Source organism: Mustela lutreola, chromosome 15, assembly GCF_030435805.1.
Source record: "Mustela lutreola isolate mMusLut2 chromosome 15, mMusLut2.pri, whole genome shotgun sequence".
NCBI lineage: Eukaryota > Metazoa > Chordata > Mammalia > Carnivora > Mustelidae > Mustela > Mustela lutreola.
The window spans coordinates 18,300,903-18,420,948 of NC_081304.1; the positions used below are offsets into that span (position 1 = coordinate 18,300,903).

Consider the following 120,046-nt stretch of genomic DNA (forward strand, 5'->3'; position numbering starts at 1 on the left):
CCATTATTTCTGGTTCCTCTGAATTCCACTTGCTGTTTTTTAACTTTGTTTTCCTTTGTTTTGGGGTGGGGTGTTTCTGTCTCACAGGTTTCTACCAATGTCTGGTTATTTTTGGCATACATTCATACATAAGAGCTGAGTGGAAGCTGTGTGTGGTTGGGGCTTCTGGAATGACGGACTTTTCTGTGGGATATCTGGACTAGAACATGACCTTTGTAAGTTGGGGAGACTCCAGTCCTATTTTTGGTATGTGTAGGATTTTTCCCACTGAGCTGGAAGAAGCCTGCCTCCAACCAGAATGTTAGCTTTTACCAAACCTTCCCATATACAGCATGGTATCTATTTCCTTATCTGTGCCAGATACGTTAAAAGAGTCTCTTTGTTTAGTCTTTTCAGGGAAGAACCCTCCAGTTTACTACCTGGGTGGGAAAAGGGGTTTAGCGTTTTACTGCTCTCTAAAGTGCCTTGTAACAAGTCCTGTTTTCAACTCCATCTACTTCTTCATCTTGGTACCTAGTGATTCCAATTCCTGAATTTTTGTGGTACACCTTAGCCTTAGTCAACTTGTTTCCCAGCTTTCCCACTCTAGGATGTTGTTTTCTCTATTCTACTAAAGTCATTTCCATTTATCTGTGCTCTCCAGGTTCCAAGATGTTTGTTTGTTTGTTTTCCTTTCCTTTCCTTCTTTCTTTCTTTCTTTCTTTTTTTTAAGATTTTATTTATCCATTGGACAGACAGAGATCACCAGGCAGAGAGGCAGGCACAGAGAGGAGGAAGCAGGCTCCCCGCTGAGCAGAGAGCCCGATGCGGGGCTCAATTCCAGGACCCTGGGATCATGACCTGAGCCAAAGGTAGAGGCTTTAACCCACTGAGCCACCCAGGACCCCCCAAGTTTTTTTTTTTTTTTTTAGATTTTATTTTTATTTATTTATTTTTAAAAGATTTTATTTATTTATTTGCCAGAGATAGAGGCAGAGAGCACCAGCAGGGGGAATGCAGAAGAGAGAGAGAAGCAGACTCCTGGCCAGGCAGGGAGCCTGATGGGGGCTTGATCCCAGGCCCCAGGGGGATCATGACCTGAGCAGAAGTCAGGCCCTCAACCAACTGAACCACCCAGGTGTTCACCCTTCTCATCCTTTTACTGTCATCTTAGTAGGGCTGAGAGAGGGAGAAGAGGTAAATGCCTCATGTGTATCCATGTTGATTCAATCTGCCACATAAACCCTCAATCTCTTTACAATGTTTACAGTCTGTGTTCTTCCTCTCAGAGTTCTTTCCACTGCTTACAATTGTATTCTGCTTGGACTGGGGTTTGATGAGGCAAAGGGTAACAAAGGAATAGAAGATACACATCCTTCCCAAAATTTACATTCCACTTGACTCTCTCACGGTAGCGTAAGGGCTATTTTCCATTTTGTGATTTCTGTCAACTACTCTCTTCAAAAGCAGGGAAGTCCTCATACTCCCTCCTACCTGTTTTATGTATTTTGGCTGAGGGAACTGGAGGACTGGGTGAGGTCCACAGAAAAACCATAGGATGGAAAAGTCTGAATCATAACCCACAGTCATTGCTGGGTCTGTGGCAGTAGAGATTACTACATTCAACTTCCTTATTTTATAAACGAAAACTGAAAGCCAGAGAGCTTTAGTTGATTTGGACCAACTTCGGTCTCTTGAAAAATACTCTAATAATAATATCCTAAAAATGGCAACTCTTAGCAGTCGAGGGGCGTGTGGGTCTAAAGTTCCCTTTGCTTGAAAGCTGCAGGGATGTGTGTGTGTGGGGGGAGCCTTGCCCCTTGCTTTTCCTCAAAGGCCAAAGGTCATTTCAGAGGTCTCATAACTGTGCTGTTTTATTTTTTGTAACACTCATCAACATTTAAAATTATGTAATTATTTTTACTATGTATCTGACATCTCCCCGCCGGAACGTAAGCCTCACGAGAAAAGGGGTCTTTCCTGTCTGCTTGCCATTTAATCCTCAGAGCAAACTGGGAATCGAAGTAGTCTGGCTCCAAAACCCGCGCTTTCAAACTGCATTATATTGCTATGTAGTGAATAAAGCAGAGAATGGACTTCTGCACACACACGAAGACGAGAGGGCAAGAAAATAGACCCTAGTCGGGGAAACCAGCAGGTGGAAAACATCCCGACGTAAGCGTATTGCGCCCTTGTAACCTTTCTCTCCGGAAGCGCTTGCCGCTCTCCGGCGCGAGTGCGCACGCGCTGCCGTCGGGGTCGCTCTGGGCCGCGAGCGGAGAGGGGATTTAAGGGAAGGTTCCGCCTCCAGGGCTGAAAGGCGCCTGCGCCGACGGGGCTCTCTTCTAGACGCCCTTTCTCGTTTCCTCCCTCCCTCGCCTGCGCGCGCCGGGTGGGCGTGGGAGGAGGCGGGGAATTGGGGAGGGGAGCGAGGGGGCGGGTGTCGCGGGAGGGAAGGAGCGAACCGGAGAGCGTCGTCCTGAGAGGAGTGAAGGCGGCAAAATGGCGGACCGCTTCTCCCGCTTCAACGAGGATCGAGACTTTCAGGTAAACACGGGCGTCGCCGAGAATCCGGGAAGGCGCTGGCCGAGCCGGCACGTCCTCATTCCCCGCTCCTAGTTCTTTTCTTCCAAGCTCCGCTCCGGCTTACGAACTGGCTTGCTCTTCTCCCGCCTCCCAATTCCTCTAGGGGCCTCCCAGCTTGAGGCGAGGCCGCATCTCCTCTCACCTCGTATTCTCTTACCTGTTAAGCTCAGGCCGCCGGGTTTGCAGCTTTGGCCTGCTCGGGCGGGTTTCGGAAGCCTGGTTGGGCCGCAGACTGGGGACGGTGCTGCCCTCGGGTGCTCCGGGCCTGTGAAGGCGCCGGGCGGGCTCCCGGGGGGAAAAGAGGGATGGGTTGGGAGGGCTTCGGGCGGGTGTTGCTGAGACCAGGGCTTCCGAATTTCTGGGATTTGCTCGCACGGCTCTTCTTCGGTCGTCCTTCGTCTATCCTCAGTATGCTAAATCCCTTTCATTGTGTGGCTTTCCATTTCTTCCCATGGTAAAAGGATCCTTGAGGTATCAGCCGCCTCCTTGGTTGGTCAAACATTGAGATTTCTCTAGGCGTAAATGTTGCTGTTATTAGACCGTTCATCTTGCTTGGAAAAGAGTAAGTTACAGGACTGTGGTCGCTGTAAGCTTAGCCCCAAATCCTCCCTCGAAAGATTTTAAGAAGCGTTAATGATAAGGGACTTCCTTAGCGCGTGAGAACTAGCTCCAGAAGCTCCTTTTTTTCTTTCTTTAGTTGCAAATGCTATATGGAAAAATGTCCTTGTGATGACAGGTTATTATCGAGGGAAAAATAAAGGCCAAATTAGAATAACGCGTCTTTCAGTTGTTTTAAAATACCTTCCTGTTGAGCATTGTTATCGCAGAAATCTCGGCGACTAAAAGGGATTTAGTAGAAATTGGCTGTTTCTAGGGTAAAATACATCCTCAGAGTCTCAAAGAAACCACTGCATTACTACCGCATATCCTGGCAACAGCAATTTGGGTCAGGAGAATGAACATCAGAACTCAAGTTTTTATCCCGCTGCAGATCTTCCTCCGAGTAACATGGGATACTCTAGATACGTTTCAGAAGGCAGTTTGAAGGGTTTGCGTTCCCTGAGATGATGGAGTTGGTAAACAAAGCAGTTAAACAACAACAGTCTAGTGCATGGAACGCTTGTGATAAGTTTTGCAGCAGTAAGAGATCAAGGGGCTGTTGAAAAACCTTGTGATCATGCGCCTGCTGTCTAACTGCAGCACAATACAGGATCTCAAGGTGTTTAAGAATATAGTGCAGGTGCAGGGAAGTTGAAGCAGTTCTTATATAGCCATTTGATCCCTGAGATTTTTTTTTTTTTTTTAAGAGCTCCTGCGTGAGTAGGCTACAAGATGTGTGGGCTTTTATTGGTAATTATTTTAAAGAGACCTGTTAACTAAAATCTCAAGTGCTTTTCAGAGGAGGAAATTTCAAGGTGACCTAATAAAATTGAAAAGAAATAACATGGACAATTAAGTGATGAGGGAAAATGGCTCAATCACAGAATTTCAGCCGACTTAAACAGATTTGCAGGGCCTTGAAAGAATTTGACACCTGAATAGCAGATTGTGAATGCTGTCACCTGAAAAAATTGAGAAAGCCTCTGCCTTTTCTAGTAAGGTGACTTTCTCTTCTGATATTCTAGCTGGGTTTATCTGAAACCTGATGGGTAGTTCTATGAAGATAGTACGTGTATTTTAAGGTTTTTTTCTGCTTGTATGTTGGAATAACCCAACTCCTGCAGCTAGGAAAATGTTGGTTTTCTAAAATTCAGATCTCCTAATATGGGTAAAATAGGGAACTGGGAATGAAAACCTTTTAGACAACTAAAAGATGTTAAAACTTTTGTAAATTATTATACTAACATTTCTATTTCTTTCTTTCTTTTTTTTTTTTTAAGGATTTATTTACTTATCTGACAGAGACACAGTGAGAGAGTGAACATAAGCAGGGGAGTAGGAGAGGGAGAAGCAGACTTCTGCTGAGCAGGGAGCCCAAGGTGGGGCTCGATCCCAGGACCCTGAAATCATGACCTGAGCTGAAGGCAGAGCCACCCAGGCGCCCCTAACATTTCTATTTCTTTTTATTAAATTTTATTTATTTATTTGATAGAGACACATAGTGACAGAGATAGCAAGAGAGCAAAGCAGGGAGAGGGGGAGCCCGATGTGGGGCTCGATCCCAGGATGCCTGGATCCTGACCTGAGCCAAAGGCAGATGCTTAACCGACTAAGCCACCCAGATGCCCCTGTGCTAACATTTCTTTTCTTTTCTTTTTTAAAGATTTTATTTATTTATTTGACAGACAGAGATCACAAGTAGGCAGAGAGGCAGGCAGAGAGTGAAGCAGGCTCCCCGCTGAGCAGAGAGCCTGATGCAGCACTCCATCCCAGGACCCTGAGATCACGACCTGAGCGAAGGCAGAGGCTTTAACCCACTGAGCCACCCAGGCGCCGCTGTACTAACATTTCTAAAAAGTATCCATTTAAAATAGTCAACTACAATAAATTAAAAAAAAAAAAACTTAAAGTAGTATTTCTTCGGGATGTTTTAATAAGAAAAAATACTGATTTTCATTAATGATATCCTTCAATTTATAGTTATTAGGGAGAAAATGTAAGAGCATGCTCCTGTATATAGTACATCTAAAACATTTTGAGGTTGGATTATTAAAATTAAATGTGGCCTCCTTTTAAGATTTTGAGTGATAAACGAGGTGAAACCATTGAGTACATTTGAAAACAAATCCAAAGTAGGTTTCCGAAGAGTGCATGGATCCTGTTGCTTTTAAAAAGATCTTCTTACAGCACTAGAAATTTTTCTGTGTATCTTCTCCAGTAAGTTCTAGATGACTGTCATTTTTTTGGCTTTAAGTTGGCAAGATAACTAAAAATGATAAAATTTCACTCTTTGCCAATTTACCATCACTTGCAAATTTTGGAGAGTTTGTGGTATCTTGAACTTAGTATGGAGTCAGAGGTGGATTCACTTATTTGGGAACACCTGAAGTTTCAAAGGTGTTTTATGTAGTATGGTGAGGAGCTTAATTAACGGTGGCATGGCACCTGAAGCACTTAGGAATATAAAGAGTAATCATTATTAAGAACATACATTTAAACATTTTCACTAACTTCATTTTAATAATAAATAGGCACCATTCTACACACTATATGTGTATTTTCTCATAGTCTTTGCAATAACTCTATGAGGTAGGTACTATTAACGCTCTTTTTCAAATGAGGCAGCTGAGGCACAGAGAGTTAAATAACTTGGCCAGGTATATATAGCTGGTAGATGGCAGCACCTAGAGTCCCACCCTGGCTCTTAAGACTCTTGAACCTATGCACATGGCCATTATCTCTACTGCCACTTACATATTTTATATAACTAATTGAGTCATCAAATACAGAGGATAAACTTACAAATTATGAAGAATAAGTGAGCTTTTAGAGAGGTTATACAGTTAGTTTTTACTGTGTTCCCTTTTGTCCAGAACGGTTTCTTGTTCTCCCAAGGACTTAGAAGGAGACTTCTGACAGTGATGAGTTACACTATAATAGAGGACATATTGTTAACTGTTATTTTAGTTTAGACATTGTTTTGTGTGGCGTTTTTAAAAAAATATTTATTTATTTATTTGTCAGAGAGAGAGAGAGAGCCCACACACAAGCAGAGGGAGTGGCAGGCAGAGCAAGTAGAGGGAGAAGCAGGCTCCCCGCCAAGCAAGGAGCTCCATGCAGGACTCCATCCCAGGACTCTAGGATCATGACCTGAGTCAAAGGCAGATGCTTAACCGACTGAGCCACCCAGGTGTCCCTTGTGTGGTCTTTTTAAGTGATCTTTTTTTATCTTTGGAAATCTTTGTGGTTTAGACTCGTATTTATTTTTTAATGTTTTAATTCTGACTACTGCTTTAAGAATCTGACCTCAATTTCTGAATGAGACACAACTTATGCCTACATTTACCAGATTAAGGCATATTTGCTCACTGATTAAAATGTTACACAAACTAATGGAAAATACGTAGTATATGTAACTTAAGATATAGATGTATTCAGTACTTTGAATTACAGGTTCCCTAAAGAAAGTTTTGTTTGTACAGAGATGTACAACTGTAAGATGTTGTTACACTGCTCAGTGTTTAGTGGTTGTGCAGCTGTTAATGGTGATGCTCCTGAATGCTATGAGGAAATATGTTCTTCAATTCGTGTTCCTGCAGATAACTGGTGATTTAAAGTAGCCTTTCATTCTTGTTCTGAATGTGTTTTGCATTAGATTTCTAATAAAAAGGAGTTATGATAATCAATGAGTAATAAAAGAAGAGAATAAAAGTCTTAAAGTGCATAGTAAAAATAAAATTACCCAAGGGTTTTCTATACTATATGTAAGTAATCATAATGGTAAATAGTAATAAGTCATGTGTTACTTTATGTAGTATGTAAGAGTCCTGGTATTTCATGTATGATACCAGGATGTGACCTTCAGATAATTCTTAGTTGAGACCATTAAATGAGAAGGTTACAGTTTTAAAATACTTTGATCACAGAAGCATCTTAGTATATTCTCTGTGTGGTATCTTGCAGTAAAGTTGGCATTCTAATGTAGACGTGGTGGAGATGACAGATGACACGGGGAAGACTCTGCTTCCAGGGTCTCCCATCATCTGGAAGAGATGCCACTAGTTGTGGAAATCAGTGTGCACTTTGCTTGGGATACTGAAATTTATGCAAAATCATTACTACTCCCTTTCCCATATATATTATATAGGTGGACAGGGTTGGAACCAAGGCTGTACCATCAAAATACTGTTGATAAATTGTCATTATTAACAAATGCAAAATTATTGGTTAGTATATTTTCAGGTGTTCAAGAGTTACCGTGTAAGGTTAGCATAAGGGAAGTTCTCTGGTGGTTATTTGAAGGATTAAGGTAAATATTCAAGGTAAAGGGTACTGGAAAAGGGACAGTTAAGGAATAACATCACAGAGAAAAACATAAGTTGCATTGGAGGGACAATGGGGTTGGCAGGAATTGCGATCACAGGGCTTCATGTGACAGTATGCTTACTTGTTTTCAAAGTAGGCATTGAGACCAAGAAGAAACTGATCTAGACAGATTCATTATTAGGCTGATTATTTACAGGGCTGTTCTAGTGCTATCAGCATTACAGAAAAATAGGTGACCCTGTTGTATTCATTCCATTTTTTTCTATCTGTATCACACAATTCCCATTAGAGTACTACAGAAACTCTTTTTTCCCATTTTCTTAGATATTTATGATAATTTATATAACCAGAACTAAAATTTGTGACTTAAAAAATTTTTTAGACTCATATATAATTAGCTATACTGATTCTTCTGCTTCATAGCTGAGATATATTTCCATGTAATTTCCATCTCTTTAGGTATATGATAAAATGAAAAAAGGACAGTGTTCTCTTGTGGCCAAGATGACCATTTTCTGGGGTATCTGGCTGGCTCAGTCAGTCCAGCATGCAACTCGATCTCAGGGTCACGAGTTTGAGCCCCACATTGAGTGGTGGAGTTTGCTTTAAAAAAAAATTACCATTTTCTGGAAAGGATTAGGAGTTCATGAGATCTTGAATTATGGATTTGAAACCCATGTGGAGATTTCATTTTTTTTCTTGTGACTTAATAAGTTTCTAATATTTTATTAATGTAAATGGGTTCCAGCTTGAAGTAGACATCCAGTTCTTGAATTCTATTAACATTCCTTCCCTGAAACAGTTTGGTACTTTTGCTTGTATGTCTGGCATTAAATCCCTTTTCATATTAGCATCGCCGTTTAGCATTAAGTGAGAGCTGACTCATGGTTAATTACCAAAGGAATTACAAATGACCACCACAGATACTGAAAGAAGTCATTGATTTGATATTGCAGTGGATACCAGAAGATGTTGTAATGATTTTCCAGTTATAAAAAGTGAATTGTCCATTTAACTGTGGAAATCTATCTGAATGTGCTTAATGCATTGTATTAATTAATGCAAAAATTTAAATATATGCAGCTGAAAGAATATACTATATTGTCATACTAAATGATTTCTCTGTGATTTAACAGATGCATTTAATATATTATACATAATATAGGAATTTATGGAAGAAAAAGTAGCCACAGTTATTTTGGCATTATATGTAGGTTAATAGCATATAATATTTTAGTAAGTGCCCTAGATAGTAAGAAATTAAAGTTAGGGCCAAAATAGTAGTTTCCTGTAACTTAATTTTAATTTTTACTAGTAGTGTCGAGGTAAGATAAATCTTAAGTTGTGCATCATTCAAACAAGCAGAAGATGTCTTTGTAATATTAATTTGGTCTCATCTCATTAGGGTTCAGTTATTTGTTATCATCCTTCTCTGACAGTTGATTTCAAAGAGAAATTCAGTTTATCTCTCTGTTTTATGGAATTGAAATACAAAACAGCCCTTCAGATTTAGTTATTTTTTTTTCAGATTTAGTTATAATAGAAAAAAATCATCGCTCATATTTTCTGACTGATATTTTAGATAATGATTGTTGGAAAAGTTAGTACTTTTATCTTATGGTTCAAGGAATATTTTTTAGTGTTGATGAGGGAGAAGTAGCTTGCTTTTTCAACCTTTTGTAGATAATACTGATCAAAAATCAAGAAATTAATTGGATAATATAGATCTTGACTATATAAAAAGCTTAAGCTAATGCTTGTGCATTTATATGCTGTAGTCAGTAATTTCCCTTATTGCTTTGAGTAATGCTATAAGAAAAATTATGAAGTATCTTAGAAGGAGCAAAAATGGTTAAAAATTTAATTGGTTTAATAACTGCCTTAGGGTATCTGCATAAGAGATATCAAGGGATATATTACCTTCAGAATATTTTCTAGTATATAAACTTATTTTTTTAAAGATTTTATTTATTTATTTGACGCAGAGAGGGAGGGAGGGAGAGTACAAGCAGGGGGAGGGTCAGAGGGAGAGGGAGAAGCAGGCTCCCTGCTGAGCTGAGAGCCTAATGAGGGACTTGATCCTAAGGACCCAGGGATCATGACCCAAGCTTAAGGCAGTCGCCCAACCAACTAAGCCACTAGGTGCACTAAACTTACTTTTAAAAAGGTTGTTAAAATAATATTTGAATAGTAGTTGTACTAAGAAGTGTGTGTGTATAGAGAAAACTTGAGGCTAAGAAAAGGAGCTTTTTGTCCTAGATTGAGAGGTAACAAAAGTAATAGTATTTACTACTCAAAATCAGCAGGATTGTTAGGTGAACAGCGTAGTCAGTAAATAAAAAGTTCAAAGTAAATGAGAGAACTCTTGAAGTGGAATGGTTGGGCATGCCTTTATGAAGAAAGTAGCATTTAAGCTGGATCTTGAAAGCTAAGACTACATCTTTTTTTTTTTTTTTTTTTTTTTTTTTTTAAGATTTTATTTATTCATTAGCGAGAGAGAGAGAGAGAAAGAACATGCACACTCTGGAGCAGGAGCGGTGGAGGGAGAAGCAGACTCCCTGCTGAGCAGGGAGCCAGATGTGGGGCTTAATGCCGGGACCCTGAGATCATAGGGAGGCATTCAGTTGGAGAAAATAGCCAGGGTAAAAGTATAGAATTGGAACAGGCAGAATTGTTTGTTTTTGTTTTTCTCTTTGAACAATGATTAAGCCATTGTACATAGGGAAAAAGTGAAAGCTGAGGCTACAACAATTAAGTTTTATTTTAATGCTCTAATCAGGAATGTTCCTAGCTTTATTTATTTATTTATTATTTTTTTAAAGATTTTATTTATTTATTTGACAGATAGAGATCACAAGTAGGCAGAGAGGCAGGCAGAGAGAGAGAGAGAAGGAAGCAGGCTCCCTGCCGAGCAGAGAGCCTGATCTGGGGCTTGATCCCAGGATCCTGGGATCATGACCTGAGCTGAAGGCAGAGGCTTTAACCTACTGAGCCACCCAGGCGCCCAACACGGTTGTTCTTATTGGAAGATTAATTCAGACACAGTTGTTAGATGTGCTGTATGTACAGTTAAAGCTGTGATAACCAGTGCTCATCAACCAGAGTTAATGTGAGTGGGGGCAAGAGAGGGATTATAATAACGGACTGTGATTGTAAGCTTGGTGGGTGGGGAGATAAGTAAGGACTGCTCAGCGCGGAGCCTGCTTCCTCCTCTCTCTCTCTCTGCCTGCCTCAATGCCTACTTGTGATCTCTGTCAAATAAATAAATAAAATCTTTAAAAAAAAAAAAAGTTGGATCAATGGATTGTAGTCTGCAGTGGGGTTTAAGAATTGTTGGAGTGATGGGAGGTGGGTGGGGGATGAGGAAAAGTATAAAAAGGATTAAGAGTTTACTTACTGTAATGAGCACTGAGTAATGTGTAGACTTGTTGAATCATTGTATTGTACACCTGAAACTAATAGAACTTTTTTTCTCCCAAAGATTTTATTTATTTATTTGACTGAGAGTGATCACAAGCAGGCAGAGCAGCAGGCAGAGAGAATGGGGGAAGCAAGCTCCCTGTTGAGCAGAGAGCCTGATGTAGGGCTCCATCCAACTACCCTGAGATCATGACCTGAGCCACCCAGGCGCCCCTAATACAGCATTGTTAATTACACTTCAGTTAAAAACAAAAGAATTATTGGAGTTGGAGGTACTAGAGGGAATGAGCTGTTACAGTTGGTAGAGCATAGTGCTTGAAATAGAGATTATGAAAGAGTTGAGATTATTGGTAATGACATGATAGTGAAACGGCTAAAGTAGAATGGAGGACAAGATCATAAGAAAGGAAGTTAGGGAACTAAGACTTCAGGGTGTTGTAAAATCATCTAACCTGGATATAAGAATGGTAATATTGTGTAGTTGTATACTGTTATGGTTTAGTAAGTGTGCTTAGATACATTCTTTTTTTTTTTTTTTTAAAGATTTTATTTATTTATTTGACAGAGAGAGATCACAAGTAGGCAGAGACGCAGGCAGAGAGAGAGAGAGGAGGAAGCAGGCTCCCCGCTGAGCAGAGAGCCGGATGCAGGACTCGATCCCAGGACCCTGAGATCATGACCTGAGCCAAAGGCAGCGGCCCAACCCACTGAGCCACCCAGGCGCCCGATACATTCTTGTCTAATTTCTTCCAGTAGCTCAGTGAGGTAGATAGATTAGATAGGAACTCTATTTTAGAGATGGTGAAACTGAGGCCCAGATAAATTATTTTGCCTAATTCAGAGCAGGGGTTTGAACTTTATCTTCTGATTTATTTTGTAATTTATCTTGTATTTTTTTGGTAGTGTTCTTTTTGCTGTGGTGTATAGATTGGTCTCTTTTTGAGGAGATGAGTGTTAGTTTTATCTACAGTATGCAGAGCACTGTTTCCCTTTAATACATGGCAGCATTTTCTACCAGTTACCTATCTGGTAGGAAATGGTTGGTATGTTTATCATTTTTGTTTTCTGGTAACCTCTTGGTGTTATAAACTTACTTAGTTATGACTTCTTGCTGGCCTTTTCACTGTGCATAGGTTTACCAGACAGTTCCATTTCCCAAACATTTATTGAGTGCCCATGTATTAGCATGGCATCATAAAGGATAAGAAATAAGATAAAATCAGTCCATTTTCATTTGTGTCAGTAAAAAGGTAGATGGGAGAGGAGATGGTACTTCTACTGGATGTTGTCAAATTTGGGTACTATAAACTCACCCTTGACTGTTGGAGCGGCAGAAGTTGACTGCTGTGATAGCTAGTGATGATATTATCAGCCTCTGTTCGTTGGTATGGGCCCTGTGCCAGGATATTTTGGAGATATTTATCTAATCCAAGTAGCTTTTTTTTTTTTTTTTTAAAGATTTTTATTTATCTTTTTGACAGAGAAACTCTGAGAGGGGGAACACAAGCAGGGGGAGTGGGAGAGGGAGAAGCAGGCTGTCCACTGAGCGGGGAGCCTGATGCAGGGCTCCATCCCAAGACCTAGGGATTATGATCTGAGCTGAAGGCAGACACTTAACCAACTGAGCCATACTGGTGCCCCTAAAAATGAAATCATTTTTTCTTTTTAATAACTTTATTATATTTTTAAAGATTTATTCATTTGTTTGTTTATTTATTTATTTATTTGACAGACAGTGAGAGAGAAAGCGCGCGCATGCACACAAGCAGGGTTAGCAGCAGAGGGAGGGGGAGAAGCAGGCTCTCCACTGAGCAGGGAGCCCGATGTGAATCTCGATCCCAGGACGCTGGAATCATGACCAGAGCCAAAGGCAGCCACTTAACAACTGAACCATCCAGGTGCCCCCCCCACCCCAAAAAACCAAACTGGAGCATCTGGTGCCATTGTAAAAGGTGTATCTCTTTTCTTTTCACTTCATTGTTCTGCCATCCTTCAGTTTTCTTTTATTAACCTGGACATGCCAGGCTCTTTTCTTTCTTTCTTTCTTTCTTTTTTTTTTTTTTTTTTTTTTTTTTTTTTTGGTTAATTAAAAATTTTTAAAAGATTTTACTTATTTGAGAGAGAAAATAAGCAAGGGGAGGGACAGAGGGAGAAGACTCACCACTGATCAGGGAAGCAGAGTGGGGCTTGATCCCAGGACCCTGACTGAGATCATGACCTGAGCCAAAGGTGAACACTTAACTGATTGAGCCACCCTGGTGCCTTGCTAGGCTCTTTTTTTAATTTTTGGTTTTGCATATGCTCTTAGCTGTCTTGAATTCCTGCTACTGTACTTTTATAGTCTTCAATATAAAAGTTTTGGTGTCACCTCTGACATCTTCCTAAGTTGAATTAGTTGATTTTCTGTGCTCCCATAGCACTTTGGTCATATTTCAGTAATAGCACTTTTACTGGCAATAGTAGCAGCTCACAGTATAGAGGGCTTATTACTTTGTTGTGTGCACCATTATTTCATGTAATCTGCCAGTAGGGCAGGTTCTATTATCCCCATTTTACAATGAAAAACTTACCCAGGTCCACATAGCTAGTTGAAGAGGTAGCTTTCAGGTATTTTGGACCAGTGTTGGCTCTTAACTACTGTGTTTTTACCTCTCTTACTGTATACTTCCTTATAGTTTATCTCCTCACACTGGACTTAGAACTCCTTGGATGCCAAGTCTTTGTTTTATTCATTTTTCTAGCATTGAGCCAGGGTCTGGCACCTAGAAGTTGCTCAGATATTTGAATTCACAGTTAAGGAAAGTCAGGTATTCACAGTTAAGGAAAGTAAGGAGAGGCTTAGTAGAGCCTGGGAAGCCTTGGGGACTCAGCTTCCTGCGGTACTGTGGATTATCTAGGTTGGGCTATTACTTTTTTTTTTTTTTTTTTTTTTTTTTAAAGATTTTATTTATTTATTTGACAGAGAGAGATTACAAGTAGACAGAGAGGCAGGCAGAGAGAGAGGAGGAAGCAGGCTCCCTGCTGAGCAGAGAGCCCGATGCGGGACTCGATCCCAGGACCCTGAGATCATGACCTGAGCCGAAGGCAGTGGCTTAACCCACTGAGCCACCCAGGCGCCCCCGGGCTATTACTTTTTGTGGTAACCTATAAAGCCAGTTGAGGGATATTCAGATTTGGAGTCTGTATTAATGGCTAGTTATAATTTTACATTATTATGTATTAAATATAATTACAGCAGTCGTCTTTTAGTTGTGTTTCCTTTTGTGTGAAACATTACACATATACTTCTTTACCTGTGAACTAGTGCAGAAGTTTTGTCAGACCTCTGAATAGAGATCTATCATAACCAGCCAGTGGTGAAAGAAATACGTTACTATAGGTTTCAGATTCTTTTTTTTTTTTTTTTGAGATTTTATTTATTTAGAGAAAAAGCAGTTGGCGGGGGGGGGGTGCAAAGGGAAAAGGTGAGAGAGAATCCCAAGCCGATTCCGCACTGAGCACAGAGCCCAGTGTGGGGTTCGATCTCACAACCCTGAAATCAGGAGTTGGAAGCTTAACTGAGCCACTCAGGCACCCCCAGATGAATTAAACTGTTGTCTTCCTGTCTTTCTGAATGCCTCAAGAATTGTTTGCTGTATTTTCATGCATTTCTGAAAAAGGTTTTTTTTTTTTTTCTTTCTCTCTTTTTTTTTTTTTTAAGATTTTTATTTGACAGAGATCACAAGTAGGCAGAGAGGCAGGCAGAGAGGCAGGCAGATAGAGAGGAGGCCCTGGGACCATTACCTGAGCCCAAGGCCGAGGCTTTAACCCACTGAGGCACCCAGGTGCCCCAGGTTTATTTTTCCTATGGGGTTTTTAAAGTTGCTAATTTTTCAATGTAGGGCTTTTATTGGAAACAGTTCGTTCTTTTTCTAGTCAAATTACCCAGAAAATTTGATATTGCAAACAGGTGTGCATGTATTTTTTTTTTAAGATTTTATTTATTTATTTGACAGAGAGAAATCACAAGTAGATGGAGAGGAGAGGCAGGCAGAGAGAGAGGAAGGGAAGCAGGCTCCCCGCTGAGCAGAGAGCCCGATGTGGGACTCAATCCCAGGACCCCGAGACCATGACCCGAGCCGAAGGCAGCGGCTTAACCCACTGAGCCAACCAGGCGCCCCAGGTGTGCATGTGTTTTTAGCCCAGTATGTGATATCCTCATACCCTTGACCCAGTGTAATGTTTTTCAAGTTCTTTATGATTTGCTGAGATTGCAAATTGAGCCAGTTATCTTTCCTGGTAATTTACATAGAAGTAAATTCAATAAATGAATTTTTCATCTGGGTATTGACTGGTTTCAGCAGTGCTTTAAAATAATAATTTATTATTTTGTACCTCTTTATTTTTTTGAAAAATATTTTTTATTTTTTTTGAGAGAGAGAGAGAGAGAGCACAAGTGGGAGGGAAGGGCAGGGGTAGAGGAAGAAGCAGGCTCCCTGCTCAGCAGGGAGCCATTGTGGGACTTGATCCCAGAACCCTGGGATCATGACCTGAGTGAAAGTATGTGCTTAACCCTCTGAGCCACCCAGGCTATGCAGTGATGCTATAGTGTAATAATCTGGATTTAACAGCTGAAGACATAGGCCTAGGCCTAGACAGTTTTGATAATTTATTTGCCCAAGGTTATACAGCTAGCAAATGGTTGCGATTTAATTTCAGGTATCTCTCACTTCAGAGTTCTTTGGTTTTTATAATAGTATACTGAAAGTCATTGTAAATCAGACTGTATGATTACGAAAATCACGAAGAATTGGGGTTTTTGAAGATGTTTCTGTCCACTTTCTAAGTGGAAATAACTTTTTTTTTTAAAGATTTTTTATGGGACGCCTGGGTGGCTCAGTTGGTTAAGCAGCTGCCTTCGGCTCAGGTCAGGATCCCAGCGTCCTGGGATTGACTCCCACATCAGGCTCCTTGCTCAGCAGGGAGCCTGCTTCTCCCTCTGCCTGCCATTCTGTCTGCCTGTGCTCGCTTTCTCTCCCTGACAAATAAATAAAATCTTAAAAAAAAAAAAAAAAATATTTATTTATTTATTTGACAGACAGAGATCACAAGTAGGCAGACAGGCAGGCAGAGAGAGAGGAGGAAGCAGGCTCCCTGTGAAGCAGAGAGCCTGATGCAGGGCTCAATCCCAGGACCCTGGGACCATGACCTGAGCCGAAGGCAGAGGCTTTAACCCACTGAGCCACCCAGGTGCCCCTAAACATATCATTTTTTGTCTATGGCAGGTAAAATCAGCATCATTACATGTTTTGAATTTAGAAAGTCCAAATTATAAACAAGTCTGTTACTTGAGTTGTAAGGTAGGGCAGTGATTAATATATCCCCTTAGTGACATTAGACAATCTCTTAGGGAATAAGGTAAATATAGTACAAAAGATAAATTTTGGTTGGGGAGATTTGAAGAAGAGAGAGGGGAATGTCCATAATATGCAGCTTAATAGCCAGAGCCAGGTGCTAAAAGATAGGGCTAGCATGAGTGGTACAATATACTACCAATGATAAAATTACTTTAAATTTGGCTCATACATAGTTTTTTTTTTTTTTTTTAGATTTTTTATTTTATTTATTTGACAGAGAGAAATCACAAGTAGACAGAGAGGCAGGCAGAGAGAGAGAGAGGGAAGCAGGCTCCCTGCCGAGCAGAGAGCCCGATGCGGGACTCAATCCCAGGACCCTGAGATCATGACCTGAGCCGAAGGCAGTGGCTTAACCCACTGAGCCACCCAGGCGCCCCAACTCATACATAGTTTAAATGGGAAAAATCAGAAAGGATTTAAAAGTTGAGTCTCTATAATCCTTGTATTAAATAATTGATTTGACAGTGCATCAGAGAGCTTGAATCCAATGACTTTGACTATGAATAACGGTTTTTCATTAATTTTGGGGGGAAATCTTGTTAAACTTTAATAGTCATAGGAAGATAGAGGAGAACATCACCTCTTCAGAGTCTTGAATATGGTGTTTTACTATTTGAGATTATGGTCTTTTGATTGTGATCTTTAAAGAATTGTCCCAATAATTTATCCTCTTCTCTAGTTTTAATTTTCCCTATTAATTGCCATATTTAACTATTGGAAAGGGTACAGGTGCAGGATTGTGTAAAGTCCAAAATCAGCACTGGTTAGCAAATAAAAGATTCCACTTATATGAATAAATTTAGGACAGTCCATGTCTCTATTTATATTTAAATGATCTTCACAGCTAAATTTGTAAGAGAGAAGTTTCCACATTTGTCCTGTGCTTGGAAGCAGAATCCTTGACCTATAAGGAATTAGGGCTACCGTGTATTTTAATGACATACAGGTCAGCCAGGTTCTGTTCATTTATAATTAGACCCGCCACAAGTGGAAGCTTTTGTTGAGAGGCAGTTGAAAGAAAGTCCGTAGGGTGTTATGTATACATGTGTGTTTTAAAACAATTTTTTGAAAAGTGAAACTGCTTCTAGTCTGGTCCCTTTGAACTTAAATTTCTGATCAGCATAAATGAAAAATAATATTTCAGTTCTGAAAGCAGATAGTATATGGATAGAAAGAGTTGATTTAGGCATTGGAATTAAGTGTTTTAAGCAGTCATCATTAAAACTAAATTTTAAGAGGGGCGCCTGGGTGGCTCAGTGGGTTAAGCCGCTGCCTTCGGCTCAGGTCATGATCTCAGGGTCCTGGGATCGAGTCCCGCATGGGGCTCTCTGCTCGGCAGGAAGCCTGCTTCCCCCTCTCTCTCTCTGCCTGCCTCTCCATCTACTTGTGATTTCTCTCTGTCAAATAAATAAATAAAATCTTAAAAAAAAAAAAATAAATAAAACTAAATTTTAAGAATACTTTAATGTAGGATTTGTAAATTTTCCCTAGGGTGACCATATGTCGTAGTTTATGCCTTTTGTCATGGCATGTTTACCCGTAGCCTTCCCTTTTACTCTCAAAGTGCCCTGGTTTGTAAGATACATTATGTGATCATCCTAATTCTAATGGGATTTGAGAGGTCTAAATGAGATTTTGAAAGCAGGGTAAAGCAGGAAAAAAAAATATTCCTCTTAATATCCCTGTTGAGGCCTGTACATAATCAAATGCCATATTGCCTATTTTTGGAAAGAATTTTTTTTTTTAAGATTTTTTTTGGACAGAGAGAGATGACAAGTAGGCAGAGAGGCAGGCAGGGAAAGAGGGGAAAGTAGACTCCCCGTTGAGCAGAGAGCCTGATGCGGGGCTGGATCCCAGGTCCCCGAGATCATGACCTGAGCCGAAGGCAAAGGCTTAATCTGAGCCACCCAGGCGCCCCCCCCACCTTTTAAAAAAAATACCCCCCCCCCCCCCCCCCCCGTGTGGGGCTTGGACTTAGGACCCCGAGATAAGGAGTTGCAGGTTTTAATGACTGAGCCAGCCAGGAGCCTCTGGAAAGAATGATCTTAATAAGTCTAAGTTCATCAGGATGATGGAAATTGTATGTGTGAGGAAAAATAAGAAATACTACTATCATCATGGTCACCACTACCACCCCCACCCCACCCCCACTACTACTACTACTGTTCTTAAAGTTTGTAGGATAAGCACTACTGACTGAGCTACCCAGGTGCCCCAGCATTGGTACAGTAATATTAACTAAACCATAAGCCTTATTTGAATTTTACCACTTTTATCCACTAATATTCTTTTTCTGTTTCAGGATTCCACTCAGGATTCTAAATTAATCGCATGTAGTTATTTCTTCTTTGTGTCCTCTAATCTGTAATATTTCCTTGGTCTTTCCATGTTTTTTGTGCTAACTAGCAGGTTTTAACTAACTTTTCTATATGAAATACTGTTTAAGAATTATGGTCATGGGGGACGCCTGGGTGGCTCAGTTGGTTAAGCAGCTGCCTTCCGCTCAGGTCATGATCCCAGGGTCCTGGGATCGAGTCCCATATCGGGCTCCTTGCTCGGCAGGGAACCTGCTTCTCCCTCTGTCTCTGCCTGCCTCTCTGCCTTCTTGTGATCTCTCTCTCTCTCTCTCTGACAAATAAATAAATAAAATCTTAAAAAAAAAAAAAAAAAGAATTATGGTCATGGGGGAAGAATTATGATAATAGTTAATGCTTTTTTTTTTTTTTTTTTTTTTTTAATTTTTTGAGTTTTATATAGTTTACAGTGGTGGAAACATGAGGCTAAGAATCAGGACCCCAGTGCTAAATTGTACACCCGTAACAACTTAAAGTTGATGTAACACTGTGTTTGAACTATAAATAAATAAAATTTCAACAAAAATAAAATTACATTTATTCCTACCATATACCCTATCCCTGACCCAAAGAATCAGAAGTCTTTGTGAATTTGGGACAGTCTGTGTTAGTTTCTTATTTGTGAAGTAAGGATGATTAAAGGGCGCCTGGGTGGCTCAGTCAGTTAAGGGTCTGACTTGATTTTAGCTAGGTCATGATCTCAGGGTCATGAGACTAAGCCTTGCTTGGGGCTCGGTTCTAGGTGTGGAGCCTGCTTATGAAGATTCTCTCTGTTGGGTTGCCTGGATGAGTCAGTCAGTTAAGTGGCTGACTCTTGATTTTGGCTCAGGTCATGATCTCAGGGTCTTGGGATCAAGCCCCACATGGGGCTCTGTACTCAGTAGGGAGTCTGCTTTAGCATCTGTCTTTCCCTCTGCCCCTCCCCCCCTACACTTATGTTCTCTCTCTCTCTGTAAAATAAATAAACCTTAAAAAAGATTCTCTCTCTCCCTCTCCACCCTGCTCACATGCACTCTTGGTCACTCCAGAAAGGAAAAAAAAATTTTCCTCTAAGTGTAACTGATTGCCACATCCTGTATTATCTAAGTTTGTGAGGATAAGGTTTCTGAAGTTATTTTATAAAGCTGAAAGAATCTGTGCATGTCTGAGTGTATGGAGTGGTACTGACCTTTCTCAAAACTTTATTTTAAATCTAAAACAGTTTTAGATTTATGGAAAGAATGTTAAGATAGTAAGAGTTCCCAGAGATATGCACCTAGTTTCCCTTATTAACATCTTACATTAGTGTTTGCCCATTTGTTACCATACTAACAGACTAATAATCTTTACCAATGGATATTGATATATTATTATTAATTCCAGTCTGTATCTGTATCCTTAGTACTCCCCTCATGTCCTTTTCTGTTTGAGGGTCCCATACAGGATACCTCATTACATTTAGCTATCATGTCTCTTTAGAACCTGTTTGGCTGTGTCTGTTTGTAATAAATTTTTAAAGGGCAAAAATTTAGTTAATGTTGTAATTGCCATTAATTTGGGGTATAATTTAATAAAAATTTCAGTTGTCTTAAGTACCTATATATGTTGCTGTTTTGTCTTGTTTTTTTTTTTTAAATTTTAATTTTAATTTATTTTTAATTTAAAGATTTTTATTTTTATTCATTTATTTGACAGATCTCAAGTAGGCAGAGAGAGGGGGGAAGCAGGCTCCCCGCCGAGCAGAGAGCCCTGTGTGGGCCTTGATCCCAGGACCCTGAGATCATGACCTGAACCGAAGGCAGAGGCTTAACCAACTGAGCCACCCAGGCGCCCAAAAGTGAATATTGTTAAAATGCAGGCTGTGTTGTAACAGTAGAAAGTGAAGGAAAACCCTACTTCTTTCGTTCTTTTTTCTTCTTTATATTTTCAAATGAAAATATTTATTTTTTAGAGAGAGAGAGCACAAGCAAGGGGAGCAGCAGGCGGAGGGAGAAGCAGGCTCCCCGCTGCGGGGCTGGATCCCAGGACTCCAGGATCATGACTTGAGCCAAAGGCAGACACTTAATGACTGAGCCACCCGGACACCCATTGTTTTATTTCTAAGAAGTAATCACTTACCAGCTTTATAGTTTTGTAGCAAAATTTTAAAATGGACATATTTTGGGGAAGAAATGTTTTGGAAATGTTGACCATGGGTATACTCAAAGTATTACCTCTCTTTTGTTGTTTACTTTTTTTTTTTTAACATATAGAATTTATTTTTTAGAGCATTGTTAGATTCTCAGCAAAATGGAGCTGAAAGTAGAGTTCCCATATATCTGTTCTCCCTTCACACAGTGTCCCCACCATCAATATCTCATACCAGAGTGGCATGTTTGATACTGTTGGTGTAGTTCTGTTGGTTTTGACAGATGACATGTATCCACCATTAGAGTATTATACAGAACAGTTTTACCACCCTAAAAATGTCCTGCACTAAGCCTATTCATCCGTTCTTATTCCCTGAAGTTCCAGGCAATCACTGATTTTTTTTTTTTTTTTAAGATTTTATTTATTTATTTGAGAGAGGAGAGCAGGAGCAGAGGGAGAGGGAGAAGCAGACTCCCATCTGAGCCAGGATCCCAGTGTGGGGCTTGATCCCAGGATCCTGGGGTCATGACCTAAGCCAAAGGCAGACGCTTAGCTGACTTGAGCCACCGAGGCACCCCAGTGTCTGGGATTTTAGCCATTCTGTTTTATATGTAGTGGTATTTCATTTTAATTTGCAATTTCTTAATGATGTATGATGTTGATCATCTTTTCTTATGCTGATTTGCCATCTGTATTTTTTCTTTGGTGAGGTATCATTTCAGATCCTTTGCCCAGTTTTATTTTTTTTTTTTATTTTTTTTTTTTTAAAGATTTTATTTATTTATTTGTCAGAGAGAGAGAGGGGGAGAGAGCGAGTACAGGCGGACAGAATGGTAGGCAGAGGGAGAAGCAGGCTCCCTGCTGAGCAAGGAGCCCGATGCGGGACTCGATCCCAGCGTCCTGGGATCATGACCTGAGCCGAAGGCAGCTGCTCAACCAACTGAGCCACCCAGGCGTCCCTTTTGCCCAGTTTTAAATTGGGTTCTTTGTTTCTTATTTAATTTTATTAATTTCTTTGTATATTTTGGATAAGTTTTTTATCAGATGTAACTTTGGAACTGTTTTTTCCCAGTTGGTGATTTGTGTTCTCATTTTCTTCACAGTGTCTTTTCCAGAGTAGAAGGTTAAAATCTTAACAAAGTTCAATTATTTTATTTATTTATAAAAAGATTTTATTATTTATTTGACAGATCACAAGTAGGCAGCGAGGCAGGCGGGGCCGGGGTGGGGAGGGTGGAAAGCACGCTCTTCGCCAAGCAGAGAGCCCAGGACCCTGGGATCATGACCTGAGCTGAAGGCAGAGGCTTTAACCCACTGAGCCACCTACGCGCCCAGTAAAGCTCAGTTTATTATTTTGTTTGTAACTCATGCCTTTGGTGTTGAATCTAAAAAGTCATCACCAAACCAAGGTCATTTGTTTGCTTTTACTTGGTTTACATGTCATGGAATAAGACTACATTATTTTGGTGGTAGGTGAAAAATGTTTTATGCTTTTCCACCAAGGATTATTGCCATTGTTGTTAATATTTTTCTTTTGTAGGAATTAATGGCATATGTTTTTGTATTAACAAATTTTAAATGACTTAACCATTTTCTAGAGGCTAAATTTAATTCAGCTTAAATTTGCAATTGTGAAATTTTAGATCAAGAAATGACCTAGGGGCGCCTGGGTGGCTCAGTGGGTTAAGCCGCTGCCTTCGGCTCAGGTCATGATCTCAGGGTCCTGGGATCGAGTCCCGCATCGGGCTCTCTGCTCAAAGGGAGCCTGCTTCCCTTCCTCTCTCTCTGCCTGCCTCTGCCTACTTGTGATATCTCTCTCTCTGTCAAAAAAAAAAAAAAAAAAAAAAAAGAAATGACATAAAAGAGTGTTCTTTATTTTGTAAATGAGTACACAGTGGATGCGAAACGTAACACTGTTTGAAGTCATACAGCAAATTAGCAATATCTATAGGACTTAGAATTGGTGATAAACAGTTTAAATTACGAAGATGAAGCTTGTAATGATAATTTCTCTTGTGTGGAAAGTATTTTTTGGTTGGTAGGTGCTTTTTATTGTTTGTGACTTGGTATTGTAGTCCTAATATTTAAAAGGGTAAGTTCTAAGACCGTAAAAAATAAGAGCAGTTTTTATACTTCTCAAATGTTGCAACTAATTGGCTGGTTTATTATGGCAAATGAAGCAGATACTTATGTCAAGAAGTAATCTCAGTTCACTAATTCAGTTATGGTGAGTTGTGGAATATTGCTTTTCAGGCTGTTTAAAGTCATCTTCTATCACTAAAATCATATTTTTAAAATAATTACTTGAAAGAGAGATTGAGGAGGTGGTGCGGGAGGGGCAGAGGGAGAGAGAAGGAGAAGCAGACACCCTGCTGAGCAGGGAACCCAGCTCAATCCCAGGAACCTGATCATGACCAGAGCCGGAGGCAGATGCTTAACTGACTGAGCCCTAGGTGCCCCTAAAATCGTATTTAAATTTAAAAAAAAATTAAACTTTAGGTGTTCGTTAGATGTATTTCTTCAAATCAGCTCCTGTCACATTTTCAGTATGCCACTCAGTTTTTGTCCATATAAAGAATCTTACAGGGGTGCCTGGGTGGCTCGGTGGGTTGAAGCATCTGCCTTCGGCTCAGGTCGATCCAGGGTCCTGGGATCGAGCCCCTCGTCGGGCTTTCTGCTCAGCGGGGAGCCTGCTTCCCTCTCTGTCTCTGCCTGCCTGCTGTTCTGTCTACTTGTGATCTCTCTCTGTCAATAAATAAATAAAATCTAAAAAAAAAAAAAAGAAAATCTTACACAGTTGTAATTAGTTAACTGCCTTTTTTGTTTTTTCCCCTTCTGTGTAACTTAACCTGTTTCTGTATAGTTTTAAAGTTTTTATTGTAACTCCCTGATTGTTGTGTTAATAAAATAGTATTAAACTCTTCCCCTATTGGACATCTCCTGCTGTTGCTTTTTTTTTTTTTAATAAGATTTATTTGAGAGAGAATGTGAGAGCCCCCCCATCAGTTCCCCCATTGCCCGGGAGGAGGGATAGAGGAAGAGTCTTAAGCAGATTACACGTGGCTGTGTCTCACTAATGGAGATCACCACCTGAGCCGAAACCAAGAGTTGGATGATTAACCTACTGTACCATGCCATAATTGAAATTTATTAAAGTTGGGATTATATGATGATGATTCCTAGATGCCTTTTTTTTGTTTGTTTTTGAATAGTCAACCTCTCAGCAGCAAAAGAGCAATTCTGGTGTCAGTTATTGAGAATGCTGGCAAAAAAATTAACTGAGCTTGTGGCCTTTATGTCTGATGTATTTGCTTTTTAGGAAAAGTTTCGAATGTCCAAAGAAATCATGATTTTATTTTCTTTTTATATTTCAAAAAGTGGAACTTATATATTTTTGAATCAACACAACTTTAAAATTTTAAAATAATGTCATTAGAAATTTATTTCAAATGGTGCTAAGCATTCAAAGATAAACACAGAATGGTTGTGATTTCCATTAGAGTATTTAAGTCTTAGGGTATTAAGTATAAAATTCAGAAGGAAAAAACATGGAGTTAAAAACAGGGCCTCCCTCGCATCTCTTGTCTCTTAGGCACTCAATTCTCAGAGTTTATCTCTAGTATCAGCTTGTAGATGTATTCTAGAGTTGCCTGTGCATGTTTTTTAGTTTTATTTATTTATTTATTTATTTTTAATGATTTTTTTTTATTTGAGAGAGAGAGTAGAAGTGGGAGGAGGAGCAGAGAGAGAGGGAGAAGCAGACTCCCTGCTGAGCAGGGAGACAGATGTGGGGCTCCATCCCTGGCCCCCCAGATCATGACGTGAGCCACTCAGTCACCCAAGAGTTCCAAAGGTTTAGAAAAACTTAGCTGGCTATGTTTAGAAATTTGTTAAGTATCTTACTTGAAACATGTTCGTAATCTACAGAAGGATTTTCTAAATGACTAAATCTGGGGCACCTGGCTGGTTCATTCAATACAGCACACAACTCTTTGATCTCAGGGTTGTAAGTTTGAGCCCCACATTGGGTATAGAGATTAATTAAAAAATAAAATCGTTAAAGTGATTTTAAGTCTACAGATGAAAGGATTTTGCTAATGATTCATTATCTGTTTGGAAAAATTTGAGTGATCTCTTGTGCAGTAAGGATGAACTAGAATGGCTTTTCTTAGATGTCCATATTCTTTTTTATGGAGTTGCTTGGTAGTTCTCTCATAATATCTGCAGGTGTTTGTGTTTTTATTATATCATCTTGGATAGTGATAAATTTGGGGGCAGTTCTCTTTTGATTTAAAGCATGGTTGTCCTAAGTTACTCTAAAGTAACTTTCAAAATAGTATCCAGTTATTGTTGGTCGGATGAGATTTTATCTTTAAATCCTATAGAGCTGTGGAGTGAAAGAGTTAATAGATTTAGTGAGGCATTGTTATGCAATGTGAGGTTTTTGAGTTAATCTGAGTATTTGGATGTTTACTATTTGGGAATTTTGAAGCACCTTGCAATTAATGCCTTGTAGTAACTATTTTTAATCTTTTAAATGTTGTTTTAGAAGTTAAAAGAAGAGGCAAGTGTTAATTTTAAAGAGATTGTCAGACAAAATACTGGAGATAAATCCTTTCAGGATTTATAGCTATTTTTTTCATTTTTAGTATTTGTTGATGATTGCTTTTCCTCCTTCTTGGAATGTCAGCTCTTCAGTTTTTAGGATTTGCTTTTTTTCTTTGGAAAACCCATTCCTGTTACTCTTTTCTTCTGGATAGACTCTTCTGCAAAATTTTATTTTTATCATTTTTATTGTAGTAAAATACAATATAAAAGTACCATTTTAAGTACTTTAAAGTGTACAGTTCAGTGGCATTAAGTACATTAGCTGTTGTATGACCATTATCACCACCACTGTCTAATTCCAGGATTTTTTTTTTATCAGTACCACACAATTTTAGCACCTAATTGTTCTGTGATGTTTAGCCACCACATTTTTAGGGTTATAAGAGATAAATAAGATTTAGTTTTGTTCTTAAGGACTTTACAGTCTGATGAGAGAAACAAGTAACCTAGTGTTTATGATACAGTGTGGCAGATTATATGTTTTATATCTCTATCATTAAGTTTTTTTTTTTTTAATTTTTTATTTTTTATAAACATATATTTTTATCCCCAGGGGTACAGGTCTGTGAATCACCAGGTTTACACACTTCACAGCACTCACCAAAGCACATACCCTCCCCAATGTCCATAATCCCACCCCCTTCTCCCAAACCCCCTCCCCCCAGCAACCCTCAGTTTGTTTTGTGAGATTAAGAGTCACTTATGGTTTGTCTCCCTCCCAATCCCATCTTGTTTCATTTATTCTTCTCCTACCCACTTAAGCCCCCATGTTGCATCACCACTTCCTCATATCAGGGAGATCATATGATAGTTGTCTTTCTCTGCTTGACTTATTTCGCTAAGCATGATACGCTCTAGTTCCATCCATGTTGTTGCAAATGGCAAGATTTCATTTCTTTTGATGGCTGCATAGTATTCCATTGTGTATATATACCACATCTTCTTGATCCATTCATCTGTTGACGGACATCTAGGTTCTTTCCATAGTTTGGCTATTGTGGACATTGCTGCCATAAACATTCGGGTGCACGTGCCCCTTTGGATCACTACGTTTGTATCTTTAGGGTAAATACCCAATAGTGCAATTGCTGGGTCATAGGGCAGTTCTATTTTCAACATTTTGAGGAACCTCCATGCTGTTTTCCAGAGTGGCTGCACCAGCTTGCATTCCCACCAACAGTGTAGGAGGGTTCCCCTTTCTCCACATCCTCGCCAGCATCTGTCATTTCCTGACTTGTTGATTTTAGCCATTCTGACTGGTGTGAGGTGATATTCTATCATTAAGTTTTATTCAACCAAAATTTTACCTTGAAAAATTGTGCCCTACCACTCCACACACTCAATTAATGTAGGCTCTTTAGTCTTTTCATTTAGGTCAATTAAGGACTCAACAAACCATCATGCCTGCTTCTGTAACAAAAAGGGAATCAGAAAATTGGTATTCGGATTTAATGCCAAATTATGAGCTCTTCTTTTCTAATGAAGCAGGGAGATGAGAGAAAACCATAATTAGCGAGAACTTCCTAGTTGTCTGCACCTATCCGCAGCTGAACTGTTTTGACTTATTCTAGTTGCAGTGACTCCTTGCTTGATTATGGTCAAATATGGCATTACACAGACATGTTTATCTCTCTCGGCAGATCATTTGAGGAATAGCTGTGTTTGGAATAACGTGTCAAGAGATTGTGTGTTCAAATTCCTTGAAATTTGGGAGTTAGCACTTAAAGTTGAATTTTTTAGCAGTTTTAGTTAAAAGCAATGTTACCAACGTTGGACAGTATTATAGGTTTTGTTTTCATTCTTCTGTTACTTATTTTCTTTAGTACGGGATTGTTTATGAAAAGTTAAACATGGATCTTTGTTTCTAAGATCCTACAGTCTTCGTAATATAGTCAGTCTGAGAAGAAGTTAATAATCCAAATGCTTTTTAATAGTATTTTAATTAGCAATTTCAGTGTTTGCAGTATAGGAAGAATTCATATTACTAGGCCTAGACTCCTCTAATAAATTATTTTTGTAGATTTAGAAAAGTCTGAATTTTTGACACAGTTTTGATTGCGGAAAAAGAATGAAAATTTAAAATAACAGCTAGTTTGATTAGATTATTAATAATTTCAGCATTTATTACTTTTGAAAAATAACTGTAGTCTTGTTCTTTCAGGGTAATCACTTTGATCAATATGAAGAAGGACATTTGGAAATTGAACAGGCATCACTTGACAAGCCTATAGAATCGGTAAGATGATCAGTGCTTAATTTTGGGTCATAGTTAGTTAGGTAGTGTTCGTGTGACACTTGATGTGAATGAATTTAAATTTATTAATTTACAGTACAGTTTAGAGTGGTTTTTTTGTTGTTGTTGTTTTTGTTTTTTTGCATGCCCTACAATAATCAAATAGAGTTTGGGATGTAATCTAATATTTAATGTTTTGGGAAATTGGTCTGAAAAATCTAGAAACAACTTAGCATTTGATGAAAAAATATCATTTTGGTCCATAGTGATACTCTGTTAAAGATAGCAAGTTAAAGTTTAGTATTTTTGTAAATTGAATAAAGGAGTAAAATGTATTTTGATCCTTGAAAAGCTTCACCTTTCTTAGGGAACACAATCACGTGTGAAATGTTCCATTAGGAATAGTTGACTAATACAGTTAACCAGACACTTGTGAAAAATGAAAAATTTGGTAGCTTATGTAGATGTCTGGTTTTTGTGAAAAGCTGATTCTATCTCTTTACATGGCTTAGTTTTAGATACTGATATAAAGTAATAGAACAAGGGATTTATTTTCCTGACTTAATTTTTTTAAAAAATCCCAATTTTTAAACATTATTTTCATTTTGAAAAGACTTTTATTTTTAAATTACACAGTTCATTGTTAAAAAAGTCTAAACTTGTCAGTATTGTCAATATTTAATATTTGTGGTTAGTGTACATATTTTAATAAGGGTTTCAGTGAGTTATTGGTAAACTTGAGCAAAAATGACCAAAGAGGAAATCTTAATCTTTATAGCAGTCAAGACATATCCCCTCTCCTTTTAAGAAACATTAGCTTCTCCTCCTTCCTCAGGAAGATAAGGCAGTTTAGAGAGCACAGATATTTTAACTTTAGCTTTTATTTTCAATCTGTAACATAGTAAAGGATCAACATATATTTATGTTCCTGATTAGGTTGGTGTTGTGTGTGTGTTTGTGTGTGTGTTTAGATGTTTACAGAAATTTACACAACTTGGGGTGTTCGACATTTTTCTTCCACAGCAGTTGGCCCATATTAGCTAAGCAGCCATGATCTGGTTTGTATTGCACGGTCTGCCTTTTTTTAATTTCTTCTCTAGGGTTTCTTTCTCCCCCACCTCCCCTTCTTATTTCTGTTCTTCTGGTCCAGTGAACACTGCATATAGTACCTTCTGTCTTAATGTGCTGGCATGATGCTAGACTTAGGCATGGCAGTAATTGATGACGCATGTGATAATGCTGCAGAGGGAGAATTCATATCTGATAGTTTGCTGAAAGCCCAGTCTTGTGTTTTGATTTGAGGATATAATGCCAAGTCCACATCGCTTAGTTAAAAATCACTGAAGTGTGTGCCTTGTTATATCACCTAGGGAATTATCACAAGGCAGAATTTTACAATAAAGTCTGTAAGCTAGCTAGATTAGTATTTTGTACTTGAAAAATAATTTAATTTTCATAGTTTAAGAACAGATAGCTATCAGAAGCAAGACCCAAGTACCATATCTATAAGGTACATGGTTAATATTCTTAAATAAGCTGCATTCTGTGGGTACTCTAAGTAGTAGGAAATGTAATTAGACTAAATTTGCACCTTAGTATTCATTATTACTATACTCAATAAAGATTTTTTAAAAACTTTAATAAACATTTCTAAAGCAATTTAGGGCTGCATTTTAAAGTTTTGGAAAATTCCTTCCTTTGGTGTGTGAGGCTAATGCTGTTTTTCCTCTCACACTGTCCAGGATTTTTTCCAGCACATGTCATAGGAAGAATGCTATCAGAAGACAGTCTGACTGAGTAATCATTGTTAAGTAATCTCAAAGAGTAGGAGTGGAATTGATACATGCTCTATTTATTGAGCAGTATTATCTTCACTTAAAATAATGAATGGTATAGTACTCAACTGGATATTTAATTTTTAAAAAATGAATAAGTATATGTTCAGAGCTGTATATTAATAAATTATATTTCTTTTTATTTATTTATTTATTTTTTTTTTTTTAAAAGATTTTATTTATTTATTTGACAGAGAGAAATCACAAGTAGATGGAGAGGCAGACAGAGAGAGAGAGGGAAGCAGGCTCTCCGCTGAGCAGAGAGCCCGATGCGGGACTCGATCCCAGGACTCTGAGATCATGACCTGAGCAGAAGGCAGCGGCTCAACCCACTGAGCCACCCAGGCGCCCAATAAATTATATTTCTAATGAAAATTTACTCCTGAAACAAATAAGTAAATATTATTGATGTGGTAGTTTAGGTAGTGGGAGGAGGTGCTTCCTAGTCTACATTGTGTTAGATAGAAGTGGGGACACACAACAGGAGGGATTTTATTTCTTTTACCAAATCACTGGGGAACAAATTGATTAAAGAAAGGTTTTAAAGAAACTTTTGCTAAAACAATTGGCATGAAAGTTGGTAGTGTGGTATCAATTCCCCTCTTCTCCTCCCATCCCCCACCCAAAAGAAAGTGCCCTATCACCTAAGGAATACTCACTAAATAAGTATGTTTTAGTTATATGGCTGGTTGGCTATATTGAACTCTCTTGTTCTTAGGGGGAAAATGGCATTGCTTCTCACATATAGAGTCTCTGCTGAATTAAAATCTTTCTCTGCAGCAATATCTGTTGAGAGGTGCTGACTGTTTTGCTACAGCATGCAACTCAAAAGTGGCTGGAAATATGCAGCTTTGGGAGTCTACAGATCATTGCAGGAGCTAAAGGTCTAGTCATTTTTTTTTTTTTAAAACAAAGGTAATCTGCAGCAGCTGGTAACCGTGGAAGTCTCTGCACAGGTTTGTGCCAAGAAATATGCCTGTGTGAAGGGTTATTGTGAGTATAGGATTAAGGTCTTTTCCATTGGTAATAGGGTAAATTTGTTGCAAACTGGCAAGATGGGGAATGCAATACAAAGACTCAATAATGCATTATGCTTTTAGTAAACTTCTGAAGTCCAGATTTGTTAGATGATACAGGTATTTCCTTTCAATCAGGAAGTGTGGGAAACACCTCAAAATCCAGCATTTATAAAGTATTTCATAATTTTTGTTAAAAAGTTTTATTTCCCCTACTTTATTTCAACCAACCAGATATCTTTCAGTGAAATTTTTGGTCAGGAATAAAACTTTGTTCTAAGAAAATTATGAAAGAATTGCCAGACAACTTGATTAGAGAAAATGGAAAGTATTAATGTTTTACCTTTATTACAAAAAAACTTCTTAGGATTTGAATTTTAAGTTATTGCTTAATGATTTTTTTTAAGTCGCACCCATTATAATTATATGCTCTATGTTTTTAAGAAAGATAAACTACTTAGAAAACAAAACTTAATCTAAAGCCATAGCTCAGTCTAGAATTCCACATAGTTCCAAGAACTGGTTGGTGTGATTTAGGATATAATGGTTTTTATTACTTTTGTCACCGACAATGAGAAATGAGATGGGGGCATGATTATAAGCTATACCAAAGGCAAAATACCTGCATCATAGTAAAATTGTCACAGTTGCTGTTGGAAGTAAAACTATCATCAGCCATTAGTTGGTCTTTGTTTTACCTGATAAAAATCCTGTCTTTATAGTTCTTAGGTTGACTGAGCTGTTTAAAAAAATTAATGTACATTTTCAAACTCCAGTTGCTGATGTTTACTTTGCTCATGTAGGGATTTAGAAGTACATGTATAATTGAGTTTTGTCATGTTGCATATCTGTTTAGATCTGTGGACTCCACTAGTTCCAAACTGTAACTATAAGACTGCTGATTTGACATTTAGCAGTGACCATATGTGGACTGCACTATAAATAATGTGCTTCTTGGAGCTGAATGGTGTAGCATTACTATATGGCTTTTCTCTCTAGTCTTCATTGTGTCATCTGTAGTGAGCTATAGATTTTTTTGTTTCGGGAATTTTTACAACTTGTTGTTTGCATGGGTTCACCTAGTAGCATTTGGTTTTTGCTTATAGAGTCTTTTAATACACAATCAGCAAAGCTTACAATCCACTCAAGAGACTTCCCATTTTTGTCACTTGAAAATGGTCTAAATGGTGTAAATTGAATGTGGCTGTCAACTGAAAGAAAATTGAGTGTGGAGTTAATAAACTCATCCAGTTACTGACATAATTGTAGTATAGTTTTCTCTTGAGACATGATATTCTGTTTCCTGCTATAAAAACTGGAATCAGACTCTTGAAATAAAATAAATTTTTATCTGTTTTGGCAGGGTCCCATTTTACAGATTGATGGTGCTGTTGCCAAAATGGTCATTGTTATTATGATGGAATATAGTTTATGGAGCAGAAAAAATTTCTTGGGAAAATTTTCTGCTTGATAATAAATACAAGTGTTGAGGAATGGCTGAAACAATAATGAGGGTTTTTTTTTTTTTTTTTTTCTGGTATTGTGTTTCAGCATGTTGATAGTTTATAATAACTTACATTTCTTGCTTTCAGAGATGTTCCCATTTAAGAATTATATTCTCCTTTCTTACACATATCATAGAAGGGAACAAAGAATAATAACATAGCATTTTAGTTATAGATTTAACTTTAGAAATAGAAAAGAAAAAAGGCCAACTGAGATAGTAGGTATAAAAAGTTTGGGTTTTCAGTTCAGTTTCATGGTTTGACCAGAATTAAGAAATTCATAAAGAAACCAAAGAAAATGCCACACTACCACCATTTTGGTCTTGAGCACACAGAGGAACAAATAGCTTGTGGTAACTCTGAATTAAGTGGAACCCAGTTTTTTGCCTGCCTCCCTTGGGCAAAGGTCAGTTGCTTTATCAGTTAATTTAGGATGAGTATTTGCCTTTATGTGCCTGGCTGGCTCAGTTCATAGAACATGCAACTCTTGATCTTGGGGTCATAAGCTTGAGCCCCATGTTGGGGGCAGAGTTTACTTAAATAGGTAGGTAGGTGGGTAGGTAGGTGGAATTGTCCTGCAGTTCTTCCATGTGCATCTAATTTAAAGCAGCCTATTATTGTCATGCCCCTTTGTCAGTTACAAACCAGACAGTGTTATAAAAGAAAAAGAATTCTGTTACTTATTTTTGGTTCTATGACATTACAATTAAACCTTAAATTACGTATTTTATTTTAAAATCAAACACAGTGGTTTTTTTTTAGTTTTTTCTTTTTTATTTTTGAAAGATTTTTTAGTCACTACTGAAGTGCCTGAAATAGTAAAATGCTGCTACTTAGAGGTAAATTTAGTGCTCAGTGCCCTTGTTATGTCTAGGTTACCTGTTTGAGCTTTAAATCACTTACTCCAATTTATTGTCATAAATAACATCCATGGGAATAATTAGCAAAATCACAACTCCAGGTAGAGATAGGAGATTACTATTTTCACAGGCTTATGAGTGAGTTCCTTGTTCTTTCACTGTGAATGTTCAGTGAACATTTTGATCATTTCAGAGATAGGCAAGTCTGCTTTGTTCTACTTTGTTATGAGGTATTTTGGTGTGTCTTCCTTGTGTTACCCATTATCCCTAAGCCTATTGGATTTTTGACAAGTGTTTATAAAACTTCTTTTCTTTTTTTGGTAGGAAAAGGGACCATACTGAATACTAGCCCTTTCTGCAGAGATACAGAGCTGCCTTTTTTCCTCCAAAAGCAGGTAGTCTGGAATGATAGGAAAGGTCCAGATTTTCTGTATTAGTCATTCACTTAATCTAGGAGGTTGGTAAGGGGAAGAGGTTCTGGGAGAGGTATGTCCATTGTTTCTGTTGCCTTTTGTTGTAACCATAAGGACATAGAGTGGCATGGTAATTTTAATATAGACCCTAACATTCTGTTCCTTGTTAATAATTAGGAATATAAATTTAATTAAAGAACAGTTTTCACCTAAAGTTTGAGAAATGCCACTATCATTTGTATCAATAGCTTTTTTTTTTTTTTTGAGGTGACAGCCATCTTGAGTGGTTTTGTAAAAGTGGTGCTAATGTGTATAATCCCTAAAGTTTTCTTTTTTCTTCCTCTCCCTTTAACATTTGCTTTTCCTTTCACTGTTGTCAGTCACAACACGCTGCTCTTGAATCTCTCAGCTGGTCTTGACTCGTGAATTTACTTATGCTTTCACTCTTCTTTAATAAATACATTAATTGCAAGCAGTGAATTGAAAACAAGACAAAAAAAAAAAACGACCATTAGTGATTGGACAGTTTCTTACTTTGTGTTACATTTAACTGTTCTTTTGACAGCCCAGTTTTTAAAGCCAGGTTCGTATGGAAATGCTTTCACTCCACTTGCACTGCTTTTGGAAATAGCATACTGCTTCATCTGTCTGTTTATTTTAGTGCATTCATAATATAACACAGTCAGCATAATGTCTCATCTCCACTTAGCCAAAGATTGAGTTTTCTTAAATAAAAAAAGGGGGCAGCAATTTTTGTCAGCATGGTTTAATATCCTAAATCTCTGTGCCAAGTATAGTTGTAAAATTATAGATATAAAAGTAGCTGATTAAAAGATTAAACAATAATTTAGTCAACTACATAATCTTAGAGTCATTCTGCTATCCTTGTCCTTTCCATAGTTACTTACTTGTAGGAGTTATGATATAAAGTAAGGATTTTATGTACAGGTAAGTTTATATTTATGGTAGGATAATAAAGACCTCTTCATTTTCTGCTAACACTACTTGTATTAAGACTTTAATTATTTTTTAAGTTTTTTAAGTCTAGTAATGTGGAAGTCTTCAACTGAGTTTATACATAACCATGGCATTTTCAAATTCTTTTAGTTCCTGGCAAAAAGTAATTTCTAGTGACCTTTTGTGTACCATATTGATATTTTATCTATATGTTTAAAACAAGAGTATCTTGTTTTGTTTTGTTTTTTTAATATATATATTTTATTTATTTGACATAGAGAGAGAAATCACAAGTAGGCAGATAGGCAGGCAGAGAGAGGGGAGAAAGCAGGCTCCCTGCAGAGCAGAGAGCCCGATGTGGGGCTCAACCCTGGGATCATGACCCGAGCTGAAGGCAGAGGCTTTAACCCACTGAGCCACCCAGGTGCCCCAAGAGTATCTTGTTTTAGAAACAAATTTTCTTCGTCTTTTTTTTTTTTGAAACAGATTTTCCATTATTGTTTGCTCCTTTTTTTTTTTTTTTTAAATGTACCGAGATCTGCACCACCCTCCGACCCCCAGCCTAATCACTGAAGTAATCAGTTGCTCAGCCAAGTTTTCCTGTTTGCAGTTTGCATGTTATAAACTTGTGGAAGGAAACTGTCCCCACAGCCCCCAACTTAAAAAGAACATTGGGGAGGCTTACTCTTCCTCTTCTAATTTACCGTCTGAAAAGAAAAATAACAATAAAATAATTTTTTTTTCTATAATTTTAAAGACCATTTTATCTATGAATAGGGAGCTAGAAGATAAAAAATAGTTTTAACAGGAGATGTTTGATTTTAAATCAGTAATTCGTGGCTTTAACTTTTTAGATGGATTCAGGAAATAGATTATTTTCTTTTTGTGTGTGTATATTTTTTGTTGTTGGGTTGTTGTTGTTGTTTTTAGGAAATAGATTATTTTTAAATGGTGATACCAGGTTAGTACTGTAAATTACATTTTAATGCATAGAGAACCCTTTGTGTTTGTTATTTGAAAGTGTTCCCATGAGTTTAGGAGCATTTTAGCTGACATAGTTAATGGTTATATTAGTTTCATCTCCATACTTTATAATATTTTAAAAAGCAAACAGGACAAAGATATGCAGAGGTTTCTAAGATCTTGAACCCTTACACAGAAGCTGACATTAATTGTTGTTTCTGGTGTCTTTTCATACAATTTACATTAAAATACCTTTTCTGATGTGCTCCTAGGAAGATGAGACATTATGTATATTGATTTTTCCCCCTACATGCACTAATGGTTCTTTACTGTTAACTTATTGCTAGGCCTGTTTCATTCTAACATTTTAGCATTTTTGTTAGATTACATGTTGAAATGCATCACTCAGTCTGTGCTTGAGCTCATTTTATTTTTCTGTTTAATCAATTTAATTTCTTGTTTTACTAACCTCACTGTTTTTTCAGTTTAATATTGGCTGCATGCTAGTTAAATATTTATATATTTTATATATATATATATATATTAAAAAAACCAATCAAGTCTAGCCTGGATTTTGCTCTGATTGTGTTTTCATTTCTAGTGGTGGGGCAGTCTTACACTTACAACTTACTTTGTATCATGAAAGCCTGACACATAAACAAAATAACTAAACACAGTGTAGATTTTCTTTAAAAAAAAAAATCTTAAAGTGGTGCTGTCTAGGTGGTGGATATGATTGTATAAGTACCTTGATTTTATGCTTTTTAATGTTAGTTTTAAACTTCATAAATGTATTCTTCCCCTTTTCCCTTCCTTTTTTTCTCCTTTTTGAAATGTTATGTACAAAAGTTGCCCAGCACACCATCAGAAAGGACCCTTACCCCTATGTTCTTCCCATATAAAATATTGGTCAGCATTTCTTTTTACATTAATGCCCCTTTTATTGGGCACATTTACCCTATTATTAGCATCTTTTTGCATGCAATATGTAGAATTATCTCTTGCTCGTCACCTGTTTAAATGTCACTAGGAAGGGAAGAATATATTATTGGAATATTTTTGGTTTGTCTCTCTGTTCTGTCTGTCAGGATAATATTGGACATCGCTTACTCCAGAAACATGGGTGGAAGCTGGGCCAGGGATTGGGAAAATCTCTTCAGGGTAAGTTTTTTAAATGTACAAAAAGAAAGAAAGAAAAAAAAATGTTTTTGATTTGATCTTATGCTTGAATATATTGATTGTCTTTTTTTTTTCCCCCTTAAGTGTTTGGGCTTTTCCCCCCTGCCTTTTCTCCCCTAGAACAGTCTATATTTTTCCTATAACTGTATTTTAAGTTACTATTATGCTAGTAGTTTGCAAGAGTAAACTATGTCATGAATACTTTCAGGTCAAACATTGTGTGTGTATGGCTGGACTGGTTTTAAATTTTTTTGGTGGGGGCGATGGGTGATGGGTGGGTAGAGTAAAAGAAACACACTGTCTCAGAGTGTGCTTTCTTTGTGTCATTTAGCGATGTTGTATTGTGGCCTCAGTATTATAAAAGGAGCCATTCAACAGCAGAATTTAATTTTTGCCTTTCCAAAGCTGGTGATTGCCCATGGTTCTTTTTCTCTGCAGTCAGAAGCCACATAGTAGTAGAGAGAAGAATTAACCCACATGAAACAAAAAATGGAAGCAGAAGTTTGTTTCTTAAGACTCTCTGAGCAGAGGTCAATTTCTCAGGTTCAGATCAGGCTCTGAAAAATATATGACTTAAAATTTCCATTGCATTTGTTTTTCTTTTAACTGTAGTAATCATTTGGATAAAAACAAAATACTAACATTCTCCTTTTGAGTACTTGTTAGTTGGAAACCAACTCCGTTCACTTTTTAACTCCTTCATGTTCATGAGCTACTATTTATTCTTCGTGGATATGAACACTACTTCAGAAATGATGGGAATCATTGCACTACTACTTCTGGTCATGGGGAGGGGTCTCATTGTATAAAGGGATCTTTGAGGAGAGGTTTACTTTTATTGACTAATTCTTTGAGTTTTGGAAATAGATTTTTACATTTTGGGAAGTCTAATCAACTCAGTTGTATGTGTTAAGGGCACAGGATAGGGCATAAAGTGGAATGTTCTAGTCTTTAAAACCTTTGCTTTTTTTTTTTTTTTTTTTTTTTTTTAAAGTACTATTTATTTATTTATTTTTTTAAGATTTTATTTATTTATATGACAGAGAGAAATCACAAGCAGGCAGAGAGGCAGGCAGAGAGAGAGAGGAGGAAGCAGGCTCCCCGCTGAGCAGAGAGCCCGATGCGGGGCTCGATCCCAGGACCCTGAGATCATGACCTGAGCCGAAGGCAGCAGCTTAACCCACTGAGCCACCCAGGCGCCCCAAACCTTTGCTTTTTTTTTTAAGATTTTATTTTTTTGAGGGAAAGTTGGGGGTGGGAGGGAGGAGCAGAGGGAGAGGGCCAAGCAGACTCCGTACTGAGTGTGGAGCCTGATGAGGGGCTCAGTTTCACAACCCTGAGATCATGACCTGAGCTGAAACTAAGAGTTGGACACGCAGCTGACTGAGCTACCCAGGTGCCCCCTAAAACCTTTGCTTTTTAAATTATAATCCTAGTAGTTCTATTAAAATTAGTATTTATTACTAAGCAGTAATCTGTTTTGGGGGGGAGATAGAAAGATTTGATTACCATTAAACTTGTTTTCTCAGTGGCACAAGAACTCATTACAAAATGACTTCATAATGAGTTGGTACAAAAAGTACAGTTAAGAGCAAATTTGTTTGAATCCCAGAATTTTTCATTTGTAAGCATTAGAGACTTAACACCTAGCAGAGGAAAAGAAAGAGTAAGAGAAAGTGAATTTAAGAAAAGGAAGGTAATTGAATACTCACTTGTTTTTCAGTGATAGAAAAATTTCATTTTTACCTTAAGGATACTGTAGGGGCGCCTGGGTGGTTTAGTCGGTTGAGTTTCTACCTTCGCTTGTGTCATGGTCCCAGGATCCTGGGATCAGCCTGCATGAGGCTCCCTGCTCAATGGAGACCTGCTTTTCCTTCTCCCTCTGCCATTCCCCGTGTTTGTGCTCTCTGGCTCTCTCTATCAAGTAAATGAGTACAAAAAACAAAAACAAAAAAACCCCAAAACTGTAGAATTTTGGTTGTGTTTTGAGCTTTGAGCTCCTTGAAAAGAGTTTTTATTCATATTTTGACTCCCATCTTCATCGTTGCAGGCATACAGTAAACATTTAATGAATCTTAAGTCCCTTATTCATCTAAATTAAAAGGGAATTTGAAGCCCGTATCTTTTTTCTTTTTAATTGTGGTAAAAATTACTATCTTAACCTTCTTTTTCCATCTTAACCATTTTATTATTTTTATGTTTTTAAAAGATTTTATTTATTTATCTGAGAGGGAGAGAGAGAGCACATGAGTGAGCAAGAGCATAAGAGCAGGGAGAGGGAGAAGCAGACTCCCTGCTTAGCAGGGAGCCCAGTGCAGGCTGGATCCCAGGCTCCTGAGATCATGACTTTGCCACCCAGGCACCCCTCATCTTAAATGTGACTTAAACATTTTAACACTACCATCAGTAATGTTCACTAAATTCACAGTTATTGTGCAAAGCCCATCTGTTTTGAATGGCTGGTACTGTATCTTTACCCTGGAGAAGAATGGAATCTTATTGTATTACCAGTGTTAAAGGCTGAGTTTAATGGTCTTGTAAATGGATCTTGATTTTTTTAGTGTCAGATTCAGCAGTGTGCATACTTCTCTTGCATAGTTTTCTCTGTAATAACCACATGATCTAACCTAGAATGTGGCCACATTTATGGCATGTAACATGACAGATTTTTTTTCATTGTACCAAACCTTTACTACAGATAACCATTGAAGAAAAATGGTTATCTAGTCGATCTAGTGAAAATGATAATGCCTTTTTAGTATTTCATAGCATGTAATTTCTGGGCTCATCGCTTTTTAAATTCTGTCAGTTCTCCTTTTTATTTGATTTTAGGGCTCTAACATCTTTAACATAGCCATCCACAGGGCGCCTGGGTGGCTCAGTGGGTTAAGCCTCTGCCTTCAGCTGAGGTCATGATCTCAGGGTCCTGGGATTAAGCCCCCCATTGGGCTCTCTGCTCAGCGGGGAGCCCGTTTCTCCCTCTCTCTCTGCCTGCCTCTCTACTTCTGATCTCTCTCTCTGTCAAATAAATAAAATTTTTAAAAAAATAGCCATCAACTAAAATTTAAACCTGATCTCTTCAGGATATTTTGTTAACATTTAAAAATTATTTCTACCAGGGGTGCCTGGGTGGCTCACTCAGTTGGTTAAGTGTCTGCCCTTGGCTTGGGTTATGATGTCATGGTCCTAGGATGGAACCCTAATCTGGTTCCCGGCTCAGCGGGGAGTCTGCTTCTCCCTCTTCCCCTGCCCCTCCACCCCTCTCCTTTTCTCTCTCTCTCTCAAATAAATAATCTTCAAAAAAAAATTATTATCCATCCAAGGTTTTTACAAAGAGTGTCATCCTTGGAGGTTATGGTGCAAACATCTTGTCACTGGATAGATTGGGGAATAGAGTATGCTGACTCTGGAATGAGATTATCTGTGGCAGGGTAGAGTTTTGTACTTTATAAATTGGGTTTATTTTTGTACTCAAATTTCCTTTATTCTTACCACTTTTTCTCTCCCTTAGTATTAAGATATTTCAGAAGTTTTTTTTTTTTTTTTCTTTAAGATTTTATTTATTTATTTGACAGAGAGATCACAAGTAGGCAAAGAGGCAGGCAGAGAGAGGGGGGGAGGGAAGCAGGCTCCCCACTGAGCGAAGAGCCGAATGCGGGGCTCCATCCCAGGACTCTGGGATCATGACCTGAGCCGAAGGCAGAGGCTTCAAGCCACTGAGTCATGCAGGCACCCCAAGATATTTCAGAAGTTTAAAAAAAAAGAACTTTTATTGTGTGTGGCAGATAAGTGATTGCTAGTATTTAAAAAAAAGACTTGCAGAAAAGATACGTTGACAAGGTGTCTGAAGGGAACACCACAGAGAAAAAATTTCTTATGGACAGTTGCTTATTGTAGAGGCAGAGGATGTATTTAATTTGGAATAAAGCAACAATGAATGAATGATAGTTGTATTTTGTGGCAGTTGGACTAGATTTGTTTCTTGAAATTGTTTTATAACCTTCTGGAAGGTTTAAAATGGAATGGAGGGGTGCCTGGGTGGCTCAGTGGGTTAAGCATCTGCCTTCAGCTCAGGTCATGATCTCAGGGTCCTGGGATCGAGCCCCGCATCAGGCTCTCTGCTCAGCGGGGAGCCTGCTTCTCTCTCTCTCTCTCTGCCTGCCTCTCTACCTACTTGAGATCTCTGTCAAATAAATAAATAAAATCTTTTAAAAAAAAACCTTAAGGCCAGGCAGAAGCAAGATTAATTTTCTCAAAGAAAATCTATCACAAAAAGATTTTCTCGAGGCCGTTAAAAAAAAAAGTTAGTATGATGCAAGATAAATGGTATCTCTGCCTACTTGTGATCTCTCTCTCTGTCAAATAAATAAAAGTCTTTAAAAAAATGGAATGGAATGCAGCTCAAATCTTTATTTTGCTGTGAAATGTGTAATCAGTAGGTGTAGCTCAGACGTGGGGTACCTAAACTCCCTTTGTTACATTGTCTAGGTGCTTTTTGATGATTTGGGGTTTTTTTGTTTTTTGTTTTTAAATCACAAGCAAAAGTTCAGCCCCTGGGAAAAATAAATGAGGTCTGATATTGTTTCATAGCTCACCCTGTCTAGAAGGTTCAATCAGTAATAGACAACCAACACATAATTACTGAGATAATAATGCATTCTAGCTATACTGGCTATAAATAGCATAAGCCAGGGACAGAGTAGGTAAGAAATTGTTCCTGTTCCCCAAGTCTTGCTCTTTTAAACTATTGTAGGTTTTGAAGGTTTCTTGAGTTTTATACTTTTATGTACTTGTTTCATGTTTAGAATTAAGTACATGATCAGTCTGAATATGTAATTGACAAATCACTCCAAGTTTATTGAGTGTAGGGCATCTTGTCTAGTTTTGTGTAAAAGTACTTGGTGTAGGATGTGAAAGCAGTGTGAGCAGCATTTCGAAATACAAGATCTAGGTTTGAGTTTGGCTCTGCCTCATATTTTAAGTAAAGGGACAAGTTACCATCATGGAGGTATTTTTTAAGTCCAGTAAATTTCAGTCCAATAAAATCTTTGCTCATTTATTCAGTTATGGGATGAAGTAAATTAATATAAATTATGAATTCGCTTTATTAAAACTATAAAATGCTACGTAGATGCTGATTGCTGTTAACACCCTTGCTGTATAGATTTAGATGTTTGAATTGAACTGGAGATAATCCATCTGTAGGTCCTTTTTCTTACACCTGTTGTGGGGCTTAAACTCACAACCTGAGATCAAGAGTCATACACTCACTGACTGAGCCAGCCAGGTGCCCCCCATCTTTAGGTCTTAATCAGAAACCTAAATATAATTTAAAAAAAAAATAGAGGGGCACCTGGGAGGCTCAGTTGGTTAAGTGTCTGCCTTCGGCTCAGGTCATGATCCCAGGGTCCTGGAATTTAGCCCCACATGGGGCCCCCTGTTCAACAGGGAGCCTGCTTCTCACTCTCCCTCTGCTGCTCCCCATGCCCATACTCACTTTATCAAATAAATAAATAAAATCTTAAAAAATCTTGCTAGTCTGTATTTCCCAGAATTTACAGTATAGTAGCTATAATGTCCTCAGTATGTGCTAGATAATTGACTCCCAGATCTGTATTTTTAGTGCCCTGTGCATTTTAGGCTCTCTGAACCCCTTATTTTGGTGTCTCTTTCACTAATTCTGAGATCATTAGTTATTGCCACTTCTGAGCCTAATTTGCACAATCTAAGAAGAGCCCTAATCACTTAACAGTGGCATTGGGAAAACTGGTGAGCCACCCAGAAAAAAAAAAGTTGGATCTTCACTGTGCTGCCTTACCCTGACATATATTCAAGATGGATAAAATATTTAAATGTTAAAAAAAATAATAAGATTTTTAGGGTGTGCACTGGGATAATTATTTTATTTTACTTTATTTACTTTTAAAGATTTTATTTGAGAGAAAGCACAAGTAGAGAGGGAGGGGCAGAGGGAGAGGGAGAAACAGACTCCCCGCTGAGCTGGGAGCCCCATGTGGGACTCCATCCTAGGACCCTGGGATCATGACGCAAGCAGAAGACAGACATTTAACCGACTGAGCCACATAGGCACCCCAGTAATTACTATTTTAAAAATAATGTTGGAGCCATGCCTGGGTGGCTTATTTGGTTTAGTGGCTGCCTTTGGCGTGGGTCATGATCCTAAGATCCTGGTGTCGAGTCCTGCATCAGGCTCCTTGCTCAGTGGGGAGTCTGCTTCTCACTCTGCCTGCCACTCTCCCTGCTTGTGCTGTCTCTCTATCTCTCTCTGTCTGTCTCTCTGACAAATAAAATAAATAAAATCTTGAAAAAACAAATAAAAATAATGTTGAAGGAGCACCTGGTTGGCTCAGTTGGTAGCACATGCGACTCTTGATCTTGAGGTCATGATTTCAAGCCCCACGTTGGGCATAGAGCTTACTTAATAATGTTGGAATAAGGATTTTTTAAAAATTAACATATAAGGTATTATTTGCCTCAGGGGTACTGGTTTGTGAATCATAAGTCTTAAACAATTCACAGCACTCATCATAGCACATACCCTCCCCAGTGTCCATAACCCAGCCACTCTATTCCTCCCCTCCCCACCCTCCAACAACCTTCAGTTTGTTTTTTGAGTTGAGTCTCTTATGGTTTGTCTCCCTCCTGATCCCATCTTGTTTCATTTTTTCCCTCCTTACCGCCATAACCCCCTGCCCTATCTCTCAAATTCCTCATGTCAGAGAGCTCATGTGACAGTTGTCTTAGAATGAGAACATTTTTAATTTTATATAAGATTGGACATGTTCAAGTTGGTATGGATGTAGACCTCTTCTTTTCTTTTCTTTCTTTCTTTCTTTCTTTTTTTTTTTTTTTTAAGATTTTATTTATTTATTTGACAGACAGGCATCACAAGTAGGCAGAGAGGCAAGCAGAGAGAGAGAGGAGGAAGCAGGCTCCCTGCTGAGCAGAGAGCCCGATGTGGGGCTCGATCCCAGGACCCTGGGATCATGACCTGAGCCGAAGGCAGAGGCTTTAGCCCACTGAGCCACCCAGGTACCCCTAGACCTCTTCTTTTCTAAGTTTAACCCCAAACCCAGAAGCCATTAAAAAAGGATACATTTTACTATATTTCATTGTAAATAAAACAAAAGAAAAAACAAACAACAAATGGGGAAAATATTTGCAATATCTCATTATAGACAAAGGACAAGTTTCCTTCGTGTATTTATCTGTTGCATGAAAGACTTACAGCCTAAAGAGATGATATAAATGTTGTTTGTAGAAGAGTAATGCAAATGATCTTTTTTTTTTTTTTAAAGATTTTATTTATTCATTTGACAAAGAGAGACACCTCGAAAGAGGGAACACAAGCAGGGAGAGTGGGAGAGGGAGAAGCAGTCTCCCCACAGAGCAGTGAGCCCAAGGTGGGGCTCGATCCTAGAACCCTGGGATCATGACCCAAGCCGAAGGCACACTTCAACAACTGAGCCACCTAGGTGCCTCGCAAATGATCTTTAAGTGTATGAAAATACTCTGTTCTTTTCATAAGAGAAATATGCATTTTAATAACCACAAGATACAATTTTCCACTTTTGCATTGGAAAGGTTAAAAAAAAATTTCCCTGGTCATAATTTGGGAAAACAGAGATTTATATCATAGTCAGTAAGAATAAATTGGTAAACCACTGCAGAGAACAATCTGAATTACTTAAAGATTAAAACACATGTATCCTGAGGCACCTGGGTGGCTCAGTCAGTTGGATGTCTGGCTCTTGATTTCAACTCGGGTTGTGATCTTGGGTCATGAGATCCAGGCCTGTGTTGGGCTCCACCCTCAGCGGGAAGTCTGCTTGGGGTTCTCTGTCTCCCTCTATTCCTCACCCCCTCAAATATATAAATCTTTTAAAATAAAATGCGTGTATTCTAGAGGTCAGCAATCCTGATTTTCTGTTCTTCACTTACTCTTTGAAATGCACAAAATAATGTTTCATCAAGGTTATTATGTCATGTTGTTTTGTGATCATGAAAGATTGGAAACAGTCCACCACATATCATTGATTCCAAGACTTTTTTTTCATATTTTAATAAAGGTAAAATTAATTGCATCTTATTAATGGAATTATAGTTATAATTGGCAGCTGTTAAATTTCTTTCAGGCATATAAAATATTGTGTTTGTGGTTAATGGCATTTTGGATTTGAAGAAATAGAGTACTAAAATTGTATAAAGGGAAACCATGCTGCTTTAAAGGGATGGAAGTAGCTTAGTATTTGGTATATGTAGAACAATTTCCAAGGTACATTAAGTAGAAAACAATGTACAGAACAATGTGTGGTATATATTAAACTATCATTTGTGGTAACTACATACATAGATACACACACACACACACACACATTTATATATATCTCCAGCTTAAAATTGTTCCCCAGAATCAGACCACCTACCTGTGTGAAGACCTTATTTAGGTACCTGTTCACCGTTATTTAAAATGAGTTATTTGTTAACTCCCAAAACCCCAGACAGTTTTCAAAATACAGCTCTCTATTTGTGAATTTAAAAAAAAGTTGCCAGGGGGGTACCTGGGTAGCTCATTCGGTTAAGCAGCTCAGTTGGTTAAGCATCTGCCTTTGGCTCAGGTCATGATCCCAGAGTCCTGAGATTGAATCCTGCCTGCTTCTCCCTCTGCCTGCTGTTCCTCCTGTGTGTGCTCTCTTTGACAAATAAATATATAAAAATATTATTAAAAAATAAATACCAAAAAATATATAAATATAAAAAATTTTTAATTGCTAGGATATAAAGGGCTTAAACATTTCTTCTTTATTGCCAAGTAATTAATATGGTTGTATAGTAACATGTCTGTCCCTTTTGTTGACACTTAAGCTTTTCCAAAATTCTGGTGTATGTGAAATGTAGTTCTAGATTATTCACATACCTTTTTCTTAAAAATGCCAAATTAGATTTTTGAGAATGAAATGTAAATATTTTACTATATAAAATCTTTGGCTGAATATATCGTGTTGAGAGCCATGAACTGAAGCATTCCAGTACGAAACCTTCAACAGGTACATCCTATGAGGTATACCTATATATTTATGTTTGTATTTTCTTGACTGTGCAGAGAAAAATCCTTGTAAATGCACACTCTGAGGGAAACTGAGTTGCTTTTTATTGTATCCTTTTAAAACTGATACACTTATATTGCTGTTCATTTATTTTAAGATTTTTTTAAATTTATTTGACAGAGAATGAAAGAGCACAAGCAGGCTGAGAAGCAGACAGAGGGAGAGGAGAAGCAGACTCCCCACTAAGCAGAGAGCCCCACGTGGGACTCCATCCCAGGACCCTGGGATCATGACCCAAGCCAAAGGCAGATGCTTAACTGACTAAGCCACCCAGGCACCCCTACTTACATTGCTATTTAGAAATACAAACGTTGGGGCACCTAGGTAGCTCAGTTAGTTAAGTATCTAACCCTTGATCTCAGCTCAGGTCTTGATCTCAGGGTCGTGAGTTCAAGCTCCAAGTTGGGGCTATACTCTGGGCATGGAGCTTACTTTAAACATATGTATATAGAGAGAATTGTTTTGAAAAAGAGTAGGCAAAATTAGAGCAGAGTTGTAAAGTAGGGTGTGTTGTTTGTTTTCGTGTATATGTCCCCCCCCCATCCCTGTTCTATTTTCAGTTAACAAATAAATGGTGAATATAGGTGGGTAGGGTCTGTATTAGTAATAACAGTGTTCTTACTACATTTTATGACTGAAGGAAAACTAGACTTGGATTCAATAGCACAGAATAGAAATACATAGTATTACATTTTAGATTTGGGGTGCCTGAGTGGATCATTTAGTTAAGCACTGACTCTTGATTTCAGCTCAGGTCATTATCTCAGGGCTATGAGATCAAACCCAGCATTGGGCTCTGGGCTGGGCATGGAGCCTGCTCAAGATTCTCCACCCTCCCACGCCCTCCCTTAAAAAATAAAAAAAAGAAAAAGAAAAAAATAGACCTTTTTGTTAAACTAGATTGTTGATCTTCACTAACTTTCTAAGAAAAAATCATTCTTTGGATGAGAAAAATAAGTTTTCCTTTTTTTTTTTTTTTTAAATTTTATTTTTAAGCAATCTCTGTACTCCGTGTAGGGCTGAAACTCACAACCTTAAGATCAGGAGTTGTATGCTCTGCTCTCCTGAGCCAGCCAGGCATCCATAAGCTTTAATAGTATAATGACATAGATAAATTTTGTGGGTAGAGTCTTTGTAAAATCTAAGTTGTTGTCATTTTATATTAGTTTCCCTTTGAAATTTATTTTGCTTTGGGAAAAGGAAATTATGCTTGGTACATATTATGTGCCAAACATTGATTTAGAATCTAAATGTTTTGTATGTTCCACTTAATGAAATATTATTAGTATAATCATTTCATAAATGAAGGAACAGTTTTGGAAAGGTCATAGGTACTGAGTCTCTGCCATTCAAGTATAAGCATGACTTTGAAATCAATGTTCCTATATGTATACCTTTTCTCAGAAAAAGCTGGTAACTGGAAATAAGAGTAGTTGGGGGAGGATAGACGTATAGGACTACTTGTTTCTATGTATAGAGATCGTCACATTTAAAAGATTCATCAGAAGACATTAAATATGTGTTAAGTTTGTGGCAAAATAACTAGAAAAGAAGTGGCAAGTTTTTAAAATGAAAATTTGGAACAGTTAAATACAGAAAGCTATTTTATCATTCCAGTACCCTTTTTTTAAGTGAATCTAGGTAAACTTTTATTATATTTATATATCTTTTTAAAAGATTTTGTTAAGTAATCTCTACACCTAACCTGTGCTTAAACTCACAACCCTGAGACCAAGAGTCGTGTGTTCTTCTGACTGAGCCAGCCAGCGCCACCCCCCACAGCCCGCTTTTTTAACCAAGAAAAGAGTGAACTAGTTACAGAAGCAGATTGGCTGTTATCATGGTAGATTACTTTGAAGGAGACATTGGTGAAGAATTACATGGAGTTATTTGCACATTTATTGAATATTTACTTCATTCAAGAGACCATAATAAAGAGTATACATAGTATTATAAGATACTGCCCTTACTCATCGAGTTTGCTATTCATTTTAGGAGTTAAGGGGGAGGATTCTTAGAGTAAATGGTATAAGTCCTCAGAATGAGGAATGACACAATGAAGTCTTGAGGAGGGAGGAGTGAATATTACCAAAGACAGGAGATACTGATGTATACAAGGTGGTTACTCCATGGCTGGCTGGAGTAGGGAATGCCCATAGAACTTTCATACTGTTTTTATTTATTTTTCTTTTCTTTATAATTTATTTTATTTAAATGTAGCTAATTAACATGTAGTAAGTGTATCATTAGTTTCAGAGGTAGAGTTCAGTTACTCATCTGTTGCATTTTAACACCATTGCTCATTATATCACGTGCCTTCCTTAGTGCCCATCACCAGTTACCTCATCCCCCGTATACCTTTCATATTTTTTTAAAGATTTTATTTATTTATTTTACAGAGAGAAATCACAAGTAGATGGAGAGGCAGGCAGAGAGAGAGAGAGAGAGGGAAGCAGGCTCCCTGCTGAGCAGAGAGCCCGATGCGGGGCTTGATCCCAGGACCCTGAGATCATGACCTGAGCCAAAGGCAGCGGCTTAACCCACTGAGCCACCCAGGCGCCCCATCATACTATTTTTAGAAGAACCTCTCCAAATATTTTTTTTTAGGTTGAACCTTAATATATGAAAGGTGGGGTGGGAGTTGGTGGATGACACAGTTTTTTTGGTTGAAGCAGAGTTCTAGGTCTCCAAGAGCAGCTTGGAAACCATAAGTAGAAGGCAGTTATGGGAAATTGGTTTGAATAGGCACAAATCAGATAACTTACTGACTGTTGACTATGTGCTAAGCACTTAACAAATATTTAGTTCTTACAGCAAGTCTATGAGATAATTGCTGTTACTCTCATTTTGCAGAAGAAACTGAGACTTAGAGAAACCTAGTAAGCTGCTCAAGAATAAGCGGCCAGTAAACAAGGGTATCAGAATGCAAACCTTTTTTTTTTCTTCTACATTTCAAAACTGCTTTTAACTACCCATACTGAATGCAGAAGGCTTTAATACTGCTCCAGTTTAATGCTTTATTTTGTAAGTTTTTGTTCAGAGGAGAGACTTTCATAGCAAAAAGATGTTAAAAAGATAATTTTATCTAAAATTCATTTTACAGGGACACCTGGGTGACTCAGTGGGTTAAGCCTCAGGTCGTGATCTCAGGGTCCTGGAATCGAGCCCTACATTGAGCCCTGCGTTGGGCTCTCTGCTCAATGGGGAGCCTGCTTCTTCCCCACTCCTCCTGCTTGTGTTTCCTCCCTTGCTGTGTCAAATAAATAAATTAAAATCGTTAAAAAAAAAAAGATCTTAAGGGCGCCTGGGTGGCTCAGTGGGATAAGCCACTGCCTTCGGCTCAAGTCATGATCTCGGGGTCCTGGGATCGAGTCCTGCATCGGGCTCTCTGCTCAGCAGGGAGCCTGCTTGCTTCCTCCTCTCTCTCTCTCTCTGCCTGCCTCTCTGCCTACTTGTGATCTCTCTCTGTCAAATAAATAAATAAAATCTTTAAAAAAAAATCTTAAGAAAACAAAAGATCTAGAAATAGATCTAAATGTATACAAGGACTTTTTTATATGATACAAGTGGTATCTGAAACCGATGATTAGATGGGCCGTTGTATGATGCTGGGACAACTGGGTAGCCATCCAGAAGAAATCAAGTCAGATTTATACCAGGACTCACACACTAGGGGGCGCCTGGGTGGCTCAGTGGGTTAAGCCTCTGCCTTTGGCTCAGGTCATGGTCCCAGAGCCCTGGGATTTAGCCCTGCATCCGGCTCTTTGCTTAGCCAGGAGCCTGCTTCCCCACCGCCATTATCTGCCTGCCTCTCTGCCCACTTGTGATCTCTGTCAAATAAATAAATAATTTAAAAAATAATAATAAAATAAAATTCATTTTACAGATGGAGAAATGTTAGGTTTATGGTTTCAGAATGTCTTTGTCATAGTGCTGAAACCTCGCCCCAGATACTCTGATTTGTGATCTCTTGTTCTTTCCAGTACACCAGCCAGGACATCTGTGGTAGAAGTTAAATGCTAGTATGATCGAAGTATGTCTGAAGATGAGTGGAAGACTGTTTAGAAAGTTGTCCGGGTATGAGTTGATGAGGACTTAGAATAGAGTGGTGGCAATGGAAATGGAAAAGAAGACAAAGATATGAAGATGTGAAGGTTGATAAATGAACCAAGAAGCATAGTGTATAGTTACTTCATGCATATGTCTGACTGGCAAGCTCTTGTTCGCTGGCTTTAGTGTTAATCCTTTATAATAGCCACTAGCATTTATTAAGTGTCCAGTGAGTGCTTGCGAATGGATTATCTGATTTAAATCTTTTTTCACGTAGATATTATTCCTGTTTTTTAGGTGAGGAAATTGACATTATGAGCAGTGCTTTTGCCCGAGACCTTATAGCAAATAAGTGATAGAATACTTGTACCAAAACTATGCTTTTAATCAATATGTTGTAGTGTACCTAAAGTTTGTGTAGTGTACCTAAAGTTTGTGTTGTAGTGTACCTAAAGTTTGCATTCGTTTATCTTTCTCTGCTCTGGAAAGATAACGATGGTGGTGAGAAATGCAAGTATTACAGAATTGAGATAATGATAGTTATTCTGGCCAAAAAAATTGAAGATAGCCGTGAATGTGATTTTTTTTTTAAGGCTTTTAAAGTGGTTATATATATTATTCATGATTAACATAAATTTGTGTATAGTCAGTAGAAACTTAAGGCTAGATCGAGTGGTAAGAACTTTGGCCATGTTTTTAGGGATGCTTGGTAATCGGTGTCCAGCAGGGGGAAATACTGTAACTTCTGTCTTATATTCTAATCCCCCCCCTTTTTAAAAAAGATTTTATTTATTTATTTGACACAGAGAGAGAGCACAAGTAGGGGAAGGAACAGGCAGAGGGAGAAGTAGGCTCTCCGCTGAGCTGGGAGCCTACTTCTGTGGACTGCATCCCAGCACCCTGGAATCATGACCTGAGCCGAAGGCAACTGCCTTAACGACTGAGTCACCCAGGCACCTGATCCCTTTTTATTTCTCATACTTTATATTTGTCTCTGCTGGCACTTTAAGGTTTCTTAAAGATTTTATTTATTTGAGAGAGAGTGAGAACACTGCAGAGGAAGAGGGAAAAGCAGGCCTCATGCACAGCAGGGAACCCAATGTCGGGCTTGATCCTAGGACCCTGGGATTATAACCTGAGCTGAAGGCAGGCATACCTTCTGAGCCACCCAGGTGCCTTTTTAAAAAAAGGTTTATTTGTTATAGCGATTGAGAGAGTGCGCACACATGTTGGGCAGGGGAGAAAGAGGATCTCAAGCAGACTCCCCACAGACGGCAGAGCACCCCCCACATGAGGCTTAATTGCAGAGATCACAACTCAAGCCAAAATCAGGAGTCAGGGGCACCTGGGTGGCTCAGTGGGTTAAAGCCTCTGCCTTCAGCTCAGGTCATGATCTCCGGGTCCTGGGATCGAGCCCCGCATCGGGCTCTCTGCTCAGCGGCGAGCCTGCTTCCTCCTCTTTCCCTCTCTGCCTGCCTTTTTGCCTACTTGTGATCTCTATCAAATAAATAAATAAAATATTTAAAAAAACAAATCAGGAGTCAGAAGCTCAATTGACTGACCCATCCAGGCACCCCAGAACTTCTGAATTTTTTAAAAGGAACCAGAAGTCTAGATCTATCTTCCTTTTTTGTGGGTGGGGGTGAATTCCCTGTTTGATAAATATTGGCTCAAAGTTTTAAATAATTTGGGATAAACAAAACATATGGAAGACCTAAATTTGACTCACTTTAGGTTACCAGTTATGATTGCTTTTGAAATTTGACATGGGTTTGAATTTGAGCTCTGTGACTAGTAAGCAGTGTTTCCTTGCTATACCCTCAGTATACCATATTTTAAAGATTTGGAGGTCTAGGGAATTGAACATGATGGTATATAAGTTTTATACCTGTATTCAATCTCATTTTCCTCCTCAGTATGTAAGGTGGGAGATAATGCCACTTAGTAGGTGGGAAACTTTATCCATGGTCAGCTGCTAAGGCTAAGAGCTGTGTTTGTAAATGCACAAGTCTTTTGACCTCTACTCCAGTACTTTTTCCATTAAACTTAATGGTTTCAAACTCTAATGAGCGGCAGAATCACTTGGGTGCTTGTTAAAAATGTAGGTTCCCAACCAGCACAATTCATTGGGTCTGGAGTAGGGTTCAGAAAATTACATTTTATTTTTTGTTTTTTTATTTTGTATTTATTTTTTTAAGTAGGCCTCACACCCAGCGTGGAACCAACACAGGGCTTGAACATAAAACTGTGAAATCAAGATCTTAGTTAAGATCAAGAATCAGATACTTAACCAACTGAGTCACCCAGGTGCCCCAGGAGATTACATTGTGAACAAGCTCCCCCAAAGAATTTTGCTCTGGGCCATGTGAATAAAATAGGCTTCTCAGAAAACTACCTTCACTATAGCAAGTAGGTTAGACAGTTGGTTCTTTTACTCTTTTTCTTTTATTAGTGATTTTGGGTCTGAATTAGTGTAATGCTGTTTATTTTACTTAATAGTCTTATCCTTAGCCTGATTTATATTGTTTCCTCTACCGTATTATGGATTTCTTGCACTCGGTTAATTCACATGATTTTTTAAAAATTGCATTTTTTTTTTTAAAGATTTATTTATTTATTTGACAGAGATCACAAGTAGGCAGAGAGGCAGGCAGAGAGAGAGGAAGGGAAGCAGGCTCCCTGCTGAGCAGAGAGCCCGATGCGGGACTCGATCCCAGGACCCTGAGATCATGACCTGAGCCGAAGGCAGCGGCTCAACACACTGAGCCACCCAGGCGCCCATTTAAATTGCATTATTAAAATGAAACTGGTTTATGTAGAAACTGGGTTTCTAACTTGGGCAGGAAAGTGTCCAAGAAAGTTTTTTTTTTTTTAAAGATTTATTTATTTTAGACAGACAGGAGGAGAGGTTAGAGGTAGAAGAGAGTGAGTCTCAAGCCGACTTGGCGCTAAGAATGGAACCTGACTGGGGGCTTGATCTCAAGACACTGAGATCATGATCTACCAGAAACCAAGAGTCTGACCCCTAATGGGCTGCGCCACTCAGGTGCCCCTCCAAGAAACTTTTAAAATGAGCAATATAGAGTATATAGTGATCATGATTCCTTGTAAGTAAAATCGTCCAATCAGGTAGAAATAATTGAAAATATAAAAATTCATTACTGAATCAGTATTTGATAAATAGGAACTAAGAAGAGACAAAATTGCTTTCAAAACTGTATGGAATCAAATTTTTACAATTGTTAAAAAAAAAATAGAAAGAAAAAAAGAGAAATTCTAGGGATGACCTAGGATCTCTGGACTCTTAGTAGAGACTACAAAGGAAATCAGGGATTTTTCAGTTTCAATCTACTTGACATTCTGAATTTATTTGTATATTCCGTGTGGACTTCATGATTACTAATTTGATACACAGTGGATTAGAATCTTGCTCTCCAGTACACATACATAGCTGCTGTTTTCTTCCAGGTGGCAGTAATAGTCAAATAGTAAACATCCTGACAAAATGTTTAATTTTCTCGATTTTATTTTAATTAAATATATTTTCTTAGGTGATTTGAACTATATATTTAATTTGGAGAAGGTTTTGCTAAAATTTAGTTTTGTTTTTTAAAATTTTTATTTATTTTAGAGTACATGAGAGCATGAGCAGGGGAAAAGGGCAGAGGGAGAGAGAGAAGCAGCTTCCTCACTGAGTAGGGGGCCTGGCTCAGGGCTCCATCCAGGACTTTGGGATCATGACCTGGGCTGAAAGCAGACACTCAACTCACTGAGCCACCTAGATAACCCTAAAATTATCCTTCTTCAGGTTCATTCTTTTGGCTTGGATTTAATATTTATGTTAACATCACTTTTCATACTCAGTCTCATTTTGTTAATGGAATGGTATATGGGAAACATTTTTAGATGATTCTTTGGTTATTGATCCTGGATAATAACTTTCTGCCATCTGCAGATAGAGTTGTTTCATTATCACCAAACTGCATGTAAAACATTATAATTTGTCACGGCTTCTATTTTAGAGTATCATTCATTTTATTTTAAAAATACCAAATTTGGAGGGGCACCTGGATGGCTCAATCGTTAGGGGTCTGCCTTTGGCTCAGGTCGTCATCCCAGAGTCCTAGGATCAAACCCTGAGTAGGGCTCTCTTCTCAGCAGACGCCTGCTTCATCCTTTCCCACTCCTCGGCTTCTGTTCCTTCTCTCACTGTGTCTCTTTTCATCAAAAAAATAAATAGAATCTTCTTTAAAAATTTGGAAATGAAAAAGCAAATTGATTTTTTAAAATTTTCTTTCCTTTAAAAATTTTTTTTTTAATTTTTAAAAAATTTCTGGAGCCTTAAGGAGATAATTGGTTTAGAGTTCAACATCCTACATAGTGAGTTATAGTTTCCAAAGCATCTTCTATTTGTTACCTCTCAATCTGCATACCAAACCTGAAAGTGAGGATAATATCCATTTTGCAGGGGAGCCTGCTGAGACACAGGCTCTGGCTGTCAAAGGTGACACCGTGGTTTAGAAATAGTTTCTTATTGGAGAACTGCAATTTTGTAACCCAGCCTTTTTAGGGAGTTCCTAGAAAAATACAGGAAAACAAATATTTTTTTTTTTTTAAGATTTTATTTATTTATTTGACAGAGAGAGATCACAAGTAGGTAGAGAGGCAGGCAGAGAGAGAGAGGAGGAGGAAACAGGCTCCCTGCCGAGCAGAGAGCCCGATGCGGGACTCGATCCCAGGACCCTGAGATCATGACCTGAGCCGAAGGCAGCGGCTTAACCCACTGAGCCACCCAGGCGCCCCAGGAAAACAAATATTTAAAGTTGAACTTGGGAGAGGTTTAATGTTGAAAGTAAAGGAGGAACAGTTTAAATGAAGCTGGAAAGTCTTTTTTGGATTTTTGAGGGATCCTGGAATAGTAAAAAAATTCTCAAGGTAATGTTGAAAGTAAAGGAGGAACAGTTTAAATGAAGCTGGAAAGTCTTTTTTGGATTTTTGAGGGATCCTGGAATAGTAAAAAAATTCTCAAGGTAGTTATAGGAAACTCAACCAATAGTAAGAGAATACAGCTCTAAGAAGGTGTTGGATTGTTGTATGCCATAGGACTGGCTACTGTCTACATAACTCCTCCAGATACTGTCTACTCAGATATTTTTCACTTGCTAAGAATTGAAGTGAGCCAGCGTGCCTGACAGGTGCAGTCAGAATATTGATCTCAGGGTTGTGAATTTGAGCCCCATGTTAGGTGTAGAGATTACATGAAGGAATGAATAAATGAACAAGTGAATGAATTTGAGCCCCGTGTTGGGTGTAGAGATGACATAAATGAAGGAAAGAATAAATAAATAAGCAAGCAAGCAAGCTTAAAAAATATTGAAGCAAGCCTTAAGTCTAACTCCTTAAACATGTAATGCTTTCTTTTTTTTTTAAAGATTTTATTTATTTATTTGACAGACAAAGATCACAAGTAGGCAGAGAGAGTGAGAGGAGGAAGCAGGCTCCCTGCAGAGCAGAGAGCCCGACGTGGAGCTCGATCCCAGTACCCTGGGATCATGACCTGAGCCGAAGGCAGAGGTTTTAACCCACTGAGCCACCCAGGTGCCCCTAATGCCTTCTTCTTGATTGCTAATGAATGACAGTAGATAAAACCAATTGAACAAGTCTCTAAGTAATGCAAAATTCAAATATTTTTTTATGATAACGTACATATTTTTTGAGATATGAAGGCCTAGGTAATATAGTCCTGTGTTCTATTTGATGAAATAATTACTTGATGTCCAAGACACTTAAATTACCACAGTTTCATGGCATGAAGCAGAGGGCACTATGATGACCAAATACATAGACCTGAATAAGTTCTAGACCCGCTATGAACATGTTCATTCTTTTGAGTAAACAAATGCTTTTTAATTGAACATGACTGTATCCCAGATATTGTGTCAATTACTCGGGATACAAGCATAAGTGAAACTCAGTGCACAGAAGTGATACCCAACATTTTTTTTAATTTTTAATTTTTTAAAGATTTTATTTGACAGATAGAGATCACAAGTAGGCAGAGAGGCAGGCAGAGAGAGAGGGAGGAGGAAGCAGGCTCCCTGCTGAGCAGAGAGCCTGATGTGGGGCTCAATCTCAGGACCCTGGGATCATGACCTGAGCCGAAGGCAGAGGCTTTAACCCACTGAGCCACCCAGGCGCCCCCCAACATTTTTTTAAAACTAAGGACCTAATACTCTTTTTCTCGTACCCATTGAGCCCCATGTTTTTTTGTTTTGTTTTTGTTTTTGTTTTGTTATTTTAACCTGAAATTGTATGTATGCATGGTTTGGTTTGGTTTTGTTTTCAGAGAGAGAGAATATGTGTACCTGCTCGGCAGGGGAGGTGAGGGGGCACATGGAGAGAGAGAACCCCAAGCAGGATCCTGCCTAACATGGAGCCTGATGTGGGGCTTGATCTCACGACCCTGAGATCACAGCCTGAGCCGAAATCAGGAGTCCGATGCTAAACTGACTGAAGCACCCAGGTGCCCCCCAAAATTGTATTTATTAAATTGGTTTTCCCATTTAAAAAATAAATTGATCTTTATATTATGGTTAGTATATGAGATAGCCTTCAATGAGTTGGTATAATTTTAGCTAAAACAATCTTACTTGGAGTAAAAGTATATTTCTTTAGGTAATTTATTTATTTACTTTTTAATTAAAAGCACCTCATGCACTCCCTTTATTATTCTCTTCTAAGGGCTTGAGTATCTCATATCATCCCTTGAATTCCCTGAATCCTTTTCAGATTTAACATTCTGATTCCATAACATATTCATTGGTAATGCTTTTTTGCCTTTTCTCTGTCCTTGTTCAGTAATATTAGGCTATGTGATTAAAATTGAACTATTTTTTATCTTAGGAAGCCAGATCTGATACCTGGTAAGATGGAGGATGGGAATTCTTTAGGTCATAGTCAAATTTCTGTGCCCTTAGAAAACATTTGTATTTGAAAATCAAATTATATAGGTTGTTGTATAGATCACTAAACTGGCTATGGCAAGAATGTAGTTAGTTCTGTACTGGAGAATTTGAATTCTGTTGAGTAGGAAGTCTTTTTTTTCTTTTCTTTTTTTTTTTTTGAAACCGTAGGATCTCAGGGCGTGGGGGCGGTGGTGGTGCCTGAGTGGCTTAGTCAGTTAACCATATGGCTTCGGCTCAGATCATGAGCGGCGTCCTGGGATCGAGCCACTTGTCTGGCCCCCTACTCAAAGGGGAGCCTGCTTCTCCCTTTCCCCCTGCTCCTGATTTCTCTCTCTCTCATTCTCTCTCAAATAAGGGAATAAAATCTTAAAAAAAAAAAAAAAAAACAACCCTTAGAATCTCTGTTGGGAATAGTTAATGTTCTTGATGTTTCTAGTTAGTGTTTCAGGGAGGTAGCATTTATCATATTATAGTTACTAAGAAAAAGTACTTAAATGATGCTGAAAGTAATCATTGTTTTCATGGTACTGAAGACTTATTTTCAGGAGAAATTTTCCAAAGTGACACTTTGGCTTGGAAATAGATGTACCATTTTTCACTCTGTTTGTGCGAGTTGTGTGTAATCACTGTTTCAATAAATGAAATTATATTCGATGCATTAATGTAGGCTACTAAGAGTCCTATTTTGAATAGTTTTGCAAATCAGAGAATATTTCGTACATGTATTTGAGTTTCTAAAAGTAAGAAACAGATTTAAAGATGCCAGGACAGGCTCTTGGACTTAATTAGTTTAGTGGCCACTTTTTGAAGTGGATATTGGGACTTTGATGGCTTTTATATCTATTTCTGCTTTATTATGATCAGTCTTTTAAAACTATTTTCGACACCGTAAGAGAACATCAGATATTTTTAAGTATTCTCAGGTATATGCACTGGCTCTATAAATGTTTTGCCCCACCCCCATGCCAGAAATTTAAGTAGGTAAGATTATTTTGTTTAATTATTGGTAATTAATGGGGGTTTAGAACTTTGTGTTGATCACTGCCATATGCCCAGTGCCTTCCAACAATGTAGTAGCAGTTCAGTAAATATTTGTAATGAATATTTCTTGACTCAATCTTAGTAAGGGGAAAGACAGCAGAAAGAAATTGAGGTGTTCTTATATATCTATTGACTGTCCAACCAGTCTTTTAATTATTTTGGAAGCTTCATTTCTAATCTGCTTCTGTGGGGAAATCATATGCTTTTGAAGTGTCGCTGATTACCAAATTATGGTTTTTTAAAAATATTTCCTTCTCAGTTATTCTGTTCCTGGAGTTTGTCTCTAAAAATAGTGTTTCTCGAAAAAGTATTCTCTTCAGTCCAATTTTTTGGGCCAGTTTCTTAGATTAGTCCATTTCTATTTTCAAATCAAAACCGATTCATGGGGATTTTCTCAGAAACAAGGTGGCTATAGTCAGTGAATTTTTATATTTGGCCTTATTTTCTCTTCAGTTATGATAAGTCATAGTAGTAGCTTCACATATTTGCAAGAGATGCATTTTTTTTTTTAAAAAGATTTTGTTTCTTTATTTGATAGAGAGAGATCACAATAAGCAGAGAGGCAGGCGGCGGGGGGGGGGGGGGCGGAAGCAGGCTCCCCACCGAGCAGAGAGCCCAATGTGGGGCTCCATCCCAGGACTCTGAGATCATGACCCGAGCCGAAGGCAGAGGCTTAACCCCCTGAGCCACTCAGGCGCCCCTGCATTTTTTTTTTTTTTTTAAGATTTTATTTATTTATTTGACAGAGATCACAAGTAGGCAGAGAGGCAGGGAGAGAGAGAGGAGGCAGCAGGCTGTCCACCGAGCAGAGAGCCCGATGCAGGCCTCGATCCCAGGACCCCGGGATCATGACCTGAGCCTAAGGCAGAGGCTTTAACCCACTGAGCCACCCAGGCGCCCCAAGAGATGCATATTTATATACAAACATGTCTTACTTTTGTCGTATAAGTAGAAGTAAAACTACCTTTTAAAATATACCAAGTACAATTTGGGTTGGTTAATGAAACATGTGAAGTTTTTTCCTTCTCTTTAGAAAAATATTTTGGTGGGGTGGTCACCTGGGTGGCTCAGTTGGTTAAACATCTGCCTTTAGTTCAGGTTATGAACCAGGGGTCCTCCAATGGAGCCCAGCGTCGGGCTCCCTGCTAAGTGGGGAGCCTCCTTATCCCTCTAATCCTGCCTGTCCCCACACCCACCCCCTTTCCCGCTCATGCTCATTCACTCTCTCTCTCTCAAATAAAATAAATATTTAAATTACTGCAGTAAAAAATTTACTGTAATTTTTTTGCTGAGTTATAATTGTCATACAGAGTATTAGTTTCAGGTATAGTACATAATGATTCAATATTTGTATATATATTTAAGGTTTTGATTTAGAAAATAAGAACACCAGTGTTTTGTTTTGTTTTGTTTTTCCATCACATGAATACATCAGTATTGGCCTGTTCTAGGTCTGGTGTGTTTTCTTTTTTTTTTCCTCCCCTCCTCCAGTTGTCTAGATCACAGTCCTAGTATTTATTAATCTTTGGCTGAGGAGGACAATTTCTTCTAAGGAAAGTGTGTACTGTTCTCTTGGAAGTTGTGTCTTTTGGAGTGAAATAAACAACAAAATGTTCTTAATTTTATGGATTTTAAGAAATATTTTCCTCCTTTAAAGGAAACAATTAGGGAACCTGGATTTAGTTCATTTTATTTTATTTTATTATTTTTAATTGGCTTTTGTGTGTTTTTATTTTTAAATTTTTAATTTAATTTAATTTTTGGAAAGGGAGAGCAAGTGAGAGAGTACAAGCAGGGAGAGGAACAGAGAAGCAGACTTCCCACTGGGCAGGGAGCCTAATGTGGGGCTCATGACCCACCCAACCCACTAAGCCACCCAGGTGGCCCTTTAAAATTTTTTTAAATTTTTAATTTTTTTAAAAGATTTTATTTATTTATTTATTTGATAGAGACAGCACAAGCAGGCAAAGCAGCAGGCAGAAGGAAAGGGAGAAGCAGGCTTCCCACTGAGCAGAGAGCTGGACATGGGGCTCGATCCCAGGACCCTAGGATCATGACCCAGAAGCTTAACTAACTGAGCCATCCAGGCGTCCCTAATTTTTAACTTTTTTAAGTAGGCTGCACACCCAGCATGGAGGCCAACTTGAACTCATGACCCTGAGGTCAGGACCTGAATTGGGATCAAGAGGCTGGTGCTTAGCCTGCTGAGCCACCCAGGCACTCTTTCTTTCTTTCTTTCTTTCTTTCTTTCTTTTAACAGGCACCCCTTTATTTTTTTAGTTTTAATTTTAATTTTTTTAAAGATTTTTATTTATTTGCCAGAGAGAGAGAGAGAGAGAGAGAGAACACACAAGCAGGCAGAGAGGCAGGCAGACGCAGAGAGAGAAGCAATCTCCCTGCCGACCAAGGAGCCTGATGCGGGGACTCGATCCCAGGAGCCCGGGATCATGACCTGAGCCGAAGGCAGCGGCTTAACCAACTGAGCCACCCAGGCGTCCCTTAATTTTTATTTTTTAAAAGATTTTATTTTTAAATAACTTCTGTACCCAACATGGGGCTCAAACTTACCACCTTGAGATCAGGAGTCACATGCTCTACCAACTGAGCCAGCCAGGCACCCCAGTTCAATTTATTTTTCAAAAAAAAGTTGAGTTTTCTAGAGAATATCATACTAGCAAACATTTGGTTCCTATCTACTTTTTGAAAAGTGATTACTGTAAATTGTTATTCAGGTTTTCCGCAGTGGTGTTCTTTATGATAGGATTTATCATTAATCACAAATGAGTAACTTGAGAGGTTTTTGTTTTTAACCTGCAGTCTCTTTCTGTATTACATATTGTTCTCTGTCTTTTCCCACTAGGATTTTTTTCTTTGTCTGGAACCTCTTTAATAATGGAAAGAAATTACTGCTTGGCCCAGACAATAATGTCATCTTCAGATTGTTTTTTGTTTGGGTTTTGTTGTTGTTGTTGTTGTTGTCATCATATATATATTTTATAAGTAAGCTCTGTGCCCAGGGTTGGGCTTGAATTCACAACCCAGAGATCAAGAGTTGTGTGCTCCGCCAACTAAGCCAGCCAGGCACCCCTATATGTTTTATATATAATATAATATATATATATATTTTAAATTGAAGTATGATTAGCATACAGTGTTATATACTACTTTTAGGGGAACAACATGATTCAGCAGTTCTGTACAGTACTCGGTGCTTACCGCAATAAGTATAGTTCCCCCTCTGTCACCAAAATGTTATTATAGTACCTTCAGATTATTTTTAAAGCCAGACTCTTTATTTTCTGTGATGAGTTACCTCTGAGTGGACTAATTATAAGTGGGACAGCCATTTTGATGCCACTTTCTCTGGAGTTCCGGGTCTCCTTCAAAGCTTGGCTTTGTTGTATGCAGAAAGAAAGATGTTGGCAAGCCCTGGAAGACTTCATTAAAAGGAAACAAAGGAAAGCTACTTCAGGGGTTTTATTCATTCATAACAGTTTGAGTTCACAACAGAACTCAAATATACATTAGTTTTCTAAGCACTTAGTGTTAAAGGTTATTTTCCAGACCTTTTACTTATATATTTTTTTAGAAATTGTCTTGATGACTCCCTTCCCAATCCACAAATCCTCTTAGAGTTCTTTTAGTGAAGGAAATGATCACTGTCCAGTTGATCTGTCTTTGATGTTATTTCTTTAAGGAGAAGTCCCATTTGGGGCCCTGAATACTGATTTACCAGAATGAATAGTTAAATTAGAAATTGGAAGCTAGAGCTAGTTCTCTTGCTTTCAAGCCCCCCCCCCCCACCTAATTGTTAAAGAGGAGGTTGTACATGTTCTCAAGTAGCAGTGCAAAAATCCCACATCCTGGGCCAACCAGTGTGAAAACAACTGATCTAGCACTAAGTGTCCTTCCTCTTCTTCAGCTGAAATTGGGGGAGGGACAAACCAGTTGTTACTTTACCCCTTCCCATCTGCCTGCTAGAAGGCCTGTTTCCTACCCTAATGGTTTCTGCCTAACAAATGGTGTTTCTTTTTTACAGCATTATGATCCTGGACTTGTTGTGGTGATGGTAAACTTAGCAGTGGTAATTTTTTATTTTCAGACTGAATTACTCCTTTTGTCATCAGTGCACCAATATGTTAGGCTTACTTTCTCTGTTGTAGCCTTCATCCTTCTGCTTGGTCTTTTTCATTTTCCTTTCCTTTCCTTATGCAACTTGTCTGATCCTTGTTCATTAAAGGGTACTGTTAAGAAGGGTTGTATCTGTTTGTGTTAGAACTGCCAAAAAAATCAGTTAAAACATTAAATTCTAATACTGTCAAAAACTTGATTTTCCCACAATGTAATGGGCACTAGCACTTGCTACTGCAATTTATAAATAAATTAAAACAAACTTTGACTGCCTTAGAAGGCAAAAGTACTAATGCAGAGTTTATGAACAGGGGTTTACAGAGGTAATGAATTTATACCAAAACGTTGATTCTTGCAAAACAAATTCTGACAGACCAAAAAGAAACCAAAGCCAAAAAAAGTAAATTCCTTTGACATTTCTTTTCAATTCTTTCATTGGAACATTTGTGTATTTTACCAGTAAATCCCTGATTGAGACGTTATGAAAGTGATATTACACCTAGGAAGTCATTTTTATAACCTGTCTTTAATTTGGTCCTTTTGCTAAAGATTGCAGTCACTGCTTATTTATTATACCATTGGGCATAAGGTAGTATGCATCTTCATTTTGTTTAACTGGCAGTCTTTGATAGTTTCTAAAAGAAGGCTGTATTTTAGAACTTTTTTCCTTTTTTTTTTCCTGGCATGAAAAGATCTTTATTAACTTAAACTTCCACTGTGATAATTATTCTTAATTATCTCCTTATTTATTGTTTGAAAACTGTAATGGGATATTGGTGATAAGTAAACTTCCGAATTTGTTTTTCATTATGTTTTAAAGACAAAAATTAAACACATATGGAGCAACTGGATATAAGTGGTTGCCAATCACTTTGAAAACAGTTTTTTCTTTTTTCTCCAGGACCAAGCCTAGTCATGAATATGACATTTATTTATTTTTAATTGGTTTTGGTAATACCTAAGATTTAGCCTGATAAAACTCAACTTTTTAGCCCAAAGGTATAATACATATGTGTGTATAACAACAACAACAAAAACACACACACAAAAAAAAAAACCCTTAAAAAAAACAATTGTTTACACCAGCCTGAGTGAAATGATGAGGGAAGTAAACATTGTGTTTTTTCACTAAAGGTGTACAACGGATAAGGTAAGTCAGTCCTCTTTTCAGTGGGCTTACATCACAATAAACAGCGCAAGTTGTGATGTAAAACAGCTGTGGTAGTAAAGTGCTTGTCTGCCCCATTTTGCTTTGTTTGGCTGGTTATGAGTGGATTAAATATACATTTTTAAAAATCTCCAGCATAGATTGATTAGTTTAAAGTCAATTTTCTTCGCAACTAGTCCTTTTCACAGCTTACTGATTGCCGTAGCCAGTGTTAAATCTGCTCTGGAAAATGAGACCTCAGAGCACCAGTTTTAAAAGTAAAATGAGTTTTTGTTCCTAAGGGCAACTAACCATTGCTTTTAATTTAAATGTTGTCACAGCCGCAGTTAATTTTGAAAACAAAAAAAATTAGACATGCTGAATTGCAATTACAGAGTTTTCCTGTATCATGTTTGAAACCGTGCATTTTTTAAAATTTAACCATATCAGTTGAGATTTATTACTAGTTTTAAAAGTGTGTATGGGAGGGTGTCCGTGAACAGTAAGAGTGATTCTTGATGGAAAGTTATTTGGGGATCATTTTAAAAAGCAGTTTCTAAAGTTTTTGATTTTAAATCTCCTGGTGCCATTGCTTAGAAGTGCTTTGCATTGCTTATTTAATTTTGTCATAGTAATCTGGAATTTTCCCCAACTGGAATGTTAGCTAAGGTGGTTAGTTGGGCTTAAACTGGGAGAGGTAGGTTTGGTTGTAAGCTGTGAGAATGGCTTGTGTTTGGTTCACTGTAGCTTTCTGGTCTCTGCACTCCAAGGCAAGATCTCTAACCACCCAAACCCAATGTATAAAGTGAACTGTTGGCTTAGCTTTGCCTCTTACCTTGATTATGTGTTCCTGTTACAGGGAGAACAGATCCCATTCCGATTGTTGTCAAGTATGATGTCATGGGCATGGGTCGCATGGAAATGGAGGTAAATTGATCTTGTTAGCTAATTTTTTTTTAAACGGTGTACTTAAAATTGGTATTAATTCAAATTCAGATGCCAGTACAAAAATACACTTATCAGATAGAATATAGTTTTAATATTTTTCTTAGGAAATTAAAAAATATATTTTACATTCTCATTTAGTGCTGGCTTTGAGGCAGGTAGGTGACAGACAATGCCCCTAAGGAAGTTGAATGTTTTGCCCAGGGGTATGCCACAAGGCAAGATCAGACTTAAAACCCAGATCCTGGTGCTTATTTCATTAGGCATTGTTGTTCAACTCTGAAAATATTTGCTGTGGTAGAAGCCTTGCACCTGTGTACAGCTGTCAGCTGTGATACCTTCTTTTCATTGCCTAAAATATTTTCTTTATTTACTCCTAATTCTTCGGCATTGAACATTGAAGTAAAGTCTGTTATCAATAAAAAAAAAATGTGCCTGTTCGGAACTACCACCATGATAGGATTAATTAGCTATTTTGCACACATTTTTCTCTGTGGGGTGAGAATGAAGTAAGAGGTAGCTGAGTATAATACAAAGTTTTTAATTTCATGTAATACTGTAGTTGTGTAAATAATTTTTTAATAGCTAGTTGGGGTACTTTAGGAATTATGACTAATTATATTTATTTTTGTTAAGCTCGATTATGCTGAAGATGCTACCGAACGGCGCCGTGTCCTAGAAGTAGAGAAAGAAGACACAGAAGAATTAAGACAGAAGTACAAGGTACTGAATGAAGCCATTCTTTGGTGTTGGGTGCTCACACAGAAAGTGATACTCTATTTATGACAGGATTTGTTTAACCTTCAGTGATGATTATTAGTAGGCCTCAGGTTTTTGTTAGTTTCCTGTATTGCTGTTGTAAAAACTGGAGAGCTAATGCTTCATAAGTCTGTTGGAATGATCGCATTCGTCTTTGGAAACACAGTGCCTGTACATAGTAAGGAGTAGTAGCAATAAAAATTGTTATTTAAGAGTCCTTTGGGAACCTGAACCTATTGACAGGGCTTTTGTTTTCAGTGGGTGGGGTATTTTAAGAGTAACAAACTGAGGGGCACCTCGGTGACTCAGTTAAGCAGCCAACTCTTGATTTTGGCTCAGATCATAAGATTGAGCCCTATGTTGGGCTCTGCATTGGGCATGGAGCTTCCTCAAAATTTTCTTCCTCTCCCTTTCCTCTTTGCTCTCTCTCTCTTTTTAAGAAAAATAGAGAGAGAGGGGCGCCTGGGTGGCTCAGTGGATTAAAGCCTCTGCCTTCGGCTCCGGTCATGATCCCAGGGTTCTGGGATCAAGCCCTCGTCCCGCTCTCTGCTCCGCAGGGAGCCTGCTTCCTCCTCTCTCTCTCTCTGGCTGCCTCTCTGCCTACTTGTGATCTCTATCAGATAAACAAACAAAATCTTAAAAAAAAAAAAAAAATAGAGAGAGAACATCACTATTTTCCTTTTTAAGGGATTAGTTTAAATTGTAGTTTTAGACCATGTTATAAGTTAGCTTTCAAATAGACTGACCAGGAACATGCCTTTCAAGATGTACTAGGCCCAGTCTCTACTATAAAATAGGTAAATTTGAAGGTATCAAATAGGCTTAGTTAAGATTATCATGTAGAAACTGATTTTCATCATGAACCTTAAAGTGGGAAGATGGAAGAGGGATTTATTTTTAAAAATCTGTTCTACTGTAAAAAAATAACTAATATAAAAACTGACAGAACTATATGGAGAAATGTTACATCTATCACATTAGTGGGAGATTTTAATATATGTCTTTCAGTAATTGATTTAAAAAATGGAAGAGACATTCAGCAAAGACTTTTGGAAGATTTGACTAACACATTAACAGATTTCACCTGCTGATTATATAGAATTGTGAACCCAATCACATTGAAAATCAGAAAACTTTTTTTTTTTAAGATTTTACTTATTTATTTGAGAAAGAGTGAGAGAGAGCACGAGAGGGGAGAGGGTCAGAGGGAGAAGCAGACTCCCCCCTGAGCTGGGAGCCCAATGTGGGACTCAGTTCTGGGGCGCCAGGATCATGATCTGAGCCAGAGGCAGTTGCTTACTTAACCAGTTGAGCCACCCAGGTGCCTGAAAATCAGAAATTTTGAAAATATGTGGAACATTAATTTAAACAAAATTTTCTACCATAATAACCCATGTCATAAAGTATCAGCAAATCTCAAAGAACTGAAATCAAGCCACAAAGCAGTTTTTAAAAATTTATTTATTTTTAAATATATTATTTGTTTATTTGACAGAGAGACCTCGAGAGAGGGAACACAAGCATGGGAAACGAGAGAGGGAGAAATAGGCTTCTGGTTGAGCAGGGAGCCAGATGCGGGGCTCAATCCCAGGACCCTGGGATCATGACTTGAGGTTCAGACTCTTAACGACTCGGCCACCCAGGCACCCCAGCAGTCAGTTTTTTAAATTAAAGATAGAAAAATCCCCTGTAAATTATGAGAAAATTATTTTAGTTTCCAGTAAGTGAAAGAAGAAATCACAATGCTAATTGGAAAATATTTTGGACTGAAAGATACAAATACTATGTATCAAAACTTGTAGGATAACCTAAAGCAGTATCATATGTGTTAGCAAATATATAGCCTTGAATGCTATTTAGAGAAAGAAAATGAAGTAAACATTTCTCTCAGGAAGTTAGGAAAAGAATAGCAAAGTAAATCAAAGAATGCAAAAGAAAAGAAGTAATAAAAGATAATTAAGGTTAACAGAAATGAAACAAAAAACAAAGCCAAAAGTTAGGTACTTCTGGTGATATTAAGGAAGAAAAGAACTTAGAAAACTAGTGTCAGTAGTGAGAAGATAACATTGTAGGTATAGTAGGCAGCACTAAAAAATAAAAATCTTCCGATTAACCTCATGCCGCCAAATACAAAAATTAGGTTTAAATGGACAAATTCCTAAGAAATTGAACTTGCTAGAGTATACTTTAAAAAGAGAAAACTACTATATAAATTGAATCTATGGTAAAAAGTCTTTCCATAAAGCCCAAATAACTTCACTAGTGAGTTCTGTCAAAATTCATAAAATAAATAACTTCAGTCTTTTTTTTTTTTTAAGATTTTATTTATTTATTTGACACAGAGAGAAAGAGATCACAAGTAGGCAGAGAGGCAGACAGAGAGAGAGGAGGAAGCAGGTTCCCCGTTGAGCAGGGAACCCAATGCGGGGCTTGATCCCAGGACCCTGAGATTATGACTTGAGCTGAAGGCAGAGGCTTAACCCACTGAGCCACCCAGGCGTGCCAATAAGTTCAGTCTTAACCAGCAACGTCTAATCTTCCAGAGAATTGAAAAGAAAAACTCCCAGCTCATTTCATGAGAGATAGTACCACCTTGATTCTAAATACTGACAAGAAGGATACTTAATGACACTCTGGTTTAAAACACAGATGCAAATCTTAAACCACTAGCAAATACCAGAACCAATTCAGGATATATCATGACCATGTTATGCAAAGAATGTAAGATTGATTTAATGTTATAAATGCATATAGTGAACCACATTAAGAGATTAAAGGAAAAAAACTAGGGGTACCTGGATGGCTCAGTTGGTTGGGTGACTGCCTTCGGCTCAGGTCATGATCCCAGAGTTCTGGGATTGAGTCCTGCATTGGGCTCCCAGCTCCATGGGGAGTCTGCCTCTCCCTCTGACCTTCTCCCCTCTCATGCTCTCTCTCACTCTCCTATCTAATAAATGAATAAAATCTTAAAAAAAAAAAAAAATAAAGGAAAATTCTATTTGACTATCTCAATAAATGTCAAAAAAGCATATATAAAGTTCTCCATTCATGCATGATGAAATTCTTGTCTATATTGATAAAGAATCTTCTGATAGAAAGCCTACAAAATACAATGTTTAAAAGTTGAGGACTCTGGGGCGCCTGGGTGGTTCAGTGGGTTAAGCCGCTGCCTTCGGCTCAGGTCATGATCTCAGGGTCCTGGGATCGAGTCCCGCATCGGGCTCTCTGCTCAGCAGGGAGCCTGCTTCCCTCTCTCTCTCTCTGCCTGCCTCTCTGTCTACTTGTGATCTCTGTCTGTCAAATAAACAAAAAATTAAAAAAGTAAAATAATATAAAAAAGTTGAGGACTCTCCTTTTGGGATGTGGAAATAGCAAGGATGACTGCTCTCATTGTTTCTGTTCAGTGTTGTGTTGGAGGTCCTAAGCAACACAGTAAGATAGATAGGCAGAAACAAACAAACAAATATATAAGAGATGAAAGGAAGAGACAACTGTTTTTGTTTGCAGGTGTGATTACTTACACAGATATCTGAAAGAATTTACAGATAAATTATATAAATTAATAAGTTTAGCTGGATGCTAGTTTCAAAATCATAAACTAAAATTAGATATCTATATATCAACAAAGAGAAAATGGACATTACAAAAATTTCAGCATTGTAATAACAAAAAATTTATGAAACACCTAGGAATTAGAAGGCAGACCCTTATGTATTTGACCATATATACCATGCCATACCATACAGTAACAACAATCATACCATAAATAATCTGTTTAAAAGGAAAAAACATAGAGCTTATAAAAGATAGTATAGAAGATTCTTCTAGCTGTGTCTAACTTAGATAAGTACTTGTTTTTCATTTCAGCGGTACTTTCTTTGATGTTTTATTATGAAAACTGAGCATACAGAAAAATGGAAAGAACTATATAGTTAATACCCATATACCAACCACTTATACTCCATAATTAACGTTTGTAAATATGTTTTATTACATGTCTAGCTTTTTTTTTAATGATTTATTTATTTGAGAGACGCCTGGGTGGCTCAGTTTTTTAGGTGTCTGGCTTCGGCTCAGGTCATGATTCCAGGGTTGTTCAGTGGGGAGACTGCTTCTTCTGTCAGCTTCTCCTCCTGCTTGTGCTCTTTCTCTTTCTCTGTCAAATAAATAAATAAAATCTTAAAAAGATATATTTGTTTGGGGGTGGGGGCAGAAAGCGAGAATCTTGAAGCAGACTCTCCACTGAGTGCAGAGGACGTGGGGCTCTATCCCAAACCTGTAAGATCATGACCTGAGCTGAAACCCAAGAGTTGAATGCTTAAGACCCAGTTACTGATTGAGCCACTGAGGTGCCCCAGATGTCTGACTTTTTAAAAAACAGCCTCACTGTGGGTAGAAGAAGAAGAAGAATAAATGAAACAAGATGGGATTGGGAGGGAGACAAACCATAAGTGACTCTTAATCTCACAAAACAAACTGAGGGTTGCCGGGGGGAGGGGGTTTGGGAGAAGGGGGTGGGATTATGGACATTGGGGAGGGTATGTGATTTGGTGAGTGCTGTGAAGTGTGTAAACCTGGTGATTCACAGACCTGTACCCCTGGGGATAAAAATATATGTTTTTAAAAAATAAAAAATTAAAGTCTAAAAACAAACAAACAAAAAAAAAAAACAGCCTCACTGACTTCCTAAATTCTTGAAATACCTCTTTTATTCTATTTCTAATTTGTTTTTGGTTTTTTAGTAATGTCTAGGTTTTGGATTTGGGGTGCTGTTTGTGCCTTTTTTCTTTTTAAACACTTTAATGTTTTTATTTTGTAATTTCTTTCAAATCTTCTATTAACTGTAGTACATGATATGTGTTTTTATAGTTTGTTGCATCTCCTGACTTTTTCACAGTGGTTTTGTCTCCTTGGGTGGCTTGCAGTTTTGATTGTCATCTCATCATTCTGTGGAAATTTCTTGCAACCTGGATTTTGGAGGGAGTGCTTATGAGATAGTTTCATATGTGCCCTTACTAAGATATAGGGTCTTTAACTGCTAATGGACTGGTGTTTTAAAATGTTAATACCTAAACTAAGGATTCCTGGTGTAAATCCTTTACGTCCACCAATGACGGGTCTGAAGTTCCAACATCTTATACATGACTCTTTCCATTTACACACTGATATATGGTGAGTTTCTTGGTGTCTTCATGGACAGAAGGTAATGAGATAGTTCAGTTTTTCTAGTTTCTGTTTCAAGGGTGGAGACAACTCTTTTTTGGGGGGGTGGGGTGGGAGGAGTAAACTCTACACCCAACATGGGGCTGGAGCTCACAACCCTGAGATCAGAAGTCGCAAGCTCTACCAACTGAGCCAGCCAGGGACTCCATGGAGACAACTCTTCCTGACTCTGAACTTTTCACAAGGAGTGCTTACTAGCTTTCTTTCGTCAGGGTCCTGAAGGCTCACCTTCAGGCATCTAGGGATTGCCCTGTCTTGTTGAGTTCAACTATATGTTAAAGTGTGTGTGTTTTAAAGATTTTATTTATTTGAGAGAGAATAAGAGAGAACACAAGCGAGGGAGAGAGGTAGAGGGTGAGGGACAAGCCAACTCCCTGCTGAGGAGCCTGACTCTGGGCTTGATCCCAGGAGTCCAAGATAGATGCCCCTTTTTATTTTACTTTGTTCAGAATTATAGTATAGTGAAATCTTCCTCTTCCTTCTGTTCCTTTTTTCTTTTCCTGTTCTCTTCTCCCTGCCCTTTTCTTTATGCACTGTTATAACGCGTTAGGCTGGCTTTAGCACTTTTCACTGAACCACTTTATTTAAGGCCACAAAATACCTCTGTTTGCTAAATCCAGTAGCTCTTTTAAAACTTATTCCATATTCTGTTTCTTGGCATTGTTGAATACAATTGACCATTCTTTTTTCTTTAAAACGTTTTCTTTTCTCTTGCTTTTGAAGATTTCATACTTCTCTAGGTTGTTCCTATCTTCCTTGCTCCTTCGTTGGTCCCTTCTTTTTGGCCTAAACTTCAGATGTTGGAGTTCTTCATGTTCAGACCTAGACCTTCTTGTTCTGTCTAAACACTGTCCTTAGGCCCTGAATGATTATAATACTGTGTTTCATCATCTTTCACATGGTTCTTTTTTATCCTTTAGAACTTAGCTTTGAAACCTTCTCTCATTACCTAGTTTAAATAAGTCCTCCACTCTGCCTTATTCTCTTGCAGCACTGTCTTTTATCATTTATAATTATAAATTTTTGTTTCTTCACTTGTTTATAGTCTGACTGCTGTTTGGGCAGAAATGGCATTGAGAAGAGAGACTATTTGTCTGCCGGTAATAATACTACAACATAATGCCTGGCACATAATTGCTCAATAAATATGAATTGAACAAACACATTCTTTGAAATAAGGGGAAGAACCAGATTTATTTGGTTATACTGTCAGAAATAGAAATATTCTAAAGTGGGGCACCTGGGTGGCTCAGTCGGTTAAGCATCTGCCTTTGGCTCAGGTCATGATCCCAGAGTCTGGGGATCGATCCCCATGTTGGGCTCCCTGCCCAGTGGGGGGTCTGCTTCTCCCTCTCCCTCTGACCCTCAACCTGCTTGTGGTCTGTCTCTCTCAAGTAAATAAATGAAATCTTAAAGAAAAAATACTCTGAAGAGTACATTTTATTGTTTTCAAATAAAAGTTACACTATCAAGTGAATAATAAATGAAATAGCCGGGGCGCCTGGGTGGCTCAGTGGGTTAAGCTGCTGCCTTCGGCTCAGGTCATGATCTCAGGGTCCTGGGATCGAGTCCCGCATCGAGCTCTCTGCTCAGCAGGGAGCCTGCTTCCTCCTCTCTCTCTCTGCCTGCCTCTCTGCCTACTTGTGATCTCTCTGTGTCAAATAAATAAAATATTTTAAAAATAAATAAAATAAATGAATGAATGAATGAATGAATGAATGAAATAGCCAAGTAGTTCACAGCCTCTTAATATTATGCATTCTATTTTAAGGCTCTTTTTGTCCCCCAGCCCAAGAAATTATTTCTCATTTGAACTCTTCATATTGGGTTAAGCAAGAATTACTTATCTCCCTTTTATTGATCAGATGCACAGAAATCTTGTTAGATCTTTACTGTTTGTGAAACTCTTTCCCCTTCCTGCTTGTCACTCATTTATTTCACTGTATTTGTTCTTCACCTTCCCATGACCTTGGAACTTTGACTTTAGTAACTTAGCCCCTCCTTAATTTGTACCTGTCAAGCACCACAGATTTTTACTTCCCTCAACATTTTGATCCCAACTCTTTTCTTCCTGATTCTTGTGTCATGGCTACTTCTTCTTTAAAAAATATTTTTATTTATTTATTTGACAGAGAGATCACAGGTAGGCAGAGGCAGGCAGAGAGAGCGGGGGAAGCAGGGTCCCTGCTGAGCAGAGAGCCCGATGTGGGGCTCAATCCCAGGGCCCTGGGATCATGACCTGAGCAAGAGGCAGAGGCTTAACCCACTGAGCCATCCAGGCACCCCTTTATAGCTACTTATTTAACCAAAGCCTGTCTCCAGTCAATACAAATACTTGTATTTCTACTGCACCTGTAGTGCAGTATGAGAGTGGTTCTGATTCACTGGGCTCAGAACTGCCAAGTAATCTTCCATATGTCATTTCCTACTTAGTCTCCTCAGCTCTCATTCTTAAGCATTGGTTCTTGGGCCCTCATCTTTCTTAAACTGCCCTTGTCTTTCCTCCATCTTTTCTTACTCCTAATAGAAAATTTAACAAAATGTGGACCATCAGGTCAGAGTGCATTTATGCCTGTAATATCCACCATCAAACTAGGACCCAAATATTCCTGTCCTTAAATTTTTCTCCCCTTTTCACTGTCCGTTAAAGGATAATTCCTACCTATGAATTCTGGATCTTAGACCTCTCTCTATCTTATAAAAGAACTTTATATCTTTGTAAAGGTGTATCCTTTGGGGCATCTGGGTGGCTCACTCAGTTAAGGTCTGCCTTCATTTCATGTCATGATCCCAGGGTCTGTGGATCAAGCCCCATATCAGGCTCCCTGATCAGCGGGGAGCCTGCTTTTACCTCTCCTACTGCTTGGACTCTCTCTCTCTCTTTCTGTCAAATAAATAAATAAAATCTTTAAAAAATAAAAAGGTGTAACGTTGGCAGCCTCTCTCATTATTCATTATTTTCCTTTAACCAGTAAACATCACACATTTGTGGGGGAAGAGAATCACTAACTGAAGGAAAAAAACAAACAAAAAACCTCTGTTGACTCCCACTCTCTGTGTCTACTGTCTTCTCTTTTTACATGTCTTTTTACACTGCCTCATTTATGTCACCTTCCATTCTATTTGCAGATGTGTGGCTCTAAATTTAAATAGGTTTAAATTTATTTATTTTTTTTTTTTTTAAAAGATTTTATTTATTTATTTGACAGAGAGAGATCACAAGTAGGCAGAGAGGCAGGCAGACAGAGAGAGAGAGAGGAGGAAACAGGTTCCCTGCTGAGCAGAGAGCCCGATGCGGGACTCGATCCCAGGACCCTGAGATCATGACCTGAGCCGAAGGCAGCGGCTTAACCCACTGAGCCACCCAGGCGCCCCATAAATAGGTTTAAATTTAAACAGAGAAGAAATACAATCCCATTTTTGACACCTTAAGTATTTTATTAAATACCAATAAGATATTTTAAAAATATGTGTAAGATAAGGGATGCCTAGGTGGCTCAGTCGTTAAGCATCCATATCTTGATTTTGGCTCAGGTCGTGATCCTGAGATCAAGCCCCGCATTGGAATCCACACTCAGCGCAGAGTCTGCTTGTTCCTCTCCTTCTGTTCTCCCCATTCCCCCTCCCGCTTGCACATGTTCTCTTTCTCTCTGGCTCTCAGGTAAATAAAATCTTTTTTTAAAATGTGAAGATATAAAGAATAACTACCGGGGTGCCTGGGTAGCCCAGTCATTGGGTATCTGCCTTTGGCTCAGGTTGTGATCCCAGGGTCCTAGGATCAAACCCACCTAGGGTGGGCTCCCTGCTCAGCAGGAATCCTGCTTCTCCCTCTCCCCTTGCTTGTGTTCCCTCTTTCTCTGTCTCTATCTCTCTCTCCCCCTCTGTCAATAAATAAATAAAATCTTTAATAAAGAAAGAATAACTACAGACACTTGTGTGTCTTCTACTCAGTTTAAGAAAAAGAACTTAATCAGTGAATTCTGTGATTGCATTCCATTTCTTCCTTGTTCAGGGGTAAGCACTACATTTTTGTGTTTTATCATTCCCTTCCCTTCCCTTCCCTTTTTCAGATATATTTTTTTTGGCTGAGATAAAATTTACCGTTTACCATTTTATAATATACAATTTAAAGACCCTAGCATATTCACAATATTGTACAACCATCAGTACTAATTCCAGAACATTATCCACTCCAGAAAGAAACCCCACACTCTTCAGCAGTCATTCCTCACCCCACCTTCTCTTCCTGAAAGCCACGTTCTGTCTCTAGGTTTGCCTGTTCTGGACATTTCATATAAGTTGAATCATTCATTATGTGGCTTTTCATATCTGACTTCTTTACTAAGCATGTTTTCAAGGGTCATTCATGTTAATAGCATGTGTAAGTACTTCATTTCCTTTTTATGGCTGAATATTACATTGAAGAATATATTATAGTCTGTTTAATTATTCACCGATTAATGGACATTTGGGTTTTTTCTACTCTTTGGCTATTATAAATAGTGCTGCTGTGACCATCTTGTACAAGTTTTTGTATAAATATATTTTCTGGTTCTCTTGGATATCTACATAGGAATAGAATTGCTGGGCATATGGTAACTCCTATGTTTAACTCTTTGAGGAAGTGCCAGACTGTTCCAAAGTGGTTGTACCATTTTACATTCCCACCAGCAGTGTTTGAGAGTTTATTTCTCTACATCCTCACTTACATTTTTTTTATAGCCATCCTAGTGGGTATGAAATAGTATCTGAGCATGATTTTTATTTGAATTTTCCTGACTAATGATGTTGAGTACCTTTTCTTGCACTTACTAGCCATTTGTTATTATTTTGGAGAAATATCTATTCAGATCTTTTGCCCGTTTTTAAATTGGGCTGTTCTTTTATTGTTATAGGAACTCTCTGTTAATTCTGGAAATGAGACCCTTGTCAGATACATGATTTGCAAATATTTTCTCCCATTTTGTGATTGTCTTTTCATTTGAAAATGTCCTTTGATGCACAAATTTTTAAAAATTGATGAAGTCCATTATCTTTTTCTTTCATTGTTTTTGGTATCATATTTAAGAACCCATTGCCCAATCCATGGCCATGAAAATTTATACCTGTGTTTCCTTCTAAGAAGTTCAAATTTTAGCTCTTTTATTTAAGTCTTTGATCTATCTTTTGAAATAAATTTTTAAAGTTTAATTTTGTATGTCATGTTTGGTAGGTGTTTCAGTTCATTCTTCTGTGTATGGCTACCCAGTTGTCCCAGTGCCATTTTTTGAAAAGATTGTTCTTCACCACACGGTCTTAGAACCTTGTTGAAAATCATGGTCTTGGGCACCTGAGTGGCATAGCAGTTTAAGCATCCAACTGTTAGTTTCAGCTTAGGGTCCTGAGATTGAGTCCTGCATCTGTCTCTCTCCCTGCTTGGCAGGGAATCTGCTTTGGATTCTCTCTCTCTCTCAAATAAGCAAATCTCAAAAAAAAAAAAAAAGAAAGAAAGAAAGAAAGAAAGAAAGAAAGAAAATCACTATCTTGCTTATTGTTGCTTTGTAGTAAGGTTTGCTATTGGGAAGTGTGAGCCTTCCTACCTTATTACTTTTTAGGATTGTTTTGGCTAATCTTGATCTCTCCCAATTCTTAGAATCAGTTGATCAATTTCTACAAAGAAATCAGCTGTGATTCTGATAAGGATTATGTTGAATCTGTAGGTCAGTTTTGGGAGTATTGTCATTTTAACAATGTTAAATCTTTCAATCCATGAATACAGGATGTTTTTCCATTTCTTCAGATCTTTTTTTGTAGATTTTATTCATTTACTTCTCAGAAAAAGAGGGAGAGAAAGGACAAGCAAAGGAGGCGACAGTCAGAGGGAGAAGTAGGCTCCCTGCCGAGCAAGGAGCCCAATGCAGGACTTGATCCCAGGACTCCGGGATCATGACCTGAGCTGAGGACAGCGGCTTAACCATCTGAGCCACCCGGGCATCCCTCTTTAGATCTTCCTTTTTTAAAGGATTTTATTTATTTATTTGACAGAGATCACAAGTAGGCAGAGAGGCAGGCGGGGGAGGGGGGGAGCAGGCTCCCTGCTGAGCAGAGAGCCCGATGTGGGGCTCGATCCCAGGACCCTGATACCATGACCTGAGCCGAAGACAGAGGCTTAACCAACACTGAGCCACCCAGGCGCCCCATCTTTAGATCTTCTTTAATTTCTTTCAATATTTGTTAAGTGTTGTACTTCTTTTGTTAAATTTAATCCTAAATATTATTTTTAAAATGCTATTGATTTTCATATATTGGTTGATCTTTTATTTTCTGCAACTTTGCTAAACTTATTTATTTATTTCCTTATTTATTTTTAAATATTTTTATTTATTTATTTGACAGCGAGAGAGATCCCAAGTAGGCAGAGAGGCAGGTGCAGAGAGCCTGATGCAGGTCTCGATCCTAAGACCTTGAGATCATGACCTGAGTTGAAGGCAAAGGCTTAACCCAATGAGCCACCCAGGCGCCCCTAAACTTATTTATTAGCTCTTACAGTTTTTTATGTGAATTCTTTAGGATTTATTACATGTCATATCATCTATGAATAAAGATAATTTTGTTTCTTTCCAATCTAGATGCCTGTTTTTCCCCTGTATCTAATGGCCCTACCTAGAACTCCCAGTATATTGTCAAGTAGAAGTGGCAAGAGCAGACCTCTTTTTTCTGAACTTTGTATAGGGCAGGCTTTTGGTCTTTAACCTTTAAGGATGATTTTAGCTAGGGCTTTTTCATTGATGCCCATATTAGATTGAGGAAGTTCTTTCAATTAGTAGTTTGTTGATTTTTTTTTTTTCCGGTCATGGAAAGGTGTTAGATTTTGTTGAATGCTTTTGTTACTTTTTGTATCTGTTGAACAAATAGGGATTCCCCCCTTTATTTAATACAGCATATTATATCAATTTATTTTTATGTATTGAATCAACTTTGCATTCCTTAGATACTCTTACTCGGTCATGGTGTATGACCCCTTTAATATGCTGCTGAGTTCAGTTTGCTAGCATTTTGTTGAGGATTTTTTTATCTGAATTCATAAGAGGTACTAGTTTGTAGGGTTTTTTTTGTGAAATGTTTATATAAGAGTAATACTGGTTTCATAGAGTGACTCAAGAAATATTATCTCTTTTATTGACAGCCCTCCTTTTCCCCAAGATTTTATTTATTACAGAGAGCTCAAGGGGGCAGAAGGAGAGAGAGAATCCCGAGGGAACTCTGTACTGAGCACTGAGTCTGAAGTGGGGCTCAATCCCAGAATCCTGAGAATATGACCTGAGCTGAAATCACCAGTCAGATGCCTGACTTGAGCCACCCAGATTTTAAATGGTTTTAAATTGTCCCTTAGATTTAAAAATGGTTTTACAATGTGTTTTGTATCCCTAAACATGTATTGTTTAATTTGAACATGGTTTTGACTATTTTATTATTTTTTGTTAAGATTTTATTTATTTATTAGAGAGTGCACTTGAGAGAGAGCATGAGCAGGGTAAGAGGCAGAGGGAAAAACAGACTTCCTACCAAGCAGAGAGCTCAATGTGGGACTCCATTCCAGGACCCTGGGATCATGACCTGAGAGGAAGGCAGACAGTTGCTTAACCAACTGAGCCATCCAGGTGCCCCAATTTTACATGATTTTAAACTTTAGGTAAATGGAAACATATTTCCTGGTATACGTGTATGAGAGTTTATCCAGAGTTTGGCCTTTGTTCTTCTTATTCTATTACTTTAAGTAGTTATACCTATATATTTTTCCTGACCTGTATATATTGATAAATAATGTCATTATCATTTTTCCCCTAGAAATTCTAAGGTCTCGGATTTATAGAAAAGCCTTTAAAAATGTTAATTCCTTGGGGCGCCTGGGTGGCTCAGTGGGTTAAAGCCTCTGCCTTCAGCTCAGGTCATGATCCCAGGGTCCTGGGATCGAGCCCTGCATCAGGCTCTCTGCTCCACCGGGAGCCTGCTTCCTCCTCTCTCTGCCTGCCTCTCTGCTTACTTGTGATTTCTCTCTGTCAAATAAATAAATAAAATCTTTTTTAAAAAATGTTAATTCCTAGTTTTATTTTACTGTGTTTATATATGTTACTTAAATTATCTCTTTTTGCAATTTATTATGGTTTCCTCTATAGCCTAATACAGCCTTTTTTGATGAACATTCTATGAGTACTTTAAAAGGTGTGTTTCCTATTTTTAGGCCACATACCTTAATATATTAATAAGGTGTTCATGGGGCACCTGGGTGGCTCAGTGGGTTAAGCCTCTGTCTTTGGTTGAGGTCATGATATCAGGGTACTGGGATCGAGCCCCACATTGGACTCTGCTCAGCAGGGAGCCTGCTTCCCCCTCTCTCTCCGCCTGCCTCTCTGCCTACTTGTGATCTCTCTCTGTCAAATAAATAAATAAAATCTTTAAAATAAATAAATATATATATATTACTGAGGTGTTCAGTGTCTTAGTTAGTTTTTATCTCTTTGATCTGTCATTAAATAGGAGATGATTTATCAAATCTCCATATTTTAATAAATCTCTGATTTCTGCATCATGAATGTTACTGCTAGATTATGGTAGATATTAAAATTTTTAGATACCATGAGTTGCCCTCATTGACATTATTAAGTGCTTTTCTTTATCTTCTTTAAAGCTTTATAGTGTAATCTGTACCTCATTTGAAAGTAAGATCTTGATTCTGCTTTCATTTTGTGTGTATTGTCTTGTATATTTTTGGGTTTGGAGTGTGTTATTTTGTTTTAATTTTTCTTTAAGGTTTTTATTTATTTTTGTGAGAAAGGGAGACAGAGCTAAAGAGCGAGCACAAGTGGGGTTGGGGACAGAGGGAGAAGCAGACTCCCCGCTTAAGCAGGGAGTCGGACCCAGAACTTGATACCAGGACCCTGGGATTATGACCAGAGCCAAAGGCAGATGCTCAACCAACTGAGCGACCCACGTGCCCCTGTGTTTTTTGGTTTTTGTTTTTTAAGCTATTTTTTTTATTTGAGAAAGAGAGAGAATGGCGGGGGCGGGGGGTGTGGGGAGAGAAAGAATCTCCAACAGACTCCCTGCTGTCTTTAAAGCTGGACACATCTTGGGGCTTCATCCAGTGATGCTGAGATCATGACCTGAATCTAACTTAGAGTCAGTTGAGGGGTGCCTCGGAGGTTCTGTTGTTTAAGCATCTCCTTTGGCTCAGGTCATGATCGAAGGGTCCTGGGATCAAGTCCCACATTGGGCTCCCTGCTCAGTGAGAAGTCTGCTTCTCCCTCCCCTGCTGCTTGTTCTTTCTCTCTCTCTCCCCCCCTCAAATAAAAAAAAAAAAAAAAAGACTCAGTTGGGTATCCAGCTGAGCCACTCAGGTGCCACATCTTTGTTTTTTATGTTCAATCCTTCTGAATTACTTTGTTTTGGACGTACATCTTACAATTTTCATGGAGTTGGCTTTAACTTTGCATTACAATATGAAAAATTTTTTTAATGATTTAATTACATATATTTTTAAGTAACCTCAAATTCACATCCCCATGATCAAAAGTCACATGCTTACTTGACCGAACCAGCCAGTGCCCCCAATTTTTTATGTTTTATGTGACAGATAGGTTCGGTTTATTTTATATGAGGTATTTTTTTTTTTTAATATAGGGATAGAGATAAATATAGAGGGACTGTATTTTGTTGTAGTTCCCTTTAACTTAATAAAATAACCCTTTGTTCTCTTTGTCTTTTAGTGTCCATTATTTACTTTAGAAATGGCAGGTTAACCTGCTTTTGTCGTCTTACTCCCTTTCATTTCTTCTACCACCAAATATTAGTAAATATACTTAGTATGTAGCATACAATTAAATATAGTTGTATAGTATTTATATTACTTGATTTTCAGTTTTGAATAAAATTCTTGTTACTTTAATTACAGATGCAGTAATAGGCAGAGCTCTAATTCCCATTTGCTGTCTCTACCTACCCTGTCCTGTATGTAGCAGTTAATATACTATCATTTCTGTTTTGTGAGGGGATATAGGATATATCTTGTGATCTGACATGCTAGTAGCTCTGCTTCTTTGAACCTCAGTTTTGTTTTTTTGTTTTTTTTTTAAGATAAGAGAAGTTTGTTTGTTTGTTTTTAAGATTTTATTTATTTGACAGATCACAAGTAGGCAGAGAGGCAGGTGGTTGGGGGGGTGTGGGGGAGGGAGCAGGCTCCCCGCTGAGCAGAGAGCCTGATGCTGGACTTAATCCCAGGACCCTGAGACCATGACCTGAGCTGATGGCAGAGGCTTAACCCTCTGAGCCACCCAGCACCCCAATATACTGCTCACTTTTAAATCGAAGTCTTATGCAGATACATTTGATGGGAAAATCGCATGTCTGAACCCTGGTTTTAAGGGAAATTGAGAAAGTGAGTTTTCTGACTTCTAGCTTGAGAAAACCAGCACTGATAAGGAAGAATATCCACAAGTTACTTAATAGCCAGACAAAATGAAACTGCCCAGGGTGCTTAGCAAAAATTACCATGAATGAGAGGCACCTGAATGGCTCCTACGTGTCTGACTCTTGATTTTTGGCTCAGGTTCTCAGGGTTCTGCACTCAGAGCAGTCTGCTTGTCCCCTTCCTCTGATCCTCCTGCTTGTGCTCGCCCTAGCTCTAAAATAAATAAATAAAATCTTTTTAAAAATTAGGTGAATGATTGAATATGGCGAAAGTTATGGGACACCTGGGTGGTTCAGTTGGTTGGGCGACTGCCTTCGGGCTCAGGTCATGGTCCCAGAGTCCTGGGATCAGGTCCCACATTGGGCTCCCACTTCCATGGGGAGTCAGCTTCACCCTCTGACCTCCCCTCTCATGCTCTCTCTCACTTTGTCTCTCTCTCTCTCTCTCTCAAAATAAATAAATAAAAATCTTTAAAAAAAAAAAAGTTATAATGTACTGTATATTCACTTTTTAGTTTTAATAAATTTATCCAAACTGGTTAATCCTGGCATTCCACAAAATACAGCAACCTTTTCTTGTTTACTAATTAAATAGTTTATGTGAGAAATGGTAGATGGTAGAACTACCCTGAAAGGGTAGATCTACCCTTAGTTTTGAAGATAAAAAACTGAATAGAAAAAAAGCCTTGGAAATGAGACTTATCTTCAGATCCATTAACTGGAAAGATCTACTAACAGTGAGACTGATTTATGTACCCCTGCTGTAAATGACTCACAAGTCGTCATTTATCATTTCTTTCCTCTTCTCATTCCTCTGTAGTCCCTTACAGCAAATGTATACACAGTTGACCCTTGAACAACGCAGGGGTTCCCACGTGGTCAAAAATGCATAATAACTATCTAGTAAGAGCCCACTGTTGACCAAAAGCCTTACCAATAACAGAAACAGTTGCTTAACATATATTTGTATATGTGTTACATAGTTTCTTATGATAAAGTATGCTAGCAAAAAGCAAATATTAAAATAAGATATATTTACAGTACTATACTGTATTTACTGATAGTGTTACGTCCTCTTATTTTTTTTATAATTTATTTATAATTTTTTATTATTTTATTTTTAAAAAGATTTTATCTATTTATTTGACAGAGAGAGAGTGCAAGCAGGGGGAGCATCAGGCAAAGAGATAAACAGCCTCCCTGCTAATAGGACTTAGTTCCGGGACTCCGGGATCATGACCTGAGCCAGAGGCAGAGGCTTAAGTGACTGAGCCACCCAGGCGTCCCCTGTCCTCTGTTCATAAGATGAACCATCTGTCAGTACCTACATCAGTATTGTCTTATATGATACAAAATACTGTAGATGTTATACTTATTACTAATACTAGACATCAAAAATGAAAAGATAATATGGGAAACAGTTTACAAGTATAACAGTTCATGCATTGATAATGAAGAAGCAATGGTATGATTGCTTCATTTTAGCCTAGTTAATCAATACAGTTGTTTCACAGTAGTCTAGCCTATACACTAATGAATGGTTATAAAGTTCTTATGACATACAGCAGTCATATTCATAATAAAGTAGTAGAAACATTGTTATATTTAATACATATATATATTTTTTAAGATTTTATTTATTTATTTGACAGAGAGAAATCACAAGTAGTCAGAGAGGCAGGCAGAGAGAGAGAGGAGGAAGCAGGCTCCCCGCTGAGCAAAGAGCCCGATGTGGGACTCTATCCCAGGACCCTGAGATCATGACCTGAGCCGAAGGCAGTGGCTTAACCCACTGAGCCACCCAGGCGCCCCTAATACATATATTTTTATCTGAGGTTATACTCGGCTTCTCCAGTTGCAAGGGAGAAAGCCATACCCTACCATAATATAGTTCTTTGAAAGTAAGATAGTAAGAAAGCCAATACATTATTTTAAAAAATTTTTTAAATTAACATATAATGTGTTATTAGCCCCAGGGGTACAGGTCTGTGAATTGCCAGGTTTACACTTCACAGCACTCACCATAGCACATATCTTCCCCAATGCCCATAACCTAACCACCTTCTCCCTACCCCCTTCCCCCTGGCAATCTTCAGTTTGTTTTGTGAGATTAAGAGTCTCTTTTTTTTTTTAATTTTTTAATTTTTTATAAACATATATTTTTATCCCCAGGGGTACAGGTCCGTGAATCGCCAGGTCCACACACCCCACAGCACTCACCAAAGCACACCACCCCCCAATGTCCATAACCCCACCCCCCTTCTCCTAAGCCCCCTCCCCCCAACAACCCTCAGTTTGTTTTGTGAGATTAAGAGTCTCTTATGGTTTGTCTCCCTCCCGATCCCATCTTGTTTCATTTATTCCTTTCTTACCCACCAGACCCCCCACGTTGCCTCCTAACTTCCTCATATCAGGGAGATCATATGATAATTGTCTTTCTCTGATTGACTTATTTCGCTAAGCATAATACCCTCTAGTTCCATCGCAGAGAAACCAATACATTATATTATTAATTTCCTATCAGATGTCACTTACCTTATTCCTATGTAAGGATAGTCTACCCACTTCCCATACTAGTCTTATACATGATGTCCTTCATAATGAATGCTTAGACAATGATGATGACACAAAAACATCTCATGCAAGTCTTTCCATATAGTTACTACATTTTCACACAAAGACACACACACACACGAGAGATAAGTTTATTAACTATATGGCATAATGATTATATACTGTTCATTAAGTGGAAGTGGATTATCATAAAGGTCTTCATCCTTACTGTCTTCACATTGAGAAGAAAGAGGAGAGATTGGTTTTGCTTATAAGGGGTGGAAGATGTAGAAGGGGAAATAGAAGTTACTTAGTGTAACTTTACAGAAACAATGTCATTGGGGCACCTGGGTGGCTTAATGGGTTAAAGCCTCTGCCTTCAGCTCAGGTCATGATCCCAGGGTCCTGGGATCAAGTCCCGCATCGGGCTCTCTGCTCAACAGGGAGCCTGCTTCCCCCTCTCTCTCTGCCTGTCTCTCTGCCTACTTGTGATCTCTGTCAAGTAAATAAATAAAATCTTTAAAAAAAAAAAAGAAAGAAAGAATGTCATTATTTCTGTCTGACTTCTTGCTTTTTCATTTTTTAAGAAAATGTTTCTAGGGCACCTTGGCGTCCTGGTGTTGTGATCTCAAGTTCCTGGGGTCTGGCCTGGGGTTGACCTCCCTGCTTGTCAGGGAGTTGGCTTCTCCCTCTTTGTGCTCATGCTTTCTCTCTCTCTCTCTCATATAAATAAATAAAAATATAAAACAAACAAACAAACAAAGTCTCTATACGTCATCTTCTATCCTTTGCTTTAATTTCAATGCCCATATCATAGATGGGTCCATATGGTAAAAAAAAGTCAGAAGCAGTCTTGAATTATCCCAACCCTTCTTCCAGATAGTGTAACATCAGTTTGTTTTCTGGCACTGCTTCTTCTACATTTCCTTCCGTATTATCTGGCACTGGTTTTAGAAGCACTCATCTTCCATTAATTCCTCTGGTGTGGTGTCTGTCATCTCTTGAATTTCTTTAAAATTCATATCTTGAAACCCCTCCCCACCCCCCCCCCCCATCTATAATCTCTTTTGTGATTTTCTTGATTGGCTGTATTTTAAATTCTGTGAAGTCATGTACAACTTCTGGACACCATTTTCTCCAGCAGGAATTTACTGTTTGGGACTTTTATGGCTTCCATGTTTTTTTCTGTAACAACAGTGGCATCTTCAGTGGAATAATCCTTGTTTTTGAGGTTCTCCTTTTGAGGTCTCCTCCATAGTGTTGACAATCCTTTCTATAGTGTACTGTGTATAATGACCCCCTGATCCAGAGGCTGAATTAGAGACATTGTATTTGGGGACAAATAGACCATTTCAGTGCCTTTGCTGTTGAACTCATCCAGTTCTAGGTGGCCAAAGGCATTGTCAGGTAAATATCAAAAGAACTTTGAAAAGCAGTCCATTACTTGCAAGGTACTTCCTGATTTCCCCTGAAGTCATCAGTGGTACCAATCAAGTAAAAGCATTCTTGTTGTCCCAGCCTTCTTTTTGTACAATGGAAATACTGTCAGCTAATGCTTATCTTTTTCCTTCAAGGCTTGGGGGTTAGTTTTATAGATAATGGCGGTCCTAATCATAAGCTCAACTGCGTTTGCATAAAACAGTGTTTGTTAGTTGATCCCTTACTACCTTAATCCTGGTGTTTGTTGCTTCTCTTCCTTTCTAATAAATGTCCTTTTGACATTTCCCCCTCCCCAGAATAGGGTACTTTTGTTTGCATTAAAAACTTGTTCAAGGGGCGCCTGAGTGGCTCAGTGGATTGGGCCTCTGCCTTCGGCTCAGGTCATGATCTCAGGGTCCTGGGATCAAGCCAGCATCGGATCGGGGCTCTCTGCTCAGCAGGGAGCCTACTCCCCCCACCCCTTTTCCTGCCTCTTTGCCTACTTGTGATCTCTTTCTCTCTGTCAAATAAATAAATAAAAATCTTAAAAAAAAAAAAAAACACAAAATTTGTTCAGGCAGATAACCTTCCTCTTCAGTGTTTTTCTTGATGGTGTCTAGGCACGGTCTGCTCCTTTTGGTTGTCAGAAGCCACTTTTCCTGTTATCTTGACATTTTTTTAGCCAGACCTCTGTAAAAATTACCAAATCATCTTCTGCTGGCTTTTAATTCTCCAGCTTTAGATCCTTCACTTTTTTTTTTTTTTTTTAGGATTTTATTTATTTATTTGACAGAGATCACAAGTAGGCAGAGAGTCAGGCAGAGAGAGAGAAGAGGAAGCAGGCTTCCCGTGGAGCAGACAGCCTGATGTGGGGCTCGATCCCAGGACCCTGGGATCTTGACCTGAGCCGAAGGCAGAGGCTTTAACCCACTGAGACACCCAGGCGCCCCTAGATCCTTCACCTTTTGCTTTAAGTTGTCATATAATCCCTTTGGCTTTTTGTAAACCTTTTTTTAAACAGACTGTTAAGTCTGTACGTATTCCTTTCTTACAGCAGTCCTAAACCCACACAAAAACTGCATTTTTCTTTTCTTTCTTTCTTTCTTCTTTTTTTTTTTTTTTTTTAAGATTTTACTTATTTGACACAGAGAGAGACCGCGAGAGAGGGGATACAAGCAGGGGGTGTGGTAGAGAAAGAAGCAGGCTTCCCGCCAACCAGGGAGTCTGATCATGACCTGAGCCCAATGGCAGACACTTCTACTGAGCCACCCACCCACCCCAAAAACTGCATTTTCAATGTGAGATTAAAAGGTTTTGCACAAAATGGAGCACCTGGGTATCTCAGATGGTTAAGCGTCCCGTTCTTGGTTTTGGCTCAGAGTTGGGAGATTGAGCCCCACATCCATCTCTGCGCTAGGCATGGAACCTGTTTAAGATTCTGTCTCTGCTGGACTCCTGGGTGGCTTAACCAGTTAAGCATCTGCCATCAGCTCAGGTCATGACTTCAGGGTCCTGATATCAAATTCCATAGCAGGTTCCTTGCTCAGCTGGGAACCTTGCCACTCTTCCTGCTTATGTGTGTGTATGCTTGCTCCGGCACACAGGCTCACTCCTGATATTTTAAAAAAAAAAAATCCTCTTCTTCTACTCCAGCTAACTCTTAATAAATAAATTAATTAATTAATAAAAATAAAAACCATTTTGCACCTGCTAATATAGCTATAGTGACAGCTTCGTGGATTTCCTTTTATTTTTTTTTTACAATGGTCCTTACACTTACATTTCGAGATTCATTAATCTTGACTGGCAAGCTGCCACTGTTGGAGATGGGAATCTGTGGTCTGTATCAAGCAGTTTAAATTTTCCTTAGAATATCATGACTTTTCTCTGCTTGTGAGCACTTTCAGCATCACTAGTGGCACTTTGTATGGGTCCTGTGGTGTTCTTCAAGGTTTACAATATTGCACTAAACATAATGAAAAATACACAAGATCTGGGAGATACCACTTTTTACTGCAATACCCAGCTTGCCAGAGAGCCAAACTGCTCATGCAGAGATGATTAGCATCACACACAGCTGTAAATGGATACTTGTAACACTTGAACTCGCCCCAGTTGCAACAAGAGATGGCTATGAAATCATAATATTACAGCATGTACTACATTTAATTTTATGCAGTTATGACTTAATACATTATATTTACTTTTGTTTACATTTCTTTCTGCTAGTGGTGCCATGGAAGGTCTGTAAGTGTGCACCTACGATTTGATAAATTACAACTCTTTCTTTTCAAGTAGTCTCCAAGCCCAGTGTGGAACCAACTCAGGGCTTCAACTCACGACCCTGAGATCAAGAGTCAGATGGCTTAACTGACTGAGCTACCCAGGCACCCCTAAATTTTAACTTTTTATAGTAGATTTGTATGTCTTTTATGGTAGTAAATGATAAACTAGTATCTACATGTATTTTATTCATTAACAACTGTTAATGTTCTTTTTTTTTTTGCTTCCTAGTCTGTGTGGTTTATCTGTTTTTTCAAATTCTTGCAAATCTCCCAAACTTTGTATTGGGAAAAAATCATATAAGTGGACCTGTGCAGTTCAAAACCATGTTGTTCAAAGTTCAACTGTACTCACTTTGTTTTGAGATGTTATTTGATGTTTAGTTTTTAAATGGAATGGGTAAGGCAAATTGGACCACCTTTTTGGGTCAGTCTTGTAGTTTTTAGCCAAAAACCTCATAAAGACCAATAGATAAGCAATATATCTATGTTGGCTTTTCAGATTAACTATGCAGCTTATTTGGAGAATAGCTTCTAACTGGCTGCAGTCTCAAGTAATGCTTTTTGCCATAAAGTCTAAAAAAGATGGGGCACATGGCTGGCTCAGTGAGCAGAGCATGTGATTCTTTTTTCTTTTTTCTTTTTTTTTTTAAGATTTTATTTATTTATTTGACAGACAGAGATCACAAGTAGGCAGAGAGGCAGGCAGAGGGAGAGGAGGAAGCAGGCTCCCTGCTGAGTAGAGAGCCTGATGTGGGGCTCAATCTCAGGACCCTGGGATCATGACCTGAGCCGAAGGCAGAGGCTTTAACCCACTGAGCCACCCAGGGGCCCCGAGCATGCGATTCTTGATCTCTGGATCATGAGTCTGCGCCCCACATTGCATGTAGAGATTACTTAAAGGAAAAAAAATTGTTTTCCAAGTTAAAAAGTTGAGTATTGATATAGTTGCTCCAGCTTTATTTTGGTTAGGATTTGCCTGGCGTATCTTTTTCTATCTCTTAACTTCCAACTTTCTAAGTCCTTGTGTTTTAGGGGTATCACTTGTAATCAGCATATAGTTGGATTCTGTTTTTCTGGAAGCTTCTTAGTACATTTACGTTTCCTGTCATTACTTATCAATCTGTCTTTTTAACTTCTGTTTTCCTGATTTTTCTGACCTGTTTCCCTTGATAAAATTGAAGTTTTCTTACTTTTACCCCCTTTACTATTTCTAGCCTTCTAATAATTACCCTTGGAATTTTAATGTAAATATGCTTAATTTAACAAAGTCCAAAGTTAACTGTATCTTGATTAGTAGAAAGACTCTAGAACACTTGAACTTTGAACGCCCCTCTTCTGTTATACTTGACCATTATAGCTAGCATTTGGCTTTTATCCTTTTTCAGTCTTGCAAACTAGGTTTTTTTGTTGTTGTATATATATATTTTTTATTGCTTAACATTTACTTTCAGATTTCAGACCTTTTTACTGGCATCATTTTCCTTCTTCCCTAAAGCATATGCTTCAGGAATCTGGGACTTTCAGGCCCACAGTAAGAAATACGTTTACTATTGCCACCACTTAAAGCTGAAACAAAAGTTTTACAAGATAGTATTTAGCCTTATGTGAAATATACTCTGTATTTTGCTATTTTTCCCCCTTTTCATGCCTGTTTCAATCTACTAAATTAATGCTGTGATCCATTGGTGAGTCACAATCTGTGATTTCAGAAAATACTGCTTTAGAAAGGTTCTTTTTAATGAATCTGTTGGTAAAACTCTTCATTTCTTCATTTGTGAAAATAGGTCATTTGTTATACGAATGACATATATTTTCTCTCAGCCCACTGAAGCACACTGTCTTACCTTCTGTTGCTTTTGAAACTGCTGTCAAACTGATTACAGGTGATCTTTTTTTTTTCCTGGATATTTTATGATTTGATGGTCTTTTTTCCCTTTGTAGTCTCACTCAGCGTGTTTAGGTGCATATTGTTTATGTAGCCTGTGTGGTATACTTTGTGCCTCCTGTATCTGGAGTTGTCTTACTAATTTGAAAAAATCCTTTCTATCTTTGGATATTTTTCTCATCTATGCTGTCTGTTCTCTTTTTCCTGGGATTCCAGTTATATACGTGTTAATATTCTTACTATATTCTTCATGACTTCTAGACCTCTTTTTCACATTATCTGTTTGCTTGTCTCTGTGCCACATTCTAATAATTTTAGTCTTTACCTCTTTTTGTTTACTACATCTTTTTTAAATTGATATATAATTTACTTACTATAAAACTCACCTTTTTGGGGCGCCTGCGTGACTCAGTGGGTTAAAGCCTCTGCCTTCGGCTCAGGTCATGATCCCAGGGTTCTGGGATCAAGCCCTGCATCGGGCTCTCTGCTCAGTGGGGAGTCTGCTTCCTCCTCTCTCTCTGCCTGCCTCTCTGCCTACTTGTGATCTCTGTCTGTCAAATAAATAAATAAAATCTTAAAAAAAAAAAAAACACCTCACCTTTTTAAAGTATCCATTGGTTTTTAATATATTTTGTAAGTTTGTGCAACCATTGCTACTATCTAATTCCAGAACATTTTTACCTCCCTATGTTTTTTAAATTGTATTTATTTATTTATTTATTTATTTATTTATTTTTATTAAGTAAGCCCAGCACAGAGCCTAGTGCGGGGCTTGAACTCATGACCCTGAGATCAAGACCTGAGCTGAGATCAAAAAGTTGGACAAATGTTTAACCAACTGAGCCATCCAGGCACCTCCCTGCTCACTCCTCTCCACCCCCCCACCCCCAGTTTCTTTTTTGAGCTGTATCTGGTCTACTTTTTTTAATCCATCCTCTAAGTAGCTGATGGATTTTTTTGTTTATTTTTTACAGTTAGCTGTCTCAATTATAAAAGTCTCATTTTGGTCTTTCTATAGTCTACCTAGGTTTTTGTTGTTGTTTTCTGTTTTGTTTTGTTCTGTTTTGTTTTGTTTTTAAGCAGGCTCCACACCCGACATAGGGCTTCGGTTCGTGATCCTGAGATCAAGTCATGCGCTCTACCAGCTGAGCCACCCAGGCATCCCTAGTTTTTTGTTAAGGATTATATTTTAAGAAATTAAGCAATCTGTACACCCAACACGGGGCTTGAATTCACAAGCCCAAGATTGAGAGTCATGTGCTCTTACCAACTGACCCAGCCAGGTGCCCCTGTAGTTTGCCTAGTTTTTAAAATATGTTTAATGTTTGCTCGTTGTTTTAATTCCATTTTATATTTTAAACATTTTATCATTGCTTTGTATTATGTAACAGACTATTCCAGTATCTGAGATTTCGGGTGTCTAAATCTGTTGCTTGTTTCCAATGACTTTCACTTATGGACAGATTAATTTTCTTTCTTTCTTTTTTTTTTTTTAAAGAATTTATTTATTTACTCATGAGAGACAGAGAGACAGAAGCAGGAGAACCAGGCTCCCCGAGGAGCAGGGAGCCTGATGCAGTACTCGATCCCAGGACCCTAGGATCATGACCTGAGCCAAAGGCAGATGCTTAACCATCTGAGCCACCCAGAGTCCCTGTGGATAGATTTATTTTCTCTTCTGTGTGTCTAGTAATCTTTGATTGTAACCCCTGTTTTGTTGATCTTAATCTAGGAAAATGTTAAAGGGAGGATGTTAAACTGGAGGATGCTTTCTGAGAGTGTTTTTTATTTCCTCTGCCAAAATGCAGAGATCCTTGGCTACTCTCCAGCCCAGTTATAGGTTCTTTTATTTATTAATGAGGCTTCTCTAATCTAGCACCCCCATCTTGCTGAAACACCAGACTCCAGTGTCACCCACATGTCCTAAGAAAAGCCCTTGTGCATCACAGCCCTGATTTCCGTTTCAGATGATAAGTTGCTCTGTTTTGTTTTGTAGTGCTTCTTTTGGGGATTATACTTACTTCTGTGGTTTCTACAATGCAATAAAAATTGTGTTTTTTAGGGTACCTGGGTGGTTCAGTCAGTTAAATGTCTGATTTGTGATCTCAGCTCAGTTGTTGATCTCAGGGTTGTGAGTTCAAGCCCAGCATTGGATGTTTTTTTTTGTTTTTGTTTTTTCCCCCCAAAAAATTGTGGTGTTTATTTCTCGTTTGTTTGTTTGTTTGTTTGCCAGGAGTAGGAGTAGGGGATGACACCATAATGCCAAAAAGCAAAGTAAAAATTAAATTCTTTTTGGGGGCATCTGGGTGACTCAGTTGCTTAAACATCTCATTCTTGGTTTCTGCTCCGGTCATGATCTCAGGGTCCTGGGATCCAGCCCTGAGTCTTTGGGCTCCTCACTCCGCAGGTAGTCTGCTTCTCTCCCTCTGCCCCTCCCCTTGCTTGTGTGTGTGTGTGTGTGTGTGTGTGTGTGTACATGCACGCTCTCCTAAATATATCTTAAAAAGACTAATTGAAGACAACTAATTTTTTAAGAGTTTATTTATTTGAGAGAGAAGTTGAGGTGAGAAAGAGAACATGAGTAGAGGAAGGGGCAGAAGAGAGGGAGAAGCAAATAGGGAGCAAGATGCAGGGCTTGATCTCGGGACCCTGAGATCATGACCTGATCTGAAGGCAGATGCTTAATGGACTGAGCCACCCAGGTGTCCCTAAAGATAGCTATTAATTTAGATAATACAGTAAGTTTCCTGAAATCCTTTATCATTAATGGCATCCCATACATGATAAACACATGGATTAATTAATAGTATAAGTTTACTAGATAAGGGGCGCCTGGGTGGCTCAGTGGGTTAGGCCGCTGCCTTCGGCTCAGGTCATGATCTCAGGGTCTTGGGATCGAGTCCCGCATCGGGCTCTCTGCTCAGCAGGGAGCCTGCTTCCCTCTCTCTCTCTCTCTGGCTGCCTCTCTGTCTACTTGTGATTTCTCTCTGTCAAATAAATAAATCTTTAAAAAAAAAAAAAAAAAAAAAAAAAAAAGTTTACTAGATAAAATGCAATGTCTACAAAAAAAGAAATACCAGTACAACCACACACAAATCACCCTGCCACATTGCCACTGTGTTCCATCTTTTATTGGTACCGCTAAATAAGCCCCCTTTTCTCTTTTAGGTAAGACTCCCTCTTTATAACATTCATTTAAATTCTACCAACTTAATTTTTTGTTTGTGTTTTGTGGTTTTTATAGGATTATGTTGACAAAGAGAAGGCAATTGCCAAAGCATTGGAAGACCTCAGAGCCAACTTCTACTGTGAACTCTGTGATAAGCAGTATCAGAAACATCAGGAATTTGACAACCATATCAACTCCTATGATCATGCACACAAGCAGGTGAGGAAATGCTTGCTAACAACAACAAAAAAAAACTTTGTTGTTATAACTATTGAATTTTATAAATGAACCCAAAAAACTTTGTGACTATGGTTTCTTATATCTCTAGTCTTTATCTGAGGTCCATCTGGCTTACCTGATTTTATTTTCAGTGACAGAAGTCCCGACAGACCTTCTGAGAATTTATGTAGAGTGAAGAATTGTGAGCTTTATAAATCTTCATAAAGTTTTTGGCTTTGAATGGTTTCTGTATTTGTGTTTAATTTGGTAGTTAAACTGAGGATCACTAGGAGCTTTGTTTCCCTTTCTCCCTCTTTCCGAACATGTTAATCTTTGAACAATTATCCCAGACTCTGGTCACTTCATCCTCTCTCTCTATATATATTCATGCTTTATTGGCTACTGTTTCCTCTCGGTAGTCAGTTTTGTTATTTGGTATGCCTTGGAAGACAGATAAATCTTGAAAAGAAAAACAGAATTAGATGCTATCTTAACTTGAACAACAACAACAAAAAGCCCTCTGATGCTGCATGTTGAAGAGCTTGCTAAAAAGTGGTTTATACTTTCTTTGCAATCTTTTCTTTTCTTTCTTTTTTTTCTTTCCTTTGTTTAGAAAATAAAATTGTACCTAACTAGTTACACACATAAAGAAGGTAGCAGTAATTCCCCAGGGGGGATTTTGGAAGGAAGAAATGAATCTTTAATTTCTTATAGTACAGTTCTGGCTTACTAAAGAATTTTGAGCCATTTGATTTGGGATGATTTTAGTAGAACTTGCTAAGTCTTTGGATGTTTGGTAGTTGTACTTGTTAAACTTGTAAAATTTATGAGCATTGCTGGAATGCTCTTGTAAGTGGATCTGTTGAACCAATGTTTTTTTTTGACCTTTGCTTTGTCTTTCAACCAACTATAAGATTTCAGTGCACAGGTAAAGGGCAAGTTTTGATTAAGTTTTACCAGCACAAGGATAGTTTGTAAACTCTTATACTTTTTGCAGTAGTTTCTTCCACATTTAACCACACCTAACCAATTTAAGATTCTTCTACTAGTAGAGTTGTATTCAACACATCCTTGAACTTTTTATACACCTTTGGACATTGTTATACTGTCAGTTCTGCTTAATTTGAAGAATTAAAAATTACTATATATATGGCCAAGTTATTTTGGCAATTATCTTACTTTTTCAAAGAATCATGTGTCAAGAAAGAAAGAGTTATAACAGCAAATACTGCTTATCCAGTAACTTCTCAACCTTTTCAGTGTATATATAATTCAAATTTGGGGGGTTATTTTTTATGGAATTAAGAAGGACATTTAACATCTAAACACATAAATGCTTTTTCGGGCTCTTGAGAATTTCTTCAATCATGTGATGGGGACATCTGGGTGGCTTAGCAAGTTAAGCCTCTGCCTTTGGCTCAGGCCATGATCTCAGGGTTTTGGGATCAAGCCCCACATCGGGCTCTCTGCTCAGCAGGGAGCCTGCCTCTCTGCCTACTTGTGATCTTTCTGTCTGTCAAATAAATAAATAAAATCTGTTAAAAAAAGAATTAACTGTGATAGGATGCCTGTCTGGCTTAGTTGGTCAAGTATGTGATTCGATCTAATGGCCATGAGTTCCAGCCCCATACTGGACATAGACATTACTTAAAATTTAAAAAAAAAAATTGTCTGGGAGAAATTAGAAGACTCCAGAAGAAACTTTAGGCACCAAAAGGAATTTTAAAAGGTTACATTTGCAGTTAAAGAGAAATCTCTTGAGTAAAGTTTCTGTTAGGAAAAAATAAATCAGGAAAACTGTCATTCAGACTTGAACAGTGTTTATATTGCTCTTTAAAGGGAAAAAATTCTATCAAAGCAACAGATTTACAAGTTAAATCTGAGCAGAAGTATAGAACTAGTGAAATTCATACTGACAACATTAATGTGGTGGACGACAGTGTTTTAGTGATGTTGCTTTCAACTTTTGAGAGTAGTAGTAATTGTTGCAGCTTTAGTTCTTTTGAATTCGGCATGTTATTCTCCTCTGCACTTTGGGATGACCCACTTCTCTCTCTGCTTTTCTCTTTTATAGTTGTTTTCCACATGGGGAGATGTTGTCCTCCAAGGAACACTTAACACTGCCTGGAGACATTTTTGATTACCACAGTTAGGAGGGTGGTGCTACAGGCATGTAATAGGTAGAGGCCAGGGGTGCTTCTGAACATCCTACAACACACTAGAAAGTTCTTTGCAACAAAGAATTACCTTGCCCAGAATGTCAACAAATGCTGAGGTTGAGAAACCCTGTTCTGTTAGGATTACTGAAAAACTATCAAATACATATGGTATTGTGCTATCATTTGGCCTTTGCTTGGTACAAACAGATAACTATCATTTTAAGTCCCCAGTTGTATTCTAAACTTTTATAAAATACTCATCTAGATGATCCCAAATATTTATTACTCTGGGTTTGTTTGTTTTTGTTGTTGTTGGTTTTTTTAGATTATCATCAAAATGAAAACACAAAAGTGAGGATATCTTATAGGGAACTCATGGATTATCTTTCCATGAATATAGAAATATGTCTATGATCTTTGGTCTAGGAAGAAGTCTTTAGCTGGTATGATTAATGAATGTATGTGAGCTTATTTCTTCACCATGATCAAAAGCCCCTTCCTAGGTATTAAAAAAAGAACAGCAATAGTATGAGTTTATTATTCTGTTTGCTCTTGGAGTGTTCTTTATTTGGTTGAAATGTAATCTTTTTCATCTTTCTTTATACTGCTTTCTTAGTGCAAATAGTAGAATCTTGAAACAGTGCTATAGATATATAAACCAGAAAATGCACAGTACTAAATTTTTTATAGTTCTACTCTTCCCTGTACTTAGAATTTCTAAGGAGCCTTTAATCCCCTTGGTACAACACAGCCAAATAATCCCTAAGAGGAGGGGCGTCCTCTTTTTCATTTCTCTTTGATGGACATGAACTTACCATACAAATGGACCTACCATTTTCCACATTCATGCTCTAAAATCATAAAGACGCCCTGTCTTGTCTTCCAGGAAGGCACACAGGATTATTATGAATCTGAGATAATGGGTAAGTACATTCAACCCTATATGAGTAATCCCTAGTTTGCATCTTCCGCCAAATTTTCACCATTAAAAATTTCCAGAGAAATAATCTATCATGTTAGTGGTAAACTACTAGTATAGACAGGATCATGAACATACCCTTATCTTCATGAAGCACAAATAATCTCTCAGAAGAAGGCTACACGGTCACTCTGATTTGTGGTGATTTGGGAGGAGGGGGGTTGTTATATGCTGCTCACTACTCTAGTTTTTCTCAAATTTTCTAAGATTTTTATGAAGAAAGTCATTAACCCACAAATTTTAAGACCCAGCTGGATCTGCAAAGATGAAAAAGCTCATGAGACATTTTGGCTCTTGTCAGCTGTTTAACCCTCATTTTAAGGTAATAATTTCAGTACATTTTGAAGGGAAGGCCCTTCCATTCCTCAAGAGATAGCCCAGTTTGTGATTCCTTTTTATATAACTCAGTCCTGATATGCCTCAGTGCTTACTGAATATTAGTATCTATCTTCTGGCTTAATTATGGTACAGTCAAAATTACTCTGAAACTACACATTCTTCTTTCTCTACCTCCTCGCATCTTTCATTATTTTGTATATCTAAAAACATGTCTCCTAGTGGATATGACCATGGAAACAATTTTCTTAAGTTTTCATAGGGCCTAAATTTCAAACTGTAAAGAACATTCTCTTTCTTGAAAGTGGCATTTGTAGCAACACAGTAATAGTGCCTTATTTCTAACACTGTTTTTTGTTGTTATTTTTGTTTTGCTTTCTTTGGTACCTTGTTACCTAGTCAGGATTCTCCCAGTCTTACTCTCTTTTATTTGTGGCACTAAGGGTCCTCCTCACCGGCTTCCAGTACATAAGCCAGAGATCACAATTGTCCCATAGATGTATCTTGTCTGGCCTTTGCAGTATTAGATTTTTTTCCCTTTAATTTTGGTTGGTTCCCGGCTTTTAAGATGAGATTTTACATAATTCAAACTTACCTTGAAAAATTGAAATAATCTAAGAACACTGGGCCTACATTTTAATACAACAATTTGTTAAAGCTGAATAGTTGTTATCTCTTCAGACAGGCACATGCTAACGTTCTGTTATCTGTGGTTCCACATAATCTTTGCTCTTATGTCAAGTTGTATGACTCATAACTGTCACATCCCTCTAGACATTTGGGTTTGTGACCCAGGCCCGTACCTTCATTTTCTCTCCACACAGGCATTCTAATTGACACTGGGAAAGTAGCACATTGAAAAGCTACCTCCTTCTTCCTCTTTAAGGGGCCAACTTTGCAGTTTGAGAACTACCTGAGGTAGTCTGATCCAGTTACCAAAATCTGGTACAGTAAAGCAGCTTTGAGAAATTCTTTTTGCTTGCATAAAAAAACCAGTGTCTTGGTCAGAGGAGAGAATCCTTTCAGTCTGCCTCTACTTTCTGCTAACATCGGTTCAGTATGAGACTTCTTTTAGGTTTTTTTGAAAACACTGAAATCTCATTTAGTACCATGTCTGTTTCAACTGTATAAGTAGCTGTTTTATGAGCTTTAAATAGCTGAACTAAAACAGAGTAAGCCTGTAGCAGCCATCAGTGACTTCTCTACAAAATGGAATCTACTACTGCATAATTTAGTTAACTTTGTCTAAACTGTTACAATTACTTTTTGACAGCATTGCTTACTTTTAGTTGACTGTGACAATATCAAGTAATATGTATTACTAAGGAACAGAGATTTTAGAGTTTTCCTCATTATTCAAAAATGAAATAGGGATGCCTGGGTGGCTCAGTTGGTTGGATGACTGCCTTCAGCTCAGGTCATGATCCTGGAGTCCCAGGATCGAGTCCTGCATCGGGCTCCCAGCTCCATGGGGAGTCTGCTTCTCTCTCTGACCTTCTCCTTGCTCATGCCCTCTCACACTGTCTCTCTCTCAAGTAAATAAATAAAATCTTAAAAAAAAATGAAATAGGTTCTCAATTGAAATAAGGTCCGAGAAATTCCTTGGTAATGGAAGGAATAATCATTTTTGGACTTCACATGGCCTTCATTCAAGTTTGGAGTCCCTTTCCACTTGAAGATTCACTGTTTATTGGTTGCATTTTGCCTCTCAAGATCTTTACTGCATTTGATCCTTTGTATGCTTGGTACATAGGGCATCAGGATAGTAAGCATATCAAAACCAATTGGACCTCTGGCAAGCCACTGTAGATTTGAGGAAATTCAGACTGAGTTCTCTTTTTTTGGTGCTACTTTGATATTCAGGGCAAGGGAAACATGAAAGTAAATTTTTAAAAGGCAATTTAAAAAAAAGTAAAATTGAAAAATAATTCTGGGGCTAAAATTAAAAAGAAAATGAATCCTTCTAAAAGAAATGAAACCACAGGGGCCCCTAGCTAGATCAGTTGGTGGAGCATACGACTCTTGATCTTGAGGTTGTGAATTTGAGCTTCACATTGGGCATCAAGCTTATTTTTAAAATAACTTAAGAAGTGAAACCATCAAGACTAGATACCAATGAAGATATTCTACACATACCTGTATTTCATGTGTTTATGAAATGTTTATCCTTAGAAAACCATAAATTGATAATTGTAAAGTCATGAAATAGATTAGGAAAACCATGAAGTATTTATGAATCCTAACGCTTCATGAATGTTGACTTAAATAGCATATGTCACTTCTGAAGAGATTATGCTTACAGAAGCAAAGCAAATGTGAAAAGAGGAATGCATCTAAGAATCTGAGCATATTAACCTGTAGCAGGGAGATGAAAGTTTGTACCACTGTGTATGTTATTTTTCTTTGGGACTATTTTGCTTAGTATAAGAGAATTGACATCATTTGGCTAGTCTTCCAAAACCTGGGCATGTTTTGAGCCTTTTCACTTGTTGAATCTTACATGCTAACTACCACAGCTTTTCTTGGTGGTAGACTTCTTACATCCAGCTATCACAATCTAGTTAACCTTGGAAAACTGTTTCTCTTTAGGGAAACTGTCTGCTTTTGTGAGCAGACAGGGATGACCCTAAACAGACCCTTTGGGAACTTAGTTTGCTAGTAAACCCTATATTTTCTTAGGAATTTCTAACTCCGTTCTTTTTTTTTTTTTTTTTTTTTTAAGATTTTATTTATTTATTTGACATAGAGAGTTCACAAGTAGGTAGAGGCAGGCGGGGGGGGAGGAACAGGCTCCCTGCTGAGCAGAGAGCACTATATGGGGCTCGATCCCAGGACCCTGAGATCATGACCTGAGCCGAAGGCAGAGGCTTTAACCCACTGAGCCACCCAGGCACCCCTCTAACTCCGTTCTTTATCTTGGCACACTTTCCCAGTATGAATAAAAATGATTCTACCCTATTTATGTTCTATGCTTTTCAGCCTGTTTTCTGCCCCTGTACGTTTGTATTTATCAGAGTCGTGCAGTGTGGTGGAGATTCTTGCATGAGGGCTGTATGTTCTATTGTAGTCTGAAAAGGTAAAGCAGCCTAAGAAACAATGATAAGTCTGTGAGTGACAGTGCTGAAAAGAGCTCTGAACTGAGATGCTGCTGTTCTGTTTGCAATAAGCCTAAGCTGTTCTTAGGAATTATGCTCCTTTAAATTCTACAGTGAAAGCATACCTTTGCCTTCAGTTATGATCTGGAAGGCTATGTAGATATATATGGATATATATAATATATATCTATATATAGATACATTTTTTTAAAGGTTTTTTTTTAATCTACTTGAGAGATCTTGCGCATGGGGTGGGGGGGTGGGGGCAGAAGGAGAGTAAGAGAGAGAACCTCAAGGAGACTCCACACTGAGCACCGAGTCTGACATGGGGCTTAGTCCCATGACCCTGAGATCATGACCTGAGCCAAAATGAAGAGTTGGACTTCCAACCTACTGAGCCACCCAGGCACCCCATATATAGTAATATTTAAAACTCATTACCCGCAAAACCACAATGGCATACCATTTCACACCCATTAGGATAGTCAGAATTAAAAGACACAGTAACATATGTTGGAGAGGATATGAAAAAACTGGAACACTCCTACATTGCTAGTGGAGTTGTAAAATGGTCTGGCCCCTCTGGGAGACAGTTCGGCAGTTTGTCAAAATGTGTTAAATATAGAGTTTACCGTATGACCAGCATATACTCAAGAAAAATGAAAATATACATGCATAAGAAATGAAAATACATGTGCACAAATAAATGTGCGTAAGAGGGGCGCCTGGGTGGCTGAGTTGTTATCCCAGGGTCCTGGAATTGAGCTCAGCATTGGGCTCCCCACTCAGCAGAAAGCTTGCTTTCTCCCCCTCTCATTCCATCTGCTTGTGTCCCCGCTCTTGCTGTCTCTCTGTCAAAAAATAAATAAAATCTTTATTTTTTAAATGTGTATTAGATTGTTCATAGTATCCAAAAAGTGGAAACAGCCCATATACGTACCAGTTGATGAATGGATGAACAAAATGTGGTACATCTGTACAATAGAATATTATTCAGCAGTAAGAAAGAATGACTTACTGATACATGTAGCAGGCACGAACCTCGAAAGTGTTATGCTAAGTCAAAGAAACCAGTCACAACCCCCCCATGTTGTATGATTTTATTTATATAAAGAGTTTAGAATAAGCATGTCTGTAGAGAGCATATATTAGGTTTCCAGGAACTGGGTAGAAAGGGGTAATGGTGATTGACTGCTAATGAGCATGGAGCTTCCTTTGGGAGTAATGGAAATGTTCTAGAATTAGATAGTGTTAATGGTTGCACAACTCTGAGAAACCCACTAAATTTTACAGTTTAAATGGGTGAATTTTATGCTATGTGAATTGTATCTCAAAATTATTTTTAAAACTTCATGCAGTTTAAAATTTGGTGGTGGTGATGGTGACTATATGTACATATACATAGGTGTGTGAAAAAAACGGTAAAGGATGCACCCTGCTTCTGCAGAAATATACCATGTTTTAAGGCATTTTGCTGAATTCCTGAATATATTGAAACGAATATTTAATAATAGCTTTATGACATATTAATTTGTTATTTACCAAATTATATTAATAGTGATTGTGTTGCAAAATAATTGGGCATAAATGGTAAGTATTTCATAACTGACTAACTAGGACTACTCTTAGCCAGCAAGAAAGAATGTATGCTACTCTGCTTTCCTCTGATGTTTTCAGTATCTATGATCAGCATTAATGTTTAGTTTTCTGTTACCAAACATTTGGTTTTCTCTGTTACTTAACATTTATTGTCATAGCTTACTGATGAACATGTGCTAAAAGAAAGAATTTACATCTAATGTTCAGTAACTTGGATTTCCTTAATCATTCAGCTACAGTCTTCCTTCCCTGAGTAGTTTATACTTGGGCTTTCTGTGTTCTTTCCTGGTCTTTTTCTTTCCTCACCACATAGTGATGTTCTGGATGGTCTCATTCAGAAGTATCAAACATCAAAGACTTTGCATTCGGGAAACCTGGACAAGTAATAGCTAGCATGATTACTCCCCTTTGGGAAGGGAGAAGAGATTGATGTTGTATCATGAGAAAGAGGAAGGGAACTGGGGAAAAGAGGGCATGGATTTGGGGTATGCAGGATTGATGACTGGGGAAAGGGAGTGGTTGAGGTTCAGAAAAAGCTGAATTGGGCTCAGTGGGTGGAGCGTATGACTCTTGATCTCAGTAGAGATTACTTTAAAAAACAACAACAAAAAACAACTGGATTATACTTAGCCAGAAAAAGAGATTGAGGTGGGAACAATTTCTTTGCTGTTCCCTGTTTCTGTTCATAACCGACAAATAATACATAAAGTATTTGCATTCCCTTTCTCAACAACTCATTACCAAACTGAAACCAGTTTGGTAAATGTTTATTGATTATTTCTTTTGTGCCGTGGACAACAGTATGTGATTGCAGGGTTAGTACAAAGGAAGACTAAGCTTGGGTCCCTGTTCTGGGAGAGTGGGGTTGTTTGGTAAGAGGAAGAAACTGGATAATCTTTTGACCCTAACAAGACAAAATCAGGTTTTCTCTTTAGAGTTGAGTAAATATTAGAACCTGGGATTTTTAGTGGCAATAGGAAATACTCTCTGTTTTCTGATGTCTCAAATTCCCTTAATCTGAAAACAGTAGCCTGTTTTTCTTTAAATTGAGGTAATAGATTTAAAATACTTGAGAGGGGTGCCTAGGTGGCTCAGTCGGTTAAATGGCTGCCTTCGGCTCAGGTCATGATCCCAAGGTCTTGGATTGAGCCCCACATCAGGCTTCCTGCTCAGTGGAGAGCCTGCTTTTCCCTCTCCCTGCTGCTCTGCCTGCTTGTGCTCTCTCTCTCTCTCTGTCAAATAAAAAAATACGATCTTTTTTAAAAAAATAAATAAAATACTTGAGAAAGACAATAGATTTATTTCTAGTAGATTATACCCAGATACTTAAAAAAACAAAACAAAAACCTACAGCATCGATTTTTGTTAGAAAAAAATAGCAACAAAAGATGCAAAAAATATTTTATTAATTCAGACCCATATTTTGTTGCTGGGGGAAATTATGTGCAGATGTATCTGTGTCATTCATTCCTGGGTCAAACAGTGTCACCCCTTGCTATTGTACTGCACATTATTGATAATGTAAGCAAATTTATCACCCACATTAAAAACCTGGTAAGATTTACCAGATTCTCATTTCTCTGGTTTAATTTGTTCAGATTTGGGCAGTGGAGCCAAAATTTGTCTGTAGTGGACATTTTGCTGCCAGCACAGTGCTATGTAGGCTGTGTTTAAGAACTGGAATGTCATTTACATTGAAGTGGTCTTCAGCTCAAAGAGCCATGGTTACGTTGATGAGTATTTCAAGAGCTAGATTATTTAAGGTGTGTCTCCCCCATGTTGGTCTTTTGGGAAATTTAATGAAAACGCTGGCTAGCATGTATTGAGAATCAGTGAGAAGTGGCCATTTTGTTCTGTGCTGCAAATGTATACTTTTTTTGAAACATGCTATTGGTTTTTCAGAGCAGGATCTTCAAATTCTTTCATTTTGAATGGTGTTCGGCCTCCCTTTTCTTTGAATGAAATATTGTCCAGCTAAAAATGTATTACATGGCTTAAATTTTTACTTGTATAGTTCAGTGAAGAAGCAATGTTATTAGCAACACTTCAGAAAGCGTACTTTATAATTTTCAGAGATAAGGACATAGTTGAAGTTAGCTTTGGTGATTAAATATGTCCCCTCAGATCAGTCTGTGTCCCAGTTTGGATTCTAACATGAATTTTTTTCTATGCATGGAGTGAAATTTGCTCAGCTTTCAAAACATTTTGGATTGATGGCACATGGACAATATTTGGTCTCCTTATGCGAACTCTGTCTCTGACAGGCAGGTACTCTGTTCCCCTCTATTCTTACCTTGAAGATGTTACCTGAAATTGTGTTCCTCTTTAGAATTCAAGAGGAAAGTAAAAGTATAGGACCCCGAGAGAATTTCATATGAACATTCAGTTGAAAATGAGCCAGGCTTTTGGAATATACTAGCCAACTTTGGAAAATCCAATTCTGAATTAGGGACTTTTTATCTTTACAAAAATTACTTTTTTTTTTTTAAGATTTTATTTATTTATTTGACAGAGAGAGAGATCACAAGTAGGCAGAGAGATGGGCAGAGAGAGAGGGGAAACAGGCTCCCTGCTGAGCAGAGAGCCCGATGCGAGACACGATCCCAGAACCCCAAGATCATGACCTGAGCCAAAAGCAGAGGCTTAACCCACTGAGCCACCAAAAATTACTTTTTATATAGGAATTGAGAACTTTCTGATTCATACCCCCCCAATTTGGCCTAATTCTTTCTTATTTATTTGTTTGTTTGTTTGTTTATTTTAAAGAAATCTCTAGGGGCACCTGGGTGGCTCAGTCAGTTAAGCATCTGACTCTTGATTTTGGCTCAGGTCTTGATCTCAGGGTTGTGAAATTGAGCCCGAGTCAGGCTCCACGCATAGCGTGCTAGCCACCTTAAGATTTTCTCTCCCTCTACCCCTCTCTATTTCTCTCTCTAATAAAAATAATAATAATAAAGTAATCTCTGCACCCATCATGGATGCATGACCCCATGACCCCCAGATCAAGAGTGGCATGCTCTACCAACTGAGCCAGCTAAGCACCCCTGGCCTAATTTTGTCCAGAAGTGAGGGGCTTAACATTTTAGGTTTTTTGATTCTCTAAAGAATGACACTTCTTTATTGGATGAGAATAATAGCTAGGAAAACGATATGTGTTATATTAACTTGACATTGTCCCTAGTAGAGTCATGAAAATTATCAGGGGTGCCTGAGTGGTTCAGCATTTGACTCTTGATTTCAGCTCAGGTCATGATCTCAGGGTTTTCAGATCACACCCCACCTCCAGCTATGCGGTGGATGTGGTACCTCCTTAAGATTCTCCCTCCCTCTCTTAGAAAAAAAGAAAAGAAAATATTTCTGCCCCTCTCTCTGTTTTCTCCCTCTCTTAAAAAAAAAAAAAAAAAAAATTTTTTTCATGTCAAACTTTTCTACAAATGGTCAAAAAGTTATTTGGGGGAAAAAATTAAGGGTCCAGTGTTTAAGCCGAATTATTCACCAGGCATTTACCAGACACTTTCTGTAGACTTACTACTGTTCTATACACTTTAGGGTTGATTATAAATGTCAGCTATCTGAGCCTCATGTTGAGTGTAGAAGATTACTTTAAAAAATTTAAATTTAGGGGCGCCTGGGTGGCTCAGTGGGTTAAAGCCTCTGCCTTCGGCTCAGGTCATGATCCCGGGGTCCTGGAATCGAGCCCCGCATTGGACTCTCTGCTCAGCGGGGAGCCTGCTTCCTCCTCTCTCTCTCTCTCTGTCTCTCCTGCCTACTTGTGATCTCTGTCTGTCAAATAAATAAATAAAATCTTACAAAAAAAAACTTTTTAAATTTAAGGGGCGCCTTTGTGGCTCAGTGGGTTAAAGCCTGCGTTCCACCCTCTCTGCCTGTCTCTCTGTCTACTTGTGATCTCTGTCTTTCAAACAAATAAAATTTTTAAAAAAATTTTTAAATTTAGGGGCACCTGGGTTGCTTAGTGGGTTAAAGCCTCTGCCTTCAGCTCAGGTCATGATCCCAGAGTCCTGGGATCGAGCCCCCCATCGATCTGCAGAGCAGAGAGCCTGCTTCCTCTTCTCTCTCTGCCTGCCTCTCTGCCTACTTGTGATCTCTGTCAAATAAATAAATAAAATCTTCCCCCAAAAAAAAAAATTTTTTTTTTTCAATTTAAAAAAGTGGGGGCTCAGCTCTGTTGGTAGAGCATGGGACTCTTGATCTTGGGGTTGTGAGTTCGAACCCCACGTTGGGTGTAGAGATTACTTTAAAAATAAAATGTAAAAAAATCAGCTATAGTCTCTGCCCCAGATAAAAAGGAAGAGACAGTATTAAACACTTTAGACATGCAGCGTGCTTTTTATTTTGACACTTAACCTCATAAATCTGTTGCCAGAATGGCTCTGTTTCTCTAATGGGGGAACTGGAGCCTCAGAGAGATGAAATCACATGGCTGGTGATGAATGAATTTGGACACAAGTCTTTCTGACTCTGAAACTACACACAGTTGAGTTAGTGCCAAGTATTTTGGTGGCTAGATGAGTACTAAGACAGTTCAGAAAGAATAAAATTTTATAAGGTACGAGTAGAGATTTTGTGAGGGGAATTTAGTTTGACCTTGGGTAGGAAGGAAAGACTTGGAATTAGGAATCCATTTTTATCATCAAAATGCCCTCATCTGGGAGACCTCAATACACATTTGAGTTTGGGAGAGTTGCCAAGCCCCATGTTTAAGGTTTGGGTTAGAATTCTGGAGTTCCTAGTTTTACATTGAGACACCAGACTTTAAAGTTCGTAAAGGTACGGGGCACCTGGCTGGCTCAGTTGGTAGAGCATGTGGCTCTTGATCTTGTGGTTGTGAATTTGAATCCTGCACTGGGTGTAGAGATTACTTAAATCTTTTTAAAAAGATAATAATAAAGTTTGCAAAGGTGATTTAGGAATGTTTGCTACACCCCATATAGGTGTATATCTTTGCCTAGAATGGGGCTATAACTCGGATTTGTTTTACTGATACCGCATTTTCTTCCCTCCCTACAATTACGTTGTGGTAGGAATTTGAGGTAGGGCATCTTCAGGAAGATGTGGACATAGTTTTATCCCTTCAACTTCAAGGTTGCATCAAGTGGTTACTGAATGACTGGAAAACCTAACCTCTGTCTGACTCAGCCTGGAAACTCCAGGCTTTGATAAAATGCTCATTCTTTTACACAGTGTCCTTTAGGGGTAACCCTCTCGGGTCCCCTCCCTTCTCAGGAACTTTGTACTATCACTTTGTAATAACTCAATAAACCTTGGTTTGCTGCCTACCAAATTTTATTATTATAATAATAATAAAAATAAACAATGTCCTTTAGTTTGGGAAATAACTCCTAACTAAAAGTAATGAAATATTTGTAAGAAGAAAGGAAACGATGAGGCTCAGGGAGATTTTACAGGCCTGGGGGGTAGCTAGAGAGAAGATGGCAGATATGAGAAAAACATGTTCTATTTAAATTTCAGCTAGAAAACTTGGTAAATGTTTGGCGCAGAGAAAAACTAGGTTTGTAGCCTGAAATAATCATATAATAGTCCTGACAGGCTCTTTCTGCCTCATTCCCCTTGAAAGGAGGAAATTGAAATTCATACTTATTCAAAATAATTGATTCGCCATCTTAAAGAGGTTTTTAAGAAGTCTTAATTCTGGATAGCCAGCTTCAGTAACATAGTTTGCCGGCTGTTGGTTACTTGAACATTCCCAAAATAAAGGTAAATGAAAATAAGATTGACTGTTTTTAGGTAGCAGTGGTCTTTCCTGAAATTCTATTAACTGTTTTTCCTGAATTCAGATAGGTCTGTTTATCTAGGAGAGATTATTACTGTGTCAGTCTGTGTGTATGTACACATATATGTGTTGTACAGGTGCTTCCCTTCTCCCCGACCCTTTTAGAGTTGATGGCTTTGTCCCTGATTGTTCAGTATAATAGTTTGCAGATTCACTAAGAGAGCCTGTGTAGTAATGCTTGCTTTATTTTTTTTTTCTCTTTCACTCTTGTTTTATTTTTACTTTTTTTTCTTTGTGATGTGACATTTTCAGCTGATGTATTGAAAGCAAATCCTTCTAATTTGGGAGCCCAGATCACAAGAGTGAGTTTTTCTACTAGTGTCTTTAGCTGTATACCTTTTTTTGTGTGTGTCTTTTCACCCTTTTCCCCCTCCCAATTCAAAAGATTTCAAAACACATTTCATAAATATTAGATAAGAAAAAATCCTCTGTCTGTTGAACATCATGCCCTTCCACAAAGCAATGTCCACTTTATATTGGGTCAAATTCCTTTTCCTAATGCTATTATAAAAGCATAGGCTAATGTATGTGTTTTGTTTTGGTTTGTTTTCTATATTATCTAGTACGTTGGAAATAATTTTAGTTCTGTCTTCATTGCAGATATGTCTGGACTTTGTCACCAGTGTGTCATAGCACTGTTCTTTTTTTGGTTGTTGTTGTTTTGTTTTGTTTTGTTCTGTTTTTAAGGAAAATTATATAGAAGTTTCTGAGAATGAAAAACCATTCTTTATCAGGATTTTAAGCAATAAATTCTCTGACTTATCTCTATTTTCCCTCCTCATCCCCTGGATGTTCCTCTCAGGGCCATGACGGAATGAAAGAGCAATACACATTACTCTCTCATTTCAGCAGACTGACCAGACGCAAGTGGTCAGACTGCTGAGCTCTGAACATGCGAGCATTGGAAGATGGTTGGTTTCATAGTCAAAGGAAAACTGTTCATGCTGAAAAGAAATCACAGCACCTTTTTATGGTGAAATAAAAGTATGCTTTCTATTTGCTATTTTGATGCAAATCAGCTCCCCATGTAAGCTGTACATTGCTTTCTAAGATCTTACACCTGGGTAATTTTCTGTACTAGCCTAACCCCTTTCTGTTCTCTTTGGCTTGTGTTATTACAGTTTATCTCATGTTCTGTTTGTCTAGTTTTGCATCCTGAAGGAGCAGGTGATTAAATAGTCCCTTTTCTTTCCTCCTAGTGTTCTAAAATTTGCTTGTTGCTTCCGAAATCATTTAATTTTGCCCCATAAAGCAAATGGTATGCTGTCCTAATTAGAAATGCAGGTATTCCAAGTGTCTTATCCAAAGTAATCAGCCATTGTGTTTTCAATTACTATCAGAATATAACAGTGTATTCTACGCTAGCACTGTAACCACTGATTGAGGTAAATATCCTAAAGGCCTTGTTTTCAGGACCTCCAAATTATTCTAAAACACCCACCCTCTATTTCTATTTTTTTGTTACCCCAGAGATTGAAAGATCTTAAGCAGAGAGAGTTTGCTCGAAATGTCTCTTCAAGATCCCGTAAAGATGAGAAGAAACAGGAAAAAGCCCTTCGGCGGCTCCATGAATTGGCAGAACAAAGGAAACAAGCTGAATGGTGAGGATATTTTCTCTCAGAGGGTTCTACAGATAGTTTTAATCCTTAAGAATTAAGAATTATAGTCCTTATTAGTAAATCTTTCATACTGAAAGCCTATCTATTATTACAGTATAATATACTGATTTTATGAATATACACTTCTGAGGCCGGATCCTGTCTGTGTGACTTCAGCTATCTAAGCTTTATGCCTCAGTGTCCCTATCTATAAGATGGGAGATGATAATAAGAGTTTACTTGTTGCATTCGTTTTGGGGAGTGATTATCTTTACATCAGAAGTGCCTTGTAGAAGATGTTCAGTGAATCAATAAATTATAAAAATATTATTGTTCCCATTCTCCAACCTGTGTTTTATAGAAAAGGACATATATCCCAGTATTCTTTTTTATAACTAAACAGTATGGGGCAGAGACTCAAGTCAACTTTCTTTTAAGTACTGTACAGTCTGTGCTAATCACTGAGTTTCACTAGGGAATTCTATCAGTTTATTTCTCTGCAGCTTCCTGCATTCTTGAGTTTTCTTTTTAATCTTCCTTCATGATTCTTGATGATTATCAATTTGGGGGCTGGTATTTAGCCTTTGGTGGAATTTACTCCACCTAAGGCTGAATTTCTAAGCAACTAGTCTTGGGGGACCCAGTCTTTGAGCATCTGAGGATTCATGAAGTATGTGCCTCAATCAGAAAGACTTAGCCCCCATGTTTGTTTTTAATGGCTGCCCAGGACCAAAGGAAGGAACTGGCTATAGGGGAAAGAGAAACTATGATTGTGTCCTTCAAAAGTTCACAGCCAAGTTCCTGGACTTACTAAGTTACTAAATTCATTTTTGTCTCAAGATCCCTTTTGTTTGTTTGTTTGTTTGTTTAACTTATTTACTTCTCTAGCATTTTCAAGGAGAGAACACATAGTTTTGAAGAAAGTTTTGAAACAGAATTAACCAGTGAGCTCCAATGTTGAGTTAAGCTGCCTATAAACTGGTTCTGATTCCTTCTTTGGCAGCTTTTTAATATCATAACGCATTCCTCTTGGGCATATTGCGAGGGCAAGTATACCTCTATAAAAAGTATATACCAGGTCACTTTCTAATTTGGGGCATATTTTAATATATGTTTTTCTTCAGAGGTGACTTGTAGTTCTCAGTTTTATAAGTAAGCAGTTTAAAGATGACCAAGTAATCTCTTGAGAAAGTAAAAGAAGGTTTTGACCCATCATCAGGTATTTCATTGTCCCAGAATTAATTCATGACCCCATAGTAAGTGTTGTTGAAGCAGTTAACATGGCAAAGACTAAGCAAAAGAACAAAATAAGATCTGTTTTTATTCAACTTGAGGGTCTCTTTGCCATGGGGTAGGTTTTATGACACAGTGTAAGTGTCTCTTGCTATTTAAATGTTTGGGATCCTATCTTCCATTAGCCAGAGACTAGATAGCAAGAGATACCACGTTTTCCAAATATATTTAGTCTCTGAGTTTAGGATAGTGAGTAGCTAGGGATCAGATAAAAAGACTTCATCCAAACAGATATGTAATTCTCCTCACTTCTTGAATTTGGCTTAAAAATACCTCAGATGAATAGTTCACACACTGTAAAAATTTCAGGCACGGCTTGAGTTTAAAACATTGGCTTTGAGGCTCCCCCGTGTTCCTGTTTTCAAAGCTGGGAAAGCGTTTATAGCATCATGATCCTTGTACAGAATGCCAGAAATTACAACAAAACCAAAGCAAACGCTTTAGTGTGGTACCCAAGAAATAGACACAGACTCTTAGTTTCTGAAACAGAAAAACTAACCATGGACCACCATGGAGTAGCATGGTGGGGGTTTCTGACTATGTTAAACTCAAAATATCCGTATTTTTATTTTTTTATTTTTCATTTTTTTTAAGATTTTATTTATTTATCTAACAGAGGGGGGAGGGAGGCAGACTCCCTGCTGTGCAGAGAGCCCTATGCAGGGCTCAATCCCAGGACCCTGAGATCATGACCTGAGCCAAAGACCTTGGCTTTAACCCACTGAGCCACCCAGGCCCCCCATATCCACATTTTTAAAAATAAAATTTTAAAAATACAGAGGAAATTAGGGGGGTTTTAGCTGAGTGAAATACAACCTTTGTGAGTAGATGTTCAGCCATATGTTTGATGGCACACTGATGGGTAGGATGTTTCAGTAAGGAAGAAGAACAAGAGTGCCTGGCTGGCTGAGTTGGAAGAGCACACAATACTTGATCCTCAGGGTCATGAGTTCAAGCCCTATGTTAGGTATAGAGATTACTTAAAAATAAACAAACAGTGGTGCCTGGGTGGCTCAGTGGGTTAAGCCTCTGCCTTCGGCTCAGATCATGATTTCAGGGTCCTGGGATTGAGCCCCACATCGGGCTCTCTGCTCAGCAGGGAGCCTGCTTCCCCCTCTCTCTCTGCCTGCTGCTCTGCCTACTTGTGATCTCTGTCTGTCAAATAAATAAATAAAATCTTTTTAAAAAATGTAAAAACAAACAAACTTAAAAAACAGATACAGGGCAGGGCACCTTTACTAGGTGGTGACAACAGAGTATTTGAGCTGTGTGATACAGCTTCACTTTTTAAATTTTAGACTGATTAGAAGAAATAATAGTAACTGACAGGTGCTGGGAATACACCTAGTTAGTAGAAAAAGCGAATGAGACTTTGCCTAAACTCACAGAGCAAGTCCTCTTTTTATCACAGAGCTAGGAAACAACCACCACTTAGTATCTTTGAGGCCTACCTACTACAGATGGTGGAACGTAAGAAATAAGTGGGTTGTTTTTATGTTTTGTGTTTTTTTTTTTTTAAGATTTTATTTATTTATTTGACAGAGATCACAAGTAGGCAGAGAGAGGGAAGCAGACTCCCTGCTGACCAGAGAGCCCGATGTGGGACTCGATCCCAGAACTCTGGGATCTTAACCTGAGCCAAAGGCAGAGAGAGGCTTAACCCACTGAGCCACCCAGGTGCCCCAGAGATAAGTGTTCTATAAGAAGTATTAAATGTACCTCTAAACTTTTTTTTTTTTTTTTTCATTTTTCTAAACCATTGTGTAGTGCACCTGGAAGTGGTCCCATGTTCAGACCAACCACGGTGGCTGTAGATGAAGAAGGTGGAGAGGATGATAAAGATGAATCAGCTACAAACAGTGGCACAAGTGCTGCTGCCACTTGTGGCCTGGGATCTGAATTCTCCACAGATAAAGGAGGCCCTTTCACTGCAGTACAAATCACTAATACCACTGGACTGGCACAGGCCCCTGGGTTAGCCTCCCAAGGCATCAGCTTTGGCATCAAGAATAATTTAGGGACTCCACTACAAAAATTGGGAGTGTCATTTTCCTTTGCCAAGAAGGCTCCTGTCAAACTCGAATCAATAGCATCAGTTTTCAAGGACCATGCAGAGGAAGGGACTTCTGAAGATGGAACAAAAGCTGATGAGAAGGGTTCTGACCAAGGACTGCAGAAGATGGGAGACTCTGACGGTAACAGTAATCTTGATGGTAAAAAAGAAGATGAAGACCCTCAGGATGGAGGGTCCCTTGCCTCGACGTTATCTAAGTTAAAAAGAATGAAGCGAGAAGAAGGAGCTGGGGCTGCAGAGCCAGAGTATTACCACTACATTCCCCCAGCACACTGCAAAGTAAAACCAAATTTCCCCTTCCTACTCTTTATGAGAGCCAGTGAACAAATGGAAGGTGATAATAGTATACACCCAAAGAATGCCCTAGAGAGCAAAAAAAGCAGTTCTCCCAAGCCTAAAGGCTGTATCAAGGTCGCAGCAAGCCAAGGAGCAGAGAAGACAGTTGATGAAGTCCCCGAGCAACAGACGGCAACCAGCATCACAGAGCCCTCAGAGCCTGGAAGCAAAGCTGAGACAAAAAAGGCCTCGGGAGGGGATGTAAGTGAGCAGAATGTAGAGAGTCCAAGTCAGAAGGGTTCAGAGAACCAAATATGCGAGTCGAACCCTTCTAAAGAAACCTGTCAGATCATCGCAGCAGGGAAAGAAAGCCAGGAGGGACCCAAACATCCTACTGGTCCCTTCTTTCCGGTTTTGAGCAAAGATGAAAGCACTGCCCTCCAGTGGCCATCAGAACTCTTAATTTTTACCAAGGCAGAACCCTCCATTTCATACAGTTGTAACCCTTTATACTTTGACTTTAAACTTTCAAGGAACAAAGATGCCAGAACTAAAGGGACAGAAAAACCAAAGGATGCAGGAGGCTCCTCAAAGGACCATCTCCAAGGCCTTGATGCTGGTGAGCCAAATAAAACCAAGGAGGGGGGAGAGAATGTAGAACATTCCTCGGGAGGCAGAATGGATGCACCTGCTTCAGGGTCTGGCTGTAGCAGTCTGAATAAGCAGGAACCTGGGGGAAGCCATGGGTCAGAGACAGAGGACACAGGGAGGAGCCTTCCTAGCAAGAAAGAACGGTCTGGGAAGTCCCACCGACACAAAAAGAAAAAGAAGCACAAAAAGTCAAGCAAACACAAACGGAAACACAAGCCTGACCCAGAAGAGAAAAGCTCTAAGACAGAGTCTGGGGAAAAGTCTAAGAAGCGCAAGAAACGAAAACGAAAGAAGAATAAGTCATCAGCTCCGGCAGATTCTGAACGGGGACCCAAACCAGAACCCCCTGGGAGTGGTAGCCCTGCACCGCCCAGACGACGGCGGCGAGCTCAAGACGCTTCCCAGCGGAGGCCCCTCCCAGCTGAAGAGGGGGGCAGTGGCAAAAAGGATGAAGGTGGGGGTGGTGGCGACTCGCAGGATCACGGTGGCCGGAAACACAGAGGTGAGCCTCTGACTGCATCCTGCCAGCGAAGAGCTAGCGCCAAACGGAGCTGCCGGTCCGGCCACCGGAGTCGCCCCAGTAGTGGAGATGAGGACAGTGATGACGCTTCATCGCACCGGCTACACCAAAAGTCTCCATCCCAGTACAGCGAGGAGGAGGAAGAGGAGGAAGACTCAGGCAGTGAGCATTCCCGTAGCCGCTCCCGGTCGGGCCGACACCATTCCTCACACCGTTCTTCCCGGCGTTCTTACTCAAGTAGCTCAGATGCTTCTTCAGACCAGAGCTGCTACAGTAGACAGCGCAGCTACTCTGATGACAGCTACAGCGACTATAGTGACCGATCTCGAAGGCACTCCAAGCGCTCCCATGACTCTGACGACTCCGACTACGCCAGCTCCAAGCACCGGTCCAAACGGCACAAATACTCCTCTTCCGATGATGACTACAGCCTCAGTTGCAGCCCGTCCCGGAGCCGCTCTCGGAGTCACACCAGGGAGCGCTCGCGGTCCCGGGGCCGCAGCCGCAGCAGCAGCTGTAGCCGCAGCCGGAGCAAGCGGAGAAGCCGCAGCACCACGGCCCACAGCTGGCAGCGGAGCCGAAGCTACAGCCGTGACCGCAGCCGCAGCACCAGGAGCCCTTCCCAGAGATCGGGTTCCAGGAAGGGGTCATGGGGTCACGAAAGCCCCGAGGAAAGACGTTCTGGTCGTCGAGACTTCATCCGCTCTAAAATCTACCGCTCCCAGTCTCCCCACTATTTTCGATCAGGCCGGGGAGAAGGTCCCGGGAAGAAAGAAGATGGCAGAGGAGACGATGGCAAAGGGACAGGCCCACCGTCCCAGAACAGCAGTGTTGGTGCAGGAAGGGGGTTAGAAGGTGACTGTAGCCCCGAAGACAAGAACTCTGTCACTGCCAAGCTGCTGCTGGAGAAGATCCAGTCAAGGAAAGTAGAGAGGAAACCTAGTGTGAGCGAGGAGGTGCTGGCCACCCCTAATAAAGCCGGGCTCAAACTCAAGGACCCCCCACAAGGTTACTTTGGGCCCAAGCTCCCCCCGTCTCTTGGCAATAAGCCTGTCCTTCCACTGATAGGGAAGCTCCCAGCTACCCGAAAGCCCAACACCAAGAAATGTGAAGAGTCTGGCTTAGAAAGAGGGGAAGAGCAAGAACAGTCAGAGACAGAAGAAGGGCCTCCAGGGGGTAGCGATGCCCCATTTGGACATCAGTTCCCTTCAGAGGAAACATCTGGCCCCTTATCAGACCCACCCCCAGAAGAGCCAAAGTCTGAGGAAGCTACTGCTGATCACCCTGTGGCTCCACTAGGCACCCCAGTGCACTCGGACTGCTATTCCGGGGACCCCACCATCTCCCATAACTACCTCCCTGACCCCAGCGACGGGGACACCCTAGAGTCCTTGGATAGTGGCAGTCAGCCAGGCCCTGTGGAATCCAGCTTGCTGCCTATAGCGCCAGACCTTGAGCACTTCCCCAGTTATGCACCTCCCAGTGGGGATCCTAGTATTGAGTCGGCTGATGGGGCTGAGGATGCTTCTCTGGCCCCACTGGAGAGCCAGCCCATCACTTTCACCCCCGAGGAGATGGAGAAGTACAGCAAGCTCCAGCAAGCCGCACAGCAGCACATCCAGCAGCAGCTTCTGGCTAAGCAAGTGAAGGCCTTCCCCGCCTCGGCTGCCCTGGCCCCAGCCACTCCGGCCCTGCAGCCCATCCACATCCAGCAGCCAGCCACAGCCTCTGCCACCTCCATCACGACTGTCCAGCATGCCATCCTGCAGCATCACGCGGCGGCAGCTGCTGCTGCCATTGGAATCCACCCCCACCCGCATCCCCAGCCACTTGCCCAAGTACATCATATTCCCCAGCCCCACCTAACCCCCATTTCCTTGTCCCACCTCACTCACTCAATCATCCCTGGTCACCCTGCCACCTTTCTCACTAGCCATCCCATCCATATCATTCCCGCCTCAGCCATTCATCCTGGGCCCTTCACCTTCCATCCTGTCCCGCATGCCGCCCTCTACCCTACCCTGCTTGCTCCACGGCCTGCTGCGGCAGCTGCCACCGCCCTCCATCTTCACCCACTACTTCACCCCATCTTCTCAGGTCAGGACCTGCAGCACCCGCCTAGCCATGGCACATGAGTTGTGGGATGGGAGCCCAGGTAGGGCCAGGGAAGGTGACCCACGTATCTTCCCTCGGGGGTGTTGAGCCATTAATACCAGCAAGTACCAGCTGGGATGGGCAGTGTCTGACAGCCAAAGAATCAAGTTTTGGCTTGCAGGGGTGGTTTTAGATTTGAGGTTTGCTTTGGGTTTTACTATCAGGGATTTTTTTCCCCCTTCCCCCTTTCTGTTTGTCCCTTCCTCTCCTGTGTTTCCAAGCTAGGGAACACCAGTAAGTGCTCCTAACCCCTCTGCGGCAACATCTCCAAACTGAAGTTTGGATACTCTTCCCTCTACTTTTTATCCTCTGCTCTTCCCTTCTATAAATTTTTAAACATTCTCTTCCTCTCTGGCCGGCAGTTTGTCCATCTGGTCCTGCCCACTCAGTGTCTTTGACCATCCCTTGGTGACCTTGTGCTATCCCGGGTGAGGTGGAAAGGGAGTCTGACCTGGAACCAGATGCTACTCAGGCTGTTATTCAATCCACTTCCCACACAGAGAGCCACACTTTTGGCCCTGTTGTCCTCATGTCCCTCATCCCAGAAGAGATACCTGCATATCCCAGAAAAAGAAGATCCTATCATGAATAGAAGCTGTGCGAAACAAAGTCGCCCGTGTGCTTCCCCAGAGAGGAGCTCATGTGTCTGAAGGGTGTATTTTCTTCTGTCATGTTGATGTTTCCTTCTTAATTTATAGGATTTTTTTTAAATGTAAAAAATTGCACTGAACTCTATAAACGTAAATGCTGCTTTTTGTAGCTCATATTAAAAAAGGTTCCATATTTGTAGTATACTGCAATAATATTTTTTACATCCAGCTCTTTAAGTGATCCTTGTTCTGGTGGCTTTGTGTAAATATGTTTGCCCTAGTTGAATTAAGAAACTTTAAAGGTTATAAAATGAAAACAAAAAATAAAGTATCTGTTTTCTGCTAGATGCAAAAATGACTAAGCATGTATATTTTATCAAGCTCATGTATTTTTTGAAGTTATGAACTATAAAAATGTTAAAACAAAAAGAACATTGTTTAACATCTTTTGCTGGGATGAAATGTTTAGTTAATTTGCAGTAAGTGGTGCCCCCAGCACTGGGATTTTTGAACTAATGGGCAGCAGCCAGCTGGGGGTGTCAGAGGGATCCTCAGTTAGGACATCTCCCTCGTGCTTTGCAGTTTTGTACAGAGAAACAGGAAGACCTACAGAGGAGGAAGGAGAGATTCGAGGGCTTTACTCTCCGGAAGCAGTGAGATTCAGAGTGATTGTCCAGGGGGCGGTTTCCTGGGTTTCCTGGGTGCCTTGCTCCAGGCAGTCTGTTTGCCTTCCTAGTACTTAGCCCCCTCTGACAATTTTTTTTTTTTTTAATGTGCCTTTTGGGTTGGCTAGAAACTGAAGTAGAAGTAGACTTAAGGACGATAGAGTTGAGATAGTTTCTTCCTTCTCATGTGGGGAGGCGAGCACATTTATAGATACTGCAGATTCTTTTGCTTCACAGTTTCCATGCCTTCTGCCCAGCCTAGCTGAAGCAGTGAAGATTTTTTTTTTTTCCTTCCATGACACCTACCAGAGGAAGTACCACCTCAGTTCCTCTTCCTCCTCTTGCCTTTCACCTGGGCTCTCAGACCTAACACACCGACCCGTTTATATTGCGGGTCTCATCTTCGGCGCAGTTAGCAGTTCCCTCCGTATTCCTGTGGCTAGAATTAGTTGGGTGGTCACTGGACAGGAAGAAGTAAACCCTGCTTACTTGGCCCGAGGCTCTGTGTTCTGCCTTTCTTCTCAGATTCCCAAAAGAAAAAAGTTTTTGAGTTTATGAGAAGCAAGTGCTGGGCAAACAAGGCTCATGACTGAGCCTCCTGCCTATGCAGGCTCCTCATCCGATCAGAAGCCTCACTCTTGATAACTAGCACTGGAAAGATGAAATCACCTGTTCGAAGTGAAGGGACTCATTTTTCTTTGCTTTCAGCCCATGTAAATATTTAAATACTACAGTATTAACACTTTCGTGCTGCTTCCCATTAGCTTGTAGATGGAGCCATACTCTGGCTGCCTCTCTCCCTTCCAGGGGGCAGTTTTCTGTAACTTTGAGAACAGTGATTTTAAAACTTTAAAAAAAAAAAAAAAGAAAGAAAAAATAACCTATCCTTACTTACAAGCATTACAGATTGTATTTAACTTTATCACATATGATAGAGATATATATGCTGTAAAATTAGGGAAAGGAACTTTCTAATAAACCAATGATTTGTGGAAACGTGGCAGAGTCTGTGGTGATTGTTGTCCCATCCGCTCAAGTTGGGAAGGAATGTTACGGGTCACCTGTAACATTTTGTGAAATGATCAGGAAATCGATCCTTGTGAATGAGTTGCTTATGATGTTAGGGGTTTAGCTGCTCCCGACAGGCTGCCCGAGTAAAGGGGGAAAACTACTATAGAAGGAAATAATCGCGGTTAATTTTCTTTCGGTCTTAGGTGGGTATCTTGGAATGTGCACCTCCTTTCCACTCTCCCACAAGAATTCTCTTCCGTGTCTCCTTTTTTCCTCAGTTTAGGTCTATAATCTATGTGCGGTAGAACGTAGGGCATGTAGGTGCTCACTAAATGGGTTTGGGATTTCTGGCTTGGATTTTTGGAATTTGGGATAAACTTCAGGGTGATGGGATTACAAATTACCTGCCGGGCCTTTGCCTTCCAAGTGGAGTTTTGTATACCCTACCAGTCTTCTGTTCTTAACCTTTTACTAGTACACTGCAGTGCTTGAAAGCTAGCTGGTAAAAGGAAATGTGCTGTAATTGTTGGAGCAGATAAAAGCCTCTATCTACTCTTCTGTTTAAAAAAAAAAAAAAAAAATCACGGGCGCCTGGGTGGCTCAGTGGGTTAAGCTGCTGCCTTCGGCTCAGGTCATGATCTCAGGGTCCTGGGATCGAGTCCCGCATCGGGCTCTCTGCTCAGCGGGGAGCCTGCTTCCCTTCCTCTCTCTCTCTGCTTGCCTCTCTGCCTACTTGTAATCTCTCTCTGTCAAATAAATAAATAAAATCTTTAAAAAAAAAATCACAAAAGGCAGAGAAAATTAAGCATCAAAAGCTAACCATAGATTTACAGTGAGAAGCTTTCCTCTCTCCTTCAGCCTTTCAGGAAGGAGTAGTTCAGTGTCTATTTCTTTCCTGTTCTCTCATACAGCTCCCCTTGACTGGAGAGAAGCTGTTCAATTTGAACCTTGGGTTGGATACTGAGATCTGCCTATTTTCCTAAAATACCAAAATCCCTGCCCAGAAAGAAGGCATGTTAGGAAATAAAAGTGACTTTCTGAGCGGGCAGGGAGCGGTGAAAGAGGCAGACTGGCCTACAGAGAACGCTGGCAGGGGGAGATGTGTGTGTGTCTGTAATTCCCGTAAGGTTCTTTCAGCTCCTGCCTCAGCCACCTGAGCAGGAACACGGACGTACTCCCTCTCCTGCACCCTTGATACTAAATTGGGCCTCGTCAACCATTTCCATTATTTGCCAGAAAATACCTTCACCTCCCTTTTATCAGCTCCTGTCCCCTTTATCAGAATTACTGCAGCATTTTCCTGGCTGGGCTCACCAGGATCTAACTCCCCATTCCATGTGAACTTACTGGCTTTCAAGAATGTGGGTGTGATTCATTTTATATTTCCTGCTTCCCAGAAGAATTATAAGCTCAGAGAGGAAAAGAACTGATTCTTACACTTCTTTTATTTTTTTCTTATTTATTTAAATTTTTAAATTTTATTTATTCTTTTATTCTAAGTCCCTTAGAGTGTTTTTTACATAAAGCCGAACACATAGTAAACATTTTAACTGTATTTTTAAATATGAACAAAGAGGGGCACCTGGGTGGCTCAGTGGGTTAAGCCGCTGCCTTTGGCTCAGGTCATGATCTCAGGGTCCTGGGATCGAGTCCCGCATCGGGCTCTCTGCTCAGCAGGGAGCCTGCTTCCCTCTCTCTCTGCCTGCCTCTCTGACTACTTGTGATTTCTCTCTGTCAAATAAATAAATAAAATCTTTAAAAAATAAATAAATAAATATGAACAAAGAATATTAACTGCGGACTATGCAAGGGTTTAGCAAGGAAGCATCAAAGATGATAAAGGATTTTTATGTATCCACATCACCTAGCTCAGTGCCAGGCACATAGAAATGCAATAATTTTTTTTTAAAGATTTTATTTATTTGACAGGGAGGGAGGGAGCAAGCACAAGCAGGGAGAGCAGCAGAGGAAGAGGAGGAAGTAGGCCTCCTGCCGAGCAGGGAGCTCAATGGCGGGGCTTGAACCCAAGGCCCTGGGATCATGACCTGAGCTAAAGGCAGATGCTTATTCAACTGAGCCACCAGGGGCTCCAGAAATTCAATAATTACCGACTTTATGAAGCCTTAACAAAACTTTGGATTCATTGAGGAATTCTAGGACTCAGGGTTGATGGGATGGGAAAGTGGGAGCATGGATCAACACTCCACGGCTACTGTCTCAGAAGGGAGATCAACCCAGCCCTGGCTCGGAAGGGACACCGGTGAGAAACCGAATTCTCAAATACCAAACTTCTCTCCCTTCCCAAATCAGAGCCTTTGCCTATTTCCAACTTCAGCTGATGGTACCACTGTCCTACCAGCCAGCCAGGCGCGAAAGGTTTGAATTAACTTGGGCACCTCCCTACCACATCCAATTACGAATCGAGTAAGGGATAGGATTTTGAGCTGGGTGCTGAGGTGGTGAATTATGAGGGGAACAGAGGAGCTGTAAGGATTCCAGGATGGCACAGGATAGCTGGGCAGGGGGCACCTGGGTGGCTCAATCTGTTAGGCGTGTGCCTTCGGCTTAGGTCATGATCCCCAGCTCCTGGGATCGAGCCCCATGTTGGGCTCCCTGCTCAACAGGGAGTCTGCTTCTCCTTTTGCCTCTCCTCGCTCATGCTCGCTCTCTCAAATAAAATCTTGGGGATGGGGATCCTTGGGCGGGATAAAGATGGTGGTTAAGTTTGGTTACAAAATAGAGAGCAAAAGGAGGATGCAGCAGTCTTCCTTGACCGTGAGCAGATCTCTTGAATTTCCCTCCTGAGAACCTGCTTTCTGGGGGAAGACCTGCAGTGCCGGTAAGATTCGGCACTCCTCTTCTGTAATCCAGAGAAAATTACCTTGCCTTTCTGCTCAGAACCGTTCCTTCTCTTTCCACTGTGTGACTCTACGTTTGTATCGCCTACCCTCAGTGCGCACTCCCGTTCAGTCCGTCTGTCAGCAATGCCTACTAGGTGCAGGACTCCCGGCCAGGCCCTGCGGCCGCAGAAAGGAACCTTACTCTCGAGGGAGTGAGTCACGGACACAAGCAAGTCTATGAATGGACCGTGACTAAACAGCATGATCAGGGCTGTGCCCACATGTGTCAACTGCAGAGTGCCAGCCTGGGGAAATCGAGGGAGGCTTCCCCTAGGCAATGAGCCCACAAGAATCCAGTATTGACTGGACAAGAGCTCTGTCACCCAAGAAACAGTGGAGGGTCTGCCTTCAGCTGAACAGCTGGCGTCTGGTCCCAGAGCCTGTGAGCCAGAATAGTCTGGACTGCACTCTAACTGCATCTCCTTTCCCCTTCGCTAGCACCGGCTGCACTGGTGGCGGCACTAAGACCTGGCCTGAGATGGAGGGAGAGTAAAGCAGCTTATTGTACCTATACGGCTGACCAAGACCCTGGGAGGAGGAAGTGGGTAAGTGCCTTATCCAAAAGGATACAGCAGCCTCAAGTCTTAACAAGGGACAACAGCTTCCTCCTTCCTCCACCGCTGACCAAGT

The 120,046-nt window shown here is 39.1% G+C and overlaps 1 protein-coding gene and 1 long non-coding RNA gene across 9 annotated transcripts; both read left to right on the top strand.

Annotated features, from left to right (window-relative positions):
- Positions 1-2,320: 2,320 nt before the first annotated feature.
- Positions 2,321-116,505, top strand: GPATCH8 (G-patch domain containing 8). 8 transcript variants are annotated; one of them, XM_059150217.1, is made up of 10 exons: positions 2,506-2,526; positions 27,540-27,614; positions 33,806-33,823; positions 36,249-36,321; positions 61,563-61,607; positions 63,661-63,728; positions 64,383-64,469; positions 91,561-91,704; positions 107,155-107,285; positions 110,343-116,505. In XM_059150217.1, the coding sequence occupies exons 6-10, from the start codon at positions 63,702-63,704 to the stop codon at positions 114,229-114,231; spliced, it is 4,278 nt and encodes a 1,425-aa protein (XP_059006200.1). In that variant the 5' UTR covers positions 2,506-2,526; positions 27,540-27,614; positions 33,806-33,823; positions 36,249-36,321; positions 61,563-61,607; positions 63,661-63,701; the 3' UTR covers positions 114,232-116,505. The 8 variants fall into 8 exon arrangements, with proteins under 8 accessions (XP_059006197.1, XP_059006200.1, XP_059006198.1 ...); XM_059150218.1 differs by lacking the exon at positions 2,506-2,526 and adding an exon at positions 28,635-28,669 and having other exon boundaries at positions 27,562-27,614; XM_059150215.1 differs by lacking the exon at positions 61,563-61,607.
- LOC131816962 (uncharacterized) lies at positions 71,383-79,461 on the top strand. Its single transcript, XR_009348254.1, has 2 exons — positions 71,383-72,881; positions 73,112-79,461. It is a non-coding gene; the product is annotated as an uncharacterized LOC131816962 (long non-coding RNA).
- Positions 116,506-120,046: the final 3,541 nt, after the last annotated feature.

Bases quoted from the DNA above. Each gene is read 5' to 3' on its own strand.
- GPATCH8 (XM_059150214.1), top strand. From the start codon at position 2,482: ATGGCGGACCGCTTCTCCCGCTTCAACGAGGATCGAGACTTTCAG. The intron at 2,527-27,539 runs GTAAACACGGGC...TTGTTCTTTCAG, and splicing joins ACGAGGATCGAGACTTTCAG to GGTAATCACTTTGATCAATA. The intron at 27,615-36,248 runs GTAAGATGATCA...TCTGTCTGTCAG, and splicing joins TTGACAAGCCTATAGAATCG to GATAATATTGGACATCGCTT.